Source organism: Vigna umbellata, chromosome 8, assembly GCF_029865625.1.
Source record: "Vigna umbellata cultivar VRB3 chromosome 8, Vumbellata_1.0, whole genome shotgun sequence".
Taxonomy (NCBI): domain Eukaryota; kingdom Viridiplantae; phylum Streptophyta; class Magnoliopsida; order Fabales; family Fabaceae; genus Vigna; species Vigna umbellata.
The window spans coordinates 5,467,870-5,612,048 of NC_142172.1; the positions used below are offsets into that span (position 1 = coordinate 5,467,870).

The following is a 144,179-nucleotide window of genomic DNA, read 5'->3' on the forward strand; positions in this document are numbered from 1 at the left end:
TTGAGTTGATCAAACCGGGTTTGAACCCAATCCGCTTCTTCTAACTAGGTTTCCATTAACACTCGTAATGATGGGATTTCTACCTCGAAGGGTAGTACTGCTTCCATTTCATATACCAAAGAAAAAGGTATTGCCCTAGTCGATATACGTACCGATGTGCGGTAACGAAGGTACATTCCTCTTGATATTTTTTTATTAGCGGCTTTGACTGCCCCATTCATCTTTGGGCGACGATGTGAAGTTTGATTGTTCAACTTTGCGGCAATGAGAAATTATCTCTAAATCACAATAGTCGACATGCATTATCATCCTTCTTCGACACGATGCTTGCCACCTATTGGGAGTATTTTGCCCCAGCTAAGAATCTCGCATTGAACTGCTTTCGTATTTCATCTTTGATTCTTAAGACATTCTGGCTTGAGTAGTAACTCGTGTTGAACTCTTTCTTCATGCTAGTGCCGACGTTTACCTCTTTTTTTTCGCCCTCTTCTCCTATATTAAAGATTTCCAACCTCTCTTTGATGGGGTTTTATTTCTTTAGAATCTTGCTTCACAAATCTCATTAACTTTGGAGAGGGTTCCGGGTCAATCATAATCATCTTCCATGTTATTGATAGAGTGCTCAAAATTAGGAAAATCAACATTATTGTTTTCAAAACATTCATTATCATATTCGTATTATTTGAGTTAAAAAATTTAAGACACAAGATGTAACACCCCGAAATTTGGTGTTACGCCGACTAATTTTTCCGTAAAACACATAAGTAAAAATTTCAAATTTTTAATATCCAAACTCTTCGGAAAAATAGTACGTTATTTATTACAAACCGATTATTCCGAAAATAAAATGTTCAAATAGTCAGGATCGAATAAAATATTAAAATACATTCCCAAGTCCTCTATCCCATCTCTCTTTCATCCTTTATGCATGTTCAGAAGCATCAGCCATCACATCTGTAATAACATCTGCTCCCGTATAACATCACGCATTATACGATCATCGCATTCACATGCACAAACAAGAAAGGGTGAGCTAACGAAAATACAGTATACATACATCCCAAATATACTTATACCTTAAGTATACTGCACACCCAACATACTTCATAACACACTACCATTCACATCTTAACTAGATCAAGCTACACACACAAGTACGAATTATACTTCAACAACCTTACATACACCAATATGTATCACACCAAATCAGAATGCATACACCAATATGCATCATAAACAAATACCTGCATACACCAATATGCACATAAAATGAACAGTATGCATACATCAATATGCATCATAAACAAATACCTGCATACACCAATATGCAATCACACCAAATCAGAATGCATACACCAATATGCAATCACACCAAATCAGAATGCATACACCAATATGCGCGAACGTCACTCCCATCACTCTTTTCAGAGCTTCCCCGGGCAGTTACACATTACCCCAATGTGTAGTGCTGCTTCCCATCACTCTATATGGAGATTCCCCGGGCAAGTACACAATGTCACCCTCCATCACTCTGATCAAGAGCTTCCCCGGACAAGTGCAAGTATACCCCCCATCACTCACCTAAAGAGATTCCCCGGGCCAGCACGCACAACGCCAATCAAATTTGTAATGAGCTTCACCGGACTAGTACCCCACGTCACCCCCATCACTCTTACATAAATGTTAGAGATTCCCCGGGCGCTTACACACATCACCCGTGTGTAGGGTTACTTCCCATCACTCTTCAAGAGCTTCCCCGGGCCAGCAACCACAACGCTTACTATCCACCACTCGTTCAATAACATCATCCGACCAAAATACTCATATACAATAATCCTTACAATACCAATCCAATCATATCATAACACCCATATCATATCATCATCACATATTCACCAACCATGAACTTAGCACATGTTCAACATTTTCAAATGCATAAGTGAGATCAGTATAATACCATATCATTAATAACCTCAATTCTTCATTTAACATGAAACTCATAATCAAATCATATACAACCATGATTTCAACAGTACTTAACCATCCAAACATCATTCTCATATCAATTTGCAATCTCAAACAGATCCCACAACATTTCCATATCAAATAGATATATCAAACAACTCAAAACAGTGTACACATAACACATTTTCTTTATAATACTTTATTACCCACATAAATATAGCTCAAACAACTTTGAAACCATCACCAACAGCTCCGGAAGGGTCAAAAACCCCCAAAACGAACTAAAGAACGTCCAAAACGGACATCCAGAACCCCCAAAACTCCCAAAAACAAAATCTGCAGCATGCTGCTGCGTTCAGGCGCGCTGGAGCGCAACCAGAGGGCGCTGGAGCGAGACCCAACCTGCCTATCGCGCGCTGGAGCGCGATAAAAGGGCGCTGGAGCGCCGTGACAGCAACCAGATTCGGGTTTTTCACCCAGATTCATCCAGATTTGATTCCCAGCACAAATTCAACACTTCTAACATGTTTTCAAACATATTTTGAGTCTAATATCACTCCACAATCAACCACAAACATCATAAACATCAATACAACCATTTGCTCATACAAAATCAACTCTTTAAGTGCATAGCCTCATATTTTTCTGCATAATTTCTACCAACTTTTAATCACTCAAGCAATTCCCAAACTAAGTTCAATCCATCCCAAAACAGTTTACAGACATCACCTGTTCATCAATCATCCAAAGCAAACCATTTTCGCACTTGATGAAAAGTAGGGTAAACTATCATGTTTTCCATCTCATTTCACATTCAAATCCACCAAAAACTTCATACACATATAGATTAACATGCTAGAACGAAAATCCACCATTAATCCATCATATATTCAACAATTTTGCATCATAAAGTTCATACCAAAATTTCATAAGTCAAAACCATAGTAACAACCCAATTGAATCATTTTCTTGAAATCATTCCACTCATTTAACCAAAAATCAATTTTCATACAGCTCCCCACATCAAAATCAAGCAACTGGAATCATACTCACATCCACAAAATTCTAGAAACCAAGTTGAGTTAGCTCCCCTTACCTCTTGAAGATCCCCTTTGAACACTTAAGCTTATCCTTCCAAGAGAGCAACTCCTCCCCACTATGCCAGACCAAGTCAGCTCCAACACCTTGCACACTTAGAATTTCGTTCTCCTCTCACCAAGAGTCTCCTTCTCTGCCCAGAATTTCCAAATCTGATTTGGAATAAAAGGAAATGCCCAAGACAAGCAAGGACCCAAGCCCTTGTAATTTAGCAATAATAAACCAACATCTGACCATCCCCATCCGTTTTCCAGCCCCAAAATCCGGAAAGAAAGTCTCCAAGGGGTCCCCAAAATATTCCCACGTGGAAAAAGGCAGCCAGCCAGCTCATTCTGCTGCAACTCGCAAAAAGAAGGTCACCGAGCACGCTCGGGCGCCCATGGGGAAGGGCGCTGGGGCGCAAGTCCCTCCAGCAGCACAACTGTCACAACTTTGACAGTCCGGTTAACACCCTTCACGAAGTCGAAAATACGCGTATGAGTACTCAAATCGAAGCTCTTCGAGTCTACTATCCAATGGAAAAAGAATCCGCTCAATTGATAAATTTTACAAAAAGTTATAATTAAAATAGTAAACCATGTCAAACTTTGACAGCATTCTAGTTTACATTATAACTTGAACTTTTTACAACTTGGTAAATTCTTGAGGTTCTAGGGTCTTACACAAGATGAGGAAAAAAATTAAACAAACATGATTTAATGTTAAACTAAATGCAAAAGAAAGTGTCAACCCATAACGCACGAACCCCAATGCTCTAGGAAAAGCAATGAGGTTAATTAAAAAACTATTACATTTCAATAAGCATCATAGGCAAATTCTTTATCTTCCAGTTCTTAGGTTTGCAAATACTTCTTCTTCTTTATCCTTGTGATATATTTGTAGGAAACCTCTGTCAATCAGATCTTAGAGAATGCTTCTAAACTTGGTGCACTCATTAATGACATGTTCGGCTCTGGGATGAATTCCACATGCCTCTCCGAGACCTATGTCGCCCCTTAGCAAGCCCAATCTTACCAACTTTTCAAAAATGACCTTTTTGGAGCTTCGAATTTCACTTACATTCCTTACTAGCTTGTGTCGTCCAACCTTGATAGCATTTGTTGAGGCATTTCCATGCTCGACAAGGGGGTTGACCTGAATACTAGGTTTGTTTTCTTCGAACTTCAACCATCCTGCATCAATTAACGATTGTACTTTGAACTTAAAACCCACACACCTTTCTGTCGAATGGTCAATGCTTCCCCCGTGAAAATTGCATCTTGCATTTGGATCATAATTATGAGGGTATGGAGGTTGTAAGGGTTTCATGGGACGAACACTGGCCAGGCCCTTCTTTAAGAGATGAGGTAACAATTCTGTATACGTCATAGGAATGAGAGTGAAATTTTTCTCTGGGTCCTTCCTAGGATGAGTACTTTGACCAACATTCAGATCGAAACCTAAACCGGCTCCAGTGCCCCAGGCATTATTTGAAGGCTGTCATGGTTGATAAAACCCTGGCGATCGTGGTCTTGTTTGGGGACCAGACGCTGTATTGTTCACATAAGGAGGGCAACTCAGGCTTGGTTGATAGCTATGAGTGGGTGCATGACCTCCCCACATGGGTATTGTTGATGTTGCATAAACTCCCCCTTCTTTCTCTTTCCCCAAATTAAAAACAAATTTCTTTAGAGTGGTGGCTTGAGATGTAATTTTTCCACTTTTCAGTCCGATCTCGATCCTTTCGCCTATGATGATGATATCAGCGAAATTGGAAGACACATTGCCAATCATATGCTCATAAAAGGGTGGTTGTAGTGTGCTCACAAACATTGCAACCATCTCCTTATCATATAGAGGTGTCTCAACCTGCGCTACCAACTCTCTCCATTGTTGCGCGTATTCTTTAAAAGACTTTTCCTCTTTCTTCGCCATGTGGTGTAATTGTAACCTGTCTGGCACAACATGCATGTTGTATTTGTAGTGCCTTACAAAGGCATCTGCCAGATCTGCCCAAGAACGAATATGCGAGGAATTCAAATGTGTATACCAACTCAATGCCACTTCAGCCAAACTATCTTGAAAGAGATGGATAAGTAATTTGTCGTCACGAGCGTACACAACCATTTTTTGACAATACATGGTCAAATGATTTTTAGGGCATGTGTTTCCCTTGTACTTCTAAAATTCTGGCACCTTAAATTTGTGTGGAATGGTTACTCCTGGAGCCAGACTCAACCTTGCCACGTCAGCAAACCCGTAACTTTCAAACCCTTCTATGGCTCTCAGTCTACCTTCTAGAACTTCAAGTTTATCTTTCGCTCCTTCTACATTCATGTGCAAAGCAGAATCTTGCGCAACAATTGTGTGGGGAAGCTTGGACGTTTCATTTGGCTTTGCCTCAGTTCTGTGGATAGGCCCGTGGGTACTAATGGGAAGTACATTGCTAGTTACAGGAAAGGCCAAAGAAGTGTGATCTGCCTCTGAATGATCTCCAATAGGCGGCGTTAACCTGGTGGTACACCATACATTGAAAATGTGAATTGTGTGCCCATAGCGTCATGTATTGAAGGGTGAGCATTATCATCAGCCTTTGCAGACGAAGTCTCTCCTGCAGTTTTCATGGCTTTCAATGCTTCTAAAATTTGACCGACTTGATCCTTTAGCTGACTAATATTGGCCTTTACAGTTTCACGTTCCTCTTCCCAATCTTCCATAGCTTTGAAGTTTGCTCGAGTCTTATAAGGATGTCGTGGAAGCCTCGCCGTTGTTTTTTCTTAAACTGTATACTGTTTTTATTAACTTGGATTAGATGAAAACGAATTATGTGAAAATGCAAAAATGATGCGTGCTAAAAATAAACGAAAATCACAGGTTCTTGATATCGTTACGAGAGAAATTAACACAACCTAATACCATTGCAAAGAAACCAAACTTTACATTTAAAGAAACCGAATAAATGTTAAAAGTTACTAAAATGAAAATATCAACTCCTACCTCGGGCGATGAAAGTCTTCATCTCACCCACTAGCCATTTACAATAACCAATAAAACGAGTGACTTCTTCAGGTGGGTTGCAGAAATATTTCATCACTTTAGCGTCGGATACCATCTTGGGAACATCTTTGATAGCCTCATTAGCAAGAGCAGCTAGTTGAGAGAAATTTCCTTCTAGTGTCTCACGACTTGTTCTTGATCCTTAATATGATTTTCCATCTGTTTCATCATGGCTTAATTTCTTTCTTCTATTTTCATCCATTCCGCTTGTTTGGCAATGTAGTTCTCCATCTGCTTCACCAAAGCTTGTTTCTTTTCTTCTGTTTTTCACGTTCTTGGTTTAGCTCTTCCTTGAATGACATTGTCATCCTTTTCATTTGTTGCTCTATTTCCTTTATTTGAATATGGGCTTCCCTCAGTCTTCTTAGGGCCTCTTGTCGATCTCTTCTGGTCTCTTCATAAAGGTATTTCCAATGTTCTTCGGCTTCCAATGTTGTATTCCTTTCTCTTACCCTCATGGTTAGCTCAATGTTAGCGGCTGCGAGATCCTGCTTTATTCGGAGAGTATAACCTTTTTCGATGTTTTGTTTAGTGAGAGTCTCTTCATATGCCCGCGTCATTTCTTTCATTTCCAATGGTAAATCTACAACATCATTGCGAGCATTTTGTAGCTCTTCTATCAACTTAATATTCTGATATTTCATTTCTTCTATTTCTATCTTCAATTGTTTTACCTTATCAGACTCTCGATTTAGAAACTGCCTTTCATCTGCTAGTTGACTTGTCATTGACTTGAATGACAATTTAATGTCTTTTACGCTTTGTGTAATCCAATTGTGATAATTGACTTCTTGTTTTTTAACTCCTGCACTTTCATCTGCTTCAAACCGCACGACATTTCCCTAAGCTCTTCTGACCTCTCTTAGTTTTTCAATAAAACATCCATCTTCATAATAAATGAAAAGTGGAGTAAGATAATCAGATGACGGTGCCCCTCTCATGGGATGCCCAAACTTTCTTTGAACCAAAGTAGGATTCTAATTGATACAATACCGAGCTCCAATGAGTGGAACGTTGGGGAAATCGCCACAATAATGGATGAAACACCTGCCCCTAAGCTAGGAAGGACGCCACTTTATCTTCCCTCCATTTAGTCCTGTGAAGAAATGAGCCCATTCCTCTGCCCCAATGCCCTTGTCAATTGTCCCCTTGAACATTCGAGTAGTCAACCTCTCCTCTTCTTTGCCACAAAGACATCTATCGCATCATAATCTACAAAATTTTCAATCTTAGGAAACAACATGACGCCGTATAAGGTAAGGGCCAACACGTCCATGATCACATCTAAAATGCACTCAAACATACTGCAAACAATTACAACTAAGATTTAATGGGTATTGTCGCAACCGGGATCGAGACGGGACGACGAGCCGAAAAACAAACGGGTTTGAGAAAATATTTTGGGAGTCGCCACCATAATTTATTATGGAAAACTATGGAAAACCAAACAAAATAAGACGTGGTTTTGGAATCGGTTACGAGTAAAGAAGGTATTATCACCCTACTACGCCTGCCCAAAAGCAGTACCTTTAATTAAATATATAAAGTTGACGTGGTTATGATAAATGTTTAATTTTCCCTTAAAAAATAATATAAAGAAACTATTAAGAAACAAAATATTTTTTTGTTTTATGAACCCGACAAGGATTGACCTTGCTTCTACCTATATCCATTTATGATGGACAATCAGAAATCGCGTAGTTCTTTATGTAGAAAAAAAGTTTGTGAGTTTGTTTTAAAAAATATTATAGATTGATTTAAATTTTTGAAAAGCGAACCCGACAAAGATTTGGTTCAACAAGATTGACATTTTTTTTGTTTTAAAGATCTTGTATTTTTTATTTAAGAATGGTGGGAAAAAAAAAGAAACCGGCCATAGGCCGACACATACTTATAAAAAAATTATGATTTAAAAAACATTATTTGTGTGTAGGAAAAACAAAACCTTTCTAAAGAAAAGAAAAAAAAAACTTCAAAGTACAATAAAAAGAGAAAAATAAGGGTGTAGAGGTAACATACATTTTTAGCTTTTGATACTCTCTCAATGTTTCCTTTGTGGTTGTCTTTGACACAACCCTTATGTATCATAATATTTTTTTCTATACTTTCTTTCTCTCTTTCTATTATTTCTGTCTGTTTCTCCTTGTCCTTTTTTCATCCCTTTTTCTATGACAGAGTACGTATTTATATACACAGTGTAATATTATGACAATCTTACTTTAATTATGAATTAAATGTCAATAAAACAGAATAGGGAAAGAAATGGTCTTGTTGCCAGAAAAAAAATTAAATAATATTCAAAACATTGATTATCATTATTGTCAGAAAATTTGTCCATATTTAAAAATCATATTTTCCTCTTTAAAAGGAGATGACGCAGCAAATTATATTAATATACTATTTAATTATTGTTTATAATTATTAGCATGATATTGATTCAAATTATTATCATATTAAACTAACATTTCAAAAATATTGTATCTAGTATTAAAGTTATTATTTTATCCTTTTTACCCACCATTAATTATTATTCTTTTATTCTTTATTTGTATTTATTTACTTACCTGGACGAAATTGGGTGTTGCCAAGTATAATTTCAATGCTAAAGAGAAAGAGAATTAAATGAAACTTTTGTTGTATTTTTAGGCCCCAAAACAAAAAGGTACTTTTTCTTCATTTAATTAATGAATAAATTAATTAAGGGTGTAGAAAATAAAAGAGTTGGAATTAAATAAAATAAAATTAAAGGCTAGAAAATATCAGATATTAGGGAACTAAAAATTATACAGTTTTAAAAATATATTATAATAAGAGGTAAAATATTAAAGATATAGTGGAGTTGATTTATAAATAATAACACTAATAACAGAGAGAGACAAAGATATGTGTGTTTAGAAAGCTTATAAACTCAAAATCAAATAGAAAAACATATAAGAGAGAGATTTTTGGGAAAAAAGAGAAAGAAGTAGTTTTGAAAGTGTAGATAAAACTTTAGAATTTATCAAGAGAAAACTTACCTTTCTTTTTTTGTTTGTTTGTATGATGAATGGAGATACATCCTTTATTTTCTTTAGGGGTATGCTGAATGTTTTATTAAGTTTACATATTTGTCAATTTAATTGAAATGTTTTTATACCATAAATGAATGTTTATGCATTGATTGGTTCTTGAATATTTGGTAGATTTGAGAAACATCAATAAATTATATTTTAATTAGACCAATAAACATTGATGTATTATTATGATGATAGAATTATATGTTTTTCATATAATTGAATCTTAAACAAGATAAAAATTAGGGTTATTTTATTAGTTTCAAGATATATTAAAAGTTTATATTTTTATTTAATTATAATTAAAAAATCAAATTAGGGATTTGAGTTTCTCCAAATTATGATTTGGAGTTGATTGGAGTAAGATATTTCTTAAAATATATATATATATATATATATATATATATATAATATATATATATATATATATTAGCTAAAACCTAATTAAAATTCAGATTTAGATTTACCTAAGTCTAGTTAATTTTCTAAAAGAAGATTCTAAACACTAGAGGATTTTTATTAATAAATTTTAAATGTTCAAAATTTTATTTTAATTAGGTAAAAACTGTTTTTTTTATTTCTCTCAAATAACCTACCCAGAATAAAACTGACATTAGTCATCTTTTTCTTTCTTGTAGACTTGGACTCTAAAACAAATGAAGAAGATTTTATACTTATGAACAAAACTATATCTAATATGCTATTTTATTCTTAACCACATGCTAAAACGACAGAAAATGTGTCCTCCCTAAGCTCACACCATTTTATGGTAATCATTACAAAAGATAAAATACACACAAACAACAAAGACAAAAGCAAGGGTAAGCTAGTGATACAAAAAAAATTATAGTATATAAAAACATATTAAACATTTTACTTAAAGGTACACATCTCACACCAAATCAACCAAACAATTTATGCATGACAACCACCCTTTGACTTGACCATCTAGATTAGTATGAATATGTAGCTATGGCAGTTCATGCACTTGTTGTGGTGAAACAACTCGCTCACCCCAAGTTACCACACAAGGTTCATCCGTTATCACTCACCTTAGGCCAAGGTAAAGCCCCTAGGCTAGGACCTCCTACTATTCTCACGACATACCTTACCCTTCTTTGCTTGAGAATAAGTGACCATTAGAATGTTAGGATGAACTCCAAGACTGGGTTTCCCATATTCATACTTACAACACTTGAAACCACTACTAAGAAACTCCTCTTTGGAGCTTTCTTCCACAACTTTGAAACCACATACTTTCACTTTGAATCACAACACATAATGTAACATCTCACTTTAATAGTATAAAACTACCAAAATGAAACGTTACATAGATGCTAAAAGAATGACTAAGTAAAACAAACCTCCTTCAAAGAAGAGATCTACTTTTGTAGATCTATCTAATAACTCATCAGCTATTCCCTCACCTCTAGTTGGAACAACTGAAAAGGTGAATCCCTAAGCTCACACCATTAGGTGATCATCGCAAAAAGAGAAACAACATACAAAGACAAACAACAGAAAAACAAATGTAAGCTAGATACAAAAAAAATACATCATAAGTTTAAAGCATTTCACCTAAGAATCATATGTAATTTAATCCAATCCAAACATCTTAACATGCAAAGACCTAAACTGACTGTCTGGACTTAGAATGAATACCGAGCTATGGCGGGTTGTGCACTTGTGATGGCCTCTACTGCTTTGCAAAGCCATTGCCATGGGTTTCACCCTACCACAAACACAAGGTTAATCAGTTACCACATAATAGGCCTCCAAGTAGCGCCTACACTAGGACCTCCAACTACTTTCACCACATGTATCAATCCTCTCGATTTGAGAATGAGATATCATTAGGGTGTTAGGATAACCCCTAATATTGAGCTCCTTGTATTCATTTTAAAACACTTGAACCACACCGAGAGTATTCACTTTGGAACTTCCTTTGAAACCACATACTTTCACTTTAAATCACAACACATGGCACCATCATGTAACCTCTCCGTGAGGATCATGGAATTACGTCCATCAACCATACTTTCAATACATACTTAACCTCAAGAATCAAACATTATGTATTTCAATTCATATTACAATTCCAATTCATACTCCACAACAAGTAGTAGAAACTAATCATTCAAACATTCACATACATTGTACACACTTTAAGAAAACATAAAAACTTAATTGAAAATATGATATTTTCGCTCAGCACATACCATTCGCTAAGCTAAAGTCCTCAGACAAAAACCCACCTCTAACACCACTCGCTGAGCGAATGGATTCGTTCAGCGAATAAAACTAACAGTGCTCTCAGACCTATGAAATTCGCTCAGCGCACACCATTCGCCTAGCGAAAGTCCTCAAACAGCAAACCAAACTTTTGACATCTCGCTGAGCGAATCCACTCGCTCAACGAGTCTACATAATTCCGCAGTAGAAAAACTGCAGAATTATCACCCCAAACTGCCCTAGACTAATTTGATATAATTCTCCCAACTTCTAACCTTCCTATATTGTGTTATACACCTAATTAGACTTGAACAAGTGTTCCGAAACCTTACTAACATCAATCTAAAGAGTTTTCTAATCCTATTCCACTTCAAAACCTCCAAAACACCAACTTATAGACTTAAATCCCAATCTACCACTTTTGTCACATTTTTTATCAAATGAGTAGTTCTCACAAGTCACAAATGACTTGACTAAGCTATTACAACTGACCATTTGAACCTCTAACCCCTAATTCTCATTTTCACTACTCTACTTCCTATAATAAGTCCTAGACTAATGTAAACTATGTCTACACAACCTCATAGCCTCTTATAACCGATTTCCTCCTACTTTGACACTTAATTATGATCCAAAACAACTCCTAACTAAGACCAACTGCAGCAAAAAAATACACCAACCATTTCTCACTATTTCCTTATCAAAATCTCCAATTTGAACCAATTAACCTACAACTAAGATTACCCTTTTTCTTCCAACCATACAATCCGCATCAAACACTTCCTCAACACAATTTTCACATCTCAAACACGCATACACACAGATTCAAACAATTGTACAACATACATCATCACACAAAACATCAATATTACCCAATTAACTCAATTATCACTAACAACAAACAACATTTTCATTCAAACAGTTTAATACTCATATACTATCAAACTTACACCACATACTTCAATTGAAAGTAATTATCTAGCTTCTCTTACCTCGACTCAACAGCTCCAAAATCTCTAAACACTCCACAGATTTCTTACGGCACAAGGAACTTCTAGAAAACCTACAAACCACCGGCTGGTGATTGGAGACCATCTTTAGAATCACAAAGGAACCAAGAATTTAAGAAAAGAGTGCTTAATCCATGCAAAAACAGAAAAACTTTACCGAATCAAGAACCCTAAAATACCAAAGAAATGGGTTTCTAACTTGCTTGCTCTAAACAACAAATTGATCGGTTGAGGTTGTAGATCTTGACGCTGTGATCGTCTAGGCACCTCCTGATCGTCAAATAGATGACTTGAGATCAAGAACTCTTAGAGAGAAGTTAGAGAACTCTAGAAAAGTGGTTTCTAGAGAGATAGTACATTTTAAAATAATGAAACTCGTTTATAACAAAATTATTTATAATAAAACTGTTTAATATTAAAATAATCGAGTCTCACTATTTTTTGACTACCACCACTTCTAAAACACCATTTTCTGGGGTTTTACACATAACTTTGAACACCTTTGAAACCATGTACATATGACACTTTACTTTTACATTGAATACCAACATATATCATTTTTTATCATACATAAAAAACATACATAACTTTAAGAATAAACCATCATAGAATACTATAGATATTTCTACATTATCCTCAAAATCAAAACATAGCTTAAAGTTATCATAAAATAAAGAAAGAAATACTCAAAACAGGTTCTGGACTAGTCGCTCAACGCACCAAACTCGTTGTGCGAAAATAGAAACAGTGGGTTCTGCTCACTCCCTCTTGCTCAGCGCACCAAATCTGTTCGCTCAGTTAAAGCCCATTCGCTTAGTGCACCAAGTTTGTTCGCTCAGCGAGACTGCATAATTCTGCAACACCAAAACTGCAGAATTTGCGCATCTCAACCACTTCTGACCTATTTTATGCACCTTTTCCAACTTCTAACACTCTTAAATTGTATTATACCATCAATTAAACTTAGACAACTTCATACAAACCATCCTCAACTCATTTTTAAGTGACTACTACAAGGTTCTACTCCATAACTTACCAAAATCTCACTTTAAAGACCCAAATTGAATTCTACCATTTATAGCTTATTTTTAAACAACTTAGAGACTCCAACAAGTCCCAAATGACTTACTAACATCCTCCAAAAAGACCATTTAAGAACAAAACTCATAATTCAAATTCTCACTAGTCTAAACCCCCAAAAACTAGTTCTAAATCAATCTAAACTCTACCTATCAACCACCAACACTCTTACACCAGATTTCCTAATTTCAATGCTTAAACAAGTCATAAAACATCTCATAACAAATCTCAAATGCCTCAAACCAGTTTACAATCCTTTTTCCACAATTTCACTGCCTAAAACCCCACTTTTTCCTTCAAAAGCAATATGAAGCTTCAACTATAAACTTCACTTCCACAACTGTAAAATGTTATATAATATTTATATAGAAAAGCCAATAATTAGATAGTAAATTTTGAAGAAGAAATATTAATATATTTTCTAAATTGTCAATTACATGGAAATCATGCTAATAAAAAATTAAACTTAGTACTAAAAGGTTATTTGTTATTAGAAATAAACTTCTTGTTCAATAGAGATATGGAATACACAAAGAGATGAGAATCAATTTTTACCATTATTAAACAATTTTTTTCCATTAGATAATTTAATATCAAAGTATGTATGAATATACAAGCCATCCATTATTTAAGATAGTTTATTTTGGGGTTAACCGACAATTTAAGCTAAAGGTTTCTATGAACATAAACACATAAAAAAGAAAGCCCTACCTAGGATTCAATAGTCAACCAATTTTAAAATGGACATGATTAGCTAAATCTTCAAGCAATGAGCAAAAATTAGTAGATAGTTGATATCAATGCTATATTTTATTTTCTGTAACCGCGTTTCTATAAGAATGTTTTTTTTTTAAAGTTCATTTTAATAAAGATTTAAAAAAAAAGTTAATCTTTTCTTTTTAATTTTCTCTACTAAAATTTCTTAGAAAAGATTATTCAGACATAACCTTGAATTTGAGGCTCTCTTTCTGAAAAAAATAATATTCCAACCATGATCTGTTTTACAACACCGTAGCTGCTTCCTAAGTTAGAATAATGTCTCATACACACAACAGGAATCGTAGGTGATAGACTTTTTTCCAGTTTTAGGTGGTGGAGAATCACTTTCTTTTGTGGGAAACAAAATTATCAAAGTGATGGTAAAAAGATGCCAATGTGCACAAAGACAATGATAGCAACTTCATTCAGGCACAAACAGAATCACCATATTTTCTCCATGTTGGTAATTTATTAGACAGCAGAATTTACTTAATAAGAAACAAGAATGAACAGAAAATGTATCAAATTCACATAATAATTAGTTAACTAGATGATAACAGCAGATTTAAGAGATAATTGTTTTACAAAAAACAAATGTACAATACTGACAACTCTTACTTTGATATGAACAACATCAAAGAAGTAACAGAAATTTTCACAAGTTCAAAGCAAGTTAGCTTTCCAGGCTAAAAATACAAGCCACTGGCATCACTGTCTGATATTTTATTCAAAATTAGAAGATACAAATCATTCACAACAGGTATGGATTTCCAAAGCAGAATGAAACAAAAAGTATATGATGCAAGTTAAGGTAAGTTTGACAACACAAAAAACCCCCTTCAAACTCTACATGCAGAGTTTCTAAAGACAATTCAAGGCAAATCTACCTCTACTTTCTGCAGTACCTTCAGCTTGTAGGCCTCACAATAACTACTCCCAAAGCTAAGGTTTATTTTCCTATCATTTCTTTACAAAACAAGTGAAAAAGCTAGATAATGTCTACTCCAGATTTTGTCAGCTGAGTGTGTTTGCAGAAGGTTTTTTCTCTTGAAGAGAGATCACAGTTTCAAAGGCACCAACCAATGCTTTAACCTTGCTCTTACGAGTTTCGGCTAGTTTACTTGCTGTTTCCTCAATTACATTATTGAATAGTCCCTGTGCATCTTTCTTGTCCTGCATATCTAGATGTCTTAAAATAACCTTCTCTGGAGCAGTTGCAACATCATTGCTGTCAGCACAGGTTTCGTGTCTTTCAAAGCTTTTCCGGGTGTCAACCTTAACATTGACCCTCCCACCCAACCCTTTTGCTCTCCGAAACTTAATCCTCCTTGGACTACTTATTTCAGTTTGATTTTCAACCACTTTTCCCCTTCTGAACTTCAATTTTACCATTTTGTTGTCCTTGTTTTTGGAATATGCCACCCCATTCTTTGTGCTCTTGCTTTTCCTCTCGTCTTCCAATGTCTTCTCCTTTTCTATGCATTCAACTTCATGGTTTCCTGAGAAAGAATCCTGCTCATATTCACTAGTTGTATATTCAGATTCCTCTTGGTCTCCTTCGGAAAAGGATTTGGAAATTGAGGATATTGATGACTTAGGTGATAACAACTGAGGGACGTATGATTCATCATCATAGTTTTCATTCTGATCAGATTGCAAAGGTTTGTTTTCACTTTCCATCTTAATGACATACAAAGTCTTTTCCTCTACCTCGTTGTTGTCGTCTTCCTTGTGCTCAACCCTTTTGGCAGTCTGCTGATGCTTAAGGTTAGATGCAATTTTCAGGCTCTTCAGCTTTCTTGAATTTACACTTGCAACTCTTCTGAGGGAAGCTCTGGGGGATAACAAAGCCTTCTGAGGTGCAATCAGTTTTTTTGAACCTTCTTTGGAGGACGTGGCCCCCTTTTCCAACTTGATCTTATTATGTATTTGGCCATCGTTGCCATCTGAGGTATTCATAGAAGATATTCGCTTCTTTCTAGCACTGCTTAAATTTAAAGAAGGCACACGTTTTTCAAATGACTTTGCTTCTTTACCTTTGAGAGAAGATAACTGTGAAGTTTTCACCGCATAGGAAGATGGTTTTGATGAAGTTTTGACCTTGGAGATTGGTTTTGATGGATTCCCCATCTCATTGAAAGTAGGTTTTAATGGAGAGTCCATCTTATTGGCCATTGATTCTGATGGAACTTCCACCTTCTTGGAAGTTGATTTTGATGGAGCTTCCACTTTCCTAGAAGTTGGTTTTGATGGAGAATCCACTTTCCTAGATGTTGATTTTGATGGAGTTCCAACCTTTTTGGAAGCAGACTTTGATGGAGATTGGACCTCCTTCATTGAAGAAATTTCTTGTTTTGTTGAAGGAGATGTAAGGGACCTCACTACTGATGGTTTAACCTTGGCCAACCACAATTTTCTCTGGTTCACAATAACTTCGTTTCCTGATTCCTTTGGGCTGTCAAATGACTTTGTTATCAGCTTCTCCTTAGAAGTGGCTGATGTATCAGAAATCATCTTAGAATCAACTGATTCTTTCAGTTTTCTTGTTGACACCTTTGTCAGCTTGGAATCTACAGATGCACTGAGCCTAGCAACTGATATCGCTGTTATCCCACCAACACCACCTTCTAAACTTTGATGAAGCTGTTTTCTCCTAGCTCTATAAGGTATAGAGCGTCTTTCCTTCATTTCTTGTTCATGTTTCTTCCCATATTTGCAAAAATCATGACAAGAACCGGTTGAAGCTCTGAGATAATTAGGAACAACTTTTCAACACTGCTTCCAGAACTAGCTTTGTCAGGTAAATGCCTTCTTTTTTCAACCACGGGTGAGTTAGTCACTTCTGGGGTCGCTGGTAATTCTCCACTTTCATTGGCCATCTTGGAGATGAGATGAGCTAATGAGCAAAACAAGATTCAGACAACAATCCTGAAACAAAACAAAAAAGAAAACCAATGTTAAATACAGCTTATACATATAGAACAGAATGTTAAGCAATGGTGGATTCAAACTGCAAATACAAAACAAAAGCACATTCAACATTTCAGTATAGCTAAGTTCAGAAACAAGAACAAACCACTTATGGTAGAAAGGAACGAAAATGCTTGTTCAAAGTTGTAGAGAGAAAGAATTTGCTTTTTAAAACCGATCTCAGTTTAGAGAAATTCTTTCCAAAACACAAATTACTGATCTCGTTTGAATTCAAACTTATAATCCGTGTCATCAAATGGAAATGCACAAAAGAAAAAACTTTTATACTGTTTCAAATCTGATTTTCTTCATTCGATCCACAACAATACACTCTCTTTTATCACTGTAAAATAAAATGTATGAAACTATTAATGTAACAGGAACCAACCAGACAGCAACAAACAGAGAAAGGAAAAGAAGTCATCAAACAACCAAAAAGAAAAATCATGATACCCCAGCAGGCAAACTACTGTTTCTCAAGCAAACTTCAATGAAACACATTTTCATGTCTTGTAAACATAGGTAATCTAAGACTACTTGTAATAATTGAGAAACAGTAAGCTCTGCCATTAACTGATCCTTTATAAAAAGAAGACACTCATCAAGCAAGCACATTAACCGAGCAACCAATCATCTAAGCAAATCAATGAAGAATTACAAATGCAACCAAATTCACCCGGGTGCTGAGAATCACATAATAATTCAATCAAAATCAAACGCAGCAGAATATTCATCCAAAAGCAAAACCATCACCAGATATTTATTTTGTTCAGCAAAAGTCACAACCAAACATCATAAAAAACACATTGAAAAACTTAATGGTGAAGAAAACTTCTTTCACACACCACCACCATCAACGATCATCTTGAAACCGTATTTTGGAATCACGAGATGAAAATCAATTTTCTTTGTATAAAAATTAAAAATCAATATAAAAAGGCACCCAGACGAAAACCAATCCAATACAACAGAAAAAAAAACCGAATCAGGGGAGGTTCAGAAATCCCATTTCAATCCACCAAAGATCAAATTTTCCAACAGACCCATTTGCATTTAGAGGATAACAAACACGACCAAGATGATGAATTTTTATTAGGCAGGTGTAGGAGAACAAGCATACCTTGTTGTTTTCTGAGAAACAAAGGGTTGCTCTGAACAAGAAAAGAGAAAGAGAAAAAGGGAATAAAAAGAAAGTGAATAAGAAGATGAAGAAGAAAGGAGATGGGACCACTGGGAACAGAACGTGCAAGCAAGTTTTTTTTTCTTCTCTCATGTTGTTTCTGATTCGGGTTGCGTGTCTTCTCACTGCCTTGGTTTGTTACAGAATCCAAAGAGAGAGAAACAGAGAGAGACAGAAAGAGAATTGAAAGGTTCAATTTTTTTGCATTATTTTTTGGTCTCGGCCGAAATAAAACAAACGATGAGATTACCAAAGTGTGATAAGAAATTCAACAATAAAGAACAGGAATCAGTGGGAGCATTAAGAAACTTGAGAATGGCTGGTTGGTGGGTAGGTTGGTGAAAACCTTAAAATGGAATCTGAAATTTGCTCTGTAAAAGATCACCAACGAGAAAGAAAACAATGATGAAACATTGGTATTTTTTTAAACCTATAAAAATGCTACCTTTTTCAATACTCTGTTTCCTCTTTTGAACGATTTGTGTGCTAAAAAGTGAAATAACAAAAACTGATTTTGCTTATTTTTGATAAATTTTGAGAATTGTTCAAATTACTTCAAGTCAAAGGCAAATTCAGTTTAACTCGTGTGTTGACCGAAGTTTGTGCCACCGCCTAAGTGCAATAAGGTCAAAATGCAACTCCATTTTTAGTGTATTTCCTATTTTAAGCATTTTTTAGTAATATTCAATAAAAAAAACAATTTAACATCAATATATTTAGCTCAACATGACACATAAATTCAAAGAAAACTTCACTCCAACTCATCATGTGAAGAACATATAGTTAATTTCACCTCCTAAATACTACAATCGAGTTCACCTTAAACAAGGTGGAATTGTATAATAAACAAAAATATTATTTTAATTAATCTTCTGTACGTTTCTATATTAATATTATTCATACATGTAGAAACTGAGAAAGGTAATTTTGTTTATTTATAAAATATTGTGAGTAATAATTTATAAATAAATACTTCAGAAATTTTTCCTAACTTAAATATTTTAAGAAAATTATAATCAATTAAGTTTTAGATATAATTTAACTAATATAAAATATTAATTAGTTAGATTTCAAAGTCATTGAGTCAATTTGTGTATCTAATATATTGTCTTTTGAAGTTTAGATATCATATTTTGTCTTTAAAAATCAATTTAAAATGTAGAAAGAAAAAAATATCTAATTTGTCTTTATTGATATACTAAAATAATAATAAATACTTTAAAATAAAAACGATTAAAATATAAAATGATTGCGATTTATGAACTTTAATTGTGATTTATGAATTTTAATTCAACTTTCCAATTTAGTGGTGCAAAAGTATGTGTGGGATTGTCAACCTAATGAAAATTATAGAATGAAGGGTTTTGGACATTAAGTACTATGCCACGTCTTAATTGAATTTCCCTTTCAATTTAAAAGTGGGTTTCTTTGTATCTTTCACATTTTTTATGAAAAAAAAAAGTTGTTTTATTTCCAAAACAATATGTTCATCACGTTTCACAAAGCCTTTTTAAGATTCAAGATACAACAATCAAAATGGTTATATTTTTATAAATAATTAATAATGTTTTTCTACATATATCTCTTTGAATACAATCTTATGAGACCTAGGTGAATATACAATGAACACTCAAAATTTAATTCATCACATCACACATGATTATTAATTTTTAATACATTTAAATTTTTGCTAATAAACAATAATTTTTGTTTGTCTTTTGTTATGGGTTTCTTGAATTGTGAAATTAAAAATTAATATAATTTAGAGTTGTCCTTTTATAAATTTCGTATAGGACAGTAATCGAAAATATCATTTAATACAAATAAAACACAAATAAGTTTTTTATTTATTTTTATTTGACTAATAACTAATGAAAAAAAATTAAACTTGAATGAACTTTGAAGTAAGTTAAGTATTTTACCAAACTTATAAAAATATTAAAAGTTAGAAATGTCAATAAGACAATTCAATTATGATAACATTACATTTATACTTAATTTTATAAAAGAAAACAAAAATGAATATATGCATTGTGTAGAAAATTCTAAATACAAGTTTAACATCAACGAAAGCTGATCGAAAAGAAATTATTGAGGAAAGTAAATGTTAAAATAAAAAATTTAAAACAATTTAAATAGACTTAAGGAATAAATTATAATGTAAAATAAGAACAATAAATTCTTACAGAATATTTGTCAATAAAAAATTTAATTCAATTTTTATATACACGCATTTTTGGTATTGTTGTTTTATTTAATGTGACTTATATACCACATTTTATAAAAGTTTCACTTGTATTTTCTTAAAAAAACAAGTCAACTTAATATTTTTAATCTTCATGTAACTTCTTCTTTGATAACATATTTGTCTCAATTTATAATTTTTCTTTCAACATATAATCACTTTCTCAATCTTTTAAAATTTATTTTTATTAATATAAAGTATAGAATATTTTTCTTTACCAACGCATTTTATTTTACCCCATCTTGAACATTTTGATATTTTACAGTATCTATAATTTTAGATGTTTGAAAGGTCAAAAAATAATATCAAGAAATCAATTAAAATCTTATGTGAATATACCTTGAGTAATTAAATTTCAACCTTAGATTCCATTCTAGAATTTATTTAATTAATTAATTTAAACCATTGAAATTTCTCAGTTTTTGACTTTTAGAAAAAAGAAATAACCAGTGTGAATCCTCTTTTTTATACCTTTTGGAGGGCACTGATTCCACTGGTGGGGCCTACTTTCTGTGTTGGTCCAAATTTGTTGAACTTATGGAGGACTTTTGCTATTAAATATTTATGTCATCAAATATTAACTATTTATAATATATAATTTTCTAAAATTACAATAACATAAATTATCCTTATTTATTTGTTCCAGTTGGTTTTGGTTTATGTCTGATCCCATATTAACTAGAGTCACAACACAACCTTTGAAATATTGTGTCGGTTTATGTTTTTTATAAAGTAATAATTTATTATGATTTTTATATTTTTTTATCAATTTTTTTCATTAAAAAAAGTTTTGACAGAAAAGTGACTGGTAAAAAGATGTCATAAGTACCTTTTCTTTTTCTCTATTTAATCTTTATTTATTTATCTATTTAAAATGACATATTTTATTTCACCGATTGGGTTTTATGAAGTTTGGGACATGAAGGTACAGTGTGGTTGCAGGGTCCATGACAGACAAATTAACTTTAATATATTAATGATTTAATTATTACTTTGTAGTATTTTATTCACTGTTAACGTAAACTGAACTTTTTTAGGTCACAGTAAATTGAGAAAAAAAATTCTGAAAACATATTTAAATCATAAATTTTAATTTATTTGATCAGATTAATGAAACATTAAAACATTAAAAGAATAATTATAAAAAATGAACTGCTAAAATAAAACAGTACTCTGTGCTTTCATTAAGACTTTGCGTGTCGTGGCCGAAGGATCGGTTATAAATATACATTCTTAATTATAGCATTAATGGCCCGCAAAATTTATATACATTTTGATTTATATTATTATAATTTAAATAACATTCAATCTTCATTATCAATTAAATAAAAAATCTAATTTTATTGATTCTAAATACTTTTACTTGATTTAATTATATTTATCCTGAAATGCCCTAATTACTTTATCAAGTAAATTAAAAAATAATATTGGTATGCTTATTAATTTGATAATTTTACGCTGACATTCAAATTTCAACTTTTTTAATTAGAATGGACTAAATCTAGGTAATAATATTTAAGAGGAATATAGAAACGAATAAAAGCCTATAGTATACTATAGTCAATATAATAAAAGATACTAACTTATGAAGAAAAAAGTAATACTCTTTAAATTCACGATGAAATATAATTTGAAATTTTAGACATTTTTCTTTCATGTAGGGTCAAAAAGAAATTTTATTTAAGCAGGCTTGGATTTTATTTACCCAAAGTATTCCATTAATTCACCCTCGTGCATTTATTTGATAAAGAATTTTCTATATAAACTTTGAAAAATTCAAATTTTATCTTATTTGAAAAGATACTCATGATTCACATAGAACTTTTTTGAGACTTATGTAAATGGTGGAGAATTTGGAATCTCTTTTTGAGGTGGTATATAATTTTAATCTTCTCAAATCTTTGGATTTAATACGTTTTCCTATTTTTTTTTTATTTTGTTCATCAATGGATATCTAAATCACAATTCATTAAAGATTTTAATGAGAGGGTTAAAACAAAATTCAATAACAATATGTGAGATATGAAAAATATCACAATAAGGGAAAAAATAAGTTTATCTTAAAAGGAGGGGATTTCGTTTGGTTTTATCTTAAAAGAGAAGATTTTCCAAAAAGGAAAAAACTTAGTCTTTGTGATGATGACCCATTCCAAATTGTCAACAACAATGTTTATCAGTTAGATCTTTCTGAGAAATATGGAGTACATACTACTTTTAATGTATTTGACCTTCGACCTTTTGTAGATGATGTTGATGTTGAAGAAGATTTTATAGATTTGAGGATAAATCCTTTTCAAGAGGGAAGAATGATGAGTTGAGTCCAACCAATTGACCAATTACAAGGGGTATGATTAGGAGGATGCAAGAAGAATTAGAGGATGAGCCACCAAAAAGAAGTAGAACATGGCAAACTAAGTTATCTTTAAAACCAGCAGATCGCTCAACGAGTGCTTAGGCACACCGAGCGAGGCAATTGCCCAACAGCCCATGTGTATGCCCAACGTTAGAGTCCAACAACCAATGTCCACATTTTCTTTGCTTTTCCACATATGTTAAATCCATTAGATGTGCTTTTCCATGTGACATTTGATCCATGATCAACCATGCATAATAGGCACGAATAAGGGGCTAAATTCCTTTTAAAATTAGCACCCTACACCATGTATGAGACTATTTTGATTATAGTATTGACATGCTATTAAGTTCACTCCAACTTCTTTTTCTCTGCTTGAAAGTCACTGGCTTGAGAGACCTTAAGCCTCCTTCCATAATTAGGCAACCTCACCTAGTCTGAATCCACCATAAGCACCACTTCTTCTATCCATCAGCTCATATACTTTGATCTTCTTTTATTATCATTCATTTTTACGTGTCCATTCGCTGCTATATGATGGATATCGGCTTAAGCATCGGAAATATGAAATCATCATGACACGAAGTAGTTTTCTTCTATTTATTGTAATTATTATTTATAAGAGTTTTCTAAAACTCTAAGTTATTTTTAGTTATTTTGTATACATTTTATTTTTACAATTTTGGAGATAACTATATTAATTATATATATATATATATATATATATATATATATATATTTAGACAATCTATTCTATTTTACATATTTTATAATATCTTATATTAAAATTTATATGAGCATTATACTAAATTTTGATAAAAAAGTTTGACTTCAAATAGTTTGATAAGATTAAATAAGATTACTTCTCATTACAAAAATTCATAGAATCTTAAATTAAAAATCTCCCCTTCCTAATGATCCATCTAAAGTATATTATTTCAATATATTTGAAGATAATTTTTATAATCTAATATTCAATAAATATTACATTATAATTAAATTTAGTAATTCACTGCTTCTCAATTCACTAACTTAAAAAACGATTATTATCAGCTTTTCTTTTATTATTATTTCTAAGCTTCATTTTCATTTATGAAAACTCAAAAGCTTTATACTATTTTTTAAACTTAAAAGAGTATATCTAATTATCTTCATGGTTACACTACTATTATTTTAAAAATTGTTATTAACTTGAACTTTTATTTGGGTTAGTATCTATTTAATTATAGTTTATTTTTCAAAAAAATCATTAATATATTTTTTTTTTCATAAATCTTTCTACTATTCAATATCTTTTGAGAAACATAAAGAAGAAGTGTTACTGTTTATGAAGTTCAAGTGCAAAATCATAATATCTATATTTAGTGAAGATGGGTGATATAAACAATATACATGAAAAAAAAATCTATAAACTTATGTTTTAGTTGAAAGTGATATTACTTTTAGGTAAGTGATATTTTGACTCTTAACAAATTCTCAAAAGTCATTTTATATTATCCTTCACCTTTTTTTTCTTTATTAATATAAAAATTTACTTTTTCTTTATAACTATTTTATCCCTACTATCAATGTTAAAGGAACGTTTTTGTGTCAAAAGGTTTTTTCTTTACTTTTATATAATTGAGTTAAATATGTTTTTTTTTCTTAACTTTTAATAAAATTTTGTTAAGTTTATTTGAAGTTTTAAACGCATTTCTTAATTTACATTGATGTGAAAATATGTCGAACAATGTAAACAACTCAAATATTATCACGAAACAAGTTTGAAAGCTTAACAAAATTTGGTTAAAAAATGACTAAATCTATGTATTTATATTGTTGGAACTAAATTAAGTCTTAAGTAAAAGTTTTAAGGGTTAAATATGTTTTTGATCCTTTAACATTTAGTAAAAATTGGAATTAGTCCCTTTGAAACTTGTACCCAATTTAGTCTTTCAACTTTAAAAATGTGTAAATTTAATTATTTTAATCAAATTTTATTATTTATTTAACGTTTCAAATACGTTTGAAACGTCAAATAAACTTAAAGACTAAATTAAATTAAAGTTTTAAAAAATGATTAATTTCAATTTTTACTTAAATTTATGAAACTAAAAATATATTTAACCTAAAATTTTGAAATTCTAACTTTTACATAAAATTGAAAAACTAAAAATATATTTAACCTTGTATTATTTAACTCGCTCGTAATTCATATGCAAGTTAGGCACTCTTCCATGACATTCACTCTAACAATCAAATTAATCATAAGTATGAAATTTCATTTGCCAAAAGCTTCCAAAGAAAAGGTGATTGAAAAACTAGTGTGATTATCTTGATGGCAATGATTAGAATGTTGGGTATAACAGAATGACTCTTCATCCATGTTAAAGCTTTGGTGTGTGTTCCACCTTCCATCATACCATGCACTCAATGTGGGAATGACTATAGGTCCCATTAACCCATTAAGTTTCAGTGGCAAACTTTTTCCGTGCATTTTCTCCAACCAAACGTACCATAAACCCTCATGTGAACCATATATATTTTATTTCTACACTTAGTTACTTTTTCTATTATTTATGTATTTATTGATATAAATTTTGATCATTCTCATAGTAACAAATTGGGGAAATCATGTCTCTCGGTACATTAAAATATTGTCCCAAACAAACAAAAAGAATAAACATTATAAGCCAATAGATATTAACCGATCATGTTGTTGTTTTACAAAAAAAATAAATGACTTGGATTGAAGTTTTTATTTATAAAAAATAAATTAATAATAACCTAACTTTTACACAAACTTGGGCACCCAAGTGGGGTTGGGAAAGATCTAGAGTGGTTTAAGGGAAAAGAAAAGTAATGAAAAAGTTGTCCTTTTTAAATTATTTTGTGGGAAGGAGATAGAGAAAGAACTCATATTGCATAAATGTAGGGAAGCATGCATGCCTTTAAGCATTATCACAGTTGTGGTTCACACAAACATATATAAAAGAAGCAAAAAGTTAAAAGATAAATAAACAAAAATATAAAATTTCATAGGATTCCTGTCTCTCTTTCTCTCATATTTTTTTTATATATATATATATATATATATATATATATATATATATATATATATATATATAATATAATATAATATAATATAATATAAATTGATGAAAAAGTAAGTTGGTGGCTAAGCTTAGTCAAGGTGACCCTCCAACTAGGAGGATTAATTGTGTAAAGAAAATGTGTATCTTCTAGTTTATTAGTTAGGTTAGATGTGAAAAATGTAACGTCCCAAATTATATACGTCATGCATGTATAATAAAGACGTCACATACATAATATAGGAAAGCAGTTAAGAGAATTAGGATTTACAATCATCCCTAAAGAGTCGAAATTTAAAACTTAAACGCGATCAAGGTTTAAGTTGGAAACTTGAAAGGAAAGGTATTCCAAGATACAGGGAATAACTCAGAAAGTCCTATGAAGACTAAACAGCAGCATCGCTATCTTCTTCCAAAGCTGCCTCCAAACGAACCTTCTCGCCATCTGCTCCCACCCAAGTGGATGATCATCGCAAAAGAAAAGCATACCCAAGCAACCACAAACACACAAGCAAGGGTAAGCTAGATATACAAAAATCATGATATCACAAACATACTTGAAAAACCACATCACTATGAATCACATACTCTTTCACTTTAATACTAACATTATAACGCATACATACACCCGAACGTTCGCTAGGAATGTAGAAGTGAACGAACGCCATTGAGCTTGGCCGAACGCTATTTAACTTGGCCGAACGCTAATAGCTCTAGACGAACACTATTTGGACGAACGCTAGTACACAACGAGTACTACTGAGACCGAGCGTCAATAAGACTGAACGCTACGAGCTTTGCCGAACGCTACCTGGCCAAACACTATTAAGACGAGCGCTCACACAGAATAAGCACTACCGAGACCAAGCGTTACTAAGACCGAACACTACCAACACTATAAAAGTGACCGAACGCTATTAATTCATCACTTGAACGAACACTACAAGTTTGGTTGAACACTATATGGCAGAATACTATTTGGCAACACTATTGAGATTGACCGAACGCCTCTCAACCAGCACATGAGCGATCGTTACTAAACCTTCACATGAACGAATGCTACTAAGGACGATCGTTAAGTTACTTAACGCCAAGCCAACATTTGACCGAACGCTGCTCAATCACCACATGACCGATCGTTACTCAGGCTGCACACGACCGAACGCTACTAAGCCATAAATGAACGAACGCTACTAAACTAATGACATGACCGATCTCTATTAAGGACGAACGGTCAGTGACTTAACGCCAGACCAACATCTACCGAACGCTAATAAGGACGAACGTTAAGTGACTTAACGCCAGACCAACATCTGACCGAACGGTCAATTCAGTCAGCACATGACCGATCCTCCAAATCAGACATGGACGAACGGTCAGTTTTTGACGTTCTGCAGAATTCTGCAAAATGAAGTCAGAACATCTCCTTGACCATTTTCAACCATTTTTATCAACTTCTAACACCCTTAATTCTTGTTTTATACTTAATTGAACTTACCTAAATGATTATAAACATTCCTACTACCATTCTAAAATGATTAAGACTCAAATTCAACTCTAAAACACCAATTTCTCCAACTTAGGTACCCAAATCCAATTCTAATACTTTGCACCTATTTTGATCCATTTAGTGATTCAAACAAGTCACAATACAACAGCTAAGACTGTCCCAACAACCCAATTTCGTTTTAGGCCACAAATACCCAATTTCACTACCTCACTTCCTTTCAAAATGACCTAACGGACCACCCAACTCCCTCATCCAAATTAATTCCAAACAACACAACATAGTTTCCAAACAACCAAACCATGCATAATTCAACCCATACACATAACACATAATAAATCTTAAGAAAGTAATCTAGCTTCCCTTACCTCTTGAAGACTTTCTTCACTAACTTCATCTTCCACCAGAGGTTCTCCCTCCCATCCTTTTCTGGTGGAGTTTCCCCCCCTTCCCTGGTTCCCTTTCTCCTTTTTTTTTCTCATTTAGTGACACTCTCCCGTGATCAAACAGGTGACGTCCGTGATCAAACAGTGACGTCCGTGATCAAACAGGACAAACGCTTACTACAAATGAGGATGGTCGCTCGCTCACAGAACAAGGACGAACGTTCACTAACAAACGAAGACGAATGCTCGCTAAGAAACGAAGACGAACGCTCGCTACAGACGAGGACGAATGCTCGCTACAGACGAAGACGAACGCTCGCTACAAACGAGGACGAACGCTCGCTACGAACGAAGACGAACGCTCGCTACAAACGAAGACGAACGCTCGCTACAGGCGAGGACGAACGTTCACCTCTTGAAGCATTTGATTTCCTTTGTTTTCCATTTCTCTGTCATCCACTCGAGGCCTTTCATTCAGCATCTTCTTCTTCTTCCTTTTTCTCTGGAAGAATTTCTTCACTAACTTGTCTTCCACCACCTAATCAGAGATCAACCGGTTCAGAGAAGAGAATGGAAGAGAGAAGGAAGAGGTTGGTGTAGAGAGATGGCGGAGAGAATGGAAAATGAGGTTCTTACAAAAAACATGTTGAATTTTGTTGCTCTTGTAATACTTTAAAATGAAAATTTTAAATTGGTCATATAGGTAGGACATGCATGACATTTTGTGAAGTCACAAAAATAATAAATGAGAAACTTTTGTGTATTTTAATTTTAATTTTAACATGGAAACATGTAATTCTTTGCCATTGATATTTCTTTAATTTGTTTAAATAATAAATAAAGGGTTTTTGTTTATATAAATTTTAATTTTAACACAATAAAGATTTTAACAAAATAATAAAGCTAATAATTTTTTTTGAGTATTTTCCATTGATAATTTCAGTATATAGTACATTCAAACTATACTTTGAGAAAACCATGATAATGTTGGTGGGAAAAAAAAAATCATGGTTGTTCCAAACATATTATAATTATAGTATGTCTAATTTGATACTTGTTCCAATGTATTAAAAATTTGGATAATGATAGTTTGACAACATTTTTTTGACAACATTTTAACACCATCTACGCGTCATTCTATGATTGGTTCATGTTAGTATTTATGATTATTATTATTGATTGTGTAATAATTTTGAACCAATCACAGAATGACACGTAGATAATGTTAAAATGTTATCAAAAAAATATTGTCAAAATATCATTATACAACGAAAGTGAGGACAAATTAGACACAAATTTTAGTAACTATGAACATATTCCAAACACTTTTAAAAATGAGGACTGAATTAAGATTATGGAACAAAAGTGGGGACCAAAAGAGAATATTAAACAAAAAAACAAAAGAAAAAGGAATTGACCATGTCACTATTCTAGGGCAAAATTGCATAATGAATTGGTCAGGGATGTAAATAATTTGAAATGTGTAATTTCACAAAAACAAACAAGTCTAACGAAACTTGTAAAAGATTAGGGTTTCAAAACTCTGTCTACACACCAAAAGAAGGTACTATTTGTAACTTCTCTATTATTTTTCTTATTTGATGTGATTTAAACAATGAGATATAAGATGTGCAACCAAACACGTGCCTATTATATTAATGTTGGAGGATAACGTGGAATCATTCACTATTTTTTTTTTTTCTGTAAGCAAAACCAAGAAATAATATATTATTCTTCTCTATTATTTTATATTTCTCTTAAATTTTCCACTTAGATTCTATGACAACCTGATTTGGGCCATAGCCTTCTAACCACTCTCATAATCTAATGTTATCTATAGTTAGGCCATGCTACTTGAAAGTTATGATTAACTTTGTCTTTTAAGAGAAATCTTATTTTTTATGTTTATATTTGCATGGATTACACTCTTTTCATTCTTTACATTTGGGGTGTAATTTTAATCCTTTCAAGTTTTAGTTATTACCTATTGGATTGCAAGTGTGCTTTTCTAATACATTTCTAATTAGAATGTTTTAGATGTCATAATTTGGGTGTTTTAGATGATAATTGTGTGTAATTTTAATTTTTAAATATTATATAAATCATGTTAATAATCTTTCTATATATTAATAGTTTCACATAGTTTAGAAATTGAGATTAATAATTTAAATATATATTTTATATTTATTTTTAAAACATTTTTTAAGATTAAAGTTGTAATAAAAGTTTTAGGTTTTAAAGTGAATAATATTTTTTATGTGGTGAATTTAATAATGCTATTTTAACATTTTTTTTTCTTTCAATTTCAACCATTTTTTTTACCATTCTCCACTATTAATTTTGCCATCAACATTTTGAGCATTATAATAAGTAGTGACTATATTTGTGGCCAACAACATTACTCTATTCTCCCTACATATATGTTTGATGTTTCCTTTTCAACATCTATAAATTCAACTTCCTAATAAAAACATACCCAAGAATTATATTTCTGAAACAAACTTTCCACCAAACCAATTATAACAAAGAAGTGAAAAGATCCACAGCAAAAAAAAGTACTCTTTTACCATCATGACATTGGTATGGGGTTTTGTCATAATGTCATAATTATGCTTAGGGATTTAATAACAAGGTTCAAACCCTTTTGCCCATAGTCTTCCCCTTTAATCCCACCTTTATTAAACACCATATTTCTAAATTATTTCTTTTCTTGAGATACATCAACTAACAAAACTTTAATAAGAGTTATTTTAGTCTATTTTCTTTGATTTTCATCCTTTGATTACTATTTGAGAACGAACTAAGAAGATGTGAGTATAGAAAGGAAAGGTTAATGATAGGTACTTAATTTGAGTGGAATAATATTTTAATTATAATAAAAAACAAATTACTTGAAATATACGACCCAAAAAAATTTGGTGGTAGCAAATAGACGTTTACTTTCTGTACCCCTATTATTACTAATTACACTCCATAGGAAAAGACTCAAACGCCTCCGTCATAGTATCACACCATTGCTACCGCATCCACCACCGTCACTGTCGCACCGCTGGCACTGAGGAAGAAGAGAGAAAGAACATTCCAGAGAGAAAGAAGAAGAGGAAAAATGAAAAAAAAAAACTCATTTTTGCATGATGTATTTTTTGTATTATGGAAAGCTTTTTCTTAAACATGTTTTAACGTATGAGCATTTAGAAAGAGGGTCCGGCTAATCAGTGTTCACTGATTAAGAATAACTAATATACATTGAAATTTACAAAAGTTCATAATTAATTGTGACATGAATTTTTATATCAACAATTATTAATGTAGTTTTATTTTATTTAAAGTACAAATTTTTTTATAAATGTTGTAAACTGTATTTGGTAATTTATTTGATACACAAACAAAATTAATTAGTAAATAATTTTAAGTTCTTTTTATTTAACCGCTTTTCTTTTCATTCTAATGTTGTTAAAAATTAAAATATAATTAAACTTAAAAAAATTAAATTAATAAAATAATAAAGTGCCAAACATCTAAAAGAATTTATAAAAAAAAAAAACATTTAAAGGGTACTTTTATCTTTTAATTTATGAAGTTAATTACTCTAGATTTCAATATAAATACAATGAAATAAACTTCTGTATAAGTTTATATTATTTTGATTACAAGAATTAATTATTCTAGATTTCAACATAACATAAGTCTATATTATTTTGATTACTAGAGTTAATTATTTTAGATTTCAACATAACATAATCAAATATAATTAATTATACCTTAATATGGTACTAATTAATATTCCCCTTAGAAAAATCCATTAGGAAAGACATTTTATGAGTTTTGACATTTCTTTTTCGAAAATTTCGTTCTGAAAAATTTATTTCGGGGACACGTTTCATAACATTATATTTCAGAAATCATGTTTTAGAAATTTTCTTTCAAAAATTTCGTTTTGGAAATGTTGTTTTGAAAATTAAAAAAAAAAAACTTGTTTTGAAAAGCTTCCGAAATATGTCATTTTAAAGTTACTTTTTTGAAAGATAAAGTGGTCATTTTGAAAGTTTGAGAGGTGGGCAAAAAATTGTGGAGTGTAGGAAGTAAAAGTCCAGTAGAAAACTCATAGGATTTTGCTTCCTGCACCCACATAGTTATAGAGTTGTAGGTACTAAGAAGAAAAAAACTATACAACAAGAGTTAGCAAGCAAATCTTGTTAATCCTTTTATTCTTCGTTACAACACTTAAATTACCAAATAGTTAAATTAGTTCATAAATTATATACTATTTAACCCTTAAGTTTAGCACGGCACATTTTTTTTTTCACTGATCGTTCCCCAAATTTTGTCCCCTAATCTTTTCAAAATACTTTACCATCAATTTATTGTAATTTTCACACGTTTTACTAATATTCCAAGTTCATAATAAATCGACCAGGTGCCAAAAAAAATTAAAACAATGTTGTTTAGTAAAATTTGAAAACAAGAACATGTCCTTTGGTGTTTATTTTTATTTGTTTTGTTTGATACATCATTGCTAAAAGGTTAAGGAACGTAAAAATATGTCATTATCAAAGCTAATTGAATTTTAATGCTATAATATTTGTTAATTGATTCTTTTTATTATCATAACATACAATATTTTGTGGACAAAATAAATTATCATCCAATCTATAAATTATTATTGTTATTATAAAAAGAAACACTAACATCACACCCTCTAACTTGAAAATTTGTTACACAGTCTCCATCCTTCACATTTTCATAATCTCAACCAATCTTTATATAATCAAAATTTATAAATTGTGAAAAAGGTTAAGAACACTCAATTTTGTGTAACTTACAGATTCATTCATCAAGCTCATGGTCATTTTCAATTATGTAATTATTTTTCTCATAATACTTTGTTTTGAATGTGGATTCCATTTGTTCTTTAACATCACTGTAACCTAACCATATTTTTACATTACATTACAACAATTTTCTAAAATAAAATGCACAACCTTATGTTTATGAACAAACTCAAAAAAATTAAAATACCTCATTCAAACTAAAATATCAAGACACCAAACTTGGAGATTTTTCAAGCTATATATGGTTCCCCTTACTCAATGTACCTAATATTTTTAAGAAATGTGGGATTTCCAACTCAATTTAAGTTACTAACTCTAAATAACCTTTCACATATCTCTCAGATCTTTTTTCATGCAAATTATCTTCTCTATTTGTATAATCAATCAATGTCAAACAACATTTACATCTTTAAGGATCAAACTCCCCCTGCAACAAAATTATACTAATTTTACATTTGCAAAGTTAACAAGTTGTGATGCACCTCTCTCTCTCTCTCTTTCACTCTCACCTTTTCCTTCCTGAAACAGTTTTCTTCACAGCTCCAACAGACACCAAAAACTGGTCAAGGGATGAAAGGGTCCTCATGTCATCTGGAGGAAAATAGCTGGCTGCTTTTCCCATGATTGATGAGAAGAGAAGGGACAGTGAAGGCCATGCAGCATTGCTTTCCACCAGAAACTCATCCAGAAATGCAAATGCAGCCCTAAAATCAGACCTGCTTGCACTTATTGGACCAGCAAAGTGAGCAGGGATTATTCTCTTGAACCTCCAATCTCTGGAAATGCTATCAACCCACTCTCTAACCTGGATCATAATAAGTAACACAAAATGTCAATCCAGGTCATTTTCATCTATTTTTATTCCCTCAACATTTTCAATTCAAATTTGTCACTCTCAGAATTAACTTGGTTTAGTTAGTTTTCACTTTTAGTCCAGAGTTTAATCATTGTACACTATTAGAAAAGATGGTAAATATGAACTTGTAAATAGTAATTGCAAAAGTTAACAAACTTATCCTATAACAATTTGTGATTGAATGACAATGTAAAAAAATCTTACTTTGTCAATATATTATGATTGATATCATGAAGCATAAACACCAGACTTAACTAGGAAACAGACATTCCTAAAAAGCTAGAGCCTAAAATACAAAACATAAGGACAACACACATATACTGTTGAGGGATTAACATATGGTATTCCCTCCTCTGCAAATGAAAAATAGGCACTATGTGGAAATAAAAATAAGAATAGAAAAGAAGAAGAATAGTAACAATTTTTATGTGGAAAACCCTTCTCAATGAAAGTAAGGAAAAAATTGAGGGACCTAGTTGTTGGGTTTGATATAAACTTAAATGTATTAGCCATTGGAGTCTAGGTAGTTCATGAGTTAGCCGTTTTTGTCTGATTTGAGTACAAGAGACAAAATTGTAGAAATATAAATTGTATTGTAGATTGCATGAAAACAACAAGAAGAGGTGAAATCAAGTTTTTTCACAATAGAGAGTTTGTTGTCTACACTAGTCAAGTAAAAGATCTCCATATAGAAAATAAGACTACAAATAGTCTCTATTTCTTGCATTAGATGATAAGTATTATCCTGATCGTGTCAGGTCTTTTATACTAATATGACAATTTATGGAATTATACTTAAGTCCAAAGTAAAAGGTGTGGACATTATTTTTGAGGACTCAATTTGAGGTGCTACTGCTGGTTTATCTAAACGGACTCAGATGTTTGTGAAAAAAGTATTTCAACTATTGCAGGTTTTAACAAGCTGAAGGTTTGTAAATCTTGCTTTAGAGATCCTAATTCAAGGTTCAAAGGTTTTGATGCTGGAAGTTGATGACAAAATATTGACTTTCATTATAGCTTGGCATCTTAAACCAAGAGGGAGCAATCATGATCTTTTAAACGAAGTTAATTTGATTTTTCATTATGCACTTAAGAGGAAAATTAGGGAAAATTAGTCTTGTGTTATCTGTGGCATCATGCTTAAGGCAAAAGGATTTCCAGATTATAAGTTTCCTTATGCTATGTTTATCTCTGAAGATCTTGAGCATTTTGACGGCTTCTTGGATGGAGAAACATCACAAAAGTTAAGTGGTACTAGTTGCATCAACGATGCACCTTTCATAAAATGAGTATGGAAAAATATGACAATGGTTGGGCTTTTGAGGACTATGGTCCTGCACTTGATGTTCCAATGAAAAATGTCAGGGAAGAAAATCAAGGTGAATATTGTTCTTTTGGGAAACTCTTGCTTTCAAGGCTCAAGTCTCTTGCTGAAGCTCAGAGGACAACAAAAGAAGGTTGAACTTTTTCAAAATCTAGAGCTGCAAATTGCTCAGCTCCTATTAAGTAAAATTATTCATTTTCTACAGTTGAGCGTTTCCTATATGTTGTGTTTGTTTTCTTTGTAATGTTTGAGTTTGTTTATTGTTGTGCTTCTGAGTTTTTAGTCAAGTTAAGAAATGTGATGTACTACAATCTCTTTTATTAATGAAAATCTCAGTCTTCGTGTGATAAAGAATCTTCAGATTGCTTAATCTTTTAAAAATATACAATTACATTTGATGATGTCTTATAGAAACTAGATCAGAAACTCAAACAAAGGAACTGAGAATTGCGTATAGAAGTTTCAGAAATTCTTTTACAGACACACCACTTGCACTTCGAGGGTCCAGGAACCTCCCACTAATCAACTATTTTCTCCCCTCCCCCCAAACCTGAAAACACACCTCTATATTAGTGAACCGAAACATATAGAATCAAGTGTGTGTTTGTTAGTGATGTAGTCACCAAAATTTAAAATCTAATGTGTATCTTTATATATGATAATATGATAATGCCAAGTGAATTTTACACTCCAATTACCTTTTTCGAATACATAATTGGTTCTAAAATTCAACGACTACACCAAAAAAACAAACAATAAATTTTTTATTTATATTCACTGATACCTCGATTTACCAAATCAAGTTAATATTATTACAGAACAATATCAAATTTCAAAAATAAAAATAATTTAAATGGTTGATTTTTTTTATTAATTTGAAAAATTCAAATATATTATGATATTATAAAATTATAATTATAAAAGTAAATATAAATAATTTTTACCATAAATGACAATTTTTATTTATTTTGTAGATAATGTTTTATTATAAATAGTTATTTTAGTTTTAAAAAATATTAATATACAAAAAAGATTAGATAAAAAACGGGTTAAAATAAAAACATAGTCACTTAGAAAATAAAATTGGCCAATAAATTATTTTAATTTAAAAAAATATTACTTATTCTAAGTGTTTTTATACAGAAATTGAATTAAAGTTTATTTTAATTTTTTATTTTTTTTTAAAACATCACTCCTTCTATTGCTATAGAAAAGGTAACGAAGAATTCCTCAAAACCCGTAGTCAAAGCGAAAATGCGTGACTTAGTATTAATGATAATCGTCATTTTCTTTTTAAGGTAAAAATATAGTCACCATAATTGAAAAGCTTACATCTTCCTTTTTTTTTTTAGTTTGCTCAACTTAATTTACTAGTTAAGAACATGCCAACTTTTACACTTAGAAATTGAATAAATTAGAAATTTTAACCTTTTTATTTCATTTTATTTGAAATTTAATTAATGTAAAAAAAAAACTAATTAACACATGCCAACTTCTTATTTCTCCAGACCTGTTATTGTTCTTATTATTTAATTATATTGTATTTCTGGAAGGATTAGAAATTGTCTAACCGGCTCTGCCAGATTCAACTTCTTGTTTTCCCAAGAATTTTTATATTGGGATTATTTTTTATGATTGTCAAATACTTTATTCTTCTCTGACCATTTATAGTAATATTTTATTATTGTTAATTTGTTTATAATTATCTTGTATGAATTCTATTATGAATGTATATTGTGATGTTTGATATGAAATTATGCATTTGAAATATAGTATGAGTCTCGGGGAGAGACTCTATAATGGTATGGTATTAGTGTATATGTTGATGTTGAGGGTCCTGTTGTTGGTGGTAATCCTAAAACTCTAATAATTTTCCAGTCTCAATTAGAGAAGGATGTGTTATGTGGTGAGAGTAGTAGGAGGTCCTAGTCTATGTTTATAGACATTATGGATTAACCTTGTGGGTGATATGATATATTATATTTGGCCAAAAATTTTGTTGTTGAAATCACCACAAGTGCATGACCACCCGAGACTTCCATCAACATTATATCCGGATAATAGAGTCTAGTATGATAATTGCATCTTACAAGAATTTATGGTGAATGTATTACGTATAATAATAGTGTCATGCTTTTCTTTGAATTTTGCATGGTAGCTCACCCTTACTTGTTTGTTTGTGCCGGAAAAATCTTATTTTTGCGATGATCGTGATGATCGTATAATGTTTTTGTTATACGGGAGTAGATGAGGGAACGACGTCTGAACCAATTCAAGTGAAGGAGGAAGCAGCAGAAAAATGAAGAGTATTTTAAGAAGAAAAAATAAAATTAAGAGTGTTTTATTTATGTGTAAAAATATAATGTATTTCCAGTGTGAACCATTTTACTCATAAATGGATGATTGTAATAATGTAAAATATTTATATTATTAATGAAATAATTGGTGTGAGATGTTTTATATTTTGGGGTGTTACATTTAGTGGTATCAGAGCGATTCGTCCTTAAGACGACCTAAGAGTTGTGGATTTATCCTACGAACTCATATTATAAATCGTAATAACAATAATTCTCTGTGTGAACAGAGAAATGACACAAACAAGTAAGGGTGAGCTACCATGCAAAATTCAAAGAAAAGCATGACACTATTATTATACGTAATACATTCACCATAAATTCTAGTAAGATGCAATTATCATACTAGACTCTATTATCCGGATATAATGTTGATGGAAGTCTCGGGTGGTCATGCACTTGTGGTGATTTCTACAATAAAATTTTTGGCCAAATAGAATATATCATATCACCCACAAGGTTAATCCATTAATGTCTATAAACATAGACTAGGACCTCCTACTACTCTCACCACATAACACATCCTTCTCTAATTGAGACTGGAAAATTATTAGAGCTTTAGGATCACCACCAACAACAGGACCCTCAACATCAACATATACACTAATACCATACCATTATAGAGTCTCTCCCTGAGACTCATACTATATTTCAAATGCATAATTTCATATCAAACATCACAATAAACATTCATAATAGAATTCATACAAGATAATTATAAACAAATTAAATATAATAAAATATTACTATAAATGGTCATAGAAGAATACAATATTTGACAATCATAAAAATAATCTTAATATAAAAATTTTTGGGGAAACAAGAAGTTGAATCTGGCAGAGCCGGTTAGACAACTTCCAATCCATCCAAAAATACAATATAATTAAATAACAAGAACAATAACATGTCTGGGGAAATAAGAAGTTGAATCTGGCAGAGCCGGTTAGACAACTTCTAATCCTTCCAAAAATGCAATAAAATAAATAAGTAAAGCAATAAATAGTTTGGGGAAACAAGAAGTTGAGTCTGGCAGAGCCGGTTAGACAACTTCTAATCCTTCCAAAAATGCAATAAAAATAAATAAGTAAAGCAATAAAAGTTTGGGGAAATAAGAAGTTGAATCTGGCAGAGCCGGTTAGACAACTACTAATCCTTCCAAAAATGCAATAAAATAAATAAGGAAAGCAAATAAAAGTTTGGGGAAATAAGAAGTTGAATCTGGCAGAGCCGGTTAGACAACTTCTAATCCTTCCAAAAATACAATAAAATAAATCAGGAAAAACAAATAAAAGTTTGGGGAAACAAGAAGTTGAATATGGCAGAGTCGGTTAGACAACTTCTAATCCATCCCAAAAATACAAAAATAAACAACTAATAACATACAAATGGCATAACATAATCAACATCACATTTTACAACTATCACACTTGGATCTAAACACAGAAGCATGTTCTCATTCAAAATTGAAGATCATATAGAAACAAAATACTTCATATTCAAGATTTAAGATAAGACAAAAGCAAAATATAGCATATTCAAGACTCAAGATAATACAAAATGAAATACTCAAAGTTAGCTCCCCAGACTTAGTTTCCTCCTCTGAAACCGTTCTCCGAAAACTTCCAGAATTTCCCCTCTTCAACTAGAATTTCCTCCAACTCTCTTCTCTCACAAAATTTCTAGAATTTTGGTGCAAGTTTTCAGCCTCCCCCTTGGCTATTTATAGCCAAAAATTTTTACTATTCATTTTTACTATTCATTTTTACTATTCATTTTTACTATTCAAAAATTATTTTTTATTCACCATTCTCATCTTATGGAGGGCTTTTACTTCCTGCACCCCTTTATTACTAGATGCTTTGAATTGTGTAATGTGGACCACATAATTGTTTCATCTAATTTATGTTTGAATGACTATTATTTTTTTTTCTTTCGAAATAAACTATGGTTGTTTTATGTGAATAGTCTTTTTAGTTTCTATTTTATGCACAATATAAACAGGAAAATGAGTTGGGTTATGAATATGGCACTCTTCTGGTTGTATGTGTGCAGTTGAGGATTGATGACTATAATGATACATTTTAATGACTAATTTTAGTGATAAAAAATAATTAATGACTATAATGATAAATTTATAAACTAAAAAATATTTATAATTAAAATAGTTTTAAAAAATTATAATTACTATGTAAATTTATAATTAAAATATTTTTTTTATTATAAATTAGTTTCTAAATTAATTATTAAAGTTTTGATTATCAAAAGAATTAATCTTTAATTGAAAAATTAATTTTTAATTTAATCTCTAAATATATTTTTAGTTATTAAAATTGATTATTATTTAAAAAATTTCTTATAGTGAAATAATTAATAATCACAATTATGCTAAATTAAACTTGCATCTAAAATTTTGTTCTTAAATCAATCATAGATCAATTATCATACGACTCTTTGATTGTATTATAGTGTGTTCTAAATGAGTTACAAGATCTTATTTTCTCTAAAAGATATCACTTTATCATAAATTTGAGGATTGTTGAGACAAAATTTTTAAAATGTTATAATTGTATTTCTTTCAAGAATATTGCTCCCTCCATCACCACCAAATGTTCCCTACACCTCTCCATATCTTTTTTGTCCCTTCAATAATATTTTTTTACCGTAGTAAATTTTCACCCACATCCACCTACTTCATTAACGTACTATTAATGGTTCTCTTATAAGAATGCACCTCCACACACACAACCACATTACCCGTCGAATGACCACTGCACCACGAAAGCCACTGCACTATGAACCAAAACAAAAATGGAGAAGAAGTGCAAACGGATATGGAGAAGGAGAGAAAGTGAGAGTCGGGGGATGAGAAGAAACAGATTTGGAAGTGAGAGTAGGGGATGAGAAACAAACGGATCTGAAAACTAAAACAGAGAGTGGGAGACTTGGGGTGGTGGGGATTTAGGGTTTCAGAAAAAAAAAGAGTAAATAAATAAAGTTAATTAAATAAAGAGTAGGAGACTAATTTCTTAGCAGTGGTAGTGGTGACGCTATCTGCTGTGTTTATAATAAACAAAAGGTTAAGAAAATAATGGTTACAGAGAAAATCAAAATAAATAAATTCTGAAACCACTACCATAATTGAACATAAATAAATGTCTCAAATAGGCAAAATCAAGCTTGGAGCATAGTGACACGAGAAGATGAGACTGAAAACTTTGTTGTAGTAACCTTCAGTACGTTCTACCTTATTCTCCTTCAAATTAAAGATAATGATATTATAAGCCCCAATCTCTGAATATGCGAGAAACAGAAGATCACCCCACATGCACAAAATCCGCAGGAAATCGTAATAAGGAGAGATATTCAGAATTTCATAACTTACACTCACCAACCGACTCCAAGATCTTTCCTCTCGAACGTCCTTCAATGTCAATACAACAAAGACTGTCATCCGTTCATCAAAAGAAACACAGAGACAACCATTCAAAACTCACATAGAAGTAAAATCAGAAGCTTTAGTTTCAGGCACCAACAAATATCTGCAACTATCGTTCTTTAGATCGTACAAAAATATTTGTGGCTCCTCAAATTTCGATTCTTCAAAAGAATATCCTATCCAGTTAACAGTACCATTCAGAGAGTATCCATTATTTTCAAAAGTGAGAAAAGCTGGAGAGGTCGTTATAGTACGTCTCCAGCATACGTCACCCATGCAGTAAACCCACACACTCGTTCGTTGTGTACTGCAATCCAAAACCATTGCCACCACCTTGTAACTGTCCCTCCGATCATCGTACCCAAACCCAAAATTTATATCATATTGAACACCAATGCCATAATTAAGACGCAAGCTTGGTGAAGGTCTGGAGCAAATCTTGGTGGCGGGGTTCCAAAAGCAGACCCAGTGCTCTTCACACTCATTTGTTGAAAGAGAGTGATGTAGAGAAAGCAAACCATTGCAAGAACCGAATAAATATTTATAGGGTTTGGGACATCGCAAGATACGACCACAAGAAGATGGTGCAGGCTTTTGGATTAAACAAGGTAAAGAGCGTAAACGAGCCATGAAACATTGACTCTTGTATCTCTGTCTGGCCAGTAAGAGGATTTGTGGGTTTCTGGAAGACCTTTCAAGGTGCAATTTCACCAAGTAAGGATCGGATATAAGAAATTTCCATGTCTTTGAAAAGCACCTGAATCGCACGAGACTCGTCATAGGAAGCCATGACACAATTTCCAGTATGATTTCATGAGGGAGTATTCCAGCAGAAGAAATCGTCATCGGTCTTTCTTTCAAAATCATGTGAGATCGGCTGTGGCAACCCCAACATATAAGAATAGATACCATGCTTGAATCTGTTCCTCTGAAATGCTTGAATTAAAGTTTATTTTAATTTTTTATTATAATATCTTTTTTAATTATTTTTTTTATAATTTAATATTTTAAAATATATTTGGTTGTTATAAATATTTAAAACTATTTAAGAAACTATAACTATAATGAAAAAATTAAAAGAGAAAAAAAATCTGTCAGTTTTATATAAAAGACTCAAAATATATTTGGTTGTTTTAAATATTTAAAACTATTTAAGAAACTATAATTATAAGGCAAAAAAAAAGATAAAAAAATCTGCCAGTTTAATATAAAATATTCAAAATATATTTGATTTTTACAAATATTTAAAACTATTTAAGAAACTATCATTATAATGAAAAAATAAAAAAGAAAAAAAAATTGTCAGTTTTATATAAAAATATGTCAAAATAGCGATTACTAAATTCAAATTTTTTAAAACGTCAATAAATTTAATAAAAATTTAGTTAAAATAATTAACTTCATGGTTTACAAAAATTTTGAGATTAAATTAAATTAAATTTTGAAAAAAACTAATTTCAATTTTTATTAAAAGTTGAGAGACAAAAATATATTTAACTCATTTTTTTAATTATATTCATTATTTTAATTGTAAAAAAATAAAATATTCAAAAACTCATGTATTATTTTTAATGTAAAAGAAATTTAATATAATATCTTATATCTTTAAAAAATGGGTATGTATTTTTCCAACTTCTTTATTCTCTTATAAACTAACTAATTTATATGATAACTTGAAAGCTAAAACTTTAAACATTTAAAATAATATATCATGTTTAAAAGGAAAAAATATAAAATAAATAAATTATATAAATAAATATGTATTAAAAAATATTAAATTTAAAATTAATATACATGATAATTAAATTTTAAATTACTTAAATAAAAGTGTATGCATACGTAACATCGTCACATTTTTTTTTTAAAACATCACTCCTTCTCGTGTGTAATCGACATTAATACAATAATATTTGTGTGTTTATTTAATAATTAAGACGTTAATATTTCAAACATTTTTTTAAGGTTAAAAAAATTATTGCTATAGAAAAGGTAACGAAGAATTCCTCAAAACCCGTAGTCAAAGCGAAAATGCGTGACTTAGTATTAATGATAATCGTCATTTTCTTTTTAAGGTAAAAATATAGTCACCATAATTGAAAAGCTTACATCTTCCTTTTTTTTTTTAGTTTGCTCAACTTAATTTACTAGTTAAGAACATGCCAACTTTTACACTTAGAAATTGAATAAATTAGAAATTTTAACCTTTTTATTTCATTTTATTTGAAATTTAATTAATGTAAAAAAAAAACTAATTAACACATTCAACAAAAAAGTTTTTTTTTTCATAATTTTGACATCTAATTATACTATAAAATTGGAAATATATCCTTTAGGTTATTAGAAGCCCTTTTATCATATTTAATGAATCTTTAATCTCGTTTTATATTACTATAAAAAGAATTTATACGAAAAGATTTTATGCCTAAATTACTGAATATATCAACTCACCCACTCTTCTTAACCATACACCTGGTAGAGATAAATTCTACATTAGTGGAGTTTTAGAAAATTACTGAAAATTTGAGTCAAAGTTTTCAATTGTGGAAAAATTTTATTTATAAAGAAAATTCTTAAATAATAACTAATTTTATTGATAAAAAATAATTAATGACTATAATGATAAATTTATAAACTAAAAATTATTAATAATTAAAATAGTTTCAAAATATTATAATAACTATTTAAATTTATAGTTAAAGTAGTTTTTATTATAAATTAGTTTCTAATTAATTATTATCATTAATTATTAAAATTTTGATTATCAAAAGAATTAATCTTTAATTGAAAAATTAATTTTTAAGTTAATCTCTAAAGATATTTTTAGTTATTAAAATTGATTATTATTTAAGAATTTTCTTATAGTGAAATAATAATCACAATTATTCTGAGGGCTTTGACTGTATTGTAGTGTGTTCTAAATGAGTTACAATCAACTTTTGAAGATTGTTGAGACAAAATTATTAAAATGTTATAATTGTATTTCTTGAAATCGGTCAACTTTGCTTGAAGACTCTGTTGCACACTCATTTTCTTTTCCCTAACTTTGTTCTTGCTGTAGTTTCATACAATTTATGATTTAAGATAAGAGATAATTTGAATTTTTTTTTCTTTCAAATTTTTTAATTTTCTTTAAGAATAAAATTATAGTAGAACTTTAATCTCCAAAATAGATAACACTGATAAATTTTAACAATATATTATCTTAACGGATTGGTGTTGAAACATATTGTCAAACAAAATTTTTTAAAAAAATAATACAATGATGATTGACCATATCAACATATTTATTTAAGGTTGAAATACATTTTTAAATAATATCATCTTAAACATAATATCCATAACATAACATTTTTGTTATAAGGACATCAAAAGATAGAGGAATAAATACGTAAAAAGAATAAGGCAAGTATCTGCATCAAAAGATGAAGATATTAAGGACAAAGTTAAGAAAATAAGCGTTACATATATAGGAAATTAAAATAAAGTCAACATAGTGGAAATTAAAAAATGATTTAGAATTCAAGAAATGCAATAAGAAAGACATCGGTTAGATAAAATCAAAAGATAAATTACATATCTGGTTTCTCAAGCACTTTCACTTTAATAATCTTCATTATCAACTTCACCATTCTACTTTCACTCCTTTTCTTCTCCATTTACACAAATAAGACAGAAACACCATGACAATTTTGAACCTTGGATTAGAAAATTCTAGCTCACTGGAAACAATTTTGACAATGTACATAAGTTTAATTTTTTTCAGCCAAAATCAATGCAGAAACGAAATTTTATTAATAGTGAAACAATCATGGAACAAATCAAACTAAGGAAATACCAAAATTATGTCCATACCTTTGAAAAAGTTCTGAAACCACTACCTTAATTTAACATAAATAAATGTCTCAAATAGGCAAAATCAAGCTTGGAACATAGTGACACGAGAAGATGTAATAGAGAAATTTCTTGTAGTAAGTTTGAGTACGTTCTACTTTATTCTCCTTCAAATTAGAGATAATGATATTGGAAGCACCCCCATTTGAATATGCGACAAACAAAAGATCACCCCACATGCACAAATTCCGCACCTTATAGTAATAAGGAGAGATATTCAGAGTTTCATAACTTACACTCACCAATCGACTCCAAGATCTTTCGTCTCGAACGTCCTTCAATGCCAATACAACAAAGACTGTCTTCCCTTTCTCTAAAGAAACACAAAGACAACCATTGAAAACTCCCATAGAAAGAAAAGCAAAATCTATGGGGACGAATTCAGGCACCGACAAACATCTGAAAGTATCGTTATTTAGATCATAGGAAAATATTTGTAGCTTCTTAGTTCTCGATTCTCCCAAAGAAGCTCCTATCCAGTTAACAGTGCCATTCAGAGAGTATCCATTACTGTCAAGAGTGAAAAAAGTCATCGGATAGGTCATTAAAGAACGTCTCCAACATACGTCACTCATGGAGTAAACCCACACACTCGTTTGACGTGTACGAAATTTCACAACCATTGCTACCACCTTGTAACTTCCCTCCTATCATCGTACCCAAACCCAAAATTCATATCATGGCGAACATCAGTGCCGAGACGCAGTCTTGGTGAAGGTTTGGAGCAAATTTTGGTGGCAGGGTTCCAAAAGCAGACCCAGTGCTCTACATACTCCTTTGTGGAAAGAGAGTGATGTAGAGAAAGCAAACCATTGCAAGAACCCAATAAATATTTATAGGGTTTGGGGCATCGCAAGATACGACCACAAGAAGAGCGTGCAGGCTTTTGGATTAAACAAGGTAGATAGCATAAACGAGCAGAGAAACATTGACTCTTGAATTTCTGTGTCGTCAGTAAGAGGATTTGTGGGTTTCTGAAAGACCTTTCAAGGTGCAATTTCACCAAGTAAGGATCGGATATAAGAAATTTCCATGTCTTTGAAACGCACCTGAATCGCATGAGACTCGTCACAGGAAGCCATGACAGAATTTCCAGTATGAGTTCATCAAGGAGTATTCTACCAGAAGAAATTGCCATTGATCTTTCTTCCAAAATCCTGTGAGATCGGCTGTCGCAACCCTAATATATAGTTTACAATATATAGTTTATTTGAGTTACGGGTTAAACGACTTAATTCACTTTTTTTTTTAAATAAAAAAATTATAATTTTTTATTTTAAATCTAAATAAACGTTACTAATGTTAAATTCTAAAGACAATTAAAAAAATATCATACAAATCTCAAAATATGTACAAAAAGCGAATAATTAAAATTTTAATATTGATAATTTTTCTATCACTTCCATTTATAATATTAGAGTCTTAAACAGATAAATCTATAATATTTTTCTCTCTTCAAACATTTCTTTTTTATTACCATCTACAATGTAATAAAATAATTGCTAACTAATAATATTGAAACACAAAATAATAAATAAATAAATAAAATTATGTGGGTTGGTGAGCCAACCCGGCTCACTACAGGTTTAACCCGGTGAGCCGAGTTCTAAGTGAGCCGGATTGAAAACTACTTCGCATAAAAAAATTACATTTTTTTCAAATTCAATCTGGCTCAAACTCTTGATAAGCTGGGTTGGCTCGCGGGTTACAACTCATTTTGACACCGCATAAGAAAATTACATTTTTTTCAAATCCAACCCGGCTCAAACCCGTGGTGAGACACGTTAGCTCGCGAATTACAACTCATTTTGACAGCAATAGAGTTTACTCCCATAAGAATAGATACCATCACTAGTAAAAAATCGGGTTTTTACAGCGCACATTATGCCACGGTTCAACGAAAACCGCAGCATAATGGTGCGCGGTGGCAGTTTTGTAAATAAAACGAACATATATGCCGCGGTTCCCAGTACAACCGCGGCATATACCCTGCCAATTTATTGCAGGTGCTGACTGGGTCAGTGAATTTGAAAAGTTACAGGGGGTATATGCCGCGGTTCCCTGGGGAACCGCGGCATATACCCCCTGTAACGTCTTAACTTCTCTGCTAGTCAGAGAATTTCAGAAGTTACAGGGGGTATATGCCGCGGTTCCCCAGAGAACCGCGGCATATACCCCCTGTAACTTCTGAAATTCTCTGAAAGGCAGTTGGGGAGACAGTTGTGCTGAACACGTTTCAGGGGTATATGCCGCGGTTCCCTGGGGAACCGCGGCATATTCGCCTATATGAAATTAATTTAATATTTATTTGAAATATTTCGAGGTATATGCCGCGGTTGCCCGCTGAACCGCGGCATATAGTTTGAAAATAATTTCAAAAATGCCATTTCTGATAATTTTTTAAATTAGTATATGCCGCGGTTGGGGGTTAAACCGCGGCATATAACCCTTTTATACCGCGGTTAAGTAGTGAACCGCGGTAGATTCCCCTGTTCAGAGTTAAAAAACAAAACTTGGAACAGTGCATCGTCTTCCTCGCGGGTTCTCTCTGTTTTCGCGTTTCTTCTTCCTCCGAACCACCCTTCATCTCAGATTTTGCATTTTTAACCGTTTAAACTCAAAATTGTTCGGTCATTATTCGTTTTTGACGATAAAAACGAGTTTTAGCCGATCAAAATCGTGATTTCCTTGCGTTTTTCACCCTCTCCGCCGCCGCCGCCGTTGTGTTGCGTTTTTCACCCTCTCCGCCGCCGTTCCTCTTCCAGGTATTTATGTCCATTTGCATTTTTAACGTGATTTTTTCATTAATTTTTGCATAATGCTATAGTTTTGGTAATGTATGAAGTTTCTATAGTTTTGGTAATGTATTATGGTATAATTTTTGCTTTAATTTTGATAGTGCATGAAATTGTTATAGTTTATTAATTGTTTGATTGTATGATTGAATTGATTGTATGTTGAATATATTGTATAATTGTATGATTGTAATTTTGTAGAATATTTACGTATGGATCGAAATTGGATTAATTTACCACGCATTAGTGTTGAGTACGAGAGAGGGGTAGAGGAATTTATACAATTTGCGCAACGTAATGAGGGGAGAACTGATAATGAAGTGAAATTTAGATGTCCTTGTGTGAACTGTTTGAATGGGAGAAAGTTGAACGCAACTCAAATTAGAGAACATCTTATATGTGATGGTTTTCTAAGATGCTATACAACATGGATCTGGCACGGCGAAGAAATGGATTTTCCCTCTGACTCTCAAAGTGTAAATGTTACTGATTCCACCATGGAAGAAGATCGACCGGATGAAGACAAATTGGAGGACATGATCCGCGATGTTGGAGCAGAAAATTTTGCCAAAGCTCATGTGTATGAGACGATGTCGACTGATGCAGAAACACCTTTGTATGTCGGTTCAACTAAGTTCACACGTTTGTCAGCGGTGTTAAGGCTCATGAATTTGAAGGCGAGCAATGGATGGACTGATAAGAGTTTTACAGAACTGTTGACGTTGTTGAATGAAATGTTGCCAGATGGAAATACACTGCCCACTCGTAATTATGATGCAAAGAAAATTCTTTGTCCAATGGGTATGGAGTATAAAAGGATACATGCTTGTCCTAATGACTGCATTTTGTATAGGAAAGAGTTTGAATTTTTGACAAAGTGTCCAAAATGTGGCTTATCACGATACAAGTCAAAAAACAATACTGAAGATAATGGTCAGATAGAAAAAAATGGATCTGCTTTGAAAGTAGTTTGGTACCTTCCAATAGTGCCCAGACTGAAGCGTTTGTTTGCGAATCCCAAAGATGCTAAAAACCTTAGATGGCATGCAGATGAGAGAAAAATTGACGGGCTGCTTCGTCATCCAGCTGATTCAAAGCAATGGAAAAATATTGATCGACAATTCCCCGAATTTGGTAAAGAGTGTAGAAATCTTAGGCTTGGTTTAGCCACTGATGGAATGAACCCATTTGGTAATCTGAGTACCAATCACAGTTGTTGGCCAGTTATATTGATAATTTACAACTTATCTCCTGCATTGTGCATGAAGAGGAAGTACATGATGTTGTCTATGATGATATCTGGTCCAAAGCAGCCTGGAAATGACATAGATGTTTATCTAAGCCCACTAGTTGAAGACTTGAAGGTTTTGTGGGTTGACGGGGTTGAAATATTTGATGCATTCGCTTCAGAGACTTTTATGATGCGTGCAATGTTATTTTGCACCATTAATGACTTTCCTGCTTATGGTAATTTGTCAGGATACAGTGTCAAGGGTCATAAAGCGTGTCCTATATGTGAAGAAAACACTGCAGCTCATCAATTGAAACATGGAAGAAAGACGGTGTATCTGCGTCATCGGAGATTTCTAAAACGTAATCATCCATATCGAAGGTTAAAAAAAGCATTCAATGGAGATCAAGAGAGGGACGAAGCACCAAATCCACTTACTGGCCTTGAAGTTCTTCAAAAAGTTAATAAAATACATCATGTATTTGGGAAAACATCGAAGAAGTCATCTGTAACGACCCCTTGGAAGAAGAAATCAATATTCTTTGATCTTCCATATTGGTCAAAGTTAGATGTTCGACATTGCATAGATGTGATGCATGTAGAAAAGAATGTGTGTGATAGCTTGATTGGTACATTACTCAACATTCATGGAAAGACAAAAGATGGAGTGAATGCTCGTTTGGATTTGGTTGACATGAATATCCGAGAAGAGTTGGCACCGAAGGAGATTGGTAAACGTACTTATTTGCCCCCTGCATGTTACACAATGTCTAGACAGGAGAAGATAAGTTTTTGTGTATGTTTAAAGAGTATCAAAGTACCACAAGGATACTCTTCAAATATCAAGAGTTTAGTGTCAATGCAGGACTTAAAGCTTGTTGGCATGAAGTCTCACGATTGTCACGTCTTAATGCAACAGTTGTTACCGGTGGCTATTCGTGGAATTTTGCCCAAAAATGTTAGGCACACCATAAACAGGTTGTGTTCATTTTTCTCGTCAATATGTAGTAAAGCCATCGATCCTACAAAGTTAGATGAACTTCAAGGCGAGATTGTTATCATCTTGTGTGAACTAGAGATGTTTTTCCCTCCATCTTTTTTTGACATCATGGTACATTTACTTGTTCATTTGGTTAGAGAAATCAAGTTGTGCGGACCGGTATACTTAAGATGGATGTATCCTATTGAGCGTTATATGAAGATTTTGAAAGGGTACGTTAAAAATCCATATCATCCTGAAGGTTCGATGATTGAAAGGTATATTGCTGAAGAAAGTATCGAGTTTTGTTCAGATTACATGACATCAACGAATCCAATAGGAGTTCCTCGCACAGCATGGTTGAATAAATTTTCTACAAGTAAAAGCATCCGAGGTGTCAATGTGGTGACAAAAGATCGCGAAGAATTGTTGCAAGCGCATCTTTATATATTGAACAACACAGATGAGGTGATCCCTTTTTTGGAAGCACACAAAACCATTGTTAAGAATAAAAATCCAAGACAATCAGAGAAATGGCAATTGATGGAGCATAACAAAACATTTATGTCTTGGTTCAAATCTGAAATTGACAAAGAGCCACATTCTTCTGAAACTTTATTGTGGCTTGCAAATGGTTTGAAGTTTGATGTCGTGTGTTGTACAGGTTATGAAGTCAATAATTGCACATTCTATACGAAGACTTTGGATGATAAAAGCACAGTACAAAATAGTGGAGTCAGTTTAGAAGCTGAGTCACTTCAATTTTCCACATCAAAAGATCAATCTCCTGTACTTGGATCAATGAGATATTATGGTATAATAGAAGAGATATGGGAGGTTGATTACACCAAGTTTTCCGTTCCATTGTTCAAGTGTAAGTGGTTTGACAATAAGAGTGGTGTGAAAATAGATGACTCGGGTATGACACTGGTTGATTTTCGCAAGGTGGGTTATCGAGACGAACCGTTTATCATGGTACATCAACCATCTCAAGTTTTTTATGTCAAAGATCCTTCGTCTGACCATTGGTATGTTGCTCTTCAAGGCAAAAAACAAATTGAAGTTAACGAAGACAATCTAATTAATATTGATATTGCTGACAACCATTCATTTCAAACTACAACAAAGTTGGATGACCAATCTGTAGTTGACGATGATGTACATGCAATTCGGTCAGATCATGATGAGGGAATATACATATGATGAATTGTTAGGTGTGAACTTCCTTCCCTGCTCCATCAGATCCTGCTTTTGTATCATGAATCCATATCTTTATGTATGAATTTTCAATTTGGATACTATTACATGTTTTGTTAATTTATATGATATTACATAAGTCTTGAAAGAAAATTTAATGTTGTTATTTATTTTGACAGATATATGGCTGATCATCCACATTCTTCAGGGGATGAGGCTCCCCCACCCAGATCCACTAGAGGACCCACTAGGATGAAACAACTATTAATCAGGAAAAATAGTGGTGAAAGAACTCCGGTGAATGTGAATGTCACCACGGGTGTGGCAACTGGCCCCAATGCAGATGACTTCCGATCATACCTTGGAGTAGTGGCACGTGATAAGATTAGTATTCTCATTCCATCTTTTGATCATGTGTCCGAGGGTGATCGGAACATTATTTGGCAAGATATATTGGTAAGTTAGTTAATAGCATTTGAATTATAATTTGTTTATATTGATAATTTTGTACTAATACAACTTTATTATGTTTTTTTCAGATGACATTTGACATTCCAAATGTCCCAACACTTAGAAATAAGTGTTTGTCAACTGTTGCAGAAAATTTCAGAAACTTTAAAAGCAAGTTGACATCAAGGTACATCTTTGGACACCTTAAACATAAAACTCCATGTAATGCATATAAGTCCATTGATGAGGAGACTTGGCGGGTTTTTAAAGAGAGTCGGATGTCAGAGGAATGGCAGGTTAGTGTAGTTCATATTATTTAATTCCTCATTAACAAATATATATCATATGAACTCATTAATTAATGTGTATGTGACAGGCAATTAGAAGCAAAGCACAAGGAACAAGTGCTAAGAACAAAAACCCCCACCTATTATCTCGTGGTGGGTATAGGAAGCTTGAGGAGAAAATCCTCAAGCAAAAGGCAGATGCTATACCACCATCTCAGAGTGGTAGCCCTCCTCAGCCTCCTTCTCCACCGTCTAGACACGAGAAATGGAAGTTGGCCCGTATGCGACCATCGGGCACCTACTCTTCCGACTCAGCACGAGAGATTTCTGAAAAAATTGTAAGTTATCACTGTTCCTAAAATAATAAATATTGTCATTATACATACTACATTAAACTATTTAACTGATAATGGTGTTTTGTAATGTTACAGGACGCCTTGGTTGAGCAGAGCTCCCAAGGCCAATTCACTCCAGAGGGTCGCCAGGATATTCTTGCTGCTGCAATTGGACGACCTGAGCACCCTGGACGTGTACGTGCTGCAGGTCCTGGAGTAGGAATTACGGATTATTTTGGGAGCTCTTCTCGTCAGCCTTCATATTCGTACAGCGATACACAAAGGATGACAGAAGAGATCACAAAAAAGGTCCGACAAGACCTTATGCAGGAGATCAGGGCCGAGGTGAGGGCTGAATTCCAGATGCTCTACCAGGAGCAGTTTCAGAGCATGCGCCCGATGCAGTCTCCTATAGAGGAACATGTGGTCCCTCCCCCTCCCACAGGTAAACTTAATAAACATTTATGTGCAATTATTTCTATCTCTTGTATAATCTAACATTTACTCTGACAGGGAGAAGCGGCAAAGGAAGTTGTTCCGCATCAGCCATCCCAGAGGATGACATGGACGATGGTAGTCCATGTCTGCTATACATTTTAGAAGAAGATCAGATGGTGCTGGTAGCTCGTGGAACAGAGTTTAGGTCAGCGACTGTATGTCATGGTATGCAACTATTAGAGGATGAGGTGAAGGTCTCAGTGGATGAAATGATCATGCCAGATGCCTCGGTTCCACTGTCCACGGAAGAGATTTTCACTGTGGAACAAGCATATAAGTCGTTTATCACTTGGCCTAAATTTTTGGTTAAACCAGTTTCTGACCCCTCGGTATGAAATTCTTCTTTACACTTCTCAATTTTAAAGGTTTTTGATTTCAAAACTTATCTTATCTTTTCATGTAACAACAGACGCAGGAACAACAGAAGATTCCTCTATCTGAGGATGACCCTCTTTCTTCATTGCATCTACTTGCTGACATCCTTGATGATAAGCCTTTGGAGGTTCAGTATGATGCTAATGTATTTGGGCATGGCTCTGAGGTCCCAATATACCTTAATAGCCAAGATGTCCGTGAGCTTGCGTCGGGAACACAAGAGTTGAATATTTCAATTATTCAACTATGGACGATGTAAGTCTATGACCAATTATTTATATATAAAATTGATTTATATATCAAGTATCCTTATATCAAAGTTAATTTTTGATTTCAGGTATATGTTTGGGGTCGCTAATAAGTTGGGGCGTTCTGATGATTATGGATTCATTGATCCCCAAGAAATTCATGAATCAAATGATTTTGACCATATCAACATGAGTCTGATAAGAAGTTTTGGAAGGGGCAAGAAAATATACTTTTTGCCTTACATATCCGGGTAAGTGAACTTTGTTAACATAATAATGTTCCATATGTGATTTTAATATTTAATAGTTACGTTATTATGAATTTCAGGCGCCATTGGCAACTTCTTGTTATGTCTGTGCAAGACAACTATGCTTTGTGGTTCTGCTCATTGCACAGGCCTCCTCCCACACAACTCAGACAAGCAATTGATTGGTAAGAACCTCAATGTTTGGACTTTCTTTGTTATATAACTGAATGCTAAAACATTTTTTTATATACAGTTCTATTCCAGCAAGTATGATGATGGACGGGAGATCAATTGCTAAGAGTAGAAAGATTGCTTGGATTTCTCTCAAGGTTTGACATATGCTAAAGTCATACTTTGTTATAATTGTTTTATAACAAATGTTATTCACTAACTATTATCAACTGTGATGATATATTGTAGTGTAACAGACAAAATGGGTCATATGAGTGTGGATACTATGTAATGTATTGGATGACCCATATTGTTCGTTCTCACATCACAAGAAGCTGGGAAACGGTAATATTTAACTTTAACAAATTTTGATTTTTTAACAAATGTTGAATTCATATACACTAATTAAAATGAATTGTCTTTTGCAGAGATTCAAGACTACTACACCAGTTCCTGAGAAGTCCCTACTATTCATTAGGAACGCTGCTGCGAAGTATATAGTTAGATTATACAATAGCTCTTAGATTTAGATTTAAACAATGCATTTGATTAGCTTTTGATTTCTTAGACTCTCTACTTTATTTGATGTTGAAATACATTTGAACATGTGTTTGTTATGTTGAAATTGCATTTCTGTAAATGTTTTTATATGTGCAATTTTAAAAAACTGCAGGGGAATATGCCGCGGTTCTAACCACAACCGCGGCATATTCCCACTATATGCCGCGGTTCTAACCACAACCGCGGCATATAGTGCTTCGTTTTTTTTTTAAAAACGAGACATATGGCCGCGGTTTTGACACTAACCGCGGCATATTTGTCGGCCTATATGCCGCGGTTCAACCGCGAACCGCGGCATATAGTGCATTTTTTAATTATTTTTTTTGAATTTTTTTTTAAAAAAAATGAATTTAGGCAGCGGTTCCCTAGACAACCGCGGCATATTGCGCAGACTATATACCGCGGTTATGACTGCGGCATAAAGTGTCTGACTTACTACCGCGGCTGAATATGCCGCGGTTCAAGAACCGCGACGTATAGTGAAAATCAACCGCGGTAAAAGTCCCTCGCTGCACTAGTGCATGCAAATTGTAATTATAAATATTTCTTTTAAGTTTTAAAATAATTTAGAAACAACCTATTCACTTAATTTCAAACTGGGTCAATAATTTTTCTAACTTTCATTCATTTATTTTATCAATTTATATTTTCATGCATATATATTTTTTTCTCTTTATATTTCTAACAACTTTCACTTTAATCATCTTCATCTTCACCATTCTACTTCACACTACTTTTTTCTCCATTTACACAATTCCATTTTAATCTAAAAACACAAAAATACAATCGCTAGAAACCAATACATAAATTTTTGATTGATATTCACATAAGACAATTCAATAAATTAAACGTATTTGTAAAATTGATCCACGATACAAACAATTTACATATATATATATATATATATATATATATATATATGTATATATATATAACTTTGTATTAACTGTGGAATCCAAAATACAAACATATTGTTTTTACAAAAATTAAAAAAAAATATAACTCACTAAACATGCATATGCCTTTAGACATACTTTTATAACCTTATTAGTAAATGATGTTGCAAACATATAAAAATTACACAAGTTGTTTCAGAATTTGTTTATCTTCTTTGTTCTTCTTTTCTTGGCCTGGTATTTGGAATTCGTGTTACTTGAAAGTGTTTCAGATTTTGAAATTATTTTTGTTCATTAACATACAAATTATTGTTAACCGGAATACATAATTTAATATTCATTTAATGTTAACAAAATTTTGAAATCTGATATTATTTTCTAAATATGGTATTGTTAACAGGATTTTTGTGGTAGAAGGTATTAGTGGACCGAAATATAGAATCAAGTATGTGTTTGTTGGTGATGTAGTCACCAAAATTTAGAATCCAATGTGTATCTCTATATATGGTATTGGTCACTAAATTTTACAATCCAATTACCTTTTCCAAATACACAATTGATTCTAAAGTCCAATGATTACACCACCAAAAAACAAACACTAAATTTTATATTTCGATTCACTAATACCTCGGTTTACCAAATCAGGTTAATGTTATTGAAGAACAATATTGAATTTCAAAATTCAATTTACATAATTTAAAGAGACAAAATGGGAAGGATAAGAAAAGTTGAGGGTCATGAAGAAAACATGAATGTATAAGAAGAAGCTCCCTTTAATCCAATAACAAAATTTTTCATACTTAGAACAAAAATAAAAATAATTTAAATGATTGTTTTTTTTACTAATTTGAAAAATTCAAATATATTATGATATTATAAAATTATAATTATAAAAGTAAATATAAATAATTTTTACAATAAAAGACAATTTTTATTTATTTTGTAGATACTTGTTTTTTATAAATAGTTATTTTAGTTTAGAAAATATTAATATAGAAAAAAGATTAGATAAAAAAGGGTTAAAATAAAAGCATAGTCACTTAGAAAATAATAATCACAATTATACTAAATTAAACTTATCTAAAATTTTGTTCTTAAATCAACAAGAGCATCTATATCATGCGACTCTTTGATTGTTTTCTAGTGTGTTATAAATAAGTAACAAGATCTTATCTTCTGTAAAAGAATTTACTTTATCAGGAATTTGAGGATTGTTAAGACAAAATTATTAAAATGTTATAATTTTATTTTTTGAAATCGGTCAACTTTGCTTGAAGACTCTGTACACTCATTTTCTTTTCTCTAACTTTGTTCTTGCTGTACTATTACTTTTTTTTAGTGGATACTTTAAATTATTATCATGCATTATTGATATTATTTCGTTCCCACCGCTCAAACAAGGAGACAATTCTGGGTCAACATACATATCACATATCTCACACCAAAATCATGTCATATTTACACGCACTCATATAGTAAGAGATCCTCTCTAATTTGAATATTTCGTACTCCCAAAATGTAGTAAAAATCGCATACTACTATTTTTTTTTAACCGATACTATTGAAGCCTCCGGTATGCATGACCGGAACTATGGGCATAGTGAGATTTTTGGCTATAAAAGGAGGAGCGAACCGCGTTGGGCGACACTTTGAGACGTTGCGATTTGGAGCGTGTGAGAGAGAGTGTGAGATCTTCTGAGTGATAGAGCTTTCGAGCGATCCTTTGGGTGTGAGTGAGATCTGAGCATCGAGAGTTCTGAGTGTGAGAGCTTGTGGGATCTGAACGCCTGAGTGTTGGAGATCGGAGAGCTTGAACACGAGATCGGAAACCTTTCCGCCAAGCTTCAACTTCATGTTCCAGGGCTTTGCTCCGCCTCGAGTAAGTACTTCTTTTCTCTTATCTTTTCCTTTCCTTTACCCAACTTCTCCTTCTTCTTTACTTCTTGCTTCTTTTCTTTCCTTTCTTCTTTCTGCTTCCTTTCATGCACTTTTCTTTTCTGAGCTTTTATTAATCGCAATTTATATTCTGCTCTCTTATTTGCTTTCTGCTTGTTATTTTACTTCTGTTCCTTTATTTGCTTTCTTCTTCTTCTTCTTCTAATTTCCTTTTTAATAACTAAACAAATCACAACACACTGTCTTAACAAAGATAAGGGGTATATCGGCTGGAAACCAGACGTTAATCTCCCTTCGTTTGAAGGTATGGCAGAGACAATTGGGTAGAACAACGCCACGTACCCCATAAAATGAAACTTAGAAAGAACACTTTATTTGTATGCACAAAATGGACACGAACAAACTTGGATGTAGATCCGTTTAGGAACATTTGCAAGGACCGTGAAACAGATCTATTTTTGGACATTGAGACTTCAAAAAGAGGACGATAAAAATTGAACTAAAAAGAGAAGAAGCAAAAATGGAAAACTTGACTTAAATTGGAACCTGACTTCACTGTAATAAATCTTTTTACTTTTACTTTCTTTATGAACAAAAACTTAGAAAATGGATATCGAAGCCAAGACAGTTCATAAACGATGGCGGTCCACCCCGGAACAAGTTAGCATCTTGTTGAACATCTTCAACTATGGAATCGTCAACCCTAATCGAGATCAAGTTCGCGAGATTACAGGACGACTCCAGGAGTACGGGGAAGTCGGAGAATACAGCGTCTATTGTTGGTTTCAAAACCATGGAAATCGGGTGAAGAATCGAGGCTGACACCAAGGCGTCCCTGGTACCTCTGGATCTTCATATTCCCTCCTTCCGCCGTTTATGTATGGTAAACTTTCTTTCTTTTCCTCTTCTTCCTTTTTTTTTTGTTGTCTCTGACTACTATTATTTTTGCACTACCACAGATCCTTCATGGGTAATTCCACAGGCTCCGAGACTCCTAGATCTCTTTCCCATTCCCGCTATACGTAAAGAAGAAGAGAAAGTTACTCAACCCATGTCGTTTCGCACCCAAGCTCCCTCCACAGAGCTTTCTTTGAGATTGCCGTTCGCCGATCAGTAGTCTCCCTAAGGGGACTATTTTATTTATGTAATATATTTTTATGGTCTGTACTCTTAACGGTCACTTGTGGCCGACACTTGAACATTTTATTTTAATTATGCAATGTAATATTTATCTGCTTTGCTCTTTAATGATTTTTTTTATAAGATATGTTTGCTTAACGCATGTGGTACCATTTTCACACGAAGATTAAGGTATCTGGTTATAACTATGAGATTCGGAAAACTATGTAATCCCCATGACCTTATAGACCTGAGTTATTGAAATATATGATATTTGTCATATCATACGCCATTGTCTTATTCATTTTCAATAATGAAATTTAAATTTCTTTGAGAATAGCTCCCATTTTCATACTCTTATGCAAACACATATTTGTAATATTCCAATTACGAAACAAGAACACATAAAATTATATTCTTTAAAGTATCTACACGAATTATACCACTAACCGCGCCAAACAATATATTCATTCAAGCATCACGACTGAATTTGAAACACCCTAATTTGAATACACTTAAATATCACAATTTCTCCTAAGCTATCATCACAAAACACATGGCTCCATCCCTAACATCCTTCAAGACTTCCTTGGTCGAGATCAGCTCCAAACCATCTGAGTCTGGAAACACCAACTTCTTTCGACCACAATCAAGAAGAATATGGTTGACAGTCAACCAATCCATTCCCAGAATGACATCCAGGCCTTGAAAAGGTAAAGAGATCAAGTTCACCATGAACTTGCATCCGGCGACGATAATTGAGCATCCAACACAGACTGAACTGGTCGGGATTTGTCCTGATGCTGGGGTAAAAACCACCAGTTCATTAATTCCACATGGGTGCCATGGTTCTGTCCAACGATAGCAACCATTAGCATAAAATTATTTACTATATTAGAAAGACACGACTAGAGCACACTACTGAAACGTGTAAAACTCATAATCTACAGGATTCCTAAGGAATGAACTGCTCTGATACCATTAGTGTAACGTCCCAAATTATATACGTCATGCATATATAATAAAGACGTCATCATACATAATATAAGAAAGTAGTTAAGAGTAATTAGGATTACAATCATCCTAAAAGAGTCAAAATTTAAAACTTAAACGCGATCAGGGTTTAAGTTGGAAACTTGAAAGGAAAGGTATTCCAAGATACAGGGAATAACTCAGAAAGTCCTATGAGAACTAAACAGCAACATCGTTATCTTCTTCCAAAGCTGCCTCCAAACGAACCTCCTCGCCATCTGCTCCCATCCAAGTGGATGATCATCGCAAAAGAAAAGCATACCCAAGCAACCACAAACACACAAGCAAGGGTAAGCTAGATATACAAAAATCATGATATCACAATCATACTTGTAAAACCACACACTTTCCATCACTTTGAACACATACTCTTTCACTTTAATACCAACATTATAACGCATACATACACCCTTAAAGCAACATAGAATAAGTAATGAAATTAGCATACTGGAATAAATAGAAACATCAAGAAAAAATCACCACATAAAGAGCAATATTAAAACTCCCTCACTGGAAAATACCAAACGTTTACTCACTTCTCCAAAGAACAGGACGAACGGTTTAAAGGACTATCAAAGGGGACGAACGTTACGGATCTAGCCGGACCCTATTGAACTTAGCCGAACGTCATTGAGCTTGGCTGGACGCTACAGAACTTGACCGAACGCTAATAGTCCTGGCCGAACGCTGATGGTCCTTGCCGAACGCTGATGGTCCTTGTCGAACGCTATAAGCTCAAGACGAACACTATTTGGACGAACGCTAGTACATAACGATTACGAGCGTTAGTAAGTCTTAACATTACGAGATAGGCCGAACGCTACACTCTTGGCCAAACGATATCAATATCATCCACTAAAACCGAACGATATCCAGTCCACCCGCTATGACGGAACGCGATTTAGTTCAACAAACACCGAACGCTAACCAGAAGGCCGAACACCATCAATACCGAATGCTACAAATGATCGAGCATTAATATGGACGAACGTTAAGTGACTTAACGCCAGACCAACATCTGACCGAACGGTCAATTCAGTCAGCACATGACCTATCATCCAAATTAGACATGGACGAACGGTCAGTTTTTTGGCGTTCTGCAAAATTCTGCAGAATGAAGCCAGAACTTCCCCTTGACCATTTTCAACCATTTTTATCAACTTCTAACACCCTTAATTATTGTTTTATACTTAATTGGGCTTACCTAAATGATTATAAACATTCCTACTTCTATTCTAAAGTGATTAAGACACAAATTCAACTCTAAACCACCAATTTCTCCAACTTAAATACCCAAAACCAATTCTACTACTTTGCACCTATTTTGATCCATTCAGTGACTCAAACAAGTCACAATACAGCAGCTAAGACTGTCCCAACAACCCAATTTCATTTTAGGCCACAAATACCCAATTTCACTACCTCACTTCCTCTCAAAGTGACCTAACGGACCACCCAACTCCCAATTTCTCTCCAACCAAAGACATACCATATTTCATACATAAATCACTTCCAATTGATCAATTACAGCAATCCAAACTCATCCAAATCAATTCCAAACAGCACAACACAGTTTCCAAACAACCAAACCATGCATAATTCAACCCATACACCTAACACATAATAAATCTTAAGAAAGTAATCTAGCTTCCCTTACCTCTTGAAGACTTCCTTCACTAACTTCATCTTCCACCACAGGTTCTCCCTCCGATCCTTTTCCAGTGGAGTTCCCCCATCTTCCCTGGTTCCCTTTCTCCTTTTTCCTTTCTCCCTTTCTCTTTTTTTTTTACTCATTTAGTGACACTCTCCCGTGATCAAACAGTTGTGACGTCCGTGATCAAACAGGTGACGTCCGTGATCAAACATTATTTTATTATATTAAACAAACTAGGACGAACGCTTACTAACAACAAGGACGAACGCTCACATACAAATGAGGATGGTCGCTCGCTCACAAACAAGGACGAACGTTCGCTAACAAACGAAGACGAACGCTCGCTACAAACGAAGACGAACGCTCGCTAACAAACGAGGACGAACGCTCGCTACAAACGAGGACGAACGCTCGCTACAAACGAGGACGAACGCTCGCTACAAACGAGGACGAACGCTCGCTACAAACGAGGACGAACGCTCGCTACAAACGAGGATGAATGCTCACCTCTTGAAGCATTTGATTTCCTTTGTTTTCCACTTCTCTGTCATCTACTCCAGGCCTTTCATCCAGCATCTTCTTCTTCTTCCTTTTTCTTTGGAAGACTTTCTTCACTAACCTGTCTTCCACCACCTAATCAGAGATCAACCGGTTCAGAGAAGAGAATGGAAGAGAGAAGGAAGAGGTTGGTGTAGAGAGATGGCCGAGAGAATGGAAAATGAGGTTCTTACATTCTCCTCCTCTACAAAAATTTTCGTCCTCGAAAATTGAGTTATGAACACAGTCACTGTTTCATCCAAAAGATTATTATCTTTCAATCAGAATTACTTTGAGGTCCAGGCTCAACGTCATTCCCATCACTCTATAAAAGAGATTGTCAAGGTTGATGTACATCGTCTCTGATGTGTAAAGTTGCCTCCCACAACTCGTATAATGAACTTATCAGGGCAGTTCCCACTGCTCAAAGAGCTTATCAGGACAACTCCCACCACTACTCTAGTGAGCTTATCAGGGCAGTTCCACCGCTCAAAGAGCTTATCAGGGCAACTCCCACCACTCAAAAGTTTATCAGGGCAGTTCCCATTGCTCAGAGAGCTTATCAGGGCAACTCCCACCACTCAAGAGTTTATCAGGGCAGTTCCCACTGCTCAGAGAGCTTATCAGGACAACTCCCACCACTCAAGAGTTTATCAGGGCAGTTCCCACCGCTCAAAGAGCTTATCAGGGCAACTCCCACCACTCAAAAGTTTATCAGGGCAGTTCCCACTGCTCAAAGAGCTTATCAGGGTAACTCCCACCACTCAAAAGTTTATCAGGGCAGTTCCCACTGCTCAAAGAGCTTATCAGGGCAACTCCCACCACTCAAGAGCTTATCAGGGCAACTCCCACCACTCATCTAGTGAGCTTATCAAGGCAGTTCCCACCGCTCAAACAAGGAGACAATTCTGGGTCAACATACATATCACATATCTCACACCAAAATCATGTCATATTTACACGCATCTTCTTCTTCTTCCTTTTTCTTTGGAAGACTTTCTTCACTAACCTGTCTTCCACCACCTAATCAGAGATCAACCGGTTCAGAGAAGAGAATGGAAGAGAGAAGGAAGAGGTTGGTGTAGAGAGATGGCCGAGAGAATGGAAAATGAGGTTCTTACAGTGTGTATGAATTTTTTTAAATATTCATTATGAACAAAATGTAATATTCATTTGTACATATGTTTTAAAAAATACACATTAATTTTCTTTAAAAAATATGATAAACTTTTTAATGATTTTTTTTAAAATTTTGTATAAAACAAATTATACATAATTTTTTCAATTTTAAAGAATTGAAAACAAAAGATAATGTAATGCATGTATGACACATTAATAATATATAATGTAGTATGAAATATTGAATAAATAAGCATAATCTCACATAGGTAGTATTTAGTTTTTAAACTATTTTATTTTATTTATTATCATGGTGCTATATTATATTAATGTCTCAGTAAATCTAAATATTCAATTTTAATTTTTAAATTTTTAAAATTCAATAAATGATGATGTCTTCCATAAAAAATTAAAAAAACTTCTTCAAAAATAAATAATATTTTTATTTATTATTTTTACGTAAACTCAATTGTTACATAATATTTCTGTTATATATATATATATATATATATATTAACAAAAATATTTACTTCTAATAAATGACACCAAAGTTGAAAGATATGCTGAAAATCAATTTTTATTTGATTTTCTAATTAAAACAAATTTAAGAACGATACTTATTCGATTTTCCAATTAAAAAGAATTTTAAAAATAATACATTCAGTTTTACATCATATATGTAAAGATATATTTAATTTTTTTAACAAAAATAAATTTATTATATATCAACTTACTCAATTTACAAATATTAATAATTTATATTATAATATAAATATTTAAAAAATGTAAAAACACACGCACGACAGGTTATAATAAATAATTTTTGGATTAATATATAAATAATATAATAAAACAGTTTAAGAAACAAATATTTTACTGTCTTACATTTGTGTGAAATTATAATTATTTATTAAATATTTTGTACCACATTACATAGTATTATACATTACATTATATTTTATTCCAAATTTTTTAAAATTATAGAATTTATGGATGATGTACTCTATACAAAATTAAGGAAACTTATTGAAAAACATATTATGTCTTTTTAACAAAATTAATATATATCCTTTTACAAAAATATAAGTATACAATTAAATATTATACTTTACTCAAAATAAATATATATTTCTATGATTATCACTATCTATTGATTACAATATTATTATCTATTATTATAATATTATAGATATTTAAAAATTGAACATACAGATGGTATGGTAGCTGTATTTTCGCTAATAAAAGTAAGAATAATATATAAATTTTGATTTTAGTATAACAAATAAAAACTACAATCTTATAATACAAACTTAATTCCGTTAATTTTATTAATAATTAATCACTATAATTTTCGTTTTTAATAGTTTTTACATGTGTTTTGTTTTCTTTTTTAAAATTTTAATTTTTAATAGTGTCCTTAATGTGAAGATAAATTAATATTGAGATGTTAAACAAAATTAACAAATAAAAAATGATTTAAGAATGTACACTATAGTTTTACTATACTAAAAAAATACTTCAATACTATTTTCATCCTGTGTTATCATTTATAAATGTAATCAATCGGCCTAAACTTCCATTATCATTTATAAACTCGGCTTGATATCATTTATTACTAAAAATTCCTTTTTGTTTTCTACATCTTTTTTTTCAAATTTATTTTTTAAATAAAAATTTTCAAATTAAAATAATTATTTTATCGATTTTATTGTATTTAAGTGATTTTTTTTTTAAATTTTTATCTGTTTTTTAATTTCACGGTCTTTTTAAATTTAATCATTTTTAATTAAAAACATTCTTTACAAAATAAATAAAATCTATTTAAAAAATTATTTACATTAATTTATATTTATATTTAGAGAGAATATTTACATAATTCTTGTATTTATTTTATCCTTCATAATATAATTATTAACCAATTTCTTAAAAGATATAATTGTTAACTGAAATATTTTGAAAATTACGTATATCATTGGAACAAAAAACTGAAACAAAATACCAAGAAAACCCTGCATGAACTACTAAGTGCAGATAAACAGAAACACCATGACAATTTTGAACCTTCTTCAAAGATACTGGAAACAATTTTGACAATGTACATAAAGGTTTAATTGTTTTTGCAGCCAAAACCAATGCAGAAACAAAAAACAATCATAAAACAAATCAAACTAAAGAAATACCAAAAATATGTTTGAAAAAAAAATTCTGAAACCACTAACATAATTTAACATAAATAATGTCTCAAATCAAGCTTGGAACATAGTGACAGGAGAAAATGTGACTGAGAGAGTGCTTGTAGTAAGCTTGAGTACGTTCTACTTTATTCTCCTTCAAATTAAAGATAATGATGATATCGTAATCATCCCAAAGCTGTGAATATGTGAGCAAGAGAAGATCACCCCACATGCACAAAGTCCGTAGGTAATCGTAATAAGGAGAGATATTCAGAGTTTCATAACTTACACTCATCAACCGACTCCAAGATCTGTCGTCTCCAACGTCCTTCAATGTCAATACAACAAAGACTGTCCTTCGTTCATCAAAAGAAACACAAAGACAATCATTCAAAATTCCCATAGAAGTAAATTCAGAATCTTTAGGAACGAGTTCAGGCACCGACAAATATCTGTTAGTATCGTTCTTTAGATCGTACGAAAATATTTGTAGCTTCGATTCTTTAGAAGAATGTCCTAACCAGTTAACAGTGCCATTCAGAAAGTATCCATTACTCTCAACAGTGAGAAAAGCCAGAGAGGTCATTATAGTAAGTCTCCAACGTACGTCACCCATGCAGTAAACCCACACACTCGTTCGATGTGTACTCCAATCCAAAACCATTACCACCACCTTGTAACTGTCCCTCCAATCATCGTACCCAAACCCAAAATTCATATCATATTGAACACCAATGCCGTAATTGAGACGCAAGCTTGGTGATGGTAAGGAGAAAGTCTTGGTGGAAGGGTTCAAAAAGCAGACCATGTGCTCTTCACACTCATACGTGGAAAGAGAACAATGTAGGGAAAGCAAACCGTTGCAAGAACCGAATAAATATTTATAGGGTTTGGGGCAGCGTAAGATACGACCGGCGGAAGAGGAAGTAGGGTTTTGGATTAAGCAAGGTAAAGAGCGTAAAACAGCAGAGAAACATTGCCTCTCTTCTATCTTTTTCTCCAGTAAGAGAATTTGTGGGTTTTTGGAGGACTTTTTAAGATGCAATTTCACCAAATCGGGATTGAGGATGATGGAATTCCATGTCTTTGAAACGCACCTGAATCGCATGAGACTCTCTACAGGAAGCCGTGACAGAATTTCCAATATCAGGTCATCACGATCACGGAGTATTCTAGCGGAAGAATTCGCCATCGCCATGTCTTCCTTCCACAATCCTAGTAATTGTTGCTCTTGAGAGTTAATTACTAGAGAGACCAATAAAGAATAAGCTATTCAGTTATTTGTTGCTTATAAATTGTGTTTTCTAAATGTTTTTATATAGAAATTGAAATAGGTTTTATTTTAATTTTTTTATTATAATATAATATTTTTTAATTATTTTTTAAATAATTTAATATCTTTAAAATATATTTTGTTTTTTTAAATATTTAAAATTATTTAATAAAACTATAACTAATGAAAAAATAAAAAGAGAAAAAAAAAATCTTTCAGTTTTGTATAAAATATTCGATATATATTTGGTTGTTATAAATATAAGAAACTATCATTATAATGAAAAAATAAAAAAAGAAAAAAAAATCTGTCAGTGTTATATAAAATATTCAAAATATATTTGGTGTTTATAAATATTTAAAATTATTTAAGAAACTATCATTATAATTAAAAATAAACTGTCAGTTTTATATAAAATATGTCAAAATAGCGATTACTAAATTCAAATTTGTTAAAACGTCAATATATTTAATAAAAATTTAGTTAAAATAATTAACTTCATGGTTTACAAAACTTGGGAGATTAAATTAAACTAAAATTTTGAAAACAAACTAATTTCAATGAAAAAAATATATTTAATTCATTTTTTAATTACATTCATTATTTTTATTGTAAAAAAATAGAATATGCAAAAACTCGTGTATTTTTTTAATGACAAAGAAACTTAATATAATATCTTATATCTTTAAAAAAGTAGTACGTATTTCGAAAATTATTAAATTAAAATTTCAAAAAAAACTAATTTTAATTTTTATTAAAAATTAAGAGGTAAAAATATATTTAATTAATCGTCATTTTTTTAAGGTAAAAATATCCTCACCATATTTGAAAAGCTTGCATTTTTTGTAAGACCATGAAAAATATTTAAATTTAATAAATAGTAGTAATTTTTAATTTTTATAAAGTTAATAAAAGTATGGTAAGAAAAAAAAATTAAAATTTATGATAGATAATAATAATAATAATAATTTCAGGAGTTTAAAAATTTGAGAATTTATTTTAGAAGGTTTAAAAAAAAAAAGTGAATAGTAAAAAAAAATTATACAAAATTAGAAGAGAAGTTTTACACGTTCCTTGAGTCATAAAAGATCAGCTCATAATTGAGAATAAAAAAATAATTTTTGTAATAGTAAATGAATAGTAAAAATGAATAGTAAAAATTGAATAGTAAATTTTTTGGCTATCAATAGCAAGGGAGGGAAGGCTGAAACTTGCACCAAAATTTTAGAAAAATTTGTGAGAGAAGAGAGTGGGAGGAAATTCTAGTTGTAGAGGGGAAATTCTAGAAGTTTTCGGAGAACGGTTTCAGAGGAGGAGATTAAGTCTGGAATAGAGGTAAGGGGAGTTACTTTTACGTCTTTTATTTTGTATTATCTTGAGTCTTGCATATGTAATATTTTGTTTTTGTTTGATCTTAAATATTGAATATGAAGTATTTTGTTTCTGTATGATCTTGAATTTTAAATGAGAATATGCTTCTGTGCTGATATGCAAGTGTGATAGTTGTAAAATGTGATGTTGATTATGTTATGCCATTTGTATGTTATTAGTTGTTTCTTTTTTGTATTTTTGGATGGATTAGAAGTTGTCTAACCGGCTCTGCCAGATTCAACTTCTTATTTCTCCAGACCTGTTATTGTTCTTATTATTTAATTATATTGTATTTCTGGAAGGATTAGAAATTGTCTAACCGGCTCTGCCAGATTCAACTTCTTGTTTTCCCAAGAATTTTTATATTGGGATTATTTTTTATGATTGTCAAATACTTTATTCTTCTCTGACCATTTATAGTAATATTTTATTATTGTTAATTTGTTTATAATTATCTTGTATGAATTCTATTATGAATGTATATTGTGATGTTTGATATGAAATTATGCATTTGAAATATAGTATGAGTCTCGGGGAGAGACTCTATAATGGTATGGTATTAGTGTATATGTTGATGTTGAGGGTCCTGTTGTTGGTGGTAATCCTAAAACTCTAATAATTTTCCAGTCTCAATTAGAGAAGGATGTGTTATGTGGTGAGAGTAGTAGGAGGTCCTAGTCTATGTTTATAGACATTATGGATTAACCTTGTGGGTGATATGATATATTATATTTGGCCAAAAATTTTGTTGTTGAAATCACCACAAGTGCATGACCACCCGAGACTTCCATCAACATTATATCCGGATAATAGAGTCTAGTATGATAATTGCATCTTACAAGAATTTATGGTGAATGTATTACGTATAATAATAGTGTCATGCTTTTCTTTGAATTTTGCATGGTAGCTCACCCTTACTTGTTTGTTTGTGCCGGAAAAATCTTATTTTTGCGATGATCGTGATGATCGTATAATGTTTTTGTTATACGGGAGTAGATGAGGGAACGACGTCTGAACCAATTCAAGTGAAGGAGGAAGCAGCAGAAAAATGAAGAGTATTTTAAGAAGAAAAAATAAAATTAAGAGTGTTTTATTTATGTGTAAAAATATAATGTATTTCCAGTGTGAACCATTTTACTCATAAATGGATGATTGTAATAATGTAAAATATTTATATTATTAATGAAATAATTGGTGTGAGATGTTTTATATTTTGGGGTGTTACATTTAGTGGTATCAGAGCGATTCGTCCTTAAGACGACCTAAGAGTTGTGGATTTATCCTACGAACTCATATTATAAATCGTAATAACAATAATTCTCTGTGTGAACAGAGAAATGACACAAACAAGTAAGGGTGAGCTACCATGCAAAATTCAAAGAAAAGCATGACACTATTATTATACGTAATACATTCACCATAAATTCTAGTAAGATGCAATTATCATACTAGACTCTATTATCCGGATATAATGTTGATGGAAGTCTCGGGTGGTCATGCACTTGTGGTGATTTCTACAATAAAATTTTTGGCCAAATAGAATATATCATATCACCCACAAGGTTAATCCATTAATGTCTATAAACATAGACTAGGACCTCCTACTACTCTCACCACATAACACATCCTTCTCTAATTGAGACTGGAAAATTATTAGAGCTTTAGGATCACCACCAACAACAGGACCCTCAACATCAACATATACACTAATACCATACCATTATAGAGTCTCTCCCTGAGACTCATACTATATTTCAAATGCATAATTTCATATCAAACATCACAATAAACATTCATAATAGAATTCATACAAGATAATTATAAACAAATTAAATATAATAAAATATTACTATAAATGGTCATAGAAGAATACAATATTTGACAATCATAAAAATAATCTTAATATAAAAATTTTTGGGGAAACAAGAAGTTGAATCTGGCAGAGCCGGTTAGACAACTTCCAATCCATCCAAAAATACAATATAATTAAATAACAAGAACAATAACATGTCTGGGGAAATAAGAAGTTGAATCTGGCAGAGCCGGTTAGACAACTTCTAATCCTTCCAAAAATGCAATAAAATAAATAAGTAAAGCAATAAATAGTTTGGGGAAACAAGAAGTTGAGTCTGGCAGAGCCGGTTAGACAACTTCTAATCCTTCCAAAAATGCAATAAAAATAAATAAGTAAAGCAATAAAAGTTTGGGGAAATAAGAAGTTGAATCTGGCAGAGCCGGTTAGACAACTACTAATCCTTCCAAAAATGCAATAAAATAAATAAGGAAAGCAAATAAAAGTTTGGGGAAATAAGAAGTTGAATCTGGCAGAGCCGGTTAGACAACTTCTAATCCTTCCAAAAATACAATAAAATAAATCAGGAAAAACAAATAAAAGTTTGGGGAAACAAGAAGTTGAATATGGCAGAGTCGGTTAGACAACTTCTAATCCATCCCAAAAATACAAAAATAAACAACTAATAACATACAAATGGCATAACATAATCAACATCACATTTTACAACTATCACACTTGGATCTAAACACAGAAGCATGTTCTCATTCAAAATTGAAGATCATATAGAAACAAAATACTTCATATTCAAGATTTAAGATAAGACAAAAGCAAAATATAGCATATTCAAGACTCAAGATAATACAAAATGAAATACTCAAAGTTAGCTCCCCAGACTTAGTTTCCTCCTCTGAAACCGTTCTCCGAAAACTTCCAGAATTTCCCCTCTTCAACTAGAATTTCCTCCAACTCTCTTCTCTCACAAAATTTCTAGAATTTTGGTGCAAGTTTTCAGCCTCCCCCTTGGCTATTTATAGCCAAAAATTTTTACTATTCATTTTTACTATTCATTTTTACTATTCATTTTTACTATTCAAAAATTATTTTTTATTCACCATTCTCATCTTATGGAGGGCTTTTACTTCCTGCACCCCTTTATTACTAGATGCTTTGAATTGTGTAATGTGGACCACATAATTGTTTCATCTAATTTATGTTTGAATGACTATTATTTTTTTTTCTTTCGAAATAAACTATGGTTGTTTTATGTGAATAGTCTTTTTAGTTTCTATTTTATGCACAATATAAACAGGAAAATGAGTTGGGTTATGAATATGGCACTCTTCTGGTTGTATGTGTGCAGTTGAGGATTGATGACTATAATGATACATTTTAATGACTAATTTTAGTGATAAAAAATAATTAATGACTATAATGATAAATTTATAAACTAAAAAATATTTATAATTAAAATAGTTTTAAAAAATTATAATTACTATGTAAATTTATAATTAAAATATTTTTTTTATTATAAATTAGTTTCTAAATTAATTATTAAAGTTTTGATTATCAAAAGAATTAATCTTTAATTGAAAAATTAATTTTTAATTTAATCTCTAAATATATTTTTAGTTATTAAAATTGATTATTATTTAAAAAATTTCTTATAGTGAAATAATTAATAATCACAATTATGCTAAATTAAACTTGCATCTAAAATTTTGTTCTTAAATCAATCATAGATCAATTATCATACGACTCTTTGATTGTATTATAGTGTGTTCTAAATGAGTTACAAGATCTTATTTTCTCTAAAAGATATCACTTTATCATAAATTTGAGGATTGTTGAGACAAAATTTTTAAAATGTTATAATTGTATTTCTTTCAAGAATATTGCTCCCTCCATCACCACCAAATGTTCCCTACACCTCTCCATATCTTTTTTGTCCCTTCAATAATATTTTTTTACCGTAGTAAATTTTCACCCACATCCACCTACTTCATTAACGTACTATTAATGGTTCTCTTATAAGAATGCACCTCCACACACACAACCACATTACCCGTCGAATGACCACTGCACCACGAAAGCCACTGCACTATGAACCAAAACAAAAATGGAGAAGAAGTGCAAACGGATATGGAGAAGGAGAGAAAGTGAGAGTCGGGGGATGAGAAGAAACAGATTTGGAAGTGAGAGTAGGGGATGAGAAACAAACGGATCTGAAAACTAAAACAGAGAGTGGGAGACTTGGGGTGGTGGGGATTTAGGGTTTCAGAAAAAAAAAGAGTAAATAAATAAAGTTAATTAAATAAAGAGTAGGAGACTAATTTCTTAGCAGTGGTAGTGGTGACGCTATCTGCTGTGTTTATAATAAACAAAAGGTTAAGAAAATAATGGTTACAGAGAAAATCAAAATAAATAAATTCTGAAACCACTACCATAATTGAACATAAATAAATGTCTCAAATAGGCAAAATCAAGCTTGGAGCATAGTGACACGAGAAGATGAGACTGAAAACTTTGTTGTAGTAACCTTCAGTACGTTCTACCTTATTCTCCTTCAAATTAAAGATAATGATATTATAAGCCCCAATCTCTGAATATGCGAGAAACAGAAGATCACCCCACATGCACAAAATCCGCAGGAAATCGTAATAAGGAGAGATATTCAGAATTTCATAACTTACACTCACCAACCGACTCCAAGATCTTTCCTCTCGAACGTCCTTCAATGTCAATACAACAAAGACTGTCATCCGTTCATCAAAAGAAACACAGAGACAACCATTCAAAACTCACATAGAAGTAAAATCAGAAGCTTTAGTTTCAGGCACCAACAAATATCTGCAACTATCGTTCTTTAGATCGTACAAAAATATTTGTGGCTCCTCAAATTTCGATTCTTCAAAAGAATATCCTATCCAGTTAACAGTACCATTCAGAGAGTATCCATTATTTTCAAAAGTGAGAAAAGCTGGAGAGGTCGTTATAGTACGTCTCCAGCATACGTCACCCATGCAGTAAACCCACACACTCGTTCGTTGTGTACTGCAATCCAAAACCATTGCCACCACCTTGTAACTGTCCCTCCGATCATCGTACCCAAACCCAAAATTTATATCATATTGAACACCAATGCCATAATTAAGACGCAAGCTTGGTGAAGGTCTGGAGCAAATCTTGGTGGCGGGGTTCCAAAAGCAGACCCAGTGCTCTTCACACTCATTTGTTGAAAGAGAGTGATGTAGAGAAAGCAAACCATTGCAAGAACCGAATAAATATTTATAGGGTTTGGGACATCGCAAGATACGACCACAAGAAGATGGTGCAGGCTTTTGGATTAAACAAGGTAAAGAGCGTAAACGAGCCATGAAACATTGACTCTTGTATCTCTGTCTGGCCAGTAAGAGGATTTGTGGGTTTCTGGAAGACCTTTCAAGGTGCAATTTCACCAAGTAAGGATCGGATATAAGAAATTTCCATGTCTTTGAAAAGCACCTGAATCGCACGAGACTCGTCATAGGAAGCCATGACACAATTTCCAGTATGATTTCATGAGGGAGTATTCCAGCAGAAGAAATCGTCATCGGTCTTTCTTTCAAAATCATGTGAGATCGGCTGTGGCAACCCCAACATATAAGAATAGATACCATGCTTGAATCTGTTCCTCTGAAATGCTTGAATTAAAGTTTATTTTAATTTTTTATTATAATATCTTTTTTAATTATTTTTTTTATAATTTAATATTTTAAAATATATTTGGTTGTTATAAATATTTAAAACTATTTAAGAAACTATAACTATAATGAAAAAATTAAAAGAGAAAAAAAATCTGTCAGTTTTATATAAAAGACTCAAAATATATTTGGTTGTTTTAAATATTTAAAACTATTTAAGAAACTATAATTATAAGGCAAAAAAAAAGATAAAAAAATCTGCCAGTTTAATATAAAATATTCAAAATATATTTGATTTTTACAAATATTTAAAACTATTTAAGAAACTATCATTATAATGAAAAAATAAAAAAGAAAAAAAAATTGTCAGTTTTATATAAAAATATGTCAAAATAGCGATTACTAAATTCAAATTTTTTAAAACGTCAATAAATTTAATAAAAATTTAGTTAAAATAATTAACTTCATGGTTTACAAAAATTTTGAGATTAAATTAAATTAAATTTTGAAAAAAACTAATTTCAATTTTTATTAAAAGTTGAGAGACAAAAATATATTTAACTCATTTTTTTAATTATATTCATTATTTTAATTGTAAAAAAATAAAATATTCAAAAACTCATGTATTATTTTTAATGTAAAAGAAATTTAATATAATATCTTATATCTTTAAAAAATGGGTATGTATTTTTCCAACTTCTTTATTCTCTTATAAACTAACTAATTTATATGATAACTTGAAAGCTAAAACTTTAAACATTTAAAATAATATATCATGTTTAAAAGGAAAAAATATAAAATAAATAAATTATATAAATAAATATGTATTAAAAAATATTAAATTTAAAATTAATATACATGATAATTAAATTTTAAATTACTTAAATAAAAGTGTATGCATACGTAACATCGTCACATTTTTTTTTTAAAACATCACTCCTTCTCGTGTGTAATCGACATTAATACAATAATATTTGTGTGTTTATTTAATAATTAAGACGTTAATATTTCAAACATTTTTTTAAGGTTAAAAAAATTATTGCTATAGAAAAGGTAACGAAGAATTCCTCAAAACCCGTAGTCAAAGCGAAAATGCGTGACTTAGTATTAATGATAATCGTCATTTTCTTTTTAAGGTAAAAATATAGTCACCATAATTGAAAAGCTTACATCTTCCTTTTTTTTTTTAGTTTGCTCAACTTAATTTACTAGTTAAGAACATGCCAACTTTTACACTTAGAAATTGAATAAATTAGAAATTTTAACCTTTTTATTTCATTTTATTTGAAATTTAATTAATGTAAAAAAAAAACTAATTAACACATTCAACAAAAAAGTTTTTTTTTCATAATTTTGACATCTAATTATACTATAAAATTGGAAATATATCCTTTAGGTTATTAGAAGCCCTTTTATCATATTTAATGAATCTTTAATCTCGTTTTATATTACTATAAAAAGAATTTATACGAAAAGATTTTATGCCTAAATTACTGAATATATCAACTCACCCACTCTTCTTAACCATACACCTGGTAGAGATAAATTCTACATTAGTGGAGTTTTAGAAAATTACTGAAAATTTGAGTCAAAGTTTTCAATTGTGGAAAAATTTTATTTATAAAGAAAATTCTTAAATAATAACTAATTTTATTGATAAAAAATAATTAATGACTATAATGATAAATTTATAAACTAAAAATTATTAATAATTAAAATAGTTTCAAAATATTATAATAACTATTTAAATTTATAGTTAAAGTAGTTTTTATTATAAATTAGTTTCTAATTAATTATTATCATTAATTATTAAAATTTTGATTATCAAAAGAATTAATCTTTAATTGAAAAATTAATTTTTAAGTTAATCTCTAAAGATATTTTTAGTTATTAAAATTGATTATTATTTAAGAATTTTCTTATAGTGAAATAATAATCACAATTATTCTGAGGGCTTTGACTGTATTGTAGTGTGTTCTAAATGAGTTACAATCAACTTTTGAAGATTGTTGAGACAAAATTATTAAAATGTTATAATTGTATTTCTTGAAATCGGTCAACTTTGCTTGAAGACTCTGTTGCACACTCATTTTCTTTTCCCTAACTTTGTTCTTGCTGTAGTTTCATACAATTTATGATTTAAGATAAGAGATAATTTGAATTTTTTTTTCTTTCAAATTTTTTAATTTTCTTTAAGAATAAAATTATAGTAGAACTTTAATCTCCAAAATAGATAACACTGATAAATTTTAACAATATATTATCTTAACGGATTGGTGTTGAAACATATTGTCAAACAAAATTTTTTAAAAAAATAATACAATGATGATTGACCATATCAACATATTTATTTAAGGTTGAAATACATTTTTAAATAATATCATCTTAAACATAATATCCATAACATAACATTTTTGTTATAAGGACATCAAAAGATAGAGGAATAAATACGTAAAAAGAATAAGGCAAGTATCTGCATCAAAAGATGAAGATATTAAGGACAAAGTTAAGAAAATAAGCGTTACATATATAGGAAATTAAAATAAAGTCAACATAGTGGAAATTAAAAAATGATTTAGAATTCAAGAAATGCAATAAGAAAGACATCGGTTAGATAAAATCAAAAGATAAATTACATATCTGGTTTCTCAAGCACTTTCACTTTAATAATCTTCATTATCAACTTCACCATTCTACTTTCACTCCTTTTCTTCTCCATTTACACAAATAAGACAGAAACACCATGACAATTTTGAACCTTGGATTAGAAAATTCTAGCTCACTGGAAACAATTTTGACAATGTACATAAGTTTAATTTTTTTCAGCCAAAATCAATGCAGAAACGAAATTTTATTAATAGTGAAACAATCATGGAACAAATCAAACTAAGGAAATACCAAAATTATGTCCATACCTTTGAAAAAGTTCTGAAACCACTACCTTAATTTAACATAAATAAATGTCTCAAATAGGCAAAATCAAGCTTGGAACATAGTGACACGAGAAGATGTAATAGAGAAATTTCTTGTAGTAAGTTTGAGTACGTTCTACTTTATTCTCCTTCAAATTAGAGATAATGATATTGGAAGCACCCCCATTTGAATATGCGACAAACAAAAGATCACCCCACATGCACAAATTCCGCACCTTATAGTAATAAGGAGAGATATTCAGAGTTTCATAACTTACACTCACCAATCGACTCCAAGATCTTTCGTCTCGAACGTCCTTCAATGCCAATACAACAAAGACTGTCTTCCCTTTCTCTAAAGAAACACAAAGACAACCATTGAAAACTCCCATAGAAAGAAAAGCAAAATCTATGGGGACGAATTCAGGCACCGACAAACATCTGAAAGTATCGTTATTTAGATCATAGGAAAATATTTGTAGCTTCTTAGTTCTCGATTCTCCCAAAGAAGCTCCTATCCAGTTAACAATGCCATTCAGAGAGTATCCATTACTGTCAAGAGTGAAAAAAGTCATCGGATAGGTCATTAAAGAACGTCTCCAACATACGTCACTCATGGAGTAAACCCACACACTCGTTTGACGTGTACGAAATTTCACAACCATTGCTACCACCTTGTAACTTCCCTCCTATCATCGTACCCAAACCCAAAATTCATATCATGGCGAACATCAGTGCCGAGACGCAGTCTTGGTGAAGGTTTGGAGCAAATTTTGGTGGCAGGGTTCCAAAAGCAGACCCAGTGCTCTACATACTCCTTTGTGGAAAGAGAGTGATGTAGAGAAAGCAAACCATTGCAAGAACCCAATAAATATTTATAGGGTTTGGGGCATCGCAAGATACGACCACAAGAAGAGCGTGCAGGCTTTTGGATTAAACAAGGTAGATAGCATAAACGAGCAGAGAAACATTGACTCTTGAATTTCTGTGTCGTCAGTAAGAGGATTTGTGGGTTTCTGAAAGACCTTTCAAGGTGCAATTTCACCAAGTAAGGATCGGATATAAGAAATTTCCATGTCTTTGAAACGCACCTGAATCGCATGAGACTCGTCACAGGAAGCCATGACAGAATTTCCAGTATGAGTTCATCAAGGAGTATTCTACCAGAAGAAATTGCCATTGATCTTTCTTCCAAAATCCTGTGAGATCGGCTGTCGCAACCCTAATATATAGTTTACAATATATAGTTTATTTGAGTTACGGGTTAAACGACTTAATTCACTTTTTTTTTTAAATAAAAAAATTATAATTTTTTATTTTAAATCTAAATAAACGTTACTAATGTTAAATTCTAAAGACAATTAAAAAAATATCATACAAATCTCAAAATATGTACAAAAAGTGAATAATTAAAATTTTAATATTGATAATTTTTCTATCACTTCCATTTATAATATTAGAGTCTTAAACAGATAAATCTATAATATTTTTCTCTCTTCAAACATTTCTTTTTTATTACCATCTACAATGTAATAAAATAATTGCTAACTAATAATATTGAAACACAAAATAATAAATAAATAAATAAAATTATGTGGGTTGGTGAGCCAACCCGGCTCACTACAGGTTCAATCCGGTGAGCCGAGTTCTAAGTGAGCCGGATTAAAAACTACTTCGCATAAAAAAATTACATTTTTTTCAAATTCAATCTAGCTCAAACTCTTGATAAGCTGGGTTGGCTCGCGGGTTACAACTCATTTTGACACCGCATAAGAAAATTACATTTTTTTCAAATCCAACCCGGCTCAAACCCGTGGTGAGACACGTTAGCTTGTGAATTACAACTCATTTTGACAGCAATAGAGTTTACTCCCATAAGAATAGATACCATGCAAATTGTAATTATAAATATTTCTTTTAAGTTTTAAAATAATTCAGAAACAACCTATTCACTTAATTTCAAACTGGGTCAATAATTTTTCTAACTTTCATTCATTTATTTTATCAATTTATATTTTCATGCATATATATTTTTTTCTCTTTATATTTCTAACAACTTTCACTTTAATCATCTTCATCTTCACCATTCTACTTCACACTACTTTTTTTCTCCATTTACACAATTCCATTTTAATCTAAAAACACAAAAATACAATCGCTAGAAACCAATACATGAATTTTTGATTGATATTCACATAAGACAATTCAATAAATTAAACGTATTTGTAAAATTGATCCACGATACAAACAATTTTTATTTATATATATATATATATATATATATATATATATATATATATATATATATATATATATATATATATAACTTTGTATTAACTGTGGAATCCAAAATACAAACATATTGTTTTTACAAAAATTAAAAAAAAATATAACTCACTGAACATGCATATGCCTTTAGACATACTTTTATAACCTTATTAGTAAATGATGTTGCAAACATATAAAAATTACATAAGTTCTTTCAGAATTTCTTTATCTTCTTTGTTCTTCTTTTCTTGGCCTGGTATTTGGAACTCGTGTTGCTTGAAAGTGTTTCAGATTTTGAAATTATTTTTGTTCATTAACATACAAATTATTGTTAACCGGAATACATAATTTAATATTCATTTAATGTTAACAAAATTTTGAAATCTGGTATTATTTTCTAAATATGGTATTGTTAACAGGATTTTTGTGGTAGAAGATATTAGTGGACCGAAATATAGAATCAAGTATGTGTTTGTTGGTGATGTAGTCACCAAAATTTAGAATCCAATGTGTATCTCTATATATGATATTGGTCACTAAATTTTACAATCCAATTACCTTTTCCAAATACACAATTGATTCTAAAGTCCAATGATTACACCACCAAAAAACAAACACTAAATTTTATATTTCGATTCACTAATACCTCGGTTTACCAAATCAGGTTAACGTTATTGAAGAACAATATTGAATTTCAAAATTCAATTTACATAATTTAAAGAGACAAAATGGGAAGGATAACAAAAGTTGAGGGTCATGAAGAAAACATGAATGTATAAGAAGAAGCTCCCTTTAATCCAATAACAAAATTTTTCATACTTAGAACAAAAATAAAAATAATTTAAATGATTGTTTTTTTACTAATTTGAAAAATTCAAATATATTATGATATTATAAAATTATAATTATAAAAGTAAATATAAATAATTTTTACAATAAAAGACAATTTTTATTTATTTTGTAGATACTTTTTTTTATAAATAGTTATTTTAGTTTAGAAAATATTAATATAGAAAAAAGATTAGATAAAAAAGGGTTAAAATAAAAGCATAGTCACTTAGAAAATAATAATCACAATTATGCTAAATTAAACTTATCTAAAATTTTGTTCTTGTACACTCATTTTCTTTTCCCTAACTTTGTTCTTGCTGTATTATTACTTTTTTTTAATGGATACTTTAAATTATTATCATGCATTATTGATATTATTTCGTTCCATCATTTTATACAATTTATGATTTAAGATTAGAGATAATTTGAATATTTTTTTTCTTTCAAATTTTTTAATGTTTCTTAAGAATAAATTTATGATAGAACTTTATACTTCAAAATAATACTGATAAGTTTTAACAATATTATCTTAACAAAATAATACTGTATTATTATCTTGTGAGGAATCTTCTTAAACTTTATGTTGACATTGAGTTCACTGGTTCTCACACACAGGTTAGTCTGCATTTTAAGACTATTGGTCGCATGGTCAACCTATTTTTCCCCTAATGCTTTCAATTTCTAGATTAAGTTAAAGAGAATAAAGTCAAGTTGTTTGGAAATCTCACCTCTCTTCTTGATTGTGTTGAAACTTAAGCTTGATTGTCAAAATGGGGACTATGTTAGTGTTTTTGTTTTTACTTTATGATGACTTAAGATGGATAAATAATAATGTTTCGTTGAAATCCTATGCATGTGATTGATTAGCCAGTGAGAGGAACTTCTGAGCTGTATTTCAAACTGCACCAATTTTTTATACGATTAATATTATGCCCCTGTTAATATTTAAGGGTGGGCAAAATGAATTGTACTGCATTATACTCTTAAAAACTATATTAAACCAAAAATTAATTTGTTTAAATTGAATTGAACTAAAAATAAGTTCAATTAAACTGAACTAAACTACTTTTTTTTTTCTTTTAAACTGTACTGTACTATTTTAAACTTAAAGGAAGCATAGTTATGCCTGCAACCTCTTCCCTTCACTATCTCATTCGTTATGCTTTCTAATAAATAAATGTGATTTTGCACTAGTACAACTGTCAATGGCTAATCATCGATAGAGTTAAAATAATTAGTTCAATTTAATTTTTTTTAATAATGACAAACAAATAAATTAATATTCAATAACATCACAGCATTTAAAAAAAATTATATTATAAATCTATATAATTAGAATTAGTAAATAATTATAATAAAAAATTTAAAAAAATTAATGAAATATTATAGGTACTATTTTATCATATTATTAAAATTAAATTAATAACTATAACTATTTATCATTACTATTTATTATTAATTTAAAGATATAAAATGTCTAAAATTTGATTCTCATATTAAATATAGTTTAATTTAATAATATAAATTTGTTTATATATTATTTTATATAGATTAAAAACTTAATCTCTAAAAAATATCTCTGTTTATCTCTGTTTTGCGTTATTCGAAATATTTTTATTTTGACAATTATCTAGTTTAATATAAAAGTTCTCATCTTTCTTCTCTTCTCACCTTTTTCTGAATTCTCATATATATATATATATATATATATATATAATATTATATTTTATAATTATTTACATATATAAGTACTTTTATCTTTTTATTTTTACAATTATAGTTAATTTTATTAAGTTATAAAAATAATTACCAGTTTTTGACATATAATTACAATATAATAAAATTTAGTTTTTTTTAAATATATAATTATTTTAGTATAAATTATTAATATCATTTTATTTTAATAATTATTATAATAATAGTTAACTTTTTAAGAGACTTGAAAAAAAACATTTATTTATTTATCTATATCACTTCTTTATATATATATATATATATATATATATATATATATATATATATATATATATATATATATATATATATATATACCCGTGCTTTTATTTCTTATGTTTGTGTTGCTGAAAACAGAAGAAGAGCAAAACAATTAAACAAGCAAAAGTAAAATAAAGTATATAGTTTGAAGTAGTTAACTAAACTGTTAATAAAAGAAGTTCAGATTTTTTAAACTGAACTGCAAATAAGTATAGTTCAGTTTTTATAAAAAGTAGTTTAGTTTTTATAGTGCAAAATAGTATAGATAATCCATAGTTTAGTATAATTTAGTTAATCATGCCTAACCCTATTAATATTTCCTATATTATTAATATTTTGATATCTGATATATGTGTTAAAAATCATGGGTTTCAGTATTTAATCATTATCCTTTTGGGGTGGTTTAATACAAGACCGTGCTGATTATTATGGTTGTCACTTGTCCGTTACAGTTCTATGACAAGTTTAATATCCGCCACAATATTGCGGAACTCCTCGAATACCTGTGGCAAGTCCCTAGTCATCGAAATGCTTGGAGACAGGTAACTAATGAAAGATATTTAAATATTTTTATGTCTTACACCATGCTCAACTTATCTAGTTTGTTCTGGAACTAATTTTCTTCCAGATTGCTAAGGAGGAGGAAAAGGGTGTCTATCTGAATTTCTTGAACTTTCTGATCAATGATAGTATTTATCTTCTGGATGAAAGTTTGAAAAAAATTCTTGAGCTAAAAGAATTGGAGGCTGAGATGTCTGATACGGTTGAGTGGGAGCAACGACCAGTTCAAGAGAGGCAGGAGAGGACCCGGTTATTCCATTCTCAAGAAAATGTCTGTTGACTTTTTGTTTAAATATATAATTTTTTATTCCTTGTTTATCTAATCATTTTAATGCTGGATACTTTTATAGATTATTCGAATAGATATGAAGTTGGCAAACGAAGATGTGAGCATGCTTGCATTTACTTCAGAACAGATTACTGCTCCGTTCCTACTTCCTGAGATGGTATTTTTTCTCTCTTTCGAACCATGGCTGGTTATGAATCTCATCATCTCATAAAATAGTTTGTGGCCTAACTATGATGTTCCTTTAAAATTTTCATCTTCTAATGGCAAGTTTAATCTTATTTTCCCACCTTTTCAAGGTTGAGAGAGTGGCTAGCATGCTCAATTACTTCCTGCTGCAATTGGTTGGTCCGCAAAGAAAATCACTTAGTCTGAAGGATCCTGAGAAATATGAATTTCGTCCAAAGCATTTACTAAAACAGGTTGGCATCAATTATATTTCAAAAACATTTGAATGAGTTTTTTAGTGGTGAGTAATTATGACAGGAAGGATGCTATGCTATCCTCTGTAATCTGTAGGCTTAGTCTAACATTCTTGTAGTAGGATTGATTCTAAAAGTGTTATATTTACATCTTCATTACTCTGAGAAATTTGAATAACTTCAATTTTGGACGACCAATGATACAGTTTTGACTTTTGTGCTGGTGATGTTGAAAGCCCGCTTAAATGACTTGGAGATATGACATCGTTCTCTTGCCCTACTCCACAGCTTAGGCTTTTGTGGAGATTTGGTTCTTAATATGACAGTGGTTAGGAGTTCTCTTAAGATGCATAGCAGCTTAAGCTTGGCCCAATATGTTCCCATTCTTCACAACTCAACAATCATTTTGGTTCTCTAAGGATGCAAATGTTATTCTTTGGTCCTTCAACAATACAGGAATTATACAGGAATTTATTCAACTTGGTGCTAAAGCTAAAGTTGCTGCTTCGGAGGCCATGGATGCTGAAGCTATTCTAGGAGAAATACCGGAGGAATTCCTTGATCCGATTTGTATAGTATAATCCCTTGAGTGCGCCCGCAAGAAGAAGTAATGGAGGTAGAGAACGATCGTTTTGGAACAAGAGCTATTAAATGCGAATCTCAAACTGATCGACTGACCAAAGGCAAATCTCAAGCGAGCGTCTAACAACAAGCCCAGTTCCAAGTGATCGTCTTGAAGCAAACATAACTTCAAGTGATCGACCGAAAACAAATTCATCATTAGACGATCGTCTTGAAATAAAAGCGATCGTCTAATAACGATCGTCTTGAAATAAGCGCGATCTCAAGCGATCGTTTTGTCACGAGCTCCTAGTATAAATAGGCGCTCACATAGTTACTCCCGTTAAAGTAACCAGCTCAAATCAAAATAACCGAATATAGCGATTGCAAAGATCTCGCCATAAATATCGGAACCCACTGATCCAGTATGTGGAACCACGATCAAGCAGTTGCATGTTTAAACCAACCGAAATTTCATTAACACGTTGGTTAAGATATTTTGAGCAGTTATATATTTCAACCAACCGAAATCTCGGGAACGGATTGGTTAGGATATTTTGAGCGGTTTTCCAGGTAAAATTATTTGTTAGCTTATAAATAGAATGACAAGGTAAAGGATGAAGGTTGGTTTTTTCTACATGGGAAATACTAAGAAAATATATTAGATATTATTTATCTCTGAAGAACTAAGGTTCTTAAACACACACTGACTTGAGCGTCGGAGTATCCTCGCAGGTACCTCCCCCTCTCGGTGAACAAAAGGAGCTAAGGTGGTGTCGCAATAGGAGAACGGAGCAACCATACGTATAGAAGCAGCAAAGACAGGTTATTATCTCGATCCCCCAACATTTATACCGAAACATTTGGCGCCCACCGTGGGGCCCGAGATTTAGTATACCCAAAGAATACCACCGGAGCTATGGAAGACAACAGCACTCTAGAATTGATTAGGCAGCTGCAAACGCAAGTAGAGGAGCAGGCCAAAGTTATACGGGAACAGCAAGAGGTTCAACGCAGGCAAGCGGAGGAACTCGCGGCCTTGAGGATGCAGCGACCCCCACCAGAAGCATCAACCTCGAACAGGCAGGACGACAACGAGGGAAGCCATCATGGAGGGCCATCCGAATTGGGTGCAGGAGGGAAAAAAGGACCCGCTTCCCTACGCCTCTCCAACCTCCTGCCCTTTACAGAGGCAATCTTGCAGACCAACATGCCGGAGAAGCCTCCGCCGTCATTGGACAGATATGACGGTTCCGCGGATCCTGACAACCATCTCCGAAACTTTATAGGTGCTATGGCATTCTACACAGACAACGACCCTGTAATATGCAGAGCTTTTTCGCTATCTCTCAAGGATGAAGCATTGGAATGGTATCACACCCTTCCGCCAAACTCGATTGACTGCTTCGCTACCGTGAAAACCCTTTTCCGCAAACAGTATGCCGCTAACAGGTGACAAGACATGACCCCCGCAGAACTGGTAAACACTAAACAAGAGAAAGATGAAACCTTGAGGGCTTTCATGTTGAGATACAACGAAGCAGCTAGGCGTGTGAAAGATGTTAGTCACACATTTATAATAAGCAACCTACCTTCATGTCTGAGGCCAGGCTACTTTGCCGAACAACTATATGCCGATCCTCCAAAGTCTATCGAAGAGCTCCAAGAAACGATAGCTAAATTCGTACGCAATGAGGATATCAGAAACTCAAGGAAAAAACAGCAATAAGAAAATCCTGGCAATGGATCCAAGAGAGAAACCAAACGACCGTTAGGTGATTATAAGGTTGGTGGACCTCCTCGCAAGGAGGCGGGGTGGACGTCCAAGTATGACCGCTACACCACACTAAATGCCCCCAGGGCCAAAGTGTTAGAAGAAGCTCTACAGGCCGAGTTGCTTACCGTGCGACGAAAAGCCACTCCAAAAAACGCTGACGAAAGCAAAACTTGCAGGCTTCACGTAAACCAGGGCCATGATACCGAGGAGTGTCATATGGTGAAAGAGGAAATAGAAAGACTCATCTGGGCAGGATATTTGCAGGAGTACGTAAAGGACAGGGCGTCCCGAGCCCCAACTCCCCGAAGAAGAGAAAGCGCTCGTCCAAGTCCGGAACGATCGTCGCGTAGGGAGGAAGAATCCAGGCGACGATCGCGGAGTCGTTCCAGACAACCACAACGAGAAAGGACCATTCGGGGACGAATTGACACCATATCCGGAGGCTTTGCAGGAGGGGGAGCGTCGGCATCGGCTCGAAAGAGACACCTAAGAAGCCTAAAATCGGTGCACATGGTGGGCAGACAACCCCGATCATTTCCCAGCATTACTTTTACCGATGCAGATTTTCACGCGCCCGATTCGGAGCAGGACGACCCCATGGTCATCACGGCTGAGATAGCCCGATATGAGGTGACAAAAGTGCTTGTAGATCAAGGTAGCTCAGTCAATATTCTATACTGGGCAACCTTCCTGAAAATGGATTTGTCCGAAGATTTAATAGCCCCATTCAACGAGCAAATCGTAGGCTTTGCAGGTGAAAGAGTGGACACACGAGGATATCTCGACCTTCGAACTCGACTAGGGGCAGGTGACGTGGCGAAAGAATTAAGAGTCAGATTCTTGCTAGTGGAGGCGAACGCTTCATATAATGCTTTGTTAGGACGACCTTGTCTAAATGAGTTTGGAGCTATAGTTTCCACGCCGCATTTGGCCATGAAATTCCCTACAAAAGAAGGATCCATATGTACGGTGAGAGCTGATCAACGAACAGCCAGACAATGTTATGTGGCCGGGCTAAAAGTCACTCCTTTCATACCACCCAGGAAAACAAGAGGAGCCGAAACAGCTGCTATTGAATTAGATCCAAGAACCGACTTGGACGAACGTCTGCACCCGCAGGGCGACGTTAAGGCCTATTAGCTAGGAATAGATTCCTCGCAAGCTACATGTATTGGAGCTGGTATGGAATCTAACGACGAACGCAAACTGACCAGAGTACTAAAATCCAATGCTGACCTGTTCGCATGGGCAGCGGCAGATATGCCTGGCATCCACCCAGAAATAATGACACATAAATTGTCAATTTTTAAAGAAGCGCGCCCGGTCGCTCAAAAAAGAAGGAGGCTCGGAGAAGAGAAGCGGGAGGCCGTACAAGCAGAGGTCGGCAAATTGTTGGACGCTCGCTTCATTAGGGAAGCGACATACACGACGTGATTATCCAACGTGGTTATGGTTAAAAAACCAAATGGACAGTGGCGAATGTGTGTCGATTTCACAGACTTGAATAAAGCCTGCCCAAAGGACTCATACCCGCTTCCTAGCATTGACCGGTTGGTGGATGGAGCTTCCGGCCATACAGTGTTGAGTTTCCTCGATGCTTATTCGGGGTATAACCAAATACCCATGTACCGGCCTGACCAAGGCAAAACAGCTTTCATAACCGAACGTGCAAATTATTGCTATGAGGTGATGCCTTTCGGTCTGAAGAATGCAGGAGTTACTTACCAGCGCCTCATGGACAAAATCTTTCATCATCAAATTGGAAAGTGTATGGACGTCTACGTGGACGACATGGTCATCCGTAGCCGATCTATGGACCAGCATCTGGAAGATCTAGCGGAAGTGTTTCTTCAGGTGCGTCAGTACAACATGCGGCTGAATCCATCCAAATGTACTTTTGGGGTGCCCGCTGGAAAGTTTCTAGGGTTTATGCTCACTCGCAGGGGTATCGAAGCCAACCCGGATAAGTGCAAAGCCATACTGGAAATGCCAAATCCGAAAAACCTTAAAGAGGTACAAAGGCTCGTGGGTCGAGTGACTGCTTTATCTCGTTTCATCCCAAAGCTTGCTGAGCACATCAAACCAATTCTAAGAAATATGAAGAAGGGCGTCACTCAGCCTTGGAACGAAGATTGCGACAAAGCGTTCGGGGCGGTTAAACACATCCTCACCCATCCTCCAATCATGGCGCGACCAACCGATCAGTTCGACTTACAGTTATACATTGCGGTGTCTCATCATGCCGTAAGTGCCGCTTTGACTCAAGAAGCCCCCACCCTTAAGCTGATATATTTCATCAGCCGGACATTGTAGGGGGCAGAGGAGCGATACTCACAGATCGAAAAGGTAGTTTTGGCTTTACTTACAGCCTCGCGTCGACTTCGGCCATACTTCCAGAGCCATCAGGTGGTCGTTCGAACCAACCACCCCATAGCTAAAATCCTCAGAAAACCCGATCTAGCTGTAAGAATGGTGTCATGGTCGATAGAGTTATCTGAATTCGGGTTACGATTTGAACCCCGAGGATCCGTCAAAGGGCAACACTTGGCGGATTTTGTGGTCGACCTGACCCCCATCCCGGACGACCCTGAGCCCACATGGCTCCTTAATGTAGATGGATCGTCGGACAAGAAAGGGGGCGGGGCGGGCGTAGTACTTGAAGGGCCCAACGGTTTCATCATTGAACAAGCCATCACTTTCCGGTTTCAAACCAGCAACAACCAGGCCGAGTATGAAGCCTTAATCGCTGGCCTAACCCTGGCCAGAGAATTAGCAGTCCCAGCTGTAGAATGCAGGATGGATTCTCAGCTGGTAGTCGGACACATGAACGGAACCTACCAGGTCAAAGACAATCAGCTGCTGCGTTACTTCCACAAAGCAACCGCCCTCCTCAAAGATTTTACATAGGTTTGCATTGTCCATATCCCAAGGGAGCAAAATTCAAGAGCAGATCTTTTGTCAAAATTAACACATGCAAAGGAAAAAACGCAGCTAGCGTCCGTCATTAGGTCGGTACACGACCAACCCGTTGTGGAAACTCTAACAATCGATTTGACCACACCCAAAGCTGATTGGAGACAAGAGGTGAGCGATTTGATGAGGAAACAGGAGCTCGGGGAACAAATCACAGCGGGCGACTCTAAACGGATCGCTCGCTACTTACATATAGGCGATAACCTATATCGTCGTGGCCACTCTACTCCTTTGTTAAAATGTGTATCTACCGAGGAAATCGATTATATTCTGCGCGAACTGCACACAGGAATATGCGGGTTCCATTCTGGAAAACGCACGCTACGCGCATGCATACTTCGAGCAGGTTATTATTGGCCAACTATCGACAGCGACTGTGAAGCGTTCGTCAAAAAATGTCTGTCGTGTCAAGCTCATGGTAACAACATCCGCATCCCTTCTGAGGAATTGCATTACGTCGTCTCACCTTGGCCATTTGCTCAGTGGGGAATAGACATAGTCGGACCATTGCCGATCGCCAAAGCTCAAAATAAATTCCTCATAGTGGCCGTTGACTATTTCACCAAATGGATAGAGGCTGAACCCCTCTCCATCATCAGCGCCCAGCGGGTACAGAAGTTCATCTGGCACTTGGTATGTCGATTCGGCCTACCTCAAAAAATCATCACCGATAACGGCAGACAATTTGTTGATAAAAAGTTAGATAAGTTCCTGCGCGACCTGGGCATCCGACACGTCACTAGTTCCGTCGAGCACCCCCAAACCAATGGACAAGCGGAAGCGGCCAACAAAGCTATACTCAATGAGTTGAAGAAACGCCTTGGCGGCGCTAAAGGATTGTGGGTGGACGAGCTACCAGAAGTGTTATGGGCGTACAGATGCACCCCTCACGGATCGACAGGAGACACGCCATTCAATCTGACGTATGGCACGGATGCCATGCTCCCAGTGGAACTAGGAGAACCCACTTTAAGGCGTGACCTTACTGACATGGCTCTTAATGACGATCAGTTGCGAATGAACCTTGACATGCTGGGAGAACGACGAGAAGTCGCCATGATTCGGGCAGCCGCACAAGAAAGGCTACTGTCTCGACGTTACAACACCAAGATCAAGTCTAGGTCCTTCGAGGAGGGCGACCTCGTGTGGCGGAAAAAGGGAGAGGCCAGACGAAACCGGATGCATGGTAAGCTGGCAGACAAGTGGGAAGGACCCTTCCGCATCACAGAAAATCTAATGAACGGAGCCTATAAGCTGGAACTCCTCGACGAAACTATCATCCCCAACACTTGGAACGCCACTCATTTAAAAAATTATTTCAGTTAATGTGTTATTTAATTACGTGACTAGAACTATTGCATTTCAGTTTCCGTCATTGTTATTCAAAATTAATGAACATGTTATTTCTTTGAATCCATGTCGTATTGAACTCGGCAAGCGTCGAGGTTTGGAAGATGTTCGCCACCGCGCACCCAACACTTTAGCATATAGGGACACACTCCCTTTGGTAGATGTTCACCCTTGAACACCCAAATACGCTACACAAAGGGATCCAATCCCTCTGGTCGATGTTCGCCTAAGAACACCCAGACACTTAAAGCTAAACGTTCACACAGTCCGTGCGTTAAAGCAAAAGCATATACACCGTCATATGTCCAAGAATGCCAAAGCATATGTAATAAGTCAAAGTTATACAAATAGGTCAAATAAAAGAGTTTGATATTCAAGCACATTACAACCCAATGCTGCGATTAAGGTACAAGCTTAAAATCTAATTATCCGCAACATCTTCAGTCGCTTGCTCCACAGGTTGTTCAGCGGCTGTCGGCTCTATGACCTGCTCATTCTCAGGAGAGGCATCGTCGGGTATCTCCATGATAGGTACCAGTTGACCTTGATAAACGTCTTTGTCCACGTCAAAATCTGGTCCTTCATTGCTCACCTGGCGCAGGAGAGACACTTGCCTCAACGCCTTTTCAAATCCTCGGGTATGTTCCGCTACGATCGCCTCTTTTAATTCCTCTATTAATTCTTTATCTGCTACGGACGCGGCAAGGAGTTCGTCATGGCGCTGGTTGAGGGTGGACACAGTTCTTGATGACTGCTCAAGAGTCATCTTTAACTGATCACGCTCGACCCGTAGTTGGTCGCGCTCTTCCCGTAAGCAGATACCAGCCCTTTGAGTGTTTTTCAACACTGTTTGAGCCTCACACATCAACTGCTGGGACTGTCTTTGTCGCTCCTCGCACTCAGCATGTGTAGCCGACAGTTCCTTCAGTTGATCTTTGACCTTTTGGAGCTCGGTTCTCAACACGCCCCTGTCGGACGCGTACGCCATATGCCATGCAGCCATGGCCGCTCGACTCGACAGTTCCAACAGGTCATCAGCCATTTGTTGTTCGGTCATGCTTTCAACAAGCTTTTTCTCCGATTCATCCAAGTTGAAGTCGATCTTGTGGCTGAGGTTGAGAGCGGAGTCCGACATACCCCGTGGAAACGATCGGGCAGTTGCATCGCCCGTTTCTTTCGCCTTTTTAGAAGGCTCAGCCTTCTTTGAAACGGCTTGATGTGTCCTCTTCCTAACGAAGGACTGCTCCTCCATGATAATTACCTCTTCCTGACTAGCAACCGTCACGGCAGGGGAAGAGGGTCGTGCAGCTCCTGAAGATTGAGGGCGAGCAGCACCAGATGTTTGCCCCGCTTTCCTCTCAGATTTGATAGCCTTAAACCAATCTTGGTCTGATCCTTTCCTACCCATGATCTCTGTCAAGCAAACAATCAATAACAAAAACAGTCAGCTACAGGTAAACACTACCTACAAAATGTCAACAACGGAAACATACCGGTCACTCTAGCGCCAAAATCATCATACTCAAGACAATTTATTAGGTGCCGAGAAGAAAGGGGGTGCGGTAATGACATCAACAGACCAAGGGCTTCCAGCTCGTCGATCGTCATCTTGTCCTCGGACCACGAAGTGAACTTCAATGGATTCTGAGTCCAGTACAAGGGGAATTTCGACCGACCTCCCTCGTCAAAGAAAAACGATCGCCCAGAATCGAGAATAGACACTTTTAGGAATTGATTTTTGAATCCCCTATACGACTGAACATACAACTCCAGCAGCGCATTCTCGGACTCAGAAATCAGCGATACCCACCCTTTCTTGGCAACTGGGCGACACCTAAAAAAGTGAAGAAACAAGGGAACAGTAGGCCTAATGCCTACCGCTTGACACAAAGTCCCGAACGCTTGGACATAACCCCACCCATTCGGATGTAGTTGCGAGGGAGCAACATTTAGCGTTCTCAACACATCCATCTGAAACGCACTCAGTGGCAATCTGATATACAAATCGTAAAATAGCGGACCATAGAAATAAAAAAAATCATCAGCAGCGGATTCTTTCCCATGAAAAACCCTTTCGTCCTCACTACATGCCACCATTTTTATACAAGATTTATATCCTACAGATCTCAGAATACAACTATTTTCTACCCAATCCGCTAATACAATCTTATTTTTGAATACGCTGGAATACTCACTCACTTCCCGAGATGCCCATGCGTAATCGTTATCAGACAAAGATGACGATGAGGCCCCCTCCGAATCTTCAGTGCGTACTTGGCCATACACAAAGGCCCTTTCGCCGAAAACAACAGTGGCGATTTCAGGGGGAGCCCTAGCCGAGGACGCCTCTGGTATGTTAATATTATCACTCTGCCCCTTTTCTTCCATTGCAAAAAATATACAAACTACAAACAAGCAAGGATTTTTCGGGTTACCTGGTTTTGTCGTAAAGAGAAAGAAAGGTGATGAACGCGGAAGAGCCTGGTTACTTCTTGAGAAAGCAGAAGAAAGACGAAGAGTATAGAAGAAGAATCGTCACGGATAGCAAAATGATGAGATGGCGGTTGGACACTCGCATGTCATTTCACCTTAATGGTGGCAAACTGACCGTCACTCACCTCGCACCGTTAGATCATCTTAATCCAACGGCTCCGTTTACGCACTTTCAACTTCCCCAAAAAGCGGGAAACGCTAAAAAACCCTATATCGAAACGGTGCGTAGCAACAACTCCAATACCACATCCATTTTTCTCTCTCCGTCCTACAGTTAACTGACCACGTCCTACGTCTCGCGCCATAGTTAACTCGGACTCGGGGGGCATTATGTATAGTATAATCCCTTGAGTGCGCCCGCAAGAAGAAGTAATGGAGGTAGAGAACGATCGTTTTGGAACAAGAGCTATTAAATGCGAATCTCAAACTGATCGACTGACCAAAGGTAAATCTCAAGCGAGCGTCTAACAACAAGCCCAGTTCCAAGTGATCGTCTTGAAGCAAACATAACTTCAAGTGATCGACCGAAAACAAATTCATCATTAGACGATCGTCTTGAAATAAAAGCGATCGTCTAATAACGATCGTCTTGAAATAAGCGCGATCTCAAGCGATCGTTTTGTCACGAGCTCCTAGTATAAATAGGCGCTCACATAGTTACTCCCGTTAAAGTAACCAGCTCAAATCAAAATAACCGAATATAGCGATTGCAAAGATCTCGCCATAAATATCGGAACCCACTGATCCAGTATATGGAACCACGATCAAGCAGTTGCATGTTTAAACCAACCGAAATTTCATTAACACGTTGGTTAAGATATTTTGAGCAGTTATATATTTCAACCAACCGAAATCTCGGGAACGGATTGGTTAGGATATTTTGAGCGGTTTTCCAGATAAAATTATTTGTTAGCTTATAAATAGAATGACAAGGTAAAGGATGAAGGTTGGTTTTTTCTACATGGGAAATACTAAGAAAATATATTAGATATTATTTATCTCTGAAGAACTAAGGTTCTTAAACACACACTGACTTGAGCGTCGGAGTATCCTCGCAGGTACCTCCCCCTCTCGGTGAACAAAAGGAGCTAAGGTGGTGTCGCAATAGGAGAACGGAGCAACCATACGTATAGAAGCAGCAAAGACAGGTTATTATCTCGATCCCCCAACATTTATACCGAAACACGATTCAAGTGGGTTTTCCACTTCTTTCTGTCTGTTAAACATGTTTTTCCTTTTTTTGGCGGGTCGGACCATCACTCATTGAATAATTGATTTGCCAAAGTGTAAAGTTTGATAGCATCTACATACGTGATTACTTTTCGTTTTTATTGGGAAAAATTGCTTTCTGTATATCAGAAGCTCTAAAAATTTGTTCGTACTTTGAATAGAAAGATAAGCTAATTCAGACGCATCATACATGTTGTGCATTGCAGTACACTTTGATGAAGGATCCAGTAATTTTGCCTTCTTCAAGGACCACGATTGATCGTCCTGTCATTCAGAGGCATCTTCTTAGTGATAGTGTAAGTGTATACCTTCCATCCTTTGTTCCTTCTCGTTTTTTCTTGTTCAGATAGAGAAAGTGGTTCCTTCCTTGGTTTAAACTATTTTATTTTTTTTATTTTATTTATTATCATGGTGCTATATTATATTAATGTCTCAGTAAATCTAAATATTCAATTTTAATTTTTAAATTTTTAAAATTCAATAAATTATGATGTCTTCCATAAAAAATTAAAAAAACTTCTTCAAAAATAAATAATATTTTTATTTATTATTTTTACGTAAACTCAATTGTTACATAATATTTCTGTTATATATATAATATATATATATATATAATATATATATATATATATATATATATATATATATATATATATTAACAAAAATATTTACTTCTAATAAATGACACCAAAGTTGAAAGATATGCTGAAAATCAATTTTTATTTGATTTTCTAATTAAAACAAATTTAAGAACGATACTTATTCGATTTTCCAATTAAAAAGAATTTTAAAAATAATACATTCAGTTTTACATCATATATGTAAAGATATATTTAATTTTTTTAACAAAAATAAATTTATTATATATCAACTTACTCAATTTACAAATATTAATAATTTATATTATAATATAAATATTTAAAAAATGTAAAAACACACGCACGACAGGTTATAATAAAAAATTTTTGGATTAATATATAAAATAATATAATAAAACAGTTTAAGAAACAAATATTTTACTGTCTTACATATGTGTGAAATTATAATTATTTATTAAATATTTTGTACTACATTACATAGTATTATACATTACATTATATTTTATACCAAATTTTTTAAAATTATAGAATTTATGGATGATGTACTCTATACAAAATTAAGGAAACTTATTGAAAAACTTATTATGTCTTTTTAACAAAATTAATATATATCCTTTTACAAAAATATAAGTATACAATTAAATATTATACTTTACTCAAAATAAATATATATTTCTATGATTATCACTATCTATTGATTACAATATTATTATCTATTATTATAATATTATAGATATTTAAAAATTGAACATACAGATGGTATGGTAGCTGTATTTTCGCTAATAAAAGTAAGAATAATATATAAATTTTGATTTTAGTATAACAAATAAAAACTACAATCTTATAATACAAACTTAATTCCGTTAATTTTAATTATAATTAATCACTATAATTTTCGTTTTTAATAGTTTTTACATGTGTTTTGTTTTCTTTTTTAAAATTTTAATTTTTAATAGTGTCCTTAATGTGAAGATAAATTAATATTGAGATGTTAAACAAAATTAACAAATAAAAAATGATTTAAGAATGTAAACTATAGTTTTACTATACTAAAAAAGTACTTCAATACTTATTTTCATCCTGTGTTATCATTTATAAATGTAATCAATCGGCCTAAACTTCCATTATCATTTATAAACTCGGCTTGATATCATTTATTACTAAAATTCCTTTTTGTTTTCTACATCTTTTTTTTCAAATTTATTTTTTAAATAAAAATTTTCAAATTAAAATAATTATTTTATCGATTTTATTGTATTTAAGTGATTTTTTTTTTAAATTTTTATCTGTTTTTTAATTTCACGGTCTTTTTAAATTTAATCATTTTTAATTAAAAAAATTCTTTACAAAATAAATAAAATCTATTTAAAAAATTATTTACATTAATTTATATTTATATTTAGAGAGAATATTTACATAATTCTTGTATTTATTTTATCCTTCATAATATAATTATTAACCAATTTCTTAAAAGATATAATTGTTAACTGAAATATTTTGAAAATTACGTATATCATTGGAACAAAAAACTGAAACAAAATACCTAGAAAACCCTGCTTGAACTACTAAGTGCAGATAAACAGAAACACCATGACAATTTTGATCCTTGTTCACAGATACTGGAAACAATTTTGACAATGTACATAAATGTTTAATTGTTTTTGCAGTCAAAACCAATGCAGAAACAAAAAACAATCATAAAACAAATCAAACTAAAGAAATACCAAAAATATGTTTGAAAAAAAAATTCTGAAACCACTAACATAATTTAACATAAATAATGTCTCAAATCAAGCTTGGAACATAGTGACAGGAGAAGATGTGACTGAGAGAGTGCTTGTAGTAAGCTTGAGTACGTTCTACTTTATTCTCTTTCAAATTAAAGATAATGATGATATCGTAATCATCCCAAAGCTGTGAATATGTGAGCAAGAGAAGATCACCCCACATGCACAAAGTCCGCAGGTAATCGTAATAAGGAGAGATATTCAGAGTTTCATAACTTACACTCATCAACTGACTCCAAGATCTGTCGTCTCCAATGTCCTTCAATGTCAATACAACAAAGACTGTCCTCCGTTCATCAAAAGAAACACAAAGACAATCATTCAAAATTCCCATAGAATTAAATTCAGAATCTTTAGGAACGAGTTCAGGCACCGACAAATATCTGTTAGTATCGTTCTTTAGATCGTACGAAAATATTTGTAGCTTCGATTCTTTAGAAGAATGTCCTAACCAGTTAACAGTGCCATTCAGAAAGTATCCATTACTGTCAATGGTGAGAAAAGCCGGAGAGGTCATTATAGTAAGTCTCCAATGTACGTCACCCATGCAGTAAACCCACACACTCGTTTGATGTGTACTCCAATCCAAAACCATTGCCACCACCTTGTAACTGTCCCTCCAATCATCGTACCCAAACCCAAAATTCATATCATATTGAACACCAATGCCGTAATTGAGACGCAAGCTTGGTGATGGTAAGGAGCAAGTCTTGGTGGCAGGGTTCAAAAAGCAGACCATGTGCTCTTCACACTCATACGTGGAAAGAGAACAATGTAGGGAAAGCAAACCGTTGCAAGAACCGAATAAATATTTATAGGGTTTGGGGCAGCGTAAGATACGACCGGCGGAAGAGGAAGTAGGGTTTTGGATTAAGCAAGGTAAAGAGCTTAAAACAGCAGAGAAACATTGCCTCTCTTCTATCTTTTTCTCCAGTAAGAGAATTTGTGGGTTTTTGGAGGACTTTTTAAGATGCGATTTCACCAAATCGGGATTGAGGATGATGGAATTCCATGTCTTTGAAACGCACCTAAATCGCATGAGACTCTCTACAGGAAGCCGTGACAGAATTTCCAATATCAGGTCATCACGATCACGGAGTATTCTAGTGGAAGAATTCGCTATCGCCATCTTCCTTCCACAATCCTAGTAATTGTTTCTCTTGAGAGTTAATTACTAGAGAGACTAATAAAGAATAAGCTATTCAGTTATTTGTTGCTTATAAATTGTGTTTTCTAAATGTTTTTATATAGAAATTGAATTAGGTTTTATTTTAATTTTTTTATTATAATATAATATTTTTTAATTATCTTTTAAATAATTTAATATCTTTAAAATATATTTTGTTTTTTTAAATATTTAAAATTATTTAAGAAACTATAACTATAATGAAAAAATAAAAAGAGAAAAAAAAAATCTTTCAGTTTTGTATAAAATATTCGATATATATTTGGTTGTTATAAATATAAGAAACTATCATTATTATAATGAAAAAATAAAAAAAGAAAAAAAAAATCTGTCAGTTTTATATAAAATATTCAAAATATATTTGGTTGTTATAAATATTTAAAATTATTTAAGAACCTATCATTATAATGAAAAAAAAACTGTCAGTTTTATATAAAATATGTCAAAATAGCGATTACTAAATTCAAATTTTTTAAAACGTCAATATATTTAATAAAAAATTAGTTAAAATAATTAACTTCATGGTTTACAAAACTTGGGAGATTAAATTAAACTAAAATTTTGAAAACAAACTAATTTCAATGAAAAAAATATATTTAATTCATTTTTTAATTACATTCATTATTTTTATTGTAAAAAAATAGAATATGCAAAAACTCGTGTATTTTTTTAATGACAAAGAAACTTAATATAATATCTTATATCTTTAAAAAATTAGTACGTATTTCGAAAATTATTAAATTAAAATTTCAAAAAAAAAACTAATTTTAATTTTTATTAAAAATTAAGAGGTAAAAATATATTTAATTAATCGTCATTTTTTTAAGGTAAAAATTTCCTCACCATATTTGAAAAGCTTGCATTTTTAGTTTGATCAACTTAATTTGTTAAGAACATGCCAACTTTTACACTTAGAAATTGAATAAATTAGAAATTTTAACCTTTTTATTTCATTTTATTTGAAATTTAAATTAATGTGAAAGAAAATATAAAAAAACACATTCAACAAAATTTTTATTTATTTTTCATAATTTTGACATCTTAATTGAACTATAAAATTGAAAATATCCTTTGAGTTATTAGAAGCCCTTTTATCATATTTAATGAATCTTTAATTGTAAAGTCTATGAAAATGTTCATATTAATAGTAGTAATTTTTTTTAATATTATTATTAGTAGTAAAAAATTTATGGATAGAAAATATGATTAATAAGAAAATTTTTGAAAGTTAAACAAAAAGTTATGGTCATTTTAGAGGCATGGGTTCAGACTTTTGAAAAATGTATTTCTACAAAAAATAAAAAAAATTAAATTTAAAAGAACCAAAATTGAAAATATGATAAAACTCCTTTGCGTGGTGACTGACGAAGGAAGAAGAGAAAATAGCTTTAGGTGATTAAAATACTATTTTTAACTAAAATAATAGTAAAAGAAATTCAAACAGGAGCAGTGGCCTATAAAGAAGTAGAGAAAAATCTATGAAAAAGAAAGATGAGGATGATTTCACAGTAGGAAGAATTTTAGAGCGGAGATTTTGGAAGTTTTTCAAGAATAATCTCTGATCAAGAAATTTTTTTTAAGTTTTTATATTATGAATTAATATTGTTGTATAACTATTCATGTCTAGAAATTATGTGTGAATACTGTTAATGAAAAATCTATATGCTTGTTGTATGATTATTCATATTTGAATTTCTATGTTAATATTATGTGTTGTTATTTTGAATATGGTAAGTAAGAAATTTATTAAAAACAAGTTAAGGAACACTTTGACTAGGAAAGACTTTATACTTAATTCTTATCAAACAAATTATGTACTGTTAAGTTATTTTGTATATATTCAATTGGTATGAATTTTGTGATGAATGTATTCTATTATGTTGGATATGAATTTATGCATTTGAACATGGTATAAGTATTGCAGAGAGATTTTGTAGTGGCATGGTATGAGTTGATGAATATGGACATGATATGAATCTCGTGGAGAGATTCTATAATGGCATGGTATTTACACAATGATGTTGACAGTCCTATTGTTGGTTGTCATCCTGATACTTTAATAACTCTCCTGTCTGAAGTAGAGAAGGATGAGTTATGTGGTGAAAGGGACAAAAAATCATAGTCTATGTGCCGGTTTTGGACATAAGCGTTAACGACTAACCTTGTGAATGACATGTTGTATTGTATTTGGCCATGATTTTGTTGTATGAGGAGTGAGGGCCATCACAAGTGACTTCTATGTGATATGACTTATCATGCCTTTTTAAGTTTGGATAATAGAATGAGTGGAGCTAACTAGATAAAAGTAACGAGGGTGCACACCTATAACTTTATCAGAGATGATTTTTTTTTTTAATTTTGAAAGTTTGGGGAAGGAAGAGTTATGGTCTGAGTTTAACTTTCTATAATGTTCCTTGTTTTTTTTTGCTTTTGTGATAGTATTGTGTACTCTATACTGCTAGAGGGATGCTAATATTTTTTTTATGAATAAATGACTACTAGCTGTATACAAATCTAGTGGTTGCATGTGAGATGTAGGATGTTTGGTTATTCTAGGCTTGCAGTTGAGTTATATTAGTAGTGATGGAAATGAAAATTTGGAGATGGGCCGGTGTTAATGATGATGCTTAGGCATTCTGTGATGCACTACTTCTTGTATGTTATGTTAATTTTTCTTTCACATAATGGTTGTACTTTTCAAATGTTTTACTTTTTGTTTTTAGCTTATTTTCACTTTTTGGTAATAAATTGGATTATTTGATATATATTTGTTTTAATTTTTGCATTTTTAATTTATATAATTTTTGGTTGATTTTAGTTTTGTTGGATTACATTATTTCAGGGCTTTAATTTGGATATATACTTTGGAGTTGAATTCCCCTTTTATTTTATATTAGAAATTAAGACAGATTTAAAAAAAATTGTAAAGAAAGCCCGACAAAATAATTTATTTTCATTTTTAGCTTAACTTTTGTAATCGGACTTAAAAATTATATTATAGATCATATGAGATCCGCTTTAACTTCATATTTAAGAGGTTATATAAAACCTCTAATGTGCTAAAAACTATATACGGAAATCATTTGTAAAACTTTAGAGTTTTAATTTTTTTTTCTTTTATTCTTCTTTTAGTTTTTTTTTTTTTGCCTTTTCGTTCTTTTTACTACTACCACATTTTTTCAGTTATCAAAGGAATTAACTCACACGATAAATATCAAGTTAAAATCAAAATATTTTCAATTTGTTTTGTTCCTGAATTTGTGATTAAATTGTTTACATTTTCAGTAATTTCTTTATTGATCTTGCAATTTAACTTTCTTGCTTTTTACTGTTCTTACTTTTTAATGTTCTTGTTCTTTAATAATTGCACTTTAATTTTATACAATTTTTGTCTTCTAGAAATTTCATATTTCAGCTCTTGAATGCATTTGATTTCTTGATTTCAGATTCAATTTATTTTTTTTTGTTCTTAATCCATTAAACTCTCAAATTAATTTATAATGAAAGAATACAAAGATTAAATACTAGTGTCCATTGATATTTAGTATCTGTTATGTTTTATAAAATTAAAAAAACTTACTTTTATTTGAAATCATTTACTAGAGTCAATTTATTAAAGAAAAAAAAATAACGTCAATATAATTAGCCTTAAAAAATTTATATTTACAAATAAAAAAATATAAGTTTCTTTCAGGATAATTGTATGTTAACATTAATTGTTTGTATAATAAACAAACATCACAATTATTAAAAATTAAAAACTTACTTAATCATTAACAAAATTCAAACAAAATAATGAAATATGTTAATACTATCTATAGTGAACCAATATCAATCATTTATCCTAAATATTTTATTTATATATATGTGAAAAATCTAACCCATCCTTTTCAATCCTCCATTTCCCATTCCTTCTCATACACAAGATCTCCAATTCTACATGGGGTTGGATTTGAATTTCAAAGTAATAGAATCTAAGATTTTGCAAAGTTATATTATGTAACATTTCAAATTTTATAATGTAATATTTTTCAAGTATAACATATCAAATTATATCATTTTTAAGTTACTTAAATGTTTTGTTATTTTCTTAAAATAATATAAGACCTACTACTAAAAAAGAAAGTTTTACAAAAAAAAAAAAAAACTCATAAAAGGTGCTTATCTAATTTTAGTGTATCTTATTCTTCAACCAATACTCAAAAAATCCAAAAATATCATTACTCACTGCATTTCTATTTTTTCTTTATATTTTTTTACCAATATAATATAATTTTCTTATAAATTATTCAATAAATCGTTTGAAAATTGTTTATTAAGTCTTTAAATATTTTTCAACTATATAAAAAAAAACTTATTTAAAATCATTACTTTGCACCTTTCAACATTGGTTTAAAACGGATGTAGTTGACAGTTATACATTATAATGGTAATGATAACTAATGTTGAAAGTATGAACTTAAAATATTTGTTAATGTAAAACCAATTTTGAAAGTGTAATCCAAATATAAAAGCTACTTTGGGCCAATACATTTTTTTTCATAACATAGTTAAATTAAACAAGGGTTTTACTTCTTACATCTTATGGAGGGCTTTTACTTCCTGCACCCCTTTATTACTAGATGCTTTGAATTGTGTAATGTGGACCACATAATTGTTTCATCTAATTTCTGTTTGAATGACTATTATTTTTTTTTTCTTTCGAAATAAACTATGGTTGTTTTATGTGAATAGTCTTTTTAGTTTCTATTTTATGCACAATATAAAAAGGAAAATGAGTTGGGTTATGAATATGGCACTCTTCTGGTTGTATGTGTGCAGTTGAGGATTGATGACTATAATGATACATTTTAATGACTAATTTTAGTGATAAAAAATAATTAATGACTATAATGATAAATTTATAAACTAAAAAATATTTATAATTAAAATAGTTTCAAAAAATTATAATTACTATGTAAATTTATAATTAAAATATTTTTTTATTATAAATTAGTTTCTAAATTAATTATTGAATTTTGATTATCAAAAGAATTAATCTTTAATTGAAAAATTAATTTTTAATTTAATCTCTAAATATATTTTTAGTTATTAAAATTGATTATTATTTAAAAAATTTCTTATAGTGAAATAATTAATAATCACAATTATGCTAAATTAAACTTGCATCTAAAATTTTGTTCTTAAATCAATCATAGATCAATTATCATACGACTCTTTTTGATTGTATTATAGTGTGTTTTAAATGAGTTACAAGATCTTATTTTCTCTAAAAGAATTCACTTTATCAGAAATTTGAAGATTGTTGAGACAAAATTATTAAAATGTTATAATTGTATTTCTTGAAAGAATATTGCTCCCTCCATCATCACCAAATGTTCCCTACACCTCTCCATATCTTTTTTGTCCCTTCAATAATATTTATTTACCGTAGTAAATTTTCACCCACATCCACCTACTTCATTAACGTACTATTAATGGTTCTCTTATAAGAATGCACCTCCACACACACAACCGCATTACCCGTCGAATGACCACCGCACCACGAAAGCCACTGCACTATGAACCAAAACAAAAATGGAGAAGAAGTGCAAACGGATATGGAGAAGGAGAGAAAGTCAGAGTCGGGGGATGAGAAGAAACAGATTTGGAAGTGAGAGTAGGGGATGAGAAACAAACGGATCTGAAAACTAAAACAGAGAGTGGGAGACTTGGGGTGGTGGGGATTTAGGGTTTCAGAAAAAAAAGAGTAAATAAATAAAGTTAATTAAATAAAGAGTAGGAGACTAATTTCTTAGCAGTGGTAGTGGTGACGCTATCTGCTGTGTTTATAATAAACAAAAGGTTAAGAAAATAATGGTTACAGAGAAAATCAAAATAAATAAATTCTGAAACCACTACCATAATTGAACATAAATAAATGTCTCAAATAGGCAAAATCAAGCTTGGAGCATAGTGACACGAGAAGATGAGACTGAAAACTTTGTTGTAGTAACCTTTAGTACGTTCTACCTTATTCTCCTTCAAATTAAAGATAATGATATTGTAAGCCCCAATCTCTGAATATGCGAGAAACAGAAGATCACCCCACATGCACAAAATCCGCAGGAAATCGTAATAAGGAGAGATATTCAGAGTTTCATAACTTACACTCACCAACCGACTCCAAGATCTTTCCTCTCGAACGTCCTTCAATGTCAATACAACAAAGACTGTCATCCGTTCATCAAAAGAAACACAGAGACAACCATTCAAAACTCACATAGAAGTAAAATCAGAAGCTTTAGTTTCAGGCACCAACAAATATCTGCAACTATCGTTCTTTAGATCGTACAAAAATATTTGTGGCTCCTCAAATTTCGATTCTTCAATTTTAATATTTTTTTTTAACTATTCACTATTCACTATTCACTATTTACTATTCATTTTTTTTTAACTTTTAAAATAAATTCTCAAATTTTTAAACTCCTTCCTCTGAAATTATTATTATTATTATCTATCATAAATTTTAATTTTTTCTTACCATACTTTTATTAATTTTATAAAAATTAAAAAATACTATTATTTATTAAATCTAAATATTTTTCATGGGTCTTACATTCTCCCCAACAACAAAAATTTTCGACCTCGAAAATTCGACACTTCACAAAAAAAGATTGGGATAAGAATGTTTTACATCATCTTCTAATTCCCAGGTAGAGTCACCTGTTTTTCTATCCCAAACTACTCTCACTAAGTTGATAGTTTTCCCTCTAAGCTCCTTTGTTTTAGTGTCTTCTATACAAACAGGTTGCACCTCTACGGATAGATCCTCTCTGATTTGAACATCTTCCACTTCTAAAATGTGAGAAGGATCATGAACATATTTTCTTAGTTGAGAAACGTGAAAAACTGAATGGAGTTTGGCTAACTGAGGAGGTAACGCCATCTCGTAAGCGACTGGCCCAATTCTTCTCAAAATTTGATATGGACCAATGAACTTAGGAGAAAGTTTCTTCGAACGAAGAGCCCTTCCTACTCCTGTAGTTGAGGTCAACCGCAAAAAGACATGATCTCCGATTGCAAACTCCAATGGTCTCCTCCTTTGATCAGCATATGACTTTTGTAAGTGAAAATACTAGCATGAAAGCTATTGTTGTAAGTGAACTCCACCAAAGACAATACCTCATCCCAGACTCCCAAGTGATCCAAAACACATGTCCTCAGCAAGTCCTCAAGTGATTGGATCGTTCTTTCATATTGGTGTATGTCTGATTCACCGTACTAGGAGAGGCTAGGCTCTGATACCATTTGTAACGCCCCCCGGCAGCCTACAGGGAATGTCGACCCCCCACAGATCACCACGTGGCTTTCCAGTGTGCTTTGTCCTCACTCGCACACTTTCCGGGAAAACTTCCCAGAAGGTCACCCATCCCTAAATTGCTCCAGGCTAAGCACGCTTAACCATGGAGTTCTTATGGGTCAGGCTACCGAAAAGCAAATGCATTTTGGTGATATGAGTAGCCAAATCAATTCCTTTAAGCTATCCTTCAACTGTATAGTCCCATACCTATACAGTCTCCAGATCCCTCTCATTCCGGTGTATGTCCTATTCGTCCATGTACCCCTTCCACTGGAAGCCTGCCAGGAGCCGCTCATTGTCCGTGACGCTTTGTACCGGCGATCACTCCCCGCCCTCGTCAGTGCCCGGGCGTCTGTTGATGGTTCGGCAAGCGTACCGAATCGTTCAAGTAATAAAACCGGTAAGACCGGGTATCGTTTCCCAAGAGACTCGTAATACTAGAGAATTGTGCGATTACCAACTCATCTAGACTCAATAGAACATCATTCATTTACAAGTATGTGCAAAGAGATAAAATTACAAATATACAATGGTTGGACCTTGGTCTTTAAAGGCACTTAGATATGGACAAGACTAGAAATGGTATGAAATGACATTGCTAAGGTTAGTTTTCACCTATTTCACTCTTGTGCTTACCCAATTCATCTCCTCTCCATCAATTTACTAAAGTCAATCCACAAAAACACTCTAGCCCTAATCCCTTAGGTGAAAGAGCCTAGGTTTTCCCTATTAAACTCCAATCCCTTGGAAAATCTAACAAGCAAACCCGCATTAATGAGCTAGGATCTTAAGACAACATGTGCATCATCTTCCATCCCTAGAATCAATGACCACAAGGACTCTTATTTCAGTTCAAGGTTCCATCTTACGTCCCCATAATCCATGAAACCCCAAAATCAAGTCATGAACATTCCTATTACATGCAAGCTTTAAGATCGGAAACAAGAATACTAGCAATTGATAGAAAAGGCATATATATTATCAAATCAATCATCCATTACACAAGAATTCATAGGCTACAACAATCCCTAATAAGATGGGTTTGGCTCTCCACTTCCATGGAGAGCCTTAAAGCTTACAAAATGGACATGGAAGAAGATGAAGAACCAAAGAGGAAGAAGGGAGTGTTCCCACGAGCCCTAGCAGCCCTCCAAGCTCTCCTCTAAGTGAGATGCACCTCCAAAGAACCAAAGACCCCAAATGCTTCGAGCAAACTTGAATAAATAGGCATTTTTGACACATCAGCAGCGTCACCGCTCAGCTGCACGGGCAGCATTCCAGAGAGCTGGCGCTCAGCTGCACGCCAGCTGCACCCCAGCGGCAGCATTACAGAGAAGTGGCGCTCAGCTGCACGCCAGCTGCACCCCAGCGGCAGCATTACAGAGAAGTGGCGCTCAGCTGCACGCCAGCTGCACCCCAGCGGCAGCATTCCAGAATTCTCTCATTTTTGCTGTTTTGCTTGCTCTTATGGCTGGTTAAGCTCTATACTTTGGTAGAGGTTCTTCCAAGCACTGTATTAGCTACAAAATACGGGGATTAATGATGAAATTACATCAATGTAGCCTAAAATACATTTATTTAGAAAACAAGACAAAAGAAGAGGATTAAGCAAGTTACAAGCTAGAAAGGAGTTGATTTTACTACTAAAATTATGCTTAGATAATGGTAAGAATTAGCATTATCAGCGTCACAATTAACATGGCAGGGGTTTAAGAAACCCTGTATTAGAGGCTTTTTGAAAAACCGCGAGAAAACAAATTCATAGTGAAATTCTGAAAATGTGACTATTGTAGATTTGTGTTAATTAGGTCCTCGTATTTTGAAAGAATTCAATTTAGTCTCTTTTTATGTAAAATTGAATCAATAAAACTCTTGCCATAAAATTATGTGAACGGCGTTAAATGTGTTGTCTGCTGGTATGGTGAAGTGGCATTTCATAACCACTTGGCATATAAAGACGTCATTACGTGGACTTAATTGATTTTTATTTTAAAAAGTTTAAAATATGGTAAATATAATAAAAACACATAACGTTAATGTTATTTATGGAAATCAAATTAAAAGGTATTAGGATCAGATATTGGGTGTGTGCAAAATTGGGGAAAATAGGGTTCGTGGGTTAAGCACAACTCCAATGAACCACTCATTTGCACTGAACACAATCCAAGCAGAAGATGGTTCATTGGATGACCAGGTTGGAAAGCTCAAGGCCGGAAGCTATGGCGCCTCGCACCGAAAAGGACCCCTCTGCCAACAACGACAGTGATGGTTGTTGATGGTGGTGAGCGACGACAACTGGTTCGTGGATGATGGTTACTTCCCAGAAGATGAATGGTGATGGTGGAAGATGGCGATTTGGGATTGTCCGCGATTAGGGTTCGTGTTCTGCCATGGTTGCAATAGATTGGGGCTGGTTTGATTTTTCTGTTTTGCAAGTTTTTGTGGAGGTGCTACGCGGTGGCTACCAAGGTTCTGATGGCTGGGTCAGGACTTGCATGACCAAAAGAAAATTAGGGAATTGGAAGGATGAATTCAGAGGTTGAATCTAATGGATTTGAAGGTTTTGATAGATAATAGGAAAGGGTTCTGCCTTGTAAACATAAAAGAAGAAGAAGAATAAGAAATATGTTTTATGATAAAGTTTTTGTACTGCACCGACCCAACCAACAAGAGAAAATAAAGAAAGGGAAAGAGAAAACGCAATGGTTGTATGGTGTCTGCAATGCATGTTGTTTCTTAACCCACTTGTAAACCTCATTCCCTCCTTTTCAACTCTTTGTTCATTCCTTTTCCAAATTTTCCTCAGAACCCTAACCAAAACTTCACAATCCCCTTCTTCCACACTAACCTTCTGATTTGTCTCTCTGTTTTCTTTTCCATCGTCTTTTCCAATCTAATTCACACTCTGTTTTTAAATTAAAAATCATTTAAGTACGTCTTTATGTGCCACATCCCTATCAAATGCACCTCACCTAGCCACCGGGCAACACTTTTAACGCCGTCCATAGAATTTAACGGCACATACTTTATTGATTCAATTTTTCATAAATAGGGACCCAATTGAGCTACTTCAAAATACAGAAACCTAATTGACGCAAATCTGCACAAATAGGGACCTCCGAATCAATTAAAGCATTAGATTTTGTTGTTCACTATTTTGGGATTTTGTTTTTCATTGATGAAAGCGGAATACTATTTATGAAAAGATTGATTGGATATAGTTTTTGATCACAATGTAAAGCTTCTAATGTTGTTGGTGTCCTTCCCTTCCCTTTTCTTATCTTTTTGTTGGCTTTATTTTTTTTCACTACTTTGCCTTCATTTACATGTTGAGACAAGATCATCTAGAGAAACTAGACTATCCAACAATTAATGTTTTAAATTTTAACAAACAACATTCAACGAAATATTAATCATAAGATATAATGGTTAATGATGACATGTACTAAAGGATAATATTGGATGAAACATGTGTCTATCAGATATAACAATATATCTAGTGTATCAAACAATACAAACGCGAAGGATACAATACTTGAAGTAAAATTTGTCTAAATGAAAGCAATGTCGATGCAATAGAAACATAATCTATGTGAATGCTGAGCTAAACGCAAATGCTTAAAAGTTCAAGATACAATCATTGAAAGCCACCAAGCGTTTGACAAAACGTGCTAAACTCCATCAAGCGATACACCATTATTTGATATCTCAAACATGCCCCATGCATAAGACATAAGGAGTGTCAAACACTATAGAACTTCTAATAGAGTGTCTAATCACCATAGCATTTTATCAAAAAGATAAGGCATATGAAATCAAGTTATGCTAAGCTTTGTTAAACGATATACTTAAGCCTAGAGAGAGTTATTAAACAAAAGGTCTAAAAGATCATTGATGAGTCAATATTTTCTTCACTTCACTTAGCTTATTGTGCTAGATTTAATTAGGGAATTGTGTTTGAATGTCCAATATTTCCCTATTTTTGCTAATTGTGCTTAATTTGACCAGAAATTCTTATTTTAATTAATTTGAATTATATGAGCTTATTATTTTCATTATTAATTGTAGGAAAATTTTGGAAATACATTTTGGGACTTTAGAAGGGCTACCACATAATTAAAGACTCTCCACATAGGCATTTTAAATTTAATTATATTGTTATTTAGTTGTTTAGGACTTTTTGAATTAAATTGTGCACTTTGAACCAAATTTTGGAAATGGATGTTAACCTACAATTGTAATTCAAATGGGTCACGCAAGTTGCCTTAAAAATTCATTCTTGCTGCACGGTGCTTCCAACGTTGATTACAATCTACTGTAATGAATTTGTTTCATATAGACCGTACGGTCTGCCCTTGCTAGTTCATTTATCACCGCTTGGATGATGTTCTTATTCACCATGTTGTTTCCGTGTCCATTCGCTTTAGTCGGAATGCATGCACACTTCAATGCCACTCGGCTTTCTATTATGTTCGGTTGTGATAATTTAGTTGTAATGGTAGCTTAAGTATGTTGGGTTGGTCATTAGCGATATTACATTGCTTCTTTGAGATTATTGGACTGTGCTTGTGTTTATTCTGCTCTGCCAAACATTTTATGAAATCTGATTGTGTTCTTGCAATGGGTAAACGCTTAGTTGCCCAATTGGTGATTGCATCTTTGCTTGGTTGATCAATCTGTATAGAACACACTAGATGGAATAGGTGTATTGTGTTCGCTTAGTTCGCGATTATGATTGGTCTTCGCTTAGTTGATTCATTCATGTTGGATTAGAGGTTAGAGTAGTTTATTCATGAGACCTCTGCACTTTAATTGTCATGTCGCTGCTTTGATTTGGCTCACTATTCAATATGTTTTGTGCTTACAATTGGGTATACGCTTAGTTGCCTAATAGGTGTTTAATCTTCGCTTAGTTGATTAGAGTGTATAGTGCAGGACTGATTGGATTTGTGCATTGCATTTGCTTAGTTTGCAATTTTGAAGACCGAATTAGTCTTCGCTTAGTTGGGTGATTCGTGTTGGATTTGAATTAGAGTAGTGTATACTTGTCGTTAATCTGTGATTGGAAGCATAGTAATTGAGTTAATGGCCAACCGTTTTTATTCTGTATTTGAATCTGTGTTTACTGTCATTCTCATTTAGCATTACCATTTGTGTTTTAAATTTAGTTCTTTTCGCATCACAAAACTCTTCACCAACCCCCCACCGCGTGTTCGACCTATTACCTGAACCACATTTGGTTCTTGAGAGAGGACCTAGGAGTCACTTCCTAGTCTATATTGTATTTTAATTGCACATTAAATTTGTATCAGGGTGTGATCTCAATCAATCATATCATAACATACCAAATGCTTTGCCTTCAAGCAATGCATTTATCAAAACATGCCAACATTTGACAAAATGTTTTGAACACACAACGTGCTTAACGATCATAAACGTTTAAAACATTTAATGTTGTACAAAAAAGTGTCTCTCTACTTGCATGTTTTGTTCTTGTTACCTGTTCAGGTAATGTCAATACTAAAGCTTTATTTAGAAGCGTTGCACAAAGGACAAAAAGACATTCAAAGAAAAGAAGACATTCTTAGAATGTTTCCTCAAGCTTTGCACTAAAAGGACGTATAAGCTACATTTGAATGAAAGCATTGATAAAGCACTATCATGTTGTAACATAGAACTAAGTTTGACTAGCTACCTAAAAAGGCTATAGAAGTCAACTCTGTGTCCAAGGTCATTTCTCAAGAAAGCTATATAAAGAAGATTTATTGAGGTGAATATGTTGTTGAAGTTCAGGAAGGTGGAAATAGGAGAGAGAAAAGGAGAGAGAGAAAAAGAACATGCTCAAGAAAGATCATTAAACACTATCTCTAAAGGAAGAATCTCATATAATTACAGATTATATTGTATTGTATTAATCCTCTCCTTGAGATTTATTCAAATTTGTATTTATAATCAAACACTGAATGTGTTTGTATTAAATCATTGTATTGAACTAAACGTTCTAGTTAGGATTGGCTAGGGGACCAACTTTGGTTGACAATACCTTGTTGTAAACCAGAAGTGGTTATAATACTTGACAACTAGGAGTGGGTAAAGTTGGACTAGTCAGGATTGACTAGGGATACAAGGAGTGGTTAAACTTGGACTAGTGAGGATTGACCAAGGGAACCAGGGGTGGTTTAGAATAATTGGATTAGTTAGGATTAACTAAGAGACCAGGAGTGGTAATTATACTTACAACCAAGAGTGGATTAAACTCAATTGTAATATTGGATAAGATTAGTGGAACCTCTCAAGAGTTCTTAAGCGAGACTAGACGTAGCTTAGGTTTCTAAGTGAACCATTATAAAAACATGTGTTACTGCCTTCTTTATTTGACATGTTTTCTTAAAAATCTTTATTAAAAGCACAATCGTCTAACACTTATATCAGATCGTCTAACCCCTATTATAGTTGATAAGCATTATTTTGTGAAAGAACTTTTGAAAACACTATTCAAGCCGCTACCTCACCCATTTCTAGTGTTTTTCCTGTATTTCATTACTTTTGTTACATATCGTATATAATTATTTCCAATGGCTAAGAAGTTCAACAATGTAAAAGAGATTGATGGTAGAAGGGAGACACTTAAATTAAGGGTTAGAGTCAATGACTTATGGTATATTAAGAATAGAGGGATGAAGGCAAGTATCTATAAATTATTCTTATGGATGATAAGTTATGTATGTTTTTCCAATGCTTTTCCAATCTTTTTACTATGGGTGTCAATTTTGGACAAGTCTAGGCTGCTGAAAGTGTGAGCTATTGACTGTCAGGTTGTTGGGCAGCCGAGCTATCAGGCTATTGGGAAGTCAAGCTACCGAGTTGTTAGGCAGTTAGACTATTAGGTTTCAGACTTCTAGACAACCTAGATGTCGGACTATTGAGAACCGTACTTTTGTTATGTGTAATTTACTGAAATGTCCACATGATTGTATGTGTTGTATGGTGACCATATACCAACTATGGTTAGGAAAAAAGATTTAATTGTGTGGAAGAGTAGGTGGGTAAAGAGTAAGACTTATGTCATCCATAATTTTAAAATATCAGGTATGTGACCATGAAATTAAGTTATTGTTTATTGGTGCTATTATGGTTAAAGTACAAGCACTCCCCAATATTCCTAAGAAACCATTCAATTTTAAAAGCATCAAGGAAATTAAGGATGGTGACTTTCCTCCTGGTGTTAGATCATCTAGGGTGTTAAACACATCTAGGGTGTTAGACAATCTTAGGTGTTAGAGCGCCTAGGGTGTTAGACCATTTGGGGGTGTTAAACCGTGTGGGGATGTTAGACCGTTTGGGGTGTTAGATAATTTAGGGTGTTACACAGTCTAGGGTGTTAGACCATTGGGTGCTAGATGCATCTGGAGTGTTAGACCGTAAGGGGTGTTAGATAGTATAGGGTGTTAGACCGTCTAGGGTGTTAGACAATTTGAGGTGTTAAACTGTGTGAGGTGTTAGACCGTCTGAGGAGTTAAATTGTCTAGGATGTTAGACAGTGTGGGGTATTATATCATTTAGGATGTTAGACGTATCTTACAATCCCAATGAAAAATAATTTTGAATATTTCTTCAAGTAGAATAGCCTCTCTTTTTCTTCCTAGAGGAAGGACAACACATTCAAAATTTAAATCTCCAATGCCTACATTAGACAATTGAGTTTGTAACATTATGCAAGGAAGTGAAGCCTACTAATTATTAAAACAAGATGACTTAAATATTTGGGATGAAGCGCAAAATGCACATAAATATTTTTTTAAGGCTTTGGAAATAAGTTTGAGTGACATAATGAGAATAGAAAAACAACATAACACAATTTTTAGAGGTAAGGTTTGTAGTAAATCAGAAGTCTTTAGTGATCAAGTCAATTGTATGGTGTTTCATAGAAGAAGGAAAAGAAGGTGAAGTAATATCAATCAAGTGTTGATCTGAAGTCAAGGCAAGCTAAATTTTTAAAAGGAATTTACTAGAGGTAGTGGAAGATAGATAGGAGGTGAGTTTGAATGCCAGATACCAATTGGTTGGTCATGTGAAAGAAGAATCCTTAAAGTGGAAATCTGAAGATTTATAAGTTGTTTAAAGAAAAAGGCTAGACCAATCTACATTATTGAATAATAGAGCATTTTAACATAGAGGCAAGGTTTTTCATGTCGGTTAAGTTGTTGGGGACTAGTATCTTGGAAAAGTTAGGTGGTTTTGATAAGAGGAATGAGGAAAGTAGGTTTTTCCTTCTACCTGATGAGTGAATTTTTTAGGACAAAAACTTTTATTGTTGGAGAGAATGTGAAGGCTTAGAAGATGGTATTTTAAAAGTAGTTGTGGATGAAAAGTAGTGAGACTAGAATATTTTAATGTTAAATTGTTTTAATATAAATAGTTTCGTTATAAACGAGTTTCATTATTTTAAAACATTGCAATCCCTACTTTTCCAGAGTCCTCTGCCTCCTCTTTAAGGGTTTTTGTTAACAATGTGAAGCATTGTTGCTTTGAAGTAATTTTGATGATGATGCAAGTGAAGACTTGAAGACTTGAAGAACCTTCTGTAAATGTTAAAAACATTCAATGTAGAAATAATTTGTATAGGAATCATTTTACTTTTGTAAGTACTTAGAAGGTTTCTTAATTTAGTGATTTATTTTGGGAATAATCGATTATCATAGGGAATAATGGATTATCACAAGCTAAAATAGAAAGGGGTTGCTCACGCAAATAATCGATTATCACATAGGATAATCGATTATCACTGCAAGTTTTAATATTGTCCAGGGTGCGCAAATAATTGATTATCACTTAGGATAATCGATTATCACTTTTTCGAAAACCCCATAACGGTCACAAATAATCGTCTATCACTTATAATAATCGATTATCACTGGTAGTTGGGAGATGTCTTTTCAGTTTCTATCCTTGCACGAAACTTGACTTATAAATAGAGTTATCCACAACTCTTCGAAAAAAATCTTTTCATTTGAGAGTATTAGAGTTGTGTGCCTAAGGGAAACTCCCTGTATGTGAAAACGGAGCTTGTGATCTTGGTGCTTGTTAGAGGAAGTACTCTTTCTTGGTGTGTCTAAGTGGTGGAGTATACCTACAAAGCAGAGTCAAATTGTTTATCCTTTTGTGCGTCAAAAGGAAGTGTCGTTCATCTCTTATGTGTTAAGAGAGGTGGTTTCTAATCTCAATCTTTATTTTTGTATGGTAATCTGTTACTAATTTCTAGTGAAAAGAATCACTTTTTATAGTGAGTAACGACTAGACGTAGAATTTGTTGATTCGAACCATGATAAAATTCCTTGTGTGTTTTTCTCTATCCTTATACTCTTTGTTTACAAATTGTTCGATAAAATTACTGAAAGAAAATCATAATTTTAAAAGAACCATTTCACCACTCTCCTCTTGGTTATTGTCTGTAACATGCATTAAAATCCTTTCTGTTGTGCGATGCCAATTCAACAGTTTATGTACCTTGTTCACCTGTTTAAAGATTAGAGATTGCCATTGTGATCCTCGTCGTAAGATCTTCAAGTCTACTAAAACAATTTCCCAAAAAGAGTAAGTTAATTTCTACTCTTTTTCTATGGCTTCATGTTTTCCAATGCATGTGATGTTTGGTTCTATCGCATGTAAGGTTTGAGTCTTCTTTTACATTCTCTATTGATTAGTGGTTCTAATGGCATCCCTTGATCATGTTGTTGATGTCTATAGGTGTTGTTTGGTCTCTTTGAGTTGAGAAAGCATAGTAGGATTCTCTAGAGCTAGTTTGAGTTTCTAGGATTCTCTAGAGCTGGTTTAAGTTTCTAATAGATAAGGGAAGCTAGTATTTTCTTTTAATTGAATTATAAAGTATGAATTGATATTTGATAGTATGTGAGATTAATGCATGTTGATTGTTAGGTTTGACATTATTGTTATAAGAATTGAGTATGTTTGAATGAATGCATTTGGTTGAATGATGATGGTGTACTTTGATGATTTGTGTGGACATGCTTATTGTTACAAATTTTGTTGTTGTGAAGATTTTGTGGTGTTAAGTTGGGTGCAATTTTGAGGAAAAAGGAGTATGTGGAGTCATAAGTCACTTTTAGTCTAAAATGGAGGTTTTAATAGGTGAGTTTTAGACAAATGGTCTAAGTGGAAAAATAATGTTTTAAGCTCTATGCTATGGTCATTTGGAACTTATTTGGATAGTGAGTTAGTAGAAAAATGGTTTAGAAATGTATGGTATATAATTAATGGTATTTTTGTGACTTTTAGGAGCATTTTAGAGGTTATGAAGAGTAATTTTTTGATTTGGAAGGTTTCAGGTAGGTTGAAGTGTTTGGGGTCTGTCTTTGAGTCATTTGTGACTTGTCTAAACCCTTAAGATGCCTAGTTATGAGCTAAAACTTGTAGAGTGGATTTATGGTCTCTAAAGTGGTATTTTAGTTAATTTGAGTTACAATTGGGTTGTAAAATGAGTTTAAAACTAGTTTAAGTTGGTTCATATATTTTTGGTTAGGGCTGTTGTAGCTTAGAATTTCATCTATAAGTGGTAGAATTTGGTAAAAGTGCATAGGACAGGTCATGAGAAGTTGAGGGGTGCAAATTCTGCGTAACTGGTATTTTGTAGAATTATGCAGTCTCAATGAGCGAGTGTAGTCGCTGAGAGAGTAGAACTATATCTAGTTAAGCGAGTGTAGCCGCTAAGCGAGAAAAACTCACTATTTTTGTACTCGTAGAGCGAGCCATTGTGGCTGAGCGGGTGGACTAAAAGACACTTTTAGCTGACCAAACATATTTCATGGCTGAGCGAAAATATCATAATTTTCAACTAAGATTTTATATACTTCTTAAGGTGTGTTCAATGTATGTGATTGTTTGAATGATTGGTTTATAATACTTATTTTGAAGTATAAATGGATTTATAATATGAATTGGAAACAGGATTATGTAAATGATTATGTATGATATATGATGATGATGAGTTTTGTGTTCTTTTCTCGTATTTTCTTATGAAGGATAATTACACTAATACTTTAATGTGTGTTTGATATATCATATAGAATGTGTGGTATGGTTTGGAACATGTGGTTAAATGGATGTGAGGTTTACAAGATTTACAAGGAGGAACTTCTTGTTGGTGGTTTCAAATTGTTGTTGGTATGAATGCACGGAGCTTTGTATTAGGGATTTATCCTGAAACTCTAATAGTCATTCATTCTCAAGTAGAGAGGGTTGAGGCATGTGGTGAGAGTAGTAGGACATCCTAGTATAGAGGTTTTACATGACCTTAAACACTTTAACGGACTAACCTTGTGTGGTAGCTTTGAGTGGGTCAGTTGTTCCATCACACAAGTGCATGAGCTACCACAGTTCGACACTTATACTATATACGGATGGTCAAGTTTAGTTCTATGGCATGATTAGGATGGTTGTTTTACTCTGAGTGAAATGTGATATTTGATGAAATATTAATCTATCTTGTTAGTTTCTTTTTATCATTAATTTACCTTTGCTTTTGTCTTTGCAAGTCTGTGTGTGTTTTCTCTTATACAATGATCACCTTAAATGGTATGAGCTTAGGCGAAATATCTTTCCAGTTGTTTTCGCGCGAGATTAAAGGTGAAACAGCAACATAGATGGGTTTTGTTCTTTAAATGTAGAATCTTCTTCTTCAAAAATAGGTAGTTTTTCCTTAATAGTTGTCATCTTGTAGCTCTTATTTTAGTAGTTTTATACTATTAAAATAAAATGCTTACACAATGAACTTAATACATTTAATGATTTGTTATATATATATATATATATAATCCAAAATTTCTAACAATTTTATTTGCAATAATATAATGAATTAATATTATTCTCATAAATTTTGTTTATATCATCCAATCGAGATTGAAGTCAAAAAGTAAAATATTTATGTCTAAATTTGAATTAATGTTAATTTAATATTTTTCTTCTATACGATTTCTTTGAGTAGAATATTTATAAGGTATAATAAAGTATATTAGTAAGAAAACATTTAGAATATTTTTAAACTTAAATATTTTTTTTATAATTTAAAAAAAATAATTTTTAACTTTGTGAACTTTGTTTTATTAATATTTGTAAAATTTGTAAATATTTCAGTTATAAAATTTTTTTTGTATTAAATGTGAAATATTTTATATAATTACTTTATTTTTATCCATTTATTATTTGGTATTTTGATTTAAAATTTATATCAATATAATTTCTTTTTACATATTTAACGAATAAAAATATAAAAAACATCTTTTTAATATTGAACATTGAATAATATTATGTTTCCTTTAATGTGAGTTTTATTTTTTTATAAAAAATATTTAATTAATAATAAAATATTAAAAAAATTGAGTATAGGTACAAGTAAGACAGTATATCTTATATTTGATAGAAATGAGAATGAGAAAAAAAAATTATATATGCTTTGATTCACAGGAATAAAGTTCTTATAGATTAATTTATTTGAAAGTCGTAATACATTGTTTAGTCCCCTTAGTTAAATTGTTCCACTTCTGCAATGAACTTAGCACAACAACAAAAGCCATGGACTGGATCAACGCGAACGCATTGCCCTATCTGATACGAAGCCCTCTTGCATGTTCCATCACAGTCTGGATATACTTCGCATGGCCCAATACAATGTTGACTGCTCATACCTGCTCAGATCATCATAATACTACTTATTTATATAAAATAACTATTTACACAACCTTCATCATTTTTTTAAAAATATTTTTTATTTTTTATTTCTTTTCAAAATTAGTTAATATAATTATTATTAAAATTACAAATTACAAACATTCTGAAATTAAAAAATACATGTCTGAGAAGAAAATTGTGTTTGATCTACGTACCTAGTGAGAATAGAAGAACAAAAACCATGCTTGCCAACATATGCTTCACTGCAAAACCCATTTTTCTGTAGTTTTCTCTTCAACTTTCAATCCCCTGTGACAACAGAGAAATATGTCAACTTTTTATTAACTTTCTTTCTAACAGCAACATATTTATATACACTTTGAAGATTATTATTTACGAGAATGGCATTGAAAAGAAAAGTGTTGCTGGTGGAATGAAATACTTGTACACATTTATAATTATAATTAATAATATTTGACCCCACCATTTTATTTTAATTGGTACTATTCATTTCATTAAAACAACAATTCAATCAGCTCATGGAATTTCTATAAACAATGAATTCAGTGTCATTAGTTTATCTTCTCTTTAACTTAATTTAATGAATTTTAACAATTATTTATTGGATTTTACCATAATTTTATATTTTAGTTGTCAACTAACGTACTAAATTCATATATTATGAGTCAAACTAGTGTGATATTATTAAATTGTATTGACTGATATTAATTTAAATAATGTATAATATTAATAGTAGATAAATGTTTTAAAATAAGAAAACTATGTATTTTATTTTAAAATAATTTAATAATACATATAAAATTTCTTAAATTCGTCTCATTATTTAAAACACAAATCATCTCTAAAACTATTTCTCTTTCTCTTCTCCCACTTATCTCTACCATTTTTAACTCCTCGATCATATGTTTGACGATCAGGAGGTGCCTACGGTGGAGTAATCTCCTTTTCTACCCGATCAGTTCCTAGTATTGAGCAAGTAAGCTTTGACTCCTTTTTCCTCTCGTTCTTAGGTCAAAATAATGCGTGTTGATTATCTGTTGCATGTGTCATATGGGACATTTCCCTAGTTTCTTGTTAGTCTGAGGTCCTAAGAAATCACTCTTATCATAATTTAGTGATTTGTAGGCGTTTTTAGAGTTCCTTGCATTTTAAGAAACAAGTGGACGTTCTTAGAGCTGTAGAAATTCTCTGTGAGGTAAGAGAAGCTAATAATTTTCTTTAGCTTTAAATTGAGTAGTGTGAATAATAGTTGTTGATTGGTAATACTTATTTGGTTATGATTGAGATGATTGTTATAATGAAAATGATGTATAATGAGCATGTTTGATAAATTGATGCATGTTGTTATGAATGGTGGTGAATGAGACTGAATGATTGTATGTATGATGCTATTTTGGAATGTATTTGGTGTGAAGTTTGTGTAACATTGAGAAATAAGGTTTTGATTTAGTTAGAAGTTAGTTTTTAGTCTAAAATGGAGGTTTTAATAAGTGAGTTGGAGAAATAAAGGTCTAAATGGAGATATGGTAATTTAAGTTTTGTTGAATGGTTAATCGGGACTTGTTGCGTTGATAATTTGGTAAATTTATGATCTACAATAAAGTAGTATTCAATTGGTGATGTTTTTAAATGGTCTCGTTGAGCGAATAGAATTGGCTAGTTGAGCGAGTACTTGAGGTTTTTGGCAGAGAGTTGGAGTGGTTGAGCGAGCTAGCTCACTTAGGTTGGGAAACTCATTGTTTTGGCTCTTGCTAGGCAAGCAGAGTCTGTTAGCTGGGCAAGTGGGTATGTGCTCTTAAGTGTTTTCAAATCTTTTTACTTATATGTATGGTTTTAAAAGATATATTGGTTTGATGTATGATATGTAGAAATGTTTATAACTTATGTTTGAATGAAATGAGATGTATAAGATTCATAAGGAGGATTCTTAGGTGTTGTATCAAAGTGTTATTGGTATGAATGCAGGTAGCTTAGTCTTGGGGGTTATCCTGAACTCTAATGATCGTTCATTCTCAAATAGAGAAATTTGATACATGTGGTGAGAGTAGCAAAAGATCTTAGTCTAGGTGCTTCCAGTATGGCCTAAGACGTGGTACAGACTAACTTTGTGAGTGTGGTAAGGTGAAACCCATTGACAATTTGCAAAGCAGTAGAAGTCACCACAAGTGCACAACCTGCTATAGTTTGACATTTATATTAAATCTGGATAGTCCAATTTAACCCTTGCATGTTAAGATGTTTGATTTGATTTACGTTATATATTATTTATGTTATATAAGTATATAGTCTTATTTTAGTTGGTATATAAAGTTAAATTTTTAGTTATGTTTTGTATAATTATAATGAAAACTTTTAGTTCCTATATTGATTAACTTTTCTATTATATTAAATATGTAATAGTTGCTTAATATTATGTTTTTGGGATGTTACATTATATATTTTATATTTTTATTTTATTTATATTTAAAATTATAATATTAAAATATAATAGATATAAACTATTTTTGTACCAAAAATAATGATAAATATCTCCACTGCTTCAGAAATTTTTATGAAAAGTTTAATTTTTAAATAAAGTAATATTATTTTCATTTAAATTATAGATTACAAAAATTAAGTATTAAACATAATAATATATTTTTTTGATAAATTTATTCAATTTATAAAATTAATATACTTGTATTTTAACTCACTAAAATAAGACATCATATAGAAAATGAACAAAGTTAACATATATGTTTCCCTTATTCATATATAAAGATCATTTTTATAGTGAAATGATTTTATTTTTCTAATATAACCTTTAATATATTTAAAACGGTTTTCTTTTTCTGTCTTTTTCCTTCAAAATTGAGTTCTTCTAATCACTCATGTTGTGTTTGCTTTTTAAACTTTTCAACTTTTCTGTATTTATTCTTTTTCCGACTGATAGACTTCAAAATTCCTTACTTCTTAAATTTAAGTATTTTAAATAATATCTTAAATCTAAGCAAAATAAGATAGAAATAAATAATTTATATAACGATATACGTCTTAAAAAATATATAAAAAGAAAATTAACATTTATATTAATACATAAAATACAAATATATTACAAAAATTTAAATTTTAACTTGATGTAAAAAAATAATATAAAAAAAATGCATGTACCTTTACATTAATACTGGTGTCTTTTCACTATTATAACATATTAGGATACCGAATTAATTAGGTACAAGTCGAATAATTGAAATATTATTTATATTGAAATACTATTTATATATAATAAAAATAATTAATATAATTTATAATATATATGACTATTTTTTTTAAACCATTTTTTATATGCGTGTTTTTTTTCACTATTCTATCATTATATTTTGTAATTATAATAATTAATAAAAAACTTAAATATTTCTATAACATTTTTTATAAAATTTTATCATACTAATTATATTAAATTGTTATTACCTAAAAGGAAGAATGTGATTCTTCCAATATGTAAAAAGTAGTATTATTGGAAGGATTGATTTTGAGTAATTGATGAATTAAGATGATCCATCTAAATAAGAGAATTTGAGTAGAATTTATCTTAAATCAATATCCACAGCCACCAGTATAAAAATTTACAATTTTTTCGAGGTTATTTTTTTTTGTTTCCGGCGGTTTTAACCTCCAAAAAATACATTACCCGCAGTTCGGAAAACCTCTAGAAAAAGTTGTATCACTAAGTAATTATCGACGATTTTTTAAAAAACCGTCACAATTTTCAGGGGTTTTGAGAAAACTACTGGTATTAGCGAGGGTTTCGCAGAAACATCCGATATTTGTAAGGGTTTTTGTTAAAATCGTCTGAACTAACTGGAGTTTTATAGAAACCGCCGAAAATGACTGAGTTTTATAGAAACCGCCAGAAATGACTGAAATTTTATAGAAACAGTCGAAAATGACCGGGGTTTTATAGAAACAGCCGGAAATGACCGGAGTTTTGTATGAACCGCCAAAAATGTATTGATGAGCATACCAAGGAAGCTTTGTTTGTGGATTTCACTTTAGCATTTAAAACAATTCATTCTCTCCCCATCAATTTCCCTGGTGCCACATTTTGGAGAGGTCAAAAAGCAAGGCAAGAATCTCTAAAGGAATCTTAAGTTCTAAAGGAGTCTTGTTGCTAGTCATGATACATCTGTCACTCTCATGAAAGTTATCTAAAGATCTAGAGGTTTTAAAAAAAACATACAATAAATTTAGTAGTGGCCAGCATGGCACTACTCTAAATCCTATCTTCCATTATTTGAAAATATTCTCTAGACCTTGAAATATCATATTTTCGCAACAGTCATTGTAAGAGTTTTTATTAGACGAGCACCCATTCTCTTCCATTTTATTGAGCATCTCTTTAGCATCATCTAGCAGTCCTTCTTTACACATACCTTTAATCATTATGTTATAAGTATAGAGTACTAAAATTCATGCTATTGAACAATGCTAAAAACTCTTGGTTGTGTGAGTTACAGAGAATAAAATAAAGACATATACTTTTTGTTGATGATGATTGTCAACGAAGAGTACGACATTATAACCTAAAGTGTTGTGGATAACAATAGTACAAGTATCCTCATCTTGTACTGAGGAAATTGAAATGAAACTAAATAACATCAACAGGAAAATATATGTAAAAGAAAAAACTAAGGGTATCCTGTATAGGACATGTTCAGTGGAAAGCTTTTGACGAGTGTATTCATAACAATAGTTTAACTGATAAAAAGAAGATAGGAAGCAACCAAGCAAGCGTTAAATTTACAATTACAAAAAAAACAATTATTATCGACGACTAAAATCCTTCAGAAATGGACAAAAGTCTTCGGTAATGCGATTTTTCCGACGGACCAAAGGCCGTCGGTAATATCGTTGTCGGTAACATTTACCGACGGCTTTTGGCCCTCGGTAATTACCGAAGGCTTTACCGAAGGCCAAAATCCTTCGGTAATTACCGACGGCCAAAAGCCTTCGGTAAGTCCGTCGGTAAATATGTTGATCTGGTTCATCTTCTTCCTCTTTCCCTTCTCTGTATCCTCCAAATTTCATTTTTTTTTTGTCCAACTTTCTTCATTTCTAAACGAAAACAACAATCCAATTCATTTCAAAACCAAAATCAATGACAACACTTAGGTCCTTCAATATTTTTAGAAACCCTAAAATAGCAAAAAATCCCCAATGGCAGTGATGCTTTCACGGCAGTGGTGCTCTCCCATGGCAACGGTGGTGGAGAGCAACGATGGTGGAGAGCAGCGGTGGTAGAGAGCAGCGGTGGTGGAGAGCAACGGTGGTGGAGACGCGGTGGTGGAGAACAGCGGTAGTGGAGAGCAACGGTGGTGCAGATGCGGTGGTGGAGAACAGCGGTGGTGGAGAGCAGCCATGGTGGAAGCAACGGTGGTGGAGATGCGATGGTGGAGAACAATGGCGGTGGAGAGCAGCCGTGGTGGAGAGCAACGGTAGTGGAGACGCGGTGGTGGAGAACAGCGGCGGTGAAGAGCAGCCGTGGTGGAGAGTAGTGGTGGTGGAAGTATTACAGTGAGATTGAGCGAAATGAGAAGGAGAAATGAGTGTTTGCGACATATATTGGCAGTGGGTGCGAAAATTTCCGGTTTTTTACCGACGGCAATAAAGCTTTCGGTAAATCACTCGGTAACGGCATTAAATGAAATCATGGGGGGAAAATTCCCGCACTTTTTACCGACGGCCAAAAGCCTTCGGTAAATCCGTCGGTAAGTGACATGCACATTACCGAAGGCCTCTGGGTCGTCGGTAATTGAATTCACCATTGCATTACCGAGGGCTCCTAGGCCTTCGGTAAGAGGCCGCCAGAAAAACGCATATTTCTTGTGAGTTGAAAATGAGATGGATATTATCATCGATTGTATAATGAGAAAGTGTAAAATTTACATCCACTTTAAAATTTGGCGTGTATAAAGTTGAGTGACTGACTGACAATGACTCTCTCAGTTTTATGCGAAAAAAGGCACAGACATAAGCGGAAAGCCTAAATGGTTGGTTACAAGAGTACAAAATTCATAACAAAACTTGGCTATATCTGCACAAACAGAAGGAGATTGTAAGAAGAGTTATGTATGTCGAGGCTTAGCTCTCATGTTTTTCCTTCACAGCTAAGGTCGCAACTCTGAACCAAGTCGCTTCAGCCATAGCACCAGGATCAGGAACTGTTGAAAGAATCTCTCTAGAAATGTAAGTTGAACGATCGGCCTGCGTATGCATTTCTACCCATCAGATCCACTAATAATCACAACACCATACATTAAAACATCCACAATCATTTTTATACCATTTATATCCATACTCTGGGAAAAAGGTGTATACTCTAGAGCTTTGTCATATTATACTTGATTTAATATTACAAATGATCCACAGTTTAATAAATAAATAGGATGGTAAAGTTGGTGATGGTAAAGTAAGGGCATTAAAGTTTAGGTGACATATCCAGTAGTTAAATTCATTGTTAATGAAGGGAAGCTAGAATTTTCAAAATGAAATTTGTGTTAAATTCCAGTAGTTATACAAAAAAATTAAGGAAACATACTCTACCATAACTAGCCTAGTAGTTTGTTTGATATTGCATATACCAAAATGTCCCTTGAGGAAACTGAAATGTGTAAAACGACCTGCACGAGAATCCCCAAATTTCCAATTATTAATTGGTCACCTGAAATTGAAAGGTGTAACGTCCCAAATTATATACGTCATGCATATAAAATAAAGACGTCATCATACATAATATAGGAAAGCAGTTAAGAGTAATTAGGATTACAATCATCCCAAATAGAGTCAGAATTTAAAACTTAAACACACTTAGAGTTTAAGTTGGAAACGTGAAAGAAAAGGTATTCCGAAATACATGGAATTATTAAGAAAGTCCTATGAAGACTAAACAGCAGCATCGCTACCTCCTTCCAAAGCTGCCTCCACACGAACATCCTCGCCATCTGCTCCCATCCAAGTGGATGATCATCACAAAAGAAAAAGCATACCCAAGCAAACACAAACACACAAGCAAGGGTAAGCTAGATATACGAAAATCATGTTATCACATCATACACAACATGCAAAGAAATACAGATCAATTAAACTATACACATGACTTGTTACACTTTATACTTTACACTTGACTCAATAAACTTAATACTTGACTCGTCCGGACTTGAATGATTGCCGAGCTATGGTGGGTCGTGCACTCGTGGTGGCCTCTACTGCTTTGCAAAACCATTGCCAATGGGTTTCACCCTACCACACTCACGAGGTTAGTCCGTTATCACTCACCTTGGAGCATACTGGAAGCCTCCAAGACTAGGACCTCCTGCTACTCCTCACCACATGAATCAATCCTCTCCAATTGAGAATGACAGACCATTGGAGTTTCAGGATAACCCCCAAGACTGAGCTCCCATGCAAATCATTCCACACACAATAAGGGCACCACCATGTATCCTCTCCTTGAAGACCATGGAATTACGTCCAATAAAATAGGGCACCACCATGTAATCTCCCTTGAGATTCATGGAATTACGTCCATTAACCTTACTTGTAAAACCACACTTTCCATTACTTTGAATCACATACCTTTTTACTTTAATACCAACATGATAAGACATACATATACCCTTAAAACAACATAGAATAATTCATTTAAAATATCATACTGGATTAATAGAAACCTTAACCGAAAAGAATACCTCACCACACAAAAAGAACAAGATTAAAACTCCTTGACTTGCCAAAGGACGAACGTATTGAATATTGATCGAACACCTAGAGTACTATGTCGAACACCTAAAGTATTGGACGATCGTCTAGAATCCTGACCAAATGTCACAACTTAACACATGACCAACCAGTACCACACTTAACCGAACAGTATTAAATCAAAGCCTGACCGAACGATACTAAATCCAATTCTAACCGAACGGTACTAAACATTCAAGACCTAACTGTAACAGATCAATACTTAATCGAAAACTATTCAATCAAATATCAACCGAACGATGTAAATCAAGGTTTAACCTACACCAACGACCGAACGCTAATATCACTTATTTACACATAATTCTTTATGGTCTATTAATTTGAACCCTTAAGTATGTCAAACAGATTGGATACCTTCACCAATGGCTCCGGAAGGGTCAAAAACCCCCAGAACGACCTAAAGAACGTCCAAAACGGACATCCAGAACTCCCAAAACATCAAAAACATCAAAATCACTAAATCTGTCACACATAACTCGCTCCAACGAAATTACTATTCCAAAATCACGAACATTTACTTTTCGGGCTATACCGACTATTCCTTTCATCATACGGACCTTCTAGACATCCAAAAACTCATCTTCTATCAACAACCCATATTCATCCAAATCTTATAAACATCTAAACTCAACATATAAATAAAAGACAGCGGATAAATAGTACAACTCAAAATTTCATATCAAAAACCTAATCTCCTTTTAGACCCATAAACAGATTTAAAATCTTCAAACTATAAGTATACCTAAAAAAACTTCCACCGATTCAAAATACTTAATACAAACAAGATCTATTTAAAATCGTCCAAACAGAAGCATATCCCAATTCCAAACCGTACATCAATTCAAAAGATACAACAGAAACAGCATTTCACTCTAAAATCATAAAGAGAATCAAAATCCTAAACATATACCAATTTTAAGATCATACAGAAACAAAAAGACTCAAGGTTAGCTCCCCTTACGGTTTTCTCCTTAGCTAATCTTCCAAAAACTCTTTGCGAACGTTCCCCCGACTCAAAACAGAACTCCAAAGTCTCTCTGCTTCAAAACCTCCGTGCTCTGACCTCTGATTCAACTTAGGAACTTCTCTCAGCCCTAAAACACTCTTAAATAACCATAAAAACGTGTTTAAATAGTAAAAACGCGTTTAAATAGTAAAAACGCGTTTACCCAGTCAAAAACGCGTTCAAAACGCGTCAAAAACGTGTTCAATCACTGGGACAACTTTGTCAGTCCTGTTAAACCCCTTCCCGATGTCGGAATTCCGCGTATGAGTACTCGAATCGAAGCTATTCGAGTCTAATTTCTAATGGAAAAATAATCAACTCAATATCTAATTTGTACAAACAGTTATAATTAAAATACTAAACCATGTCAAAGTTGACAGCATTGTATTTTACATATTAACTTGAACTTTTATTACAACTTGATACATTTTGGGTTTCTTAATCTTCTAATGACCCAAGACTTAATTTTTCCTCTAGTTTTCAGGGTCTTACAAAAGGGGGAAAGAATGTGGTCAATTATAACATTGACAAGGTGGTAATGCAATTGTTAGAAGTTCTGAATGGACCTGCTTGATAACAGTTACAACAGTGTTACCTCCAAGAAACCAAGTGTGTAAATCTTAAATCACTTAATTCTTCTCATATAATTATCCATTAACACAAATCAGATGATTATGAAATATTGCTAAAAAATAGTGAATTACTACAGCAACTAAATCAAATAAAAGAGAGGAATTACAATCTAGGAATTCAAATACCAGAGAAAATTAATTGGTGATGATATAGTATTGAACTTTTTTGATAAAGGACACTCTGGAGTCTACTCCACTACAATTATCATCACGACAACCTTCGGAGGTACCCAAAGTTTCACATCAAGGATGATCAGAGCTTATTTCCCTCTCTCTTTCTTCATACTTCTGCCATTCACTACTGCTTTTGCATCATCTTCCAACCTAATTCTTGAAATTTAATTTAGAAGAAGAGAAGAGAAATGAGATTGTGGAGAAAGAAGAAGAAAAAAAAGAAACCCTAAAAAGAAGTCCTCCATAGGCATGCTTCTTCACGATTTCCATCACAATGCACAACTCATCTATCTCACTGTGTTCGCTTGATTCCATCGCGTTTTGTAGGGAAAATCCTAGAAAACGCAAATCAATTATCAAAAAGTAAAATCTTAAATTCTTTCCCACTTTTGTAAACAATTAAACCCTAAATTTATTTTCGTTCCCCCATTCTACTACAAAATAAAATAGGAAAGATAAAAATTACCACAAGCAACAAACAGAAAGGCACAATGAAGCCAAACCTTGGAGATGAACATAGAAGCTGAATGAAAGTGTCGGAGATAGACATGCTTACATTCTCCTTTCGTGAACTTCTCTTGATACTCTGTGTCGCTTGTCCAGAGAAGCTTCAATGGGAGTCAGAAATAAAACTTTCCACACGAGTTTCCATTCTACGGCGTGGTGGCAGGAAGTGAAGAACAGCAAAAAGTGAACTTAGAAATTATGGGAAGGGAAGAAGAAGAACAACGTTTTCAAAAAAAAGAAGCAGAACAGCGTTTTAAAAAAAAGAAGCGAAGACGAAGTAGAGTACAATTTTGCAGAAATAGAAATTGCGAGAATTTAAAACATTTTAAAAGCGTTATTTGCGGTTTTCTGAGAACCGCCGAAAAGTATTTAAAAAATAAAAATTTAAAACTTAGTTGCGGTTTTAATAAAATCACCGAAAATTTAAAGCGGTTTTAATATCGCCAAAAATGAACCCCTCTTAAATTACATCCTTTTTCTAGTTAACGTATAAATATATATAAATATATATATATATATATATATATATATATATATATATATATATATATATATATATATATATAATCTAAACTTTTAACTCCATATCCTTCCATACATGAATTCCATATATATAATGTTTATAATTGAATATTATACCACATATAAAATATAATAGTTAACGATTAATGTTAAATCAACTAGTGATTTATTCATTGTTAATGTTTCTTTTGTCTGTTGCCCACTATAATTTCTTTTGACTTCACGTTCGTAACCACAACACATGTTATCTATTATACCTAGTTGATCTATGTTGACATCCTCATCCACTTTACCATCTCAATACTATTTACAAATGTATTTACGAAAAATAATCAACTATACCTTAAAAAATAAACATTTACATTGAAATCTACTCCATCATAACACCTATGAAACAAGGCATGGACATCACTATCCTCATTAGTTAGGTGATATCCTCACTACCTATGTGATGAAGACGACATAAATATGGCTTCACCATCCTCGAAACTCTAGATCTTAATGCAGAATCACAATAAGTAAATGAGTGTGACATACGTTATCGACAAATAGAGTCGATTTTATCTCAACCATGATATCTCTATTATTGTTGGAAGTCCCATATCGACTAGAGATAAGATCAAATTATAATATATATATATATAAGTGGAGTGCAAACCTCACCCTTAGACGTCGGTGTTTTGGGGTTGAATTAGGCTTAAAATTCACTTTCTAATATGGTATCAAGGAGGTTATGAAGCTATTTCAGGCACAGAAGTGTTCAAAGAAACCAAAAGCGGACAGAGTACGATTGGAGGTTCCAAGATGGGCAATAACGATGGAGGAAATAACAAAAAAAGGGGGTAAGAAACCCCTTCCATATTTAGAGTACATACAGAGGAGGGAAGAGGGTAGATGTTTTCATTGTGGAGGGCCCTATAGCCCTAGTCATAGGTGTCCCAAAAGGAGTATTAGAGTTTTAATTATGGCGAAGGATGAGGAAGTACAAGAAAGGAAAGAAATGGAAGAAATAAAGTAGAAACAAATGGAATTTTCAGCATTCTCAACTGGAGGATTGACACCAACCAACACAATGAAGTTACTGGGTGAGGTAAAAGGAAGATGGGTGATGGTATTGATTGATAGTGGTGTCAGCCACAACTTTATTTCTACCAAACTGGTAAAAGAACTAGGTTTGGGGAAGAAGAAATTACTCCCTATAAAGTATGCTTGGGAGATGGCCACAAGAAGGTCACAAGCGGATGTTGTAGGGTTATTTATCTCTAGTCGATGTGGGACTTCCAACACATCCCTTCACGTCGAGGTATAGACATCTCGAGCGTGATAGTAGAAATTGGTGGTCCGATAGTGGCCCGATAACGGGTGGAATAGAAAAGCCCAAGAAACAAGAAATATCGTTAGGATAGACTATAACCATGGCTCTGATACCATATTAGAAAGTGAGTTTAAGCCTAACTCAACCCAATAAAATTGGCTTATAAGGTGAGGTTTGCACCTCACTTATATATTATAAATTGTTTTTATCTCTAATCGATGTGAGACTTCCAACAATTATTACACTAATGAGACCTTCCCATGCATCAACCTCTATTTATAGGGCAAGAAAATAATCTAGAGTGGTTATCTTTGCCCTTCTCATCTATCATATCTCTTTCATCAACAGTTATTGAATATGCTAGGTCATAGTTATGCAATGTGAATAAAACATAATGTAACACCTAAATATCATCTTAGCATAAGACTCTTTATGCATTATTACGTGGAAACTACAAGGTGGGGGTAGCAGGGGGTGGGGTGGATAGTGTTGTATAAGGTCAAGATGATCCTGATCTACAACTAAGGGTATTTTTAATAGACAGGGATTAAAGTGGCTGATATCATCATAGTCCATGTTAAAAATAGTAATATATGTGGTAATACAAGATTTAATACATATCTACACATTCGTAAAATAGAGACACATTCTTAAAATGGAAAGACTAGGTGTAAGTTAGACCCATTTAAATAATAGTCCAAATAAAAAGGTATATAAGAGATTAATCACCAAGTAAACACCTTTTTTAGTAGAGTGATTCTCTTAACACCTCTTTATTTTTTTCCTGTACCTCTAAAATTCCAATTTTATCCTTTTCATTAAAAACCAACCCGCTTTCATAAGTCGGTTAAGAGTTTTACGTATTTTGAAAATCATTAAAACCTTAGCTGGCTTTTGAAAATCGATGAAATCTAAACTGGCTTTCGAAAATCAACGAAGCCTTAACCGACTTTCAAAAATTAAGAAAAAATTCTTAACATATCCAGTTAAGGTTCCTTATTTTTTTTTATTTTTTAATTTACTTTACTTTTTTTGTTTTTTATACTAATAATAGTATAATAAATATATTTTTTAATTTAATATTTTATAATAATAATATATTTTAATTTAATATTTAATAATAATAAAAATAATAAAGTAATATGTTAACAAGATTTTCAAAACCAGTTAACATATTTTTTCATTTAATATTTAATAGACATTTATTTAAGGGTTAAATATGTTTTTAGTCCCTAAACTATCAAACGAATTTGTTTGTAGTTCCTCTTTTACATTTTTAGTTCTCCTCTTTCAAAAAAAACCTTAATTTTAGGTCTTCCAAAACTAACCGCCGGGAGGATAAAAAATTAACGTTTTTTTTAAATATAAGGACTAAAATGTACCTTACTTGAGGAACTAAAAACAAATTTGCTTGATAGTTTAGAGACTAAAAACATATTTAACCCTTTATTTAATTTAATATTTTTATATAATTTAATACACATTAATATTTGAATTTATAAAATATAATATTAAATAATAATAAATAGTACATATTAAAAGATTAAAAACAAAAAAAAATTAAAAATATGTTAACCGTTGGAAAAGTAACGATCATATATTAATTTCTTATGCACTAAAACATATTAGATTAAATTTTATAAATTATTATAAAATATAAAAACGTAAACTAAAACAAATAAAATTTAAAAAAAATTGTAATCGATTTTTGAAAGTTGATTAAGCAATTTTTTTTAATCACCTTTTGAAAGTCGATTAAAAAATTTCTTTAAAAAAATTTATTAAATTTTTTTTTAATCCAATTTTTGAAAACTAATTAAGACTTTGCTTTTGAAAATTGATTAAAATTTTAACAATTTTCAAAATATGTAAAACTTTTAATTAGCTTTTGAAAGCTAATTAATTCTTAATAAGAAAAAGATAAAAAAAGAAACTGTGGAGGTGCAAGAGGAGAGACAGAGATAATTGCTTTTTATAGTATATATATTTAATATCCTAAATTATTTTACTGAATTGAGCTTTTACACAGGTACTACCCATGCCTGCAGTCCGACTCAAGAATAGAAAGATTATAGCATGCGTGGATCATGTTAATTAGATATCTCGATCACATAAAAAAAAACACTAACTAAATCATTTTTGTTATTTTAAACTATATTATTTTATTAAGTCTGGGATGATAATTAAAGATTTTCTTATATAATAACTTTTTAATAGCATTACTATCTTGTTTATTCATAAACTCGTTTTATCATTCACATAAAATTTTAGAAATTATTGATTATTATGTGAAAGTGTAGAGTTTATTTGATGATCAAAATTCTCATTTAAGTAATAATTTAAAAAATGGTGAATTATATTTATGTTTTAGAAATTAATAATTAATTTTTGTCTATTATGTTTGAAAATATAAAAGTTATTATGTTATTCTATGACTCATTTTATAATTAAATTATTTTATTTACGTTCTAATTTTAAAGAATTATATTCAATTTCAAATTTAGTTGATAATAGATTTTTATCTATATAAAGTATTAAAAATTATAATGTTAAGTAAAATAAGGTAATAATTAAAATAGAATTTTAAAAATTATCATGTTATTTTTAAATTAATTTGATAATTAACATTTTCGTCCAGTAATAATTTAAAAATGATAACTTATCATGTTAAGATTCAAATGTAATAATTAAAAGTTTAAAAACCATTATGATATTAAGTATTGAACTTACTTTATAATTAAAAAAATTTAAACATGAAAAATGTAGACTCACATAAAAGTTTTCATAACAAAAACTTGTTAAAAAACATGTTACATACCCTAATATTCATCATTTTAAAAAAACACGTAAAAGATAAGATCAATTTACGTAGGAGTGAAGGGAAAATAAATACTTATAAAAACTGCGTTTGTATTTCCTATTTAAGGGAACAATAAAATTATACAAATTATATTTAGACATTGAATTTAAACTAATAATCTAAATACGAACATTCTAGAATGTTAATTCTTTCCACTAGACTCTCACACTCAAATATAATATATTTTTTATTTGAATTTATTTTAATAAACAAAGTCTACTTCTTAAATAAGTAATAATTTTAAAATTTATTTTAAATTTAATCAAACTAATTTATTATCAACAATTTAAAAAATAAATAAATTGTAGAGAAACTATACATGCATGTTTTAGAGAACACATAATTTTTCATTAACTGGAATAAGAATAAAGATCTTATAGATTCATTTATTTAAAATGACAATAAATTGTTTTGTCCTCTTTAGTTAAAGTGTTCCAGTTTTGCGGGTTTAACAATAAACTTTGCACAACAACAGAAGCCATGTTTTGGATCAACCATAACACATTGTCCTATCTGATACGAAGCCTTCTTGCAAGTTCCAGCACAGTCTGGATATTCTTGGCATGGCCCCAGACAATGCTGTCTGCTCATACCTGTTCACAATCATCATAATACATTTACACAACAAAACTTATGATTTTCTTTTCCAATTTTATTTTTAAATGTTTTTAACTTTATTTTATTTCTTTTAAAAATGAGTTAATATAATTATTTTTATTCATATCATTATTACTCGTGACATTATTTTATTACTCAATTATTTTCATTAAATAAGTTAACTTTTGAAATTAAAAATACATGGCTGTGAAGAAAATTTTGTGTTTGATCTACGTACCTAGTGAGAATAGAAGAACAAAAACCATGGCTGCCAACATATGCTTCACTGCAAAACCCATTTTTGTGTAGTTTTTTCTTCAACTTTCAATCCCCTGTGACAGCAAAGAAATTTGTCAACTTTTTATTAACTTTCTTTCTAACAGCAACATATTTATAGACTTTGAAGATTATTATTTACGAGAATGGCAAAAAGTGTTGCTCGTGGAATAAAATACTTGTACACATTTATAATTATAATTAATAATATTTGACCCCACCATTTGATTTTAATTGGTACTATAAATTATATTAAAGAAATTATTTATTGAATTTTATAATAACTTTAAAATTTGGTCAATGATTAGTTTACTAGATTAATAAATTATGAGTCAAACTAGTGTGATTGTATTAACTGATATCAATTTAAATAATGTATAACATTAATAATAATCTCATAATATATCATAGAATAATTTCTATTTTACACAAAAACAAACAAAACCTATAATGTTGGTCTAGAAGTAAAAGTTAGAAGTAGTAAAAGAAGTTGTGGGTTAGAAAACAAAACTTACATAACATTTGTTTATAAAAAAATTATCATATTTTTATTTTAAAATTACAATGTTAAAAAAAATGACAAATTTAAATATAATTTTTTTCTCTACCAAGAATAATGGTAAATATCTCAACTATTTCAGAAATTCCTGTTTTTAAAAAGTTTAATTTATGATTAGAGTACTATTGTTTTTAGATAAATTTATTCAATTTAAACTTTTTTCAAAGTTTAAACTTGGTTTTCATCACATTAACCTGATAATAAAAATATTCGTATTTTAAATAATATATTTAATCTAAACAAGATAAGATAGAAATAAAAAATTTATATAACTATATAAGTACAAAAATATATATACAACCGAAAATTAAAATGTATATTAATACATTAATACATAAAATACAATAATATTGCAAAAAGAAATTAACTTGATATAAAAAGATAACATATTAGAATCGAATTATTTAGTTACAAGTGGAATAATTAAATATTATGTATAAGACTGACATTCATTTTTTATATACGTGTTTTCTTATTTTTTTAACATTTTATCTTTATTTTTTATAATTATAGTAATTAAAAAAATTTAAATATTTCTATAAAAAATTATATATTTTTATGATAATAATTACATTAAATTGTTCTTACCCGAAAGGAACAATTGGATTCAAAGTGCAAAACGTAGTATTGTTAAAAGTACTGACCCTGGAATAGTTGATGAATACTCACAGGAGATCACCTGCACAAAATTTCCTTATCTTCAAGTGACTGAGAGTTTAGAGAAATTATAGAATATGAAGTAATAAAAAATTGAGTAATATTTCCTCGTGAACAATATGTATTTATAGGTCAAGACTAAAATATTTAAAAGATATTTAAAATAAATAAAATATATGATTGATTACTGAATATTTCTCCTTCAATCAATTATAATCATATATATTTAAGTAATGATATCAAATTTGATTTATTCGAATTTTATATTACTACATTTTGGAATAACAAAAATAATTAATATCAAATAAAATCTGTGATTAATACTAAATAATATCCTTAATGAATACCACATGTAATGATATAGTATTTAATTATTTCCTTATTAATGTAGCGAGTGCAAGTATTATGGGATTCGATTTCCTATAATCGCTCATAATTATTAATGAATTTATTTGAGTTTATAAAAATTAAATTAATAAAAATAAAACTTTTAATAAAAGAAATAGTAATCATAATGTTTTAAGTGAATCTTACTTGGTTCATAAATAAAGTTTATATTTACTTAAATTTGTTTTATTTTTATTGATGTAAAATGTTTAATACAAGTTTTTCATGCTAAAAAAATATATATTTAAAATGTAAGACTAAATATTAACAATGTTTTGATAATAGACAATACAATAGGTTCATAAAAAACAAATATAATGAGAATAAATTTTGTATAACTTTAATTCTATTTTAAAAGTGTACTAGACACAATTTTATCTTATAAAATAAGTTATTAAAGTGAAGATTGTATAGGCTTACATAATATAACATTCTCTTATCTTTAGTTGATTGAGATCTCTATCATGTTTTAGATATATTATCTATTTATGCAATATAAAAATAATTGATTCCTTATTATGTTGCTTATTAGTTAACAAAATATATAATATTTTGATGTGTTTAACACATAACATACAATATGTGAATATATTAGATGTTTTATATAATAATAAACACAACTTCCAACCACAAAATAAGTCTATAAGACATGCTCCTTCAAAAGAAAACGGGAGACATTCCTTACTAAATGAATAGTTAAGACACATTTTACCATACGTTATTGATTAAATATACTTCACTTACATTGACGATATTACTAAAATGACAAGTAGCATTCACTATGCATATCATGTGTTGATTTGTTAACAAGTCAATTTTGACTTATTACGTCTTATTTATTATTTATACCACACATCATTGTATAATATTGTTTTAATTACTAATTTTGTTAATATGTTTAACCTTTGATTCATTTTGGTCATTATATTTGTTTTTTACTTAATTGAATCCATATTTTTGTAAAAGAATTCAATGTAATCACTTTAGTTAACTTGACATTAACATCATTTTGAAGTGTCCAATATTCACATGCATTTCTTCACAGTTCAAACAAGTAAGTCAATTACACAAGGTAAATAACACAAGTGGGTTGAACTATCAAACATTTCTTTATTACAAATTGGAAAAGTATGGGCAAGGACTTTCTGCACCTATCAAATTTCTTTATGCACCCCATCAAAAGCCTTTGAAAATTTATTTCCATATAGAAGTTGGGTGATTGTTTACGGAAAACATTTCCAAAATTATTTTAATGTGTTTCAAAAATATGAATTCAGAAATGATAGGGTGTAAGGATATGGTGTAGGAAGTAATAGCCAAAGTATGGATGCATTTGTAGGATGAAAATATTGGGCTTGTGAACTGAAAGTAATGTTTGCCAGGGTGTTGCTTCCTCCACCAACACCCCTTGCTCCCTCTATCATCCCATTCTTCTTTTATCTCTCTCTTTATTTTCTCATTCCTATTTTACTCTTAGTAAAATTTTATGATTAATATTTTTTAACCTCTCTACATGTATGAAGCGTCAACTCTTCTTCCTCTTTATCATTTGTCTCTCATTGTTTCATTGTGTTCTTCTTCCTCTCACGTTCCACTTCTTCTTCTCATTCATAGAATTGTGGTGTGAGAGTGTGGTGGACTTTCAGTGTGCTTAATGAGAGATTGCAAGTGGTGAAAGCAATTGATCAGTCGTGTGTGTGGTGGTGGTGTGGTGCTTGAAGGTGCAGAGATTCATCGTGAAGGTGCGTAATAAACCCTAAAAAATAAACGTATAATCTATAAACGGATGTTGACATCCGCTGACGGATGCTCACATCCATTTAAAGATTATACGTTTATTTTTCAGCTTATTTTTATTAGCTTATTTTTTTATATTAATTTTGGAGATATTTTAATATTGTTATTAGTTTATATTTATATTTTTTGTATTTTGCACGTTATATATAATTAGTTTTTTGTTTTAATGTTTTTGTATAATATATATTTTTTATATATGATTTTTGTATGTTTTAACAAATTTATAATTATATAAAATATTATTTATTTGTTTAATTATATGAAATATATAATTTTATTATATTAATATTTTTATATTTGTTTGATTAATTATTAATTATATTAATAAGACTTTTTATAATTTTATAGGTGATTATTGTTTAAAATGGATGAATATCTTCATATGGATTCCCAAGTTGGTTCTAGTTTGATATCTGATTTATCTTCATTCATTAGCAAAGTTGGAGAGGGAGATTTGACAAATAAATTTACCACAAATGAAATATTTCGTTCACGGGAGCACTTACTTTATAGGGTAAGAGGGATGACTTATGATTTAGGATTTGTTGTGGTAATAGTAAGATCGGATATAGCTACTAGTGTACGGGAAAGAAAAACGTTCATCATACTTCGATGTGAAAGAGGAGGGAAATATCAAAAATACAAAGCCGATGCGGTGCCTAGTGTATACGACACTCGTAAATGTGAGTGTCTGTTTAGATTAAAGGGTAAACCATGTTCAAACGGGGATGGATGGGTGTTGAAGGTAATGTGTGAACATCACAACCATGAGTTGGCTGAAACTTTAGTTGGGCATCCTTATGCTGGCAGGTTAAATATGAGTGAGCAGTCATTATTGGTTGATATATGACAAAGAGTAAAGTTACACCTGCAAATATTTATTAACTCTCAAACAAAATAATGATCGAAATGTCACAACGATTAAACAAATCTACAACGCAAGGCAAGCGTATAAACGATCATTGAGAGAGTCCAGAACTAAACTACAACAACTTATGATGTTGTTGGACAGGGATAAGTACATTCATTGGAGTAGGTGTTCCGACGATTCAGAGGTTGTTACTGACCTGTTTTGGACACATCCTGATGCGGTGAAATTGTTAAACTCATTTAATGTTGTATTTTTGATGGATTCCACATATAAAACAAACAGAAATAGACTTCCATTACTTGAGATTGTGGGCATGACGTCTATAGGGTTAAACTTCTCTACAACATTTTCTTTCTTGTCTACTAAACTAGAGAGTAATTTCACATGGGCTTTGGAAAAGATGAAAGGTTTATTTTTAACATCTGAGGGTGGTCCTAAAGTCATTGTCACTGACCGAGACTTGGCTTTGATGAATGCCATTGCAAATGTATTCCCTGAGTCATATAAGATGTTATGTCAGTTCCACATCCTTAAAAATGTTAAAGCTAAATACAAAATGTTAGTTCATTCTACTGAGGTTTGGGATGTGTTGATGGATGCATGGCAAAATGTGATGGATTGTGCTGATGAAAGCTTATTTGCTGAGTATGTGAATGATTTTCAATATGCGAGCAGTTCATGGTAGATAAATATTTATTTGCACTTGTTGATGATTTTTTTTTATTTCAGGGTTGAGTCTGCTCATTGGAGTTTGAAGAAAGTTCTGGGCAATAATATGGGTGATTTGTGTTCTTGTTGGGATATTATTCATAACGTCGTTATCCTACAACACAACAAGATTAAGGCATCATTTGAAAGAAGTTTGTTGCTCACGAGTGACCCTTTTAAAGGATACAGATATAGAAAACTTATTGGGAGTATCTCTCGATATGCATTGGATCTCATTGCTAAGGAATTGGAAAGAGTGCAGTAGATAGGATTGGACTCATCAAAGTATGAATGCGTATTGAGACGTACATTTGGTGTCCCCTGTGCATGTAAAATAATTACGTAACAAATTAATTGAAAATAAAAAATTAAAATTAAATTAGTTGATAAAAATAACTAAAAATTAAAATTTAATAATAAACTAAAAACTAAAAAAAACATCCAAGCCTGAATGAATGTCGCATATCCGTTTGGATTTGAAACGGATGTGGATATCCGTATGCGACATCTGTTCATGGCCTGTTATCTTCTTCCTCCCTCCGAACACACGCACACACAGAGAAAAAACACAGAAAAAGCACGAACCACCACAGCACCACAACAATTACAACATATTCACAACATTTACATCCACAGCAAGAAATGAAACGAAGATCTAATCTCTCGTAGACCTAAGACGCGAAACACCGCCGGCGCACCGCCAAAGCAAGAAAATGAGACTTGGAGAGTTGGGGGTGGGGCTGCGTGAACTGAAATGGAGGAGAGAAATAAGAGATGTTGATGAAAAGAACGGATGTGGTGGAGTTGGTGGGGGTGGGAATCTGAAAAGATAGAAGGAGAGTTGGGAGGTGGGGCTGAGTGAAAAGTGAGTGGATACAAAGATAGGGTTATAGTTTAAAGTAAATAAAAGTGGTTAAAAAAGTAAAAAAAGTTATTTTTATAATTAAAAAAATTTGGCAGAAGGTTTGGGAGGTGGAGGAAGAAGTGATGGTGGTGAAAGGAGTAACACCCTGTTTGTCGGGGGAGTAGTTTGAACTAGGCCTTTTTTTCCTACACTCCTATTATTACTAATTGCACTTCTATACTAATAGAAAAAAAAATTAAAATATTTTTTCTCAGTGCATTGCCGCCACTACTTTTATCATCACTGCATTACCGCCCTATCTTTTAGGTCCTATCTTTTATAAGTCAGTAAGTAAAATATCTTTTTAAAAATAATGAGAGTGCAATTAGAAACTATAGAGGTACAGAAAATAAGATGCTGTTGAATTAACTATTTCTTGTTGGGCCTACCCTAGTTATTTTCTAATTTTTTTTTTTAATATGGGAGGGAAATGGGCATGCTTTGTTATTCAATGTTACTATATTATGTTTGTTGATAATATTGGAAAATCTATATCTTAGGTGATTCGACAATTCAAGTTAGGAACACCATATATTTGTATTTTATTTTTATTATAAGAACATTTTGAAATATATTTTAAAATGATAATATAAGCATTCTTAAAATTTGTCAATATCAAGTAAAATACTAATTACAGAAAATTAAACATGGATTAAAAATTTAAAGTTTTCAATAAAGTGCAAAAAAAAGCAGAAGAGGTTGAATTGTATTTTTCTTAAAAGTACTTAGAAATCTTAACACTATTTATATTTCTTTAAAATATGTTTTTCCTTTAAGGGTGAAAGAGAGAAAGGGATAAGAGAATTTATATGATTCGTCCCAATCATGAAACTTCCTTCATTTTTTGAAAATCTCCATGTTTCACTAAAAACAAAATTTACAACTAGTATTTTTTTGTTTCTACCTTTAGAAAAAATAAAATAAAAACTTAATTATTCTGTTTACTTATTTTTCTAAGCAATTACTCCAAGTATTTTTTTTAATAAAATATTCGGCTTTAATATCACTTATAATAAATTAATTAAAAGGTATGATCCAAAACGTCTAAAATAGATAAATATAAGGACTAACTTATGTTTTTCTTAACTAAAAGCATTCAAAGATACAATAGTATAGAGTTTAGAAAAATCATAGCGACAGTTTTTCAAATAGACATATAGATAAATAGTTCTATTTTATTTTTCATATTTGAAATTGCTTATATATAAAAGTACTAAATAATAGATAGTCATTATACTCACTTGCTATTGTTTAATGCTTAATGAGGTAATAAAAAGACCATTAATATTATACACTAAAGCATATTTAATGTATTTAATTGATAGGTTTCACGCCATGGATTATTTTTAAGTGAATATGTTTTCTCCACTACATTATGCTCTTAGAACATTAATTTTGATTTCCCCATTACTGTTAAAAAAACAATATAAAAAAAATCCCAAGAATAATATTAAATAACACGTATATATAAGATATTATATATATATATATATATATATATATATATATATATATATATATATATATATATATATATATATATATATATATATCATAAAAACAGTTATTTGCATTTAGACCATATATCATCTAATATAGACATAAATTGGTCTAATAAAGATTATAAATAATACTTCATTTGAAACCTTAAAACATGATTGTGTATGTTATTCACGAGAATAAGATTTTTAATTATTTATTCTAACAATAACTAATTATCAAAAAATTAATTTATTAATAATGATATACATAATTCACGTAAGGGAAAATTAAATTTCATCCCTTAATTATTTTTATATAAATTACATTTTTATTGTTGAAACGCAGAAGCTAACACAAGGAATTTGTAAAGTTTCAAATTCCGTACTATAAAGTTTAAAGATCATTCTTTTTTTTTTCTCTCAAGTCTTAAAACTAATGATAAAGTGGTCAACATTGTTTAATCACTCCCAAAAAAAAAAAGTTTTCAACATTACTAACTAATTATAGTGAAAATAATAGGAAAACATATTTATAAGAAACTCGTTCATGACTTTAAAAGTAATGAAAAGTATAACTTTTAAAAGAAAATGGAAAATCCACATAATTTAAATGTTTTTAAAAGAGATAAGTAATAAGTGATGGCTTTGAAGTATTACAGAATATGCAATGGGGGTAATGATCTCTAGAAAATGGTATTGATAAAAAATATATACTGTGATCAAAATAAAAACTAAAAAATCAGAAAGTTTTAAAAAATAATTATGGTTTAAATATTTATTTATTTATTTATTTTCTTAAGAATAAATTAGTTAGCCAATTTTCAATTGTTCAGAGACAATAAATAATAATTTGACTCAAAAATTGACAAGGACATTTTGTTGCCAGACACCAGAAAAGTACTTCCTTTAATTATTTGTGCTTAAAATCAATGCCCCCTTACTTTCTTATTTATCATCATTAATTTTTTCTATTAGCCAATTAATGACCGACAAGCTAATCCAACAAACCTAATGAGATATTAGTTTCTAATTCGACTAATTTCAAAACAATGATGGGTTACATATAAAAGTAAATAATCACTAAATACTTTTAATTTTATGCACTATAGTTTACTTATTTATATGAAATTAACACTTGTTTACTTAATAAATGCAAAAAAAAAGAAAGAAATACAATTGTTAACTTTAGTATTCTAAATGAGGAAACAATTTAAAAGAAAAACATATAAGATTATTTTAGAAGTTCTTGCCTCTCACTTTCAAGCTACCAATCAAATCCCCCTTTGATCTTCTCACTTCCATAGAGATTTCTCTTTGGGTCACACATAGATAAACTTAAAAAATAAAATATAAAAAAATTAATGACATGTTTGATTTTGGGAATTTTTGTTAAAATGAATTGATTTTATGTAAAAAAAATAAAATAGATTTCATGCATTTGAACATTTTAAGCTTACAACTATTTTAAATAATGGGGATTTCTATTTGTGATTGGCATGATGGGATAAGGGCCCACAATGGATCTTCTACATGAACCACTATCTCATAGAGTGACCCTTACCCACCACCACCATTTTTCAATTTTACCTTTTCTCATTCCATAATCCAACCCTTTTGCTTTAATATTATTCTATCTTACATCATCCCATTGCAATCATCTCTATGGAATCAAACTATCACACCCTCCATTCCATCTCCTTCAACTTCCATCTTTTAATATATAAATTATCAAAACACAAAACAAATAGCTTTAATTAAAAAATTAAATTAAATATTTGTGTTTTTTTCTTTTCAAATAGTCATATATTATACACTACGTACTTTGATATATGTAAATATTTAGTTAATTAATATTATTATTTTCTAGTTTTTTTTTCTTATTTTTCTCCCTTCTTAAACTATCACATTTACTTCTTCTTCATCTTCTCCATCAAATAATCGTTCATATGCACTAAATATCAAATGTTCCATTCATTTTTTTAATATAAGATAGAATTTAAAAGAGATGGATGATTATTTTTATAAGGCATTTTATAGTTTATATAAAATATTAATTTAATTACCTTTTTCTTTTCTTTTTTCATTGAATTATGATTTTTTTATTAGAAATAATGTGAATATAATTTTAAAAGCTATTAATAATAAAGACTAACTTGATGTATTGTTTAAAAATTTCAACAAACATTACCAATTTAATAATCTCTGATCTATATCATAAATAAAAAAAATGAATTACGTACTAATAGTTAATTAATTTATGTCAATTTAAAAAATGCCTTATATCAAGGATCACATAGAGTATCAATAGTTTGTGTTGAGACCAATTACACGTGTCATAATAATAATTCACAAACAGTTTCTGTCTCTATTCAAGTCATAATAAAGTTACTTTACATTAAAACCATGATTCATATGCAATCAGCAAAGAACTTAAACTACTCTCTTTTAATTTCGATTAAAGTTTTATGTTAGTAGTAAAAGAAAATTATTGAATAACAATTAATTTAAAATAAAAATAATTAAAGTTTATATTAATTAAGTTAGATATTATTTTATAAGTATTAAAATTATTAGTATTTAAAATATAATCTCAATTATTAATAAAAAATTATAATTGGCATGTGAATCATAATTTAAATTTATCTTTAAGATCAATTATTAAGGTTTTAGCTTTATAGAACAATTTAGACTTTGATTCATAAATTAATTATAAATATTTATAAATAATAGAAACTATTTTAGATATTAATAATATTTTAAAATTGTAGTAAATTTAATACACACTTACAAATTAAAATCAAAAGTAATTTTTAAACACATCCATCTTAATTTATTGAAATTCTTTTAAAATAAAACAATTATAAAATTATTAAATATAACTTCAGATAAATTTTCAAATGGAATTATTTTAGCCATGGTTTTTTCGTGAAATGAAACTGATAATTGATTCCTCTCTCAACACCAACGTGAAAAAAATGTTACAATACTTGATCGTGCTTAAGTTAAAAGACCTAAATAGAATAAAAGAAAGAGAAACAAGAAATTAGGTTTTGTTTGTCGCATGAAGAGAAACCAAATTGAGTTTGTTGAGTGGTGTTTGTTTGAAGCCAAGCAACTTTGAAATTAAGTTTTGTGAATTATGTGATTAGATGCTTCGAAGAACTGTGTTGTAGTGTAAGTGGGTGACTGAAATTATATTATTTTTAATTTTTTAAAATTATAATTTATAATGTTTAAAAGCATATGGATCCAAAAACTTTGCATGGATCAGAATTAATCATTTAGACAAAGATTAGGTTGATCAAATTAAATTTGATGTACTAATTGGAGTATATTTTTTTCCATCATTCTTCATCATTTTCTCCTTAACATATTTAAATTTGTTTAAAAAACGAAGATAATTTAGATTTTGAAAAAACAAAAATATAACAACTCTTTTCACTTCTATCAATTCAATCACACACGTATACAATTGTTTAACTCATTTTTATTAAGCCTCTATCACTTTAAAATAACTTTGATTTCAACTTTTTTTTTTCAATTACCTAACAACGCTTTTCACTTTTATTAATTCAATCATTTACACCTAAAGATTATCTACGCTCTATTAGATAAAAGAGTTTTATTTTTCATTTTTTTCCACTTCCTTATTTTCCCATCCTTCAATTTAAACAAATATTAAGAAAAAAAATATATAAGTTACAAGTTTTAAGCATGCAAAACTGAAGACCAATTTGATTAAATAATATATTATCAAAACAATGCTCTTTTAAAAAAATTCTTGGAATGTGGATTAATTTTAGTGATAAGAGTCAAACTTTATTACAAAACAATTTGCAAAGTCATTTTATTTTCTACTGTTGTGGTAGAATGTTGAGTTTAACGTGCAATATACTGTTTCAAAGAGGTTAATTAGTTTATTATGTGAGTGATAAATCCTTGGGTGGTTTCATAAAATAAAGGAAAACATAAAAGTAAAATTATATTAAAAAATGTATTATAAATATGATGAAAAATAATAAAATATTCACTATAAATTATCTTAAGAAACATATAATTTTTATAAGTTGGGGAAAACAAGCTCAAGGAAAGTTTTAAGTGGACCAACTAAAGTTGGTAAGTTAATGAAATAAGTTATAATAATCCAACTTATGTCATCTCAAACACACTCTTTATTATAAAGGATTTCAATCATTCATGCTCTTTATGATATTGCTAACCCTAACATATTAAAAATGTGTATTTATATACTTATACCTTTGTATTAAAAAATATAAAAGTGATTAATGATATATGTTTTTAATTACAAATTTCTTGACATAAACATTGTGAATAGACTCTAACACTTCCATGTAGGAGAATTGCTCAATAACATAAAATAAATTTACCAAATAACATGGAAGAGTTCAATAAAAAAATGTAATGAAATGACGCTAGTTTAACGATAAAAATGGATGATCAATATTGTCTTTATCCTTCCATTCTTCACTTTTGACATGAAGTTTCACAATTTCTAAAACATTTAAATATTTAATTTTGAATCAATTTTATTTTAAATGGTTCCTTTTTTTAAAATGTTTTTTAAATTTAAATCTATTGAATTAAATATTTTCTAAATAAAGTATTTCAATCATGATCAATGTAAACATTTATTTAAATATCAAAGTTAATAATTTAAACATATTAATTTTTTTTCAACATTATTTTTCAGTCAAAATTTATCAATAGTTTTTATTAACATTAAAAAAAGTATTTCTTGATTAACGTCAAGTAAAATTATTTCTAGTTGATGTCAACTATAATTATTAAAGTTGTTGGCTAATTAGAGTTATTTTAGTGATATTGTTATTCAAAACTTCTTTTACTAACTTTTAGTAATTGGTGACTAAACAATTCACCCACTTATTGAAAATATTCAAACTCACCTACTACAAATATTGATAAAAAATAATTATGATAGAAGTGAATTGGAAATACTTAGTTCACGTATATTAACAACACATTGATAACAAGAATGTTAATAGAGTCCGAATTGATATTAAAACACTCTCAAATATACTAAAACTAAAATATATATATTAATTTACATGTATTAAACAAATTGAGGGGCCAAAGCCCCTCTAAAACTATAAGAAGCTTTACCATTGGATGAAACACATGCAAATCACGTGCTATTAAAATAGAAATATATAACCATGTAAAATAGCTTAGTAGTGAAGTTGTCATCATAAGGTAAAAAACATTCTAAAAAGACATTAACACAAAGAACACACAAAAATCACCCAATCGTAA

At 31.8% G+C, this 144,179-nt stretch overlaps 7 protein-coding genes, 2 long non-coding RNA genes and 3 pseudogenes across 10 annotated transcripts; 4 read left to right on the forward strand and 8 right to left on the reverse strand.

Annotated features, from left to right (window-relative positions):
* Window positions 1-14,920: 14,920 nt before the first annotated feature.
* LOC124826350 (uncharacterized) lies at window positions 14,921-18,795 on the reverse strand (annotated as a pseudogene). The gene is made up of 2 exons (XR_015781425.1): window positions 18,324-18,795; window positions 14,921-17,161 (listed from the first exon to the last, which is right to left on the reverse strand). The product of XR_015781425.1 is annotated as an uncharacterized LOC124826350 (transcript).
* Window positions 18,796-40,801: 22,006 nt separating this feature from the next.
* On the reverse strand, window positions 40,802-41,593 carry LOC124834480 (F-box/kelch-repeat protein At3g23880-like). Its single transcript, XM_047309180.1, has one exon. The coding sequence runs from the start codon at window positions 41,591-41,593 to the stop codon at window positions 40,802-40,804; it is 792 nt and encodes a 263-aa protein (XP_047165136.1).
* Window positions 41,594-44,649: 3,056 nt separating this feature from the next.
* Window positions 44,650-45,776, reverse strand: LOC124834479 (F-box/kelch-repeat protein At3g23880-like; annotated as a pseudogene).
* Window positions 45,777-53,543: 7,767 nt separating this feature from the next.
* Window positions 53,544-54,052, forward strand: LOC148193902 (uncharacterized). Its single transcript, XR_015781577.1, has 3 exons — window positions 53,544-53,610; window positions 53,702-53,797; window positions 53,881-54,052. It is a non-coding gene; the product is annotated as an uncharacterized LOC148193902 (long non-coding RNA).
* A 10,455-nt stretch (window positions 54,053-64,507) lies between these two features.
* Window positions 64,508-65,632, reverse strand: LOC148193903 (F-box/kelch-repeat protein At3g23880-like). Its single transcript, XM_088096433.1, has one exon. It carries the CDS (start codon window positions 65,630-65,632, stop codon window positions 64,508-64,510), a length of 1,125 nt encoding a protein of 374 aa, XP_087952559.1.
* Window positions 65,633-71,677: 6,045 nt separating this feature from the next.
* Window positions 71,678-72,469, reverse strand: LOC148193904 (F-box/kelch-repeat protein At3g23880-like). Its single transcript, XM_088096434.1, has one exon. The coding sequence runs from the start codon at window positions 72,467-72,469 to the stop codon at window positions 71,678-71,680; it is 792 nt and encodes a 263-aa protein (XP_087952560.1).
* Window positions 72,470-75,524: 3,055 nt separating this feature from the next.
* Window positions 75,525-76,651, reverse strand: LOC148193905 (F-box/kelch-repeat protein At3g23880-like; annotated as a pseudogene).
* Window positions 76,652-80,993: 4,342 nt separating this feature from the next.
* On the forward strand, window positions 80,994-81,913 carry LOC148193906 (putative ubiquitin conjugation factor E4). The gene is made up of 4 exons (XM_088096435.1): window positions 80,994-81,107; window positions 81,194-81,397; window positions 81,477-81,572; window positions 81,712-81,913. The coding sequence occupies exons 1-4, from the start codon at window positions 80,994-80,996 to the stop codon at window positions 81,868-81,870; spliced, it is 573 nt and encodes a 190-aa protein (XP_087952561.1). The 3' UTR covers window positions 81,871-81,913.
* Window positions 81,914-83,857: 1,944 nt separating this feature from the next.
* On the forward strand, window positions 83,858-85,312 carry LOC124834482 (uncharacterized). The gene is made up of 2 exons (XM_047309182.2): window positions 83,858-84,079; window positions 84,182-85,312. The coding sequence occupies exons 1-2, from the start codon at window positions 83,858-83,860 to the stop codon at window positions 85,310-85,312; spliced, it is 1,353 nt and encodes a 450-aa protein (XP_047165138.2).
* A 9,290-nt stretch (window positions 85,313-94,602) lies between these two features.
* On the reverse strand, window positions 94,603-95,733 carry LOC124834481 (F-box/kelch-repeat protein At3g23880-like). The gene has a single exon (XM_047309181.2). The coding sequence runs from the start codon at window positions 95,731-95,733 to the stop codon at window positions 94,603-94,605; it is 1,131 nt and encodes a 376-aa protein (XP_047165137.2).
* Window positions 95,734-122,581: 26,848 nt separating this feature from the next.
* Window positions 122,582-124,733, reverse strand: LOC148193907 (uncharacterized). The gene is made up of 2 exons (XR_015781523.1): window positions 124,596-124,733; window positions 122,582-122,817 (listed from the first exon to the last, which is right to left on the reverse strand). It is a non-coding gene; the product is annotated as an uncharacterized LOC148193907 (long non-coding RNA).
* A 10,554-nt stretch (window positions 124,734-135,287) lies between these two features.
* On the forward strand, window positions 135,288-136,767 carry LOC124834478 (uncharacterized). The gene is made up of 3 exons (XM_047309177.2): window positions 135,288-135,733; window positions 135,936-136,475; window positions 136,524-136,767. The coding sequence occupies exons 1-3, from the start codon at window positions 135,288-135,290 to the stop codon at window positions 136,765-136,767; spliced, it is 1,230 nt and encodes a 409-aa protein (XP_047165133.2).
* The last annotated feature ends 7,412 nt before the right edge of the window (window positions 136,768-144,179 follow it).

Coding starts and splice junctions, on each gene's coding strand:
- LOC148193903 (XM_088096433.1), bottom strand. CDS start 65,632: ATGGCGAATTCTTCCGCTAGAATACTCCGTGATCGTGATGACCTGATA.
- LOC124834481 (XM_047309181.2), bottom strand. CDS start 95,733: ATGGCGATAGCGAATTCTTCCACTAGAATACTCCGTGATCGTGATGAC.
- LOC148193906 (XM_088096435.1), top strand. CDS start 80,994: ATGGTTGTCACTTGTCCGTTACAGTTCTATGACAAGTTTAATATCCGC. Junction 81,398..81,476: donor TATTCCATTCTCAAGAAAAT/GTCTGTTGACTT, acceptor ATACTTTTATAG/ATTATTCGAATAGATATGAA. Junction 81,573..81,711: donor CGTTCCTACTTCCTGAGATG/GTATTTTTTCTC, acceptor CACCTTTTCAAG/GTTGAGAGAGTGGCTAGCAT.
- LOC148193904 (XM_088096434.1), bottom strand. CDS start 72,469: ATGACGATTTCTTCTGCTGGAATACTCCCTCATGAAATCATACTGGAA.
- LOC124834478 (XM_047309177.2), top strand. CDS start 135,288: ATGGATGAATATCTTCATATGGATTCCCAAGTTGGTTCTAGTTTGATA. Junction 135,734..135,935: donor GGGCATCCTTATGCTGGCAG/GTTAAATATGAG, acceptor GTTGTTGGACAG/GGATAAGTACATTCATTGGA. Junction 136,476..136,523: donor CAATATGCGAGCAGTTCATG/GTAGATAAATAT, acceptor TTTTTATTTCAG/GGTTGAGTCTGCTCATTGGA.
- LOC124834482 (XM_047309182.2), top strand. CDS start 83,858: ATGACCCCCGCAGAACTGGTAAACACTAAACAAGAGAAAGATGAAACC. Junction 84,080..84,181: donor AAGAAACGATAGCTAAATTC/GTACGCAATGAG, acceptor GGTGATTATAAG/GTTGGTGGACCTCCTCGCAA.
- LOC124834480 (XM_047309180.1), bottom strand. CDS start 41,593: ATGACGATTTCTTCTGCTGGAATACTCCCTCATGAAATCATACTGGAA.